Raw genomic sequence first — 144179 nt, 5'->3', positions numbered from 1 at the left:
CCAAACAGTGTGCGTGGACTCTGCTGGTGGGCATGTTTGTGGTGACAAAGGGGAAAGTATTATCTCTGGTAATAGGTGGGAAGCATGGCTGGAACTGGGCTACTGATCCTCTAATTTCAGGGTTGACCAGATTTTTTGCAAAGGGTCAGAGAGTATTATAGTCTCCGTGGGTCCTTTGCAAAAGCAGCTTTAGAAGCTACAGAGCAAATGACTATGGTTGTGTTCCAGAAGGGGCTTTGTGTTCCAGAAAAAGCTTTACTCATGGGCACTGTAATGTGAGTTTCATATACTTTTCACCTGTTGTAAAATATTATTCTTCTTTTGATTTTTTCCCAATCATTAAAAAACAAACAAACAAACAAAACACTATCCAGTAGTTAAGAATTCGCCATCCAATGCAGGGGACGAGGGTTCAATCCCTGACTGGGGAACTAAGATCCTACCTGCCATGGGCAACTAAGATCCTAACTAAGCCATGGGCTAAGTATTGAAACCCACGCACTCTAGACACCTGCTCTGCAACAAGAGAAGCCACTGCGTGGAAACAAGAAGCTCCTGTGTCTCAACTAGAGATGCCTGTGTGTTGCAAAGAAGACCCAACACAGTCAAAATTAAAAAATGAAAAAAAGGAAAAACATTCTTAGCTCTCAGGTCAAACAAAAGTAGGTGTCAGGTAGGATGTGGCCCACAGGCCACAGTTTGCTACCCTTTTTCTGGTGCCGAGTCTATTACTAACTACCCAGAATAGCTTTACTGGGGGCAAAGCCATATGGAGAGTGCTGACCAGATGACAGGACCATAGCAGTCTTACCGAGTGCTGGGTTCTGTGCTTCAGTGTAGCACATATGCTCTCATTTATTTCTTACAACAACCCTGTGAGGGAGGAACTAGGATCATCCCTGCTTTACAGATGCTCAAACTGGTCACCCGGCTCGCCATGGTCAGAATTGGGCTTTTCAAGGTCTGTCTGGTTCTGTGGTGGATGTCCTGACCACTGCGTCAGACTGCCTCCTGTAGCGATCTCTCAGTGTCATGGAAATCATAAGTGATGGCTTATGTTTTTCAAGAACACAGCTTTTTTTAAATATATATACAAAAAAGAAGTCAGGTTTCCAAAAGAAAAAACTGGGGGCAATGAGCCCTGAAGAACAGATGTGGGCATATCTGGCTGTGGGAAGATTGGCTCCAAGTCCCCCAAGACTTGAGTGATTTTTCTGAACTCATTATCCAGTTCTTCCCCCAAAAGTCTGGAGGAATGCGGAAGTCATTTCACTCTCCAGAGGGACCCTCTCATCCTTGCCTCCCATGAGCCCCTACTAACCCCCCTAAAACACACACATACACACACACACACACACACACATGCACACGCGTATCTCAGGTGTGCATGTTAAACTACTGTCAACCAATCTATTTGGCATTGGGATGTAAAGAACAGATGTCAACCTACGGCCGCTGCTTCCAGTGGGCCTTGGCAGGTGAGTGCAAAGGAGGGCATCGCCCAGCAGTGCCGGCTCTTTCCTGCCGTCTGCTTCCATCGTTTCTCTTTCTTGGACACCCACCCACTGGGATGCCAACGTGGAGGGCGGCTCAAGGGTGGGCCACAGTGACAGCGTGATGGGGCGGGGGTGGTGTGGAGCTGGGTGCCCTCGGCTGCCCTCCCCACACTTCTGGAAAGTCCACTCGCAGCTTCTCTCCTCTGCACGCAGCCCCACCCGCCACTTCCTCCCTGACCTCACAAGCTACTTCCCTCTGCAAGCACTGGGTGTGACTGGCACCCCCCACAGCAGGAACTGCAGGCCCTGGAGAGACAAGGTCACAGGGTCAGGTGGGGACGGAATTAAGTTGGGGGTGGGGGGGGGAGCTAGAGCTTGGGTAATGGAGATAAGAGAAGCACGAAAGGGGATTTAAGAGCGGTGACAGTGAGTGGAGGGCGTTGGAGCCAGAGGAGGAGGTGGGGTGTCCTGCAGCTAAGATGAACCTTGCTCCTGCCTCTGGTTTTCTTCCAGGCCTTCTCTTCCCAACCACCCAGAGAAATCCTCAGAAACCTGCTCCTGAACAGGGAGCAGGGAACAATTCTTTGTTAGAAATCCCCTTCTTGGTTCCTTTGTATCATTCCCCTCCTACATCTGATCTCCTCCCTTTTCCATTTTGCTAATGAATCTTTTTGGAGCAAGCTGGGGGTGGGAGGAGAAGGGGGTGTGGGTGGGGGGCTGGGTGCGCTGGGGGTTAGGGCACAGCTATGGAGCACTGGGTGGCCTCTTGGCCTACCTCTGAACTCGGTTCCCACAGACCTGTGCGCTGAACTACCCCTTTCGTGTGGTTTTTCAATCACCCTCTGCCCTCAGATAAGGGTGCCTTTGCTGGATGCTGTGCTGGACAATAGGAAGGTGGGCTGAGCCGTGAGGTAGGAAATCTGAAGTCTTTGGACTCAGATTACTCAGCTTTCAGTGAGGCTTTGTGATGAACCTGCATCAAGGCAAGGCGATCTACATTTCAAAAGCAAATTTTAAAATGTATTCATCCCATCCCCCATTACAGAGTCATATTTGTTCATGGTAAAAAACAAAACAAAACAAAAAAACTCGGACAGCACAGAAACCTACAGAAAAAAAAGGAAGCAAAATCACCCATAATTCACAACCCTGGGAAAACTTCCAGCATTGGATCTTTTTCTGTCTACTCCTTGCTCAGTGCTTGTCTCTGTCTCTATCTCTACCTATAACATATAATATCGACCACTTGAAAGCCTGCTTTTTTTCCTATTGGCATTCTTTTTTGAGTACTTCTCCACTTAAAATTCTTCTCAAGCAATGACTGACATGTAATGAATACATACTTGTCTTCCAATACTAGACAATGTTCATAAGTAGGAAATCATTTTGAATTATTTTTGAGGACATTACCATCCCCACTCAATACCACACACACACACACACACACACACACACACACACATACACACCACACACACACACACATCTGTCTGAGAGTTTATCAGGAAATCAGGAGGACCAAATACTCCTCACTATGGGGGCAGGCTCTCCAAATGGGATCTGTGGGCCTGGGGTGGGGTGGAAGTTAGGGGTGGAGGGGATGGGGAGGTGGGGGTGGAAGGTAAGCATGCAATGCAGGGGGATTGTTTACAGATGCGAATGCCTTAGCTTGAAAGCTCCACCCCTTGAGAACATCTGGGCTGGAGTGTGCTGGTACCAGGGCTCAAAACTATGTGGGTGTATGTTGTGAGGCTCAGGCAAGAAAAGTGACATGAACTCTGCCAAAATAAAACCAGATCAGACAAGGGAGTTTTATCTGTCTTCCTGGGAGTGTTGACATTCTCCACATTGTGGTTTATTTTCCTGCTTCTGTGGCCTGCCTTTAATCTGGAGATTGCGGCCAGCACAGCCCAAAGTCTACTGGCACAGCCTATGCGTCCAATCCCCTACTGTATGCTGCTGCTGCTGCTAAGTCGTGTCCGACTCTGTGCGACCCCATAGATGGCAGCCTACCAGGCTCCCCCGTCCCTGGGATTCTCCAGGCAAGAACACTGGAGTGGGTTGCCATTTCCTTCTCCAATGCATGAAAGTGAAAAGTGAAAGTGAAGTCGCTCAGTCGTGTCCAACTCTTCGCAACCCCATGAACTGCAGCCTACCAGGCTCCTCTGTCCATGGGATTTTCCAGGCAAGAGTACTAGAGTGGAGTGCCACTGCCTTCTCCGCCCCTAGTGCATAGTTCTCGGTAATAATTTGGATTTGGGGGGGAGTGAGCGTAGAGTAGGAGAATGGGGGTATAAGTAGGAATTATGGCCAATGGTAGCTATGAACCTATCTGCAGGAAACCTGACACAATCAGCCAGCGAGAGTTCCCAAGGAAGGGTTCTGAGGGCCAAGTTTCTCAGCATGGAGGGTCCGCAGCTGCTCTAGGGTCAGTGTGGAGGGTCAGCAGGATTCGACACTACTAACAGCTGAAAAGAAGTGAGAGGAAAAACGAGAGTAAAGGTGAAGGAATAGCAACAGGGCTTGATCACCAAGAAGCCAACGATCATGCTTGGGCATCCAAAAAACAAGGGAACCCAATATTTAATGTGTCATAAGGAATATTCATGTATTGCCTGGAGGGAAGCTGGACAAGTGGAAGGTGATTAAGGCCTTAATACTCTCCAGTTATTAGGGCCTCAACGGGTCCTAATGGACAGAAAGGAGATGGGAAAGGAGGAGAAAGAGAAAGTCGGAGGATAAAAGAAGAGAAAGTAAGAATGGTTTCCATCTACGAAAATGTATAAAGTGTCAGCCATAGTGCAGACTTTCTGCTAGAAACTAGGAACATGTAATGAAAAGTTTCAAGCTGTAAAACTTTTGAATAGCACACCACAGAAAATGTGTTCCTAAACCTCTGCCGAGTGATTGCTTCCAAAGACCTTTGATGTTTGGTTTACCCAGGTGGGTTATATGGAGTCAGAGGTTCTGTACAGATTTCTGGGCTGCAGATACCATGCTGGTCATATTGCCTGGGTTGGCTCCCTAGTCAGTATCCCTTTATGGCACCTGCACTTCAGGAGGAAACCCAATTTCCATCCTTAGGTGGAATATGTTCTAGAACCTTGGGGAAGGGCTGCAACTCTGTAAGGAAGATCAAACAAATGTCATATGTCTTCATTTAAATGGGGTCTGATATATTCACCATTTATTCATTCATTTGTTCATTTTTCAAACCTAAAGGTTACAACTTATTCCTAAAGGTGAAGTTAAAAAGAATATATAGAGCCATTTCTTTTCCATAGTACTTTTAAAACACTGAGAAAACTGTCATGACAGCCTCTCCCTGTGGCATTAACTATCTTGGAAACAAGTTGGACCTTACAGCAGATTCAAAAGGGAGGTACGACCATCCTTTAATTGCTGAACACTGGGGACTGTAGAGCCTCAAAGTGAAGGCCCTCAAGGTTGAGAGTTGGGGACAGGCTGGGAAATCTGCTTCGAACTTCTTTTTCTTAAAAAAAAAAAAAAATATTATTTTTTATTTGGCCACACCAGGTCTTAGTTGTGGCACACAAGATCTTTAGTTGCAGCATTTGGGATCTAGTTCCCTGACCAGGGATCAAACCCTGGCTCTCTGCATTAGAAGCTTGGAGTCTTAGCAACTGGACCACAAGGGAAGTCCCCGCTTGGAGCTTCTGATTCTCGGCTCCATTGTACCCAATGGCTCATTATCCAGGCAGAATCACTGAAGGTACAGGTGATGCCACTGAATCCATGCTCTGAACCAACAATTGCCTTTACCATCAAAGACTCTTAGGATACCAGGCTGCTTTCATGCAAGGCCCAAGTTGATACAGAGATGAAGAGGATGCATTCCATGCCGTTGGGTTAGAGCCTAGGAGAAGAAGAAGGAAAGTAAACAACTGATTGGAATTTAAAGCAGAATAAAGTGAGTTACAAACTGTGGAAGAGGCAGTGGGTTGTGGGGGCTCAGATGTAAAGGCATTTAATTTTATTGTCATTCCTGATTACAGAAAACTTCACAGAGACAATATTCATTTCAGGTGGACCTTCAGGATAAGCAAGATTTGACAAGCAGAAAAGATGGGAGGAACATTTTCCAGGTCAAGGGAGTTACAAGGAAATATGCAAGCCTCCAATGGGTCCCAGGAAAAGCAACTCTGGGAAGGTAGCTTGCAGGGAGGGTGAAATGCATGGAGCTATGAAATGAAAAATCACGGGCAAAGCACCCAAGACCCACAGGAAGAATATCAGCAACCTTCCCTTGGATGTTCAGGGGGGACGCAGGGCAGGACCACTGGAAGAGTATGGTATTCTAAGTCAGGCACACCATAGTTTGCTCTCAACTGTAGCTATTTTAATCCTGACTGACACTAAACAAATTATCTCAAAACTCTGATCATTTTCCTAATGTATAAATTGAAGATGACATTCTTTCCTCTCAGACTGACGGGAAGTTTAAATATGTTCAGAAAGTGTCAAACAGGTGCAGATGATAGACCCTCAGTAAACGTATCCCCTTCGTTTATTTCCTCAGGTGGAATAAATTAGGAAGCATAAGCTGTGCATCAAAAAGCTATAACGTTATTCATTTTACAGATTATCGACCACCCACTATGTGTTAGGTCCTGTGCTGGGTGATGCAGGGTATCTGAGATGCAAGCTCTCAAAGGGAGAATAATACAGCTAGGGGAGATGACACAGAAAGAGCCAAAGGTTAGGGGCTTCCTTGGCTGCCCAGTGGTTAAGAATGCGCCTACCAACACAGGGGACACAGATTCGATCCCTGGTCCAGGAAGTGGTGGGGCAACTAAGCCTTGGGCCATAACTACTGAAGCCCCATGCTCTAGAGCCCATGCTCTGAAACAAGAGAAGCCATCCCAATGAGAAGCCCATGCACTGCACCTAGAGAGTAGACCCCACTCACAGCAGCTAGAGAAAGCCCATGTACAGCAACAAAGATACACAGCAGCCGCCCCCGTCCCCCCCCCCCCCAAAGTCAAAGGTTAGGTAATAGTCTGAGTTAACTAATTCAGAGTCATCCTAAGCTGTCCAGATAGCTGCACAAGCATCCAGATAGTGAACACTGAGAGAGAAATATAGGAGCACAAAGGGCAGGGTGAGCTCACTGAGGCCTGGGGGGCTGAGCGGCTGCAGCGATGCCAAGGAACAGAAGAAATGTGAGCCAGACCTCAAACACAGTATTTGGAGAAACAGAGGAAAAGAAGGCTTGTGCTAAGGGGTGAAAAACCACCCGTGGTGCAGTCTAGCTGGACGGTAAAAGAGGGGTCCTGGGAGGTAAGGCTGACAGGCAGGTGGAGGCCAGATTGTAAAGCTCTGGAGGTCAGGCTAGGGACTTCAATATCCATTACAGACAATGTCTTTTCACTGTGTGCTTGGGGCCACACTATCTGATCTGCCCGCCAGGTGCATACTGATGTGTCTCCAGCCACACTTTGAATTTTTTATGCCACTTATTCTCTAGGATTTATATATTGCTTTGTCTTATTTTCTCTGTTGGATACATGTGTCGCACTGTGCCCTAAGCAAGACTGTCAGTCTCACAGGACAGGTCACATAAGGATGTCCTAACTTGGCATGACTCAGTACAGCTTAAGCTGAGTCTAAGGGGATACCCATGGAGAAGCTGAGGTCATGCTGTTGTGACGGTCTGGAGGAAATGCCAGTCACTGCACAGGCATCATAATCAGCACATTTGTTGTCTCTTCAACATTGATCTTAATGTTCTTGCTCCTGCCTTGATGGTTTGGTCCTCCAGTTTGAGCAGTGTTTCCGTGGACCATATCTGATGTACTTCCCATCCATTAATAAAGAATCCTCAAATACAAGGGGACACTTTCCTGATAAAGGGTCTTAGGCCTTCCAGGTTCTTTTGTGTTTTTGCCTGGCTGAGCTCCTTGACTTTCCTAGAAAAAACCAACCAATCATTTAAAAAGAGAATGGCCAAGTGTCCCTAGCTCTCTTACCCTCTAGAAACCCTTGTCCTTTGATATTCCCAGCTGCCCTCGTCTCAGCTTATTCCCGAGGAGGAGATCAACCAGGAACCTCGGGAATCAGATAACCCAGGGCGGAAAGCAGAACTACAGAGCAAACATGGACTGCCCTGCTGTTTGCTCTGGTTTAAAGAGTTACTGGGGATAGTATACTAACCTTTTATTGTGCAGGAGCTTTACTTTCCTGGTAAATAGCTGTTTTTTTAATAGCAATTTCTTCATGTGACCAGTTGAACCAAGTCTTAAAATAGAACTGACTCAGGTATCTGTGGATCAGCCAAGATGGCATCAGTGACACTACGGTCACTGGTCCCGTTCTCCTGCCAGAACAATGGCCAACCAGGAGTGCATGGGTCCCTCACCTACGCAGGGCACAGCTGTTCCTTCATCTCACCGCCTCTTGAAGCCATAGCCTTCCGTAGCCCTGATCATCACCAAGTGGTAGAGTCCTCAGATGAGTGCTTGCCGCCCCAGACACTGCTAGAGACCCTTACCATGATGCATGCTCATGAATTTCTCTGGAGTAGATGACTTTGGTTCTACAGACACTTCTTAAACTTGGTTTTCCATGAAACAAGGGCAGCTAAACTGGGGTGTGGGTGGATATGGGATCGGAAAGAGGCCATTCTAGTTGTTCCTGTAAAGGAGCAAGGACAAAATCTCCCCTTCCCAACTGGAGCCTGTTCATGCCATTGGGAGGTCGGGGTGGGCAGGGGTGGGGGCGGGTCTGCAGTTGGTTGGTTGAGTGGGTCAGAGCCTAGCACCCAAGGCCCAACAAATAGTGACTAACCTCAGCCCACTTGTTCTTTCTTCCTTTCCTTACACGTATTTTCACTGGAGAAGAACTAGCTCTTTATGAACACCACCGAGTCACATACACAGGTACCCTGTGCCAGTTCTCTCCTCTGGTCTATGCTTTCTATGTTTGCACTGTATTTTCCCCCTATCAAGTCCTTCCCTCTCCACTGTATCTGTTCAAATCTTTCCCATCCTTTAAGATCCTACACAAACCTACTCAATGTGATCCATGAGCTTTATTTTGGACCCTTGAAAATGACCATATCTAAACTAACATTATGGCCTTGGGATGCATTTCTCTTCCATTTAGTGGCTGATCAAGGGAGTATGGGGACTTCCCTGACAGCTCAGTTGGTAAAGAATCTGCCTGCAATGCAGGAGACCCCAGTTCAATTCCTGGGTCGGGAAGATCTGCTGGAGAAGGGATAGGCTCCCCACTCCAGTATTCTTTGGCTTCCCTGGTGGCTCTAAAAAAACCTACCTGCAATGTGGGAGACCTGGGTACCATCCCTGGGTTGGGAAATCCCCTGGAGGAGGAAATAGCAACCCACTCCAGTACTCTTGCCTGTAAAATCCCAAGGACAGAGGAGCCTGGTAGGTTGCAGCCCATGGGGTCCCAAAGAGTCAGACACGACTGAGCAACTTCACTCACTCACAAGGAAGTCTGAGTCTATCCTCTTTGGTGTTAGTTAGAAGAAGTCAAATTAGTAAGCATTAAATTAAATGAGCGTCTGCTCAGTACATTTCTCTCTGCTGGATCCTGGTAATGGGACCTGAGGGTTTTGCTTCTGGAGAAGAGAGCCAAGAAGCCTAGTTGCTTTCTCAGCCCAAATGGGAAGTGACCATGAGAGCTAAGAGCAGTAGCCACAGGCTGTTCAGAGCAAGAAAAAAACAGGGAAGGAGTTCTAAGGGGTCAGAAGCAGCAATGAAGGACTTCAGCTTCCAAGAGCACAAACTGGTTGGTTCTCAAACTGGATGGCCTGAGGTGACTCAGATGACCAATTAATTATGCAGGTCACACAGCAATCAACAGAACCAGATGAGATCTCCAAGTGAGGGGAGTCAGCCCCAAACTCTATCTGGGGAGCAGTCAAACCTTCAGCAGTCATGGAACCAAGTCAGCAGAAGTTCCTGAGAAGAGCTAAATTTATCCAGGTTGCTGGAGGTGCTTGCGGGCATGAACTTCAGGGAAAGAAACACAAATGAGGAACTACTTATATGCCAGGAAGAGAGACCAGAAAAGATGGTACCCATGGCTGGTGAATCACAGCAGCAAAAGAGGGAAATCTCATCAATGCTGACCAGTAGCAGCTGCTTAGCTGTGTGAATTACAGTGCGTGTGGGGTGGGGATGGGAGAGATTCTCTTTAATTGAGACACTTGAGCCATCCTGGGAATTTAAAGATGATGGAAAATGAGGAATCTTATCAAGCTTCCACTACCGCTAATGATAGAAAAGCAATGTTTTTTCAAAGAACAGAGTGAACAGCTGAGAATTACCAAAGCATGTTGGTTCACATCCAATGACTGACGCATGCAATGCTCAGGATGCAATAGGTTAGTGACATGATGGTAACATCCCACCACATGAAAAAATCCTGAGATTGTTGTCTATCTGGAAAATGTGTCTAAATTGCAAGGAGTTGGAGGGAAGCCAAGATTATTAAGTGTTATCTTGCCCAATCCAGGGTAGCTTTCAAGGGGAAATAAACAGAAGGAGGTAGGAGGTAAAGGATCACTGGTTGAGTACCCGCTGGTTCAGTTCGGTTCAGTTCAGTCTTTCTGTAAATACTATCTCACTTGATCCTTTGAGGTAAGCGCCATTCCCATTTTCAGATGAAAAAACCAAGACCCATGGAGTTTACATAAATCTCACAAGGTCACACTGATCAGTTATTAAAGTCTGGGTTAAAACTTAGGCTGCAAAGCTCCAAAACCTGGGCTCTTTCTCCTCCACTGCAGTGTTTTCCAGCTCTCTCAATTCCCTTTGGGTATGAAGGCCCAGCCAGGGAGAGCCTCCAGGGAGGGCCTATGTAATTAGGACATGGGAGAGGAGACCTGGAACTTCTTCCTCATAAAATCTCCTAGATGTTGGCCTAATCAAAAACTAACAATCAATACCCTTTCTAGGCCAGCTCAACACTCTCCTACTTAGAATCCCTATTTTTTTCTAAAACAACATTTCTCTGAGAAATACACTTAACTAGGTGAAAGGTGCATGTCCAGGCCTTCTCCCCTTTGCTTTCAGCATATGATAACCTTTCTGGTCATGTCCGGTCTCCTTGGTCCTTGTCCTCATCACAGAGCAAGCATGTGTTTACCCAACCTTTATACCACATGGCTCTGAGCACTACATGCTCTGATCTGGACCAGGCCCATCTGGCCGAGGGGTGATGGCCTTCCCCTGACCCTTCCAGGAAACACCTGTCCTCCCCAGGTTTCCCCGGGGCCCATGCTAGTGGCAACAGTGCTAGGATGGGGGCAGCGTGGGCTGAAGCTTACTCCTCCATAGGAAGTCCAGAACTGACTCCACTAACTTCTCCAGGATGAATCTGGAGAAGTTTGAATGTCTTTGTTCACTCTTAAATCCTCCCACTTCCTTCCTTCTATCACTCCAAGCCTTGGCTACACATACTTATGATACTAACACTCAGGAGAATACTTATTAACACTCAGGACAAAAACAAGCAACGAGTTAAGGCATGTAAGACACGTAAGAACCTACATTTGGAGACAGGTGTGGGCTCCAGGCACTCCTTGCTCACTCCTTTACTCTTTCTGTCCTCAGGCTGGTCATTCCTTAGGATCCCGTCTTGGGCATCTTCTCTCTTCAATATACTCATTCTCCCCAGGCAATCTCATTCTTCAGTGTGACAGTGAATGCCACCTAACTTGTCGATGACTCTGAAATCTCGCACCTCAAGCCCCAGCATCCCCCTCTCCACTAGCCACCTCTATCTGGAAACCACTCAGGACACAGCGGGTGCTCCATAAGTCATTGTTGAATGAATGGACCGCTTAAACCCTAAAAGCTGGCAGTTCAGGCAGAGAGTTAAGCTTCTGATTTGTTGGGTTTTTATAGCTCTCCTTTTATTGTTGTTGCTCTGTGAGGCAGTTTGGAGTGGCAGAAAGATCACAAGTTTTAGAATTACAATCGTATTCGGATCCCCGACCTTGCTCTACAATCTGTATCTATTTATCTATCTGATGGCTACAAGTCAAACTCTGAGGTAGGCAGTATGGAGTCTCATCCAGGGTTCTGGATCTTGTTCTCAAACAAGTAAGCTGGGTAGCTTTGGACAATCTCTGCCTCTCTGAGTCTCCAGGGATAGCTGAGTTGGATGATTTCGAAGTTCCTTTCTAACACGTAACTTTTCAGCGTGAAGCATTCTAACACCTCGGGTAGAGCGTTTTTTCTGACTGGCAACCTGACAGTTTTTACTCGAAAAGGATGCTATAAATTTCAGCAACTTGGCATATTTCATTCTGTTTTTCTCTACCTTTGCCTGGATATCTCAGAAAGAGGCTGAGAACTAGTTGTTGGCTTCAATACTGTTCAACATTCAGTCTTCTGTCATAGTAACTGTACACGGAGCAGGCTTAAAGATGAAGGTAAAAATATCTCTTCCCACACAGACAGCTATTTTTGTCTAACTCATACACTTTCCTTCTTCTCAAAATAAGGACTGGCAGAAGCAGCTGTTGCCTGAGCACGCTGGGCAAGTGTTTGCACAGGGGACTGTACATGAAGCTGTAACTCCAGGCTGGTAACTGTTTGATAAGATACCAGATGCACAACTGATGCGTCTAAGTGAGTCATTATCTTTCCAAGCACTCATCTTGGTTGGTGCAGTTATTCTAAAGCTGTCTTGGGGCTGCTATTTATTTCTGATAGTAATTTAAAATTTAATCAAAGCAACAGAAGCAGACCCTGAGTTGAACAAGTCAAACGTGCTAGATACTTATCAACTCAGCAATCCAGTGGCCTCCTGACTACCTCCCCCACAACCGGCTCCCTAGAGGCAATTGCATTCAAGTCTTTCAGCTATTTCTTATGATATGTACTTCTTAATTTTAAAATAATATGATCATTCTGCTGTCACTTGATTAATGATTTATTTTTAAAATTTTGCTGTAAACGAGGTATTAGATCTCTCATACCCTCTTTTCTTTCTCTAGTGCGTTCAATTCTTACAACAGAGAATTAAAAACAATATGCAGGATTTAGGTTATTATCATCACTGAAAGATTGACATGCCAAGCCTAAGGACTATGATTTTAACCTTTTGCTTTTCCAGGTAACTCATTATAAGCTTACTTCCTCCTCCTCCTCCTCTTCCTCTTTCCTCCTTCTTCACTTCCTCTTCCTCTCCTCCTTCTTCAATTATATTTATATCTATGGCTAGCCTTGCCTACACCATTCAACATTCACTGTACACAAATTTCCACGTGGTCAAACCAGGTGTCAGTGGAGGATGGAGATAATTCCGCATTCGTCTTGAAGCCCGCCATGTGTCTAACTTCATTTTCTTCTGTAGCTCTTCCTCCAGGAGTCTTTGTCCTCCAGCTCCTCTTTGGGCTTGCTTTCCAGGCTCACTGCAAAATTGACCACAAGGGAATGCCCTTCATAGTCATTCCAAAAATTCCCTTCATCTTTCTCTTCTGTTGCATCTCCTGTTTCCTGGATCCCATACCCTTCTTGGTTTACACCCTCCTTGTGGTGGGGCACATTCACCAAGAATTCCTGAGAAAGCATACATAGGCAGTGCTTTGAAATCATGCTCATATGAAAATGTCTATTCTATGCTCACATTTAATAAAGACCTTTAGTTGGGAATAGTTGAAAATAATTTTCCTTCAAATTTTTTTTTTGGTCTACTAGCTTAGTCTAGTGCTGATGTTGAGAAGTTTATTGCTATTCTTATTTCCCATTTCTTTGCTTGTAACTTTTTTACATAGAAGCTTTTGTTTATTCCTCCATTTCTTGTACTACATCTTTGATAATTTCTTATCTATTATTTTTCCTTTTTTTTCTTTCTGTAACTATAATTTTTCAGAAAAATAACTACCTGGATTGATTCCCTAACTTAAAAAAACATCTTCTAATCCATCACTGTACACTTTTTGCACTTTTTCTCTTACCTTTTGGAAGCTGGTTTTCTTTTTTCTTTTCTTTTTTTTTATGAGTTTACTGTATCTTTAGTTCTCAAACACTTTTTCTTATTTTCATGATATCTTTTGCTGTTGTTTTTGCATCTTAATCTTGTTTCATGGACATAAACTTTCCCTCACCTCTCTGAAGGCACTGATTATATACTCATGGTAATTTTCTGCTTTCTGCACTGCCTCTGCTTCTCCAAGTTGCTTCATTACTGTTGCTATCTTCCTCTTTCATGTCAGAGGGCTTCCTTAAGCATCTGATTGTCTGCTCTTATTTAAGAGTGAGGTTTGTCAACTGGTAGGCAAGTGACAAGCAGGCTTTTTCACACAGCTGGTCATATTCAGAACGCAGAAAATTCAGTGCAAAGGCCAGGTCCTTGAAACAAGAGTCACTGAAGTAGCATGGTATAAGTTCAGTGATTTTCCCTTTTATTTAGGGTGACTTTTCTTTCTTTCATTCTTAAACTTTAGAAATCATCAAAGGGATTAATAAGTGATTATCCTTTTGAGGTCGTTTCAAATGCTGTCCAAAACTTGAAACTGGATGCAAGGTTGGAACTGCAGCTCACTGAACCTGAAGAGCACCCTCTCTGGGGGTGGGCACAAACAGTGGAAAAGATTAAAAGAAAGATGATTTGGATGTTATGATTACCCAGGGAACTGAAATTGAAGCAACTGTGCCAAGCAAGAGTGGACTATACAGATATAAAATCCTAATGTTACATGACCTTTCTGTTTGACTTTCAAGTGAGCAGCATACTGCAATATCACTATATGATCATTGCTGTTGACCAGGAAGCTATCTACAAGAGGACAGTCAAATGAGAAAGGAGAAATTACAGATACCACTGTCTTCAATTAAAATTTCTTCTTCCTCCTCTGAAAATAAGTTTTCATATTCTAAAGGAAAACTGCCAGATCTGTGCTCCCTCAATTCCAGCTATGGCATGCCATGCACATGCATCGAGTCCATCCTGGAACCCAAGGGAAATGCTTTGCTCTCGTTCATCTAACCAATCATTTATTCATCCAACCATCTATTTTTATCCTACATACTTGTCAAGACCAAATCTGAGATGCTTTGCTTAATTATTTAATTCTACTTATTCCTTCCTTTCCTGAACACTGGTAACATAGCTATTGGCCTCACAAATTCTAGCATGTAGTGATTCATGCATGACATGGGTTGTCCTCAGGGGCAGTCACAAACACAAATGACTCCCAAGGGCTAGGCAGATCATGTAAATGAAGTCTTCTCCATGAGTCAGCTAATAAAGAGTTCTAAGCAAGGGAGGGAACTAGAGAATGGGTGTTCTCAGTAATGGGCAGTCACACCTTTACTCCAGTCAACCACTGCCTGGCAGTAATGCAGGTTAAGGGTCATATATCTTCTAGTTTTTTGAGAGAAGCCAGATATCCAGCTTTGGATGTGATCTTTTAAAATGACAATTTTACAAAAACACTATGTAGGACAAACAGAACAGGTGCTTCACACTATAGGTTTGTAGCCTCTGACATAAGTTTTCCCTCTCCAAAAAGCAATGAGCTTCTTGAGCTCATTGTTTCCGAATCCCCCACAGCAGCTCATGAACTAACATGAGTAATAAACGCTTGACAAATGACCATCCAACTTTGCAGAATACCACATTCAAGCCAAGGAAAATCATTGCCTCAGCTGATGCTCCGTAGCCTATAGGTGATGAAAAGTCTTCCCCTAAAATTCATTTATGTATTAAAGCTTCCCACTCTGCCCCCGAATCTGGTGGGTCTTGATGTATTTGTCTGGTAGGTATAAATATGGTTTTAATGTGTTCTCTGCCATCTTTTCATAAAATTCCCTCTCAACCTCAACCTTCCATTTTTCTGTAGCTACCACTAATAGGGTAAACTCGCTACCTCTTTTCTATCATTTCATTCGCTTCTCTCACACATCCTTCCACATATACCATTCCTTAGGAATCACCCTCAATAATAAGGCCAACAGTGACCTCTTTTTATTTTTATTGGAGTTTAATTGCTTTACAATGTTGTGTTACTTTCTGATGTACAACAAAGTGAATCAGCTATATGTCTACATACAGCCTTTCCCTCTTGGACCTCCCTTCCACCGCCCCCCAGCCATCCCACCCCCCTAGGTCATCACAGAGCACTGAACTGAGCTCCCTGTGCTATACAGCAGGTCCCCACTAGCTATCTATTTTACAATGGTAGTGTGTATATGTCAATCCTAATTTCCCACCATCCCCTCCGCCATGTCCACAGGTCTGTTCTCTATGTCTGCATTGCTATTCCTATCCTGCTAATAGATTCATCAGGACCATTTTGCTAGATTCCACATATATGTGTTAATATACGATATTTGTTCTTCTCTTTCTGACGTACTTCACTCTGCATGACAGACTCTAGGTCCATCCACAGCTCTACAAATGACCCAATTTCGTTTTCCTTTTTCCTTTTCAATTTCCTTTTTATGGCTGACTAATATCCCATTGTATGTATGTATCGCACATAATGATACAGCTGAGAAAGCCCAGAGATAAATCCACACACCTATGGTCACTAATTTATGACAAAGAAGGAAAGAATATACATGGAGAAAAGATAATCTCTTCAATAAGCAGTGCTGGGATAACTGGATAGCTACACATAAAAGAATGAAATTAGAATACTATCTGACACTATACACAAAATCAAACTTTAAATGGGTTAAAGACCTAAATGTAAGACCACACACTATAAAACTCAGAGACGAAAATATTCGAAAAACACTCTGACATAAATTATAACAAGATCTTTTTTGACCCACCTCCCAGAGTAATGAAAATAAACAAATGGGACCTAATTAAACAGGGACCTCTTTGATGTTGCGTGCAGTGATGGTAATTAGTGCTTTTATCCTCCTATCTGACGTGCATCAGGCTACAGCACTTGATGCTATAGATCATTTCCTACTTTTTGAATCTCTTTTGGTCCATAGCCTTTTGAGGCTCTACTGCTTCCTTAATTTTCTTTCACCTTCCTAGATATTCCTCATCACACTCCTTTTCTTGTGCAATTCCTAAAAATGCCAGTTTCTTGCAGGTTTTATTCCAGGCCCTCTTCTCTCTCCCTCCACACATTCACCCTGAATGACCTTACCCTCTCCCATGACTCTGCCCCAACCTCTGCCCCAAGAGTACTGATGACCCCAGCTCTACCATCTCCGCTCCAGACCCATCTAATCAGCTGCCTTCTGGCAGTGTTTGTCTCCATTGATACTTCACACTCACAAGTCCAAGGCTGAGCTCATCAGCCCCACTCTGCCCCTGCTTCTTCTCTTCCTGCCTCACTGTTCTTTGTGAGAGGCGTGCCATCCACCTAGTGGCCCAAACATGAATTTCGCAACTCTCTCCCATGTTGGCTTGTCCAACAAGCATGAAAAGGTGCACGCTTGAAATGCCAAGAAAACAGGATGCCAAAGAATTATTTGGAAAGTGTTCAGTGCTTTTAAAAAAGTGTCGAGTAAGCCATTCTAGAATAAAACAAACTTTCTGAAATTCCTTACACTTATTTTAAAAACATTTTTAAATTCATTTTTATTGAAGTATAGTTGCTTTTCTGGTGGCTCAGTGGTAAAGAATCCACCGAGGAGGATTCTCCAATGCAGGAGACAGATGTGGGTTCTATCCCTGGGTCAGGAAGCTCCCCTGGAAAAGGAATGGCAACCCACTCCAGTATTCTTGCCTGGAGAATCCCATTGACAAAGGAGCCTGGTGGGCTACAGTCCATGGGTCACAAAGAATTGGACATGACTTGGCCACTAAATAACAACAGAACAGTTGCTTTACAATTCTGTATTAGCTTCTGCTATATGACAAAGTGAATCAGCTAGATGTATACATATATCCCCTTCTTTTCTGAATTTCCTTTCCATTTAGGTCACCACAGAGCACTGAATAGGGTTCCCTGAGCTATATCAGTTCTCATTAGTCATTTATTTTATGTTGCTGTTGTTAAGTCACGTCGGACTCCCATGGACCACAGCCTCCCAATCTCCTCCATTCATGAGATTTCTTAGGTAAGAATACTAGAGTGGGTTGCCATTTCCTTCTCCGGGGAATCTTCCTGACCTAGGGATCAAACCCATGTCTCCTGCACTGGCAGTTGGATTCTTTACCACTGAGCCACCTGGGAAACCCAACTACTTTATACACAGTATCAACAGTGTATATATGTCAATCCCAATCTCCCAACTTATCCCAACGCTCCTTTCCCTCTTTCTTGTTGTTTAGTCGCTAAGTTGTGTTCAACTCTTTGGTACCCTATGGACTACAGCCTGCCAGGCTCTGTGCATGGGATTTCCCAGGCAAGAACACTGGAGTGGGTTGTCATTCCTTCTCCATCCCACTTCCTTACACCTACTTTATTTTGAATGATGTATACAGGAGGCAGGATGGGCATAACTTTTTCAGGGCTGAGAACCAGTACATTCTCACTATAACCATAGTCATCCTCAGCCATCCCCTCTCCTCAGCCATCCCTTCTCCATATCCAATTGGTTCCTAAGCCCTGTTGATTTTGCCTCATTGATAACAGCTGAGCCAACTCTAATGGACTTTTTGCTGTCTACTACCCAGATTCTTATAGCAGCCTCTTAACTAGCTCTTCCTTTCTATTCTTTCTTCACGGAGGAAATATCTGCTTCCTGTACATCACTCTCTTGTGTCAAAAATCTGTTCATTGCCATTTAGTAACTTCAAGGAAGTTCCAACTACTTAGCCTGGTCTTCATGGCCCTGCACACCTTTTTGCCCCACACTTGGCCTCCTCAATTCCATGCCCTGCTTCATCTCTAGCCTTGGCCCTCAATTGTTCATGCTTACTCCACCCCTGCACCCCACCATGCCCCTGAACCTGAGGAAATGGTCTGCAGAAGAAAGAAAAAAAAAAAAAAGAAAGAAATCAGAATTTAAACCTCTAGTGTCCAGAAAAGAAATGGCCCAGGTCCCTCCACCTCTTAAAAGTTTCTAAAGGAGAAATGAGCAGACACAGAGATAGACCTCAGCTAGGAAATCATTTCCTTGGGATTGTCTTTTGGGCACAGCTTTTGCTCATCAAACGCAGGTAGATGGGTTACTGGGGCTACATGCAGAAAAGGGTCATTGTCTTCTTTCTCTCAATGCCCGGCTCAGTGTGAGTATCTTCACGTCACCAGCCACGAGCCAGCCTCTCAGCTGATTGAACTCGTGTCTGCTGTAAACAGGGCCGGGCAGAACGCTCCGTGCACCTCCGGCCGGGGCTCAGCCTTGGCTGGGGAGGATGGCATTACTCACTTGGAGCCCCATCCTCGCCTCGCCCCAGCACTGTGTGCCCATTTTCACCAGGGAACTAAAATGGGGATGGAGGGGGAGGTAGGAGAACAGAGAGGAGCGGGGCTGTTTGTTCTCTTCTTGGTGCTAACAATACAACATCTGTTCCCCAGCCTGGCAGCTGGACCAAAGTGAAATGATGTGAGCATTTGTTGGCCTCTGGATCAGGGGGTGGAGTGGGAGAAGGCAGGAGGGAGGGTTGCACTGAGGGCTGAAGCCTCCCTGAACAATAACAACGGCAACACTAATGAGAACATCTTCAATACAACTTGGCAGGCAGGTCGGTGGAACACAGAGAGCCGAGTAACTTGTTCTGGCTGATCCACATAGTGTAACTAATGCACCTAAGAGCGATCTGTGTGCCTTTTAAAAAGAATCACCCAATTAAAAGGATAGTGTTTAGCTGGTAAATATCTGTTTTGGCTTGTGCACTCTGATAGAAAACGTCTTTGTTAGTATCTACGAGTGAGGCTGAAGGAGGTGAGGCTAAAAAAGGTGAGGCTGAGAGAGGTGGAAAGTGAAGAAGGAGAATGAGAGTTGGAGGGAGAGAAGCAAGGGGAAAGGAAGGACCCACAGCCCCCAGGCTTCTCCCCTCCCTTCCTCCTGTTCCTTCTAGTTCTCTGATGCTGAATGCTGCTCAGGCAGTGGGCCATGTCTCTCTTCTCTCCACACTCACCCTTAAGAGTTTTCATCCAGTCTAGTGACTATGGTCTTTGTACAAAGTGAAAGTCACTCAGTCATGCTTGCCTCTTTGCGACCCCATGGACTGTAGCCTGCCAGGCTCCTCTGTCCATGGGATTCTCCAGTCAAGAATACTGGAGTGGGTAGCCATTCCCTTCTCCAGAGGATCTTCCCAACCCAGGGATCAAACCCAGGTCTCCGACATTGCAGGCAGATCACTTATCATCTAAAAACTGACCCATTCCCAATTTATACCGCTGACACCGACATGCTTTCCAGCCTCATATAGCTGACTGCCTGCTTGTCACCTCCAATTGGATATCTAAGGCAGAGGTCCCCAATCTTTTTGGCACCGGGGATCAGTTTCCTGGAAGACAGTTTTTCCACGGGGGCTGGAGGATGATCTATGGGATGATTCAAGTGCCCCTATGAGAACCTAATGCCACCCCTGATCTGACAGGATGCAGAACTTGGGCAGTAATGTGAGTGATGGGGAGCGGTTGTAAATACAGATGAAACGTATCTCACTTGCCTGCCGCTCACCTCCAGCTGTGTGGTCGGTTCCTAACAGGCCACAGGTTTGTGGCCTGGGTATGGGGGACCCCTGACCTAAGGTGTATCCAGCCAAGCATCCCCCAGTGAGATTCTGACAGCCTCCATCTCCCAAACTTTCTCTCCCACAGTCTGTCTTCCTCTCTCAGTGAATGGCAACTTCACCCTTCCTTGACATTCCTCTTCCTCTCACATCCCACAACAAAACTATTAGAAAAACCTGTTAACTTTACCTTCAAAATGGAACCCAGAACCCAATCACTTCTCCCCATTTCAACCACTGTCCCTATGCTCCAAGCCATCATTAGCTCTCATTCAGATCATGACAACAGTCTCCTGACTGCTCCTCTTCTGCTTATGAGTTCCCTTCCCAGTTCATCCAATCTATTATCAGTGCAGCAGTCAGAGCGCTCCTAGAAAACTGTAGCTCAGATCGGGTCACTCTTCCTCTCAAATTCCACCAGATCCTCTTTGCGCTGGTAGAAGCCAAAGTTCCTACAAGAGCCTGCAAACTTCTCTGTGACTTCTCAGGCTGTTAACTCTGCCTGAAACACACCAGGCACACTTCCAGGACTCTTCCTGAACTGCTCGTCTCTCTGATTTTTGGTTATCTTACTCCCTCATTTTTAGGCCTCTATCTCAGCATCTCCTAATCTCCTTTCTTAGTTAATTTTTCTCTATAACACTTGTCTCATCTAACGAGTTATATCTCTACTTATTTATTTTGCCTGTTTCCAATGATGATGCAAATGGCACGCGACTATAAGACAGCTACCACCCAGAACCACAAGCAGTCCCCATTCTAGGTGTAACAAGGGTTTTGGTTTTGTTGAAAAGAAGAATAACGTTCTGTATTTAGTTTCTGGTTCATGATGATGTTCAACATTTTTGTTTTTTACTTTTTTTTCTGTGCGGGGGGTCAGAATTAGAAAAATTCATCAGCAGACTGAACAGGCACACAACAGTGAGAATGCATAATTAACGCCTTCATCATGATCAGGATATGAAAATCATCATCTGTAAGATTCTTTTCATTGAGTTTTATCATCATACTTTTTGTAGCCTTTTATTACTTCTTTCCTCTTAAATTTATGTTTCAACTTCACTTCAATCTATAAGCTAATATTAAGAGGTATCAATGTTAATCTTTCAGTATTAAATCCATCTTCTTTTCCATCCATAGGTCAGGAGAAATAGGAAAAGTGCTGTATTCCCATCTTTGCTAGTCAAGGCAAATATAAAACTTCTTGGTTCCATGTGAAAGGCTGACAGACTTCTGAGTTATAGATCTTATGTCTTAAAAGCTCTTTTGACAGTGGCAGGAAGAAATACTTGAAAGTGGTGGTAATTAAGTGGAGAGTCCTTAAAATTAGTGACAGTTTCAAATCAAATGAAATTAACAGTTAAAAGACTCAGGTAGGAGACCGTTTTGATGTTCCAGATTTATTCTGCTTCCGTTGTTTTAAAAAATCAGAAATCTTAGCATGGCTAAAATGGCTTCTCTAAGTGTTCTTTAAAAATACTTCTGGCATTTTGTGAAGAGAAAGTGTAAGTTTATTGCAGCTAAGGGATGTCAAAGATTCATCTAAATTTGATTGCCAAATGACAGTCTGTCAAGTATCTGAAGACAGGTGTTATGTCTCATGGAGGTCTGCAGTTTTCTTGGGTAGATATACTAGCCTCCTTCAACTATTTCTTATACGACGGGGCTGCCTTATTCTGGGTATTTCTGTCTAGCTGTCACTCAGCATGGTTGTCAATCTGGAAGTGTGATACCCAGACCTGGATTTACCACTTCAGACGTGGACTGACCTGAATATAAGAGACTGGTATTTCTACAGTCCCTCTGCAGAGTTTTTTTTTTACTTCTTTTCATCCTAACTTCATCAACATTAATTTGTCAACCACATCATAGTACTGATTCACAATACCTTGTAGTCAACTCAAACCTCTAAAGTATCTGTTATTATTTCTTTCTCTTGAACAAGAGTAACTTTTTAAACTTTTTATTTTGAAATAATGATTGATTTCAGGAAACTGCAAAAATAATACAAAGAGATCTCAAGTACCACTCTTCCAGTGTCTCCCAATGGTACTTCTTACTTAACTATAATATAATATCAAAACCAAGAAATGAAATTTGTGCAATGCATGGGCATAGTTCTTTGCCATTCTAACTATTTTTTTGACTTAAAAAATCGAAGTTTGTTAAATAACAAACCCTGTAACTACATGAGCTTCTTCAGATGCCATCCTCTTTCTTCTATATTGGAATAACTTATATTGTTAGAGTTGGATTTTTTTAGAGCTTCTCATTCACTTCCCTCTTTAACACTGCTTAACACCGCCTCTGACAAAAAAACAAACAACCAAAGAACAAAACAATAACAACTAAAAAACCCAAAAAACCAACCCTCATCTCTCAGCATCCTATATCAACAAAATGGTACCACCTTTCACTCAATTAGTCAAACTAAAATTCTTGAGAGACATTGTTGCTCCCCCCTTCGCTTATACCCTAAATCCAATTCATTAGCAAATCCTATCAATTTTATGTTAAGCATTTATTTTCTTTTTTCCCTCACTGTAGCCACATTGGTCTAAGCCACCATCACTCTGGCCTCCACTCTGGCCTCCTAACTGACCTCTCAGTCCAATGCCTGCACCCTGGAGTCTACTTTCCACAGAAAGCACAGAGAGATCCCTTAAAGAACTAATCTGAGTCACTAGCACTACTCTGCTCAACACTTCCGTGCAAATTTGTAAAATTTTTCACATTTATAAAAATGATTTTTGGGGGGCAGAAAATGGCAGCAAACTCTTATCTGAATCTATTGAGGATGACATTATGGTCTTTGGTTGCAGCAAGTGAGACTGCAGTCAGAGAGAAAGGAGAACTGGATGAGGTACAGATAAAACTACCCCTGCTGAGCTCCCCTTGTTCCTTGCTCTGAGCTGACCTGATACTAATTTAGAGTCCGTGGAGATGGGGCTTCTCTAGTGGTCCAGTAGTTAAGAATCCACCTGCCAATTTAGGTGACATGGGTTCAATCCCTGCTCCGGGAAGATTCGACATGCTGCAGGGCAACTTAGCCTGTGTGACATGACTACTGAACCTATGCTCTAGAGCCCATGAGTCACAACTACTGAGCCCACAGACCACAAATACTAATGCCTAGAGCCTGTGCTCTGCAACAAGAGAAGCCCCTGCAATGGGAAGCCCATGCACCACAATTAGAGAGTAGCTCCTACTTATCATAGCTAGAGAAAGCCCGTGTGTATCAATGAAGAGCCAGTGCAGTCAAGTATAAAATGAAATAAAAAAATAAATCTTAAAAAAAGGAAAGAGTCTGCAGAGACACCTTGCAGTGACTGTTGTAAGCATGCTGCTCAGAAAACACCCGTTACGCTGCTCTGTGTCCCTTTCATGAGGACCCTTCAGAAAAAGCTTTCCCTAGTTTTAGTATCAGCCTTCGTTCAATTATTCAGCCAATATTCACCAAAGCTCCTCTCAACTGCTAGTCTCTCTCTCAAGGGGTACAGGCTAGGTCTTGCGCTCATGACCTTCTGTAATGGGAGAGACACACAATAACCATGTTTTCAAATAAATGAGTTAAATGTTTTCATGTGGTGATTAGGTGCTATGAGAAAAAACAAGCAGAGTAAAGCAATCTCACCATAGGCTTGTAGGGAAGAGGAACTGCTTTTGAGTAGGCAGTCAGAAACCACTTCTACCACACAATTGCACTCACCTCACATGCTAGCAAAGTAATGCTCAAAATTCTCCAAGCCAATCTTCAACAGTATATGTATTGTGAACTTCCAGATGTTCAGGCTGGATTTAGAAAAGGCAGAGGAACCAGAGATCAAATTGCCAACATCTGTTGGATCATCAAAAAGTAAGAGAGTTCCAGAAAAATATCTACTTCTGCTTTATTGACTATGCAAAACCTTTGACAGTGTGTATCACAACAAACTGTGGAAAATTCTTAAAGAGCTGGGAATACCAGACCATCTGACCTGGCTCCTGAGAAATCTGTATGCAGGTCAAGAAGCAACAGTTAGAACTGGACATGGAACAACAGTCTGGTTCCAAATTGGGAAAGGAGTACATCAAGGCTGTATATTGTCACCCTGCTTATTTAACTTATATACAGAGTACATCATGTGAATTGACAGGCTGGATGAAGCACAAGCTGGAATCAAGATTGCTGAGAGAAATATCAATAACCTCAGATATGCAGATGACAACACCCTTATGGCAGAAAGTAAACAACTACAGAGCCTCTTGATGAAAGTGAAAGAGGAGAGCAAAAAGTTGGCTTAAAACTCAATATTCAGAAAACTAAGATCATGGTGTCTGGTCCAGAACTTTGTGGCAAATAGATGGGAAAACAATGGAAACAGTGACAGACTTTATTTTGGGGGGCTCCAAAATCACTGCAGATGGTGACTGCAGCCATGAAATTAAAAGATGCTTGCTCCTTGGAAGAAAAGCTATGACCAACCTAGACAGCATATTAAAAAGCAGAGACATTACTTTACCAACAAAGGTTCGTCTAGTCAAAGCTATGGTTTTTCCAGTAGTCATGTATGGATGTGAGAGTTGGATATAAAGAAAGCTGAGTGCCGGAGAATTGATGGTTTTGAAATATGGTGTTGGAGAAGACTCTTGAGAGTCCGTCCCTTGGACTGCAAGGAGATCCAACCAATCCATTCTAAAGGAAATCAGTCCTGAATATTCATTGGAAGGACTGATGCTGAACCTGAAACTCCAATACTTTGGCTACAAGATTCAAAGAACTGGCTCATTGGAAAAGACCCTGATACTGGGAAAGATTGAAGGTGGGAAGAGAAGGGGAGGACGACAGAGGATGAGATGTTTGGATGGCAGCACCAATGAGATGGACATGAGTTTCAGTAGGCTCCAGGAATTGGTGATGGACAGGGAAGCATTGTATGCTGCAGTCCATGGAGTCGCAAAGAGTCGGACATGAGTGAGTGACTGAAATGAAGAGGTATAATATGGGTCCAGATGAAAATGGGGAATGTACTCGAGATCCCAGATACCTAAGAGACCACAGACCATTCAAAGATCCAAGGAAGTTAATCACATAACTTTCTGGAGTGAAGGGAAAAAAAGGATTGGGAATGTCAGGTATTTCCCTCAAGAGTTATCTAGAATTCTGTGAACATCTCAGGGTGCTGTGGTCTCCAGAGGCCCTTGGCTCAGGGGTGATTCCAAGTGTAGCAGAGCCATCCTGGGTTGACCACTGACCCCTGGTCATCTCCGGCACTTGGCTGAAACAGACTTGAGGTTTTGAGAAGATACATAGGCCAGGGGTCTTGTCATGTTGTGGTAACTACCCTGTTCTTCCCTGTCAATCTATCATCTTAAGAAAAAAAGGTAGGCACTCAGAGTGGGTGTGTGATTGGGGTAAGGCAGGGAGAGTCACCCACAGGTTCTCTCTAGGATAAGGGACAAGATAAAGGCCTGAGATCATTCTACAAGCAATGAAATAGCATATCTGTTTTGCTTTAAAATACTGTGTGTGTGTGTGTGTGTGTTAGTCACTCTGTCCAACTCTTTTGTGATCCCTATAGCTTGGACTATAGCTTGTCAGGTTCCTTTGTCCATGGAATTCTCCAGGCAAGAATATTGGAGTGGGTGGCTATTTCCTTCTCCAGTGGATCTTCTTGACTCAGGGATCAAACCAGAGCATCTCCTCCAGCTTTTTCATTGGCAGGCGGACTCTTTACCACTGAACCACTTGGGAAGACCTAACATGAGGTTACATGTAATTTTTTCAAGCCATCATCTCTTTAGCCTGCACTCTCCCGCCCATGAAAAAAAGGTAGAGGGTACATTTCTTCTTCATGATTTTGCTTTTTCACATTCCTTTTTAATCTGGCCTCTGCCACAACTGGCAGCAGAAGTGCTGATCTATCATGAGAAGGTTTTTCTTGGGGAAGCATGGCCGAGGCAGCAGCAGGAAGTACAGGAAACCTCATGAGACAGTCTGTTCTTGAACACTTGCCCGCCTTCTTCTGCAGACTCACAAGGTTAAGAGAAACGTCTGAGAAACAGGGGGAGGTGGTGGGAGCAGAGGCCCAGCTCTTAACTGTTTGAGGTTCACCCACAAAGGGCAAAATAACCGCAGGGCACAACTGTTTGACTCCAGTCAGGCCTGCGGCCATGGTGCTACATGTTGAGATACTTTTGTTGCTAATGGGTTCTAAGCACCCAGGGAGCCCAGCAGTTAGAAGCAGCAGTGAAAGGCTGCCGCTGTGTCTGCAGGCACTATAATATGCTGGCTCATGGTAAGATGCTGCTAGGGTGGTCCTGGAGTGGTCATGTGAGAGGGGAGGCATGGTGGTCTGGTTTCATGAGGCAACAAGATAGCGGCTTCCAAGGGGAAGTCTGGGTCATAGATCAGAGCCAACTTCTTTGGAAGACTCAGGCTGGGGCCCTGTGACTGCTCTTGTACTTTTGGCCAATTCAGTTAACTGATCACACACAAATGTGAGCTCCGGGATGAAGACATGGGCCCCAACCCCCAAACTTTTAAAAGTTTCATCAGTTGTTATTAAGACAAAGGGAGAAAGAGAGTGAAAGAGTGAGAAAGGAAATAAGACAAGACGGAGAGTGAAAGAAAGAAAAGAAAAAAGAAAAGCTTTCTCTGGCACATCTTTGGCAAGTGTTGCTTTCTGATACAGCAAGGTCCATTGTTAGAAATGGCTGGGCTTCACTGCCGAGGGTTAGATGAAAGGAAGACTGGCCCCAGGCTGAATGCTCTGACCCAACCCAATCCACCCAGGCACATGCCCAACCTCTGCACCCTATCTTTTGTTTTCCACCACAGCTGATCCTCTAGTGCACACCTTGAGAGCTGGAAATTCTGGGATGATTTGCTTCCACTGTATGTATACCAAAACCACCAGGCCAGTCATAGCAGCTTCTCTAGAGACAGCATCTAATGAACCCAGTGGATGACTTCTTCAAGCAAGTTAGTCAACCTAATTTGCAGGAAGAAAGAGAAGCAGGTCAAAATATGGCCAGAGATCAGAGATGGACCCTGGACCAGCCATCACCAATCTAGGATTCTAAAACCCCCTCTCTACTACTTCTCTTGCCTGAAGCGGAACTCCTCCCTAGGCTGAAAATGGGAAGAACAGAGCTGGGTTTTGTCAGAGTCTGAGTGGATGGATTAGAGCCTGAAACAGGATCTGCCAGTCAGGAGACCAGGACTGAGGTCCCACCAGTGTGACCAGGTGAAGACTCTCATCTGACTTGTCCACTGGCCATGCTGATAAGGCCCCTGACCTGTTGTGGCCTGTCCTAATTTAAATGAAAGGCCTCTCAGGTGGTGCAGCGGTAAAGAATCTGCCTGCCAATGCAGGAGATGCAAGAGACACAGGTTCAATCCCTGGGTTGGGAAGATCCCGTGGAGAAGGAAATGGCAACCTGCTCCAGTATTCTTGTCTGGGAAATCCTGGGGGAGGATTTCCGAGGAGCCTGGTGGGCTACAGTCCATGGGATTGCAAAGAGTTGGGCAAGGACCGAGCACAAACACAATTGAACAACTGATTCACAAAATGCAATTGATGATATATATGATCCAAACACTTAATTTGTCTTTCTAAGCTCAGATATGATTATTTATTTGAAAACGGATGTTCTCCTCCCAGTTCCCCACTGCCCATAGGTAACTTGGTGATTGAACTTCTGACCACAATTTTTAAATCTCTAATACAATCAGGCTCTAAAGGTGAACATTTCTTTAAAAGATGTATAATGCTGAGAGTAAAATTAAAGGTGTGTTTAAACGACCTTTTCCCAAAGCCTGGGAGTGTCTCATTTATTTGAGATGAGAGGGGCTGTGAACTCCTGCTGGGCAGGGATGGAGGATACAGGGATTTTATCACTACCTCTCTCAGAGAAAAGACCAAATATCAACTCTCCCTGCCACCACCACCACCACCCAAAACATAAAAACACACAAGAAACTTTGGCCACACAGACTGCTTCCAGGATGACCAGATATTGTCTAATCAGCATCTATTAATATTATCCCTAAGGATCACAGAAAACGCAAGAGAATTCCAGAAAAACATCTACTTCTGCTTCATTGACTACGGTAAAGCCTTTGACTATGTGGATCACAACAGATTGTGGAAAATTCTTCAAGATTTGGGAATACCAGACCACCTTATGGCCTCTGGAGAAATCTGTATGCAGGTCAAGAAGCAACAGTTAGAACTGTACATGGGACATTGGGCTGGTTCCAAATTGGGAAAGGAGTACATCAAGGCTGTATATTGTCACTTTGCTTATTTAACTCAGATGCAGAGTACATCATGTGAAATGCCGGGCTGGATAAAGCACAAACTGGAATCAAAATTTCCAGGAAAAATATCAATAACCTCAGATATGTAGATGACACCATCCTTATGGCAGAAAGCAGAGAGGAACTAAAGAGCCTCTTGATGAAAGTGAAAGAGGAGAGGAGAGTGAAAAAGCTGGCTTAAAACTCAACAGTCAAAAAACGAAGATCATAGGGTCTGGTCCCATCACTTCGTGGCAAATAGATGGGGAAACAAAGGAAACAGTGACAGACTTTATTTTGGGGGGCTCCAAAATCACTGCAGATGGTGACTGCAGCCATGAAATTAAAAGACACTTGCTCCTTGGAAGAAAAGCTATGACAAACTTAGACAGCATATTAAAAGGCAGAGACATTACTTTACCAACAAAGGGTCCATCTAGTCAAAGCTATGGTTTTTCCAGTAGTCATGTATGGATGTGAGAGTTGGATATAAAGAAAGCTGAATGATGAAGAAATGATGGTTTTGATGTGTGGTATTGTAGAAGACTCTTGAGAGTCCCTTGGACTGCAAGGAGATCTAACCAGGTCCTGAGTATTCATTGAAGTAGTGATGCTGAAGCTGAAGTTCCAATACTTTGGCTACCTGATGCAAAGAACTGACTCATTAGAAAAGACCCTGATGCTGGAAAAGGAGGAAAAGGGGACGACAGAGGATAAGATAGTTGGATGGCATCACCGACTTGATAGACATGAGTTTGGGCAAACTTCAGGAATTGGTGATGGACAGGGAAGCCTGGTGTGCTGCAGTCGATGGGGTCGCAAAGAGTCAGACACAACTGAGCGACTGAACTGAACTGAGGATTTTATTATAAGTTGCTTTTTTTTTTTTTGTACTTTAAAGTAAAATCTCTTATAAGTAACATCATCATCATAAAAGATCAGAGTAAGAGGGTAGGGATAGATTGGGAGTTTGATATTGACATATACACACTGCTATACTTAAAGTAGATAGCCAACAAGGATCTACTGTATAGCACAGGGAATGATGCTCAATATGTTATAATTTAGATGGGAAAAGAATCTGAAAAGTAATAGATCTATGTATATGTATGATTGAATCACTATGATGTATACTTGGAACTAACACAACACTGTTAATCAACTATATACCATTGTAAAATAAAAATAGTTTTTAAAAGGTCAGAATAAAATTGAAGGTTTCAACTCCCTACTGATAGCCAATCTATTTCTTTTTTTTCCAATTTTAATGGTATTTTTTTAATGAATGCATATCATTTTTTAAAGATGTAATTGACTTATAGTATGTGTGAGTTTAAGGTATACAATATGTATATGTTACAATATGATTTCCACTATTGCTTTAGCTAGTATCTTCATTATGTCACGTAATTATCATTTCTTTCTGTGGTGAGATTTATGACCTAGTCTTCTAGAAATTCTGAAGTACATGATACAGTTATTGTTAACTATAATCATGACTCTGTGCTTTTGATCTCCAGAGCTTATTCATCTTCCAGATGCAAGTTTCTACCCTTTGACCAACATCTCCTAGTTCCCCCAATCACCAGCCCCTGGCAACCACCACTCTACTCTTGTTTCTGTAAGTTCAGCTTTTTTACCATCTGTATGTAAAGTGGTATCATACAGTACTTTTGTCTTTCTCTGTCTGACTTAACTCAGCATAATGACCTCAGGGTCCATTCACGCTGTTGCAAAGGCCAATATATTTCTAAGTAACATCCAAAGTAACAATATTTCTACCAAAATGTTGCCATTGTATAATACTTTCACCTGCCTTATCTTAGCTGATCCTTATGATCACATGAGTAAATTGGCCCCTTTACCATTCCCCCTTTACACTGTGGAGGAGTGGTGGACTTGAGGAGTCATCTCTCAGGTTCCTCCCACCAGCCAGGGGGCCTGTGGCCAGTCGGCAGACAGCCTCTCGTCATTGCTCCTTCAAAGCTGCCCACCCCGCCTGAGTCACACGCTTTTTGGGGCTGACTTAATGGGGAGGGGTAGAAAGGCCCAGCGCTTCAGCTGACGGCACGATGACCACAGCGGGCACCACTCACTCCAGATCTCCCCATAGTTCTGTCAGGTCTGCATCGCAAGTTGACTGCTTCCTTTGCCCCTCATCCTTTCACAGGTAATGATCTCTAAAAAATATCTGCACCCTAAACTCCATCTTAACATCTTCCAAAGAACCCAGCCTTTGAGCATGGATGGATGCCAAAAAAGCAAGGGGGTGAAATGGGATTTCACTGACTGGACTCCTCCCCGTCAGGCTGGCGAATAGGTACTCGTCACTGGTGGTGACTGAGGCACAGACAGCCCTTGGCACCAAGTGGTTATTTAGTTTGTTCGAACTCTCACTTCTGTGATCTGGGAGGGTGTATTGGTGGCAGGGGATGCACTAGCCTGTGTAGATACTCCAGGTGTTTGTGGTGTGTGGAGGGAAGGATGACGGTGTTGGATGGCTATTACGAACTGCCGCTGGTGCTCCGCATGAAGATGAGGACTGGATGAAAGTCACAGGCAACTAGAAGCCAGGTGTGGAAGCCAGAGGGCCTCTTGTGGTTGCTCTGCAGAGGAAGAATGGAGAAAGCCTAGGACCAAGCTCATGACTTAAGAGTCACTGAACTTCAAACACAGTTACAAGTAAATGGTAAGTGTGCAGACCCACGTGTGTGACTTCCTTGACCCTGGTGTGGAAAATCAGAATTGACGTATTTGCTTCAACTCCCATACTGGGTCCTTAGCTTACGGGGTAAGAGTTATGATAGTGAGAGGGCCAAATGGGAGCATCTGAAATTGCCTCTCCCTCCTCCCCAGGGGGGGATGGTGGAGGTTAGCGTCATCCTTAAGTGTCCAAAGGATTCAGGAGTAGTGGGTCCTATTATATCTCCACGTGAGTCACCAATCTGGCCACTGCAAAAACTAGATGAATCCTGGAGGATGACTGCAGGTTATTACAGGCTCAAATAAGGAGTAGGCAGATTAGAGCTGCCGTTCCAGATCAGGTATTTCTGCAAGAATAGGTTAATATGGTCTCAGGTTCATGGTACATCATCATTAATCTGGTGAATGCTTTCTTTTTAAACCCAATTTAAAAAGAGGATCAGAAGCAGTCTTCATGTTGCTCCAGGGCTGTGGTAATGCTCCTGACAGAGAGAGAGTCTGAACAAAGCCCACTGAGAGCTAGGCTGTCTGGACATTCTATAGTACCGATCCATCATATTGATATTGATGATATTACGTTAATCGGGCTGGATGAGCAACTGATGGCTAGGTCACGGGAGCTCCAGAGAGTGGAAAAATAAACCCTAGGTAGATTCAGGGGCCTGCCATTTCTGTACAATTTTTAGAGGTCTACTGGTTAGGAGCATGCTGGGAAATCTCTTTCAAAAAAAAAAACAAAAACATAAATTATTACACTGCTTGCTTGCATGCGTGCTCAGTCACGTCCAACTCTTTGCGACCCCATGGACTGTAGCCCACCAGGCTCCTCTGTCCATGGGATTTTCCAGGCAAGAATACTGGAGTGGGCTGTCGTTTCCTCCTCCAGGGGATCTTCCCAGCCCAGAGGTTGTCTCCTGTGCCTCCTGCATTGGCAGGCAGATTCTTTACCGTAAAGCTACCAAGGAAGCCCAATTATTGCATTACAAATTTCCTAGTACAAAAAAAGAGGCACAACACCCGGGGGCCTTTGGGGGTCTGGAAGCAGCATATGCTACTCCTAGAAATGGAGGGCATGAAAGGTCTGAGTGAGGCTCAGAGCAGACAAATGCCCTGTGGCAGGTCCAGTCAGCAATACAGGTATTCCTGCTGCTTGGACCATAAGATCCAACAGACCCAATGGTGTCAGAGGCATCAGTGGCAAGAAAAGGTACTATGTGGAATGTGTGGAAAGTCCTAGAAGGAGAGTCCCATGGATCAAGGCCATGCAGTTGGCAAGCAGATGAATAATATGCCTTCTGAAAAAACAACTCCAGCTATGGTACTGGGCTCTGAAACAGAATGCTTGACCATGTGAGACCAAGTGACCATGAGTTCAGGACTATTCATCTTGAGCTGAATCCTGTTATATCCATGCAGTCGTCAGGCCAAACGGGCCCCCAAATAATTCATTACAAAAGAGAAGTAGTGCTCTGGGATTGAGCACAAGCAGGCTGCATAGCAGAACCCCCTCCCCATAACACACACCCATCACTGCTGCATCCACGCCCCTCCCTCAGCTCACACCCAGGGAGGTGCGGGGGACTGTTAACAACTAACTGAAGGAGGACCAAAAATCACAAGCTTGCATATGAATGGATTGACTTGGTATTTGTGTGAAAGTTGAATGGTTGAATGTTGATGACAGCTGCAGGACAGTCTCTCTCAGACCTGGCTCTGAAAATGAAGGGACAAGAGAAGGTCCTCCCAATGAACCGAGCTCTGGACAGTCCTATGGTCATTTACTTTGTGGCAGAAGAAGGGGTCTGAGGCTAGAATACACATGGACTAATGTACTGGAGTGTAATTCTAGTGGGAATGACCCCTGATGGCTCACCCAGCCTCTCAAGTGAGAGGATGGAATTTTATTTTCCAAAGATCAGCTTCCTTCTTTTGGGGGGAGCCTTCCTTTGTCCCAAGACTGACCTGACTCCTTTTCGGGGCCTTCCCCAAACTCAGAGGATTCCTCATAGGTTTTGGAGGCCCACTCTCTCCTTTTAAGGTGGTGCTGGTCCCACATGACAGAGAGTACATAGCACACATAGAGAACACGTCAAAAACAAACAGCTCCTGAAACTCTATCCCCAGCTTTGGGTTAGGGCCCCTCCTGGCACAGACTTCTGAGACCTGAACAGGGCTGTGTGATTTTCTGTATCAGGATTAGCTAAGAATAACACAGATCCAATGTAAACATACTTAGGGACATGTGGAAAGTACACTTAAATTTGCGTTTATAGCAGCCCAGTCAACCTTCGGGAGGACAGAGGGGGAAGGATGATAGTTTTTTCAATTAGCCACTCGATTGCTGATTAACTTTTGTATTTCAGATTGTGATTCGTCCACAAGCAAACAGGGGAAAATGAAAAACTATGCAGAGATTTTTCCAAGAAACTCATTTAACCAGCAAATACCATTCCATTATCATGGAAAGAAAGACTGGTCTACAGAAGCTTTGGCCCTCATCCTCTTCTGGTTCTGCAGTTACCACAACATCCCCCCAAATCCTGGAAAACACAGTCAAAAAGGACTGAGGACCCAGAAGAGAATGCCCCTGTTGCACACATTCTTATAAATTTAAGCTGGCTTGTAAATATGCAAGAATAATGATGAGAACATAGTGATAATATTTAAAATAATAAAGTAAAACTGTTATCTTCAACCTTTACTTAAGATAAGAAACACTTGAGAGGGAGGTCTTCAAAACACACGTAGGGTCTATTCCCTGAGGCTCAGATGCAGTTGTTCTGGGTCAGGGGTCAAAAGCCTCCTGGAAATCAAATGTGCAGCTTGGGTGAGTAAACACCAAACAAGACCTTGTTCTAACCTAGCATCAGGTGATTTCTATCCCCACAGAAGAATATATGTTTGGCAGGGGTAGGGGTGGCGACAGGGAGACTTATTAATAAAAGAAAAGAGCTCATTGAAAAGAGCTCTAGAAAAACCAGTAAACCAAAGTGCACTTTAAAATGATAACTCATGAACCTATTGTATTCCACAAAGATCCTGTGACCCTTTTAAAACATACTATTTTTCTCATTTTTACTTTTTTAAATTGGAATATAGTGGCTTTACACTGCTATGTCAGCTTCCGCTGTATAGCAAAGTGAATCAGCCACAAGAGTACATATATCCCCTCTTTTTGGGATTTCCTTCCCATTGAGGTCACCACAGAGCGCGGAGTGAGTTCCCTGTGCTGTACCATAGTTAGATTCTCCTTAGTTGTCTATTTCATACATGGTAGTGTATATGCAGTATGGTGCATGCCTGCTCAGTCATGTCTCTTTGCCTACCCCATGGACTGTAGCCTGCCAGGCTCCTCTGTCTGTGGAATTTTCCAGGCAAGAATACTGGTGCGGGCTGCCATTTCCTCCTCCAAGGGAACTTCCTGACCCAGGGATTGGACCTGCATCTCTGGCATCTACTGCATTGGCAGGCAGATTCTTTACCACTGAGCCACCTGGGAAGCCCAGTAGTGTATATCTGTCAATCTCAAGCTCCTAATTCATCCCATCAGCCCCATCACGTTTGTTGCCTATGTCTATGTCTCTATTTCTGCTTTGTAATTAAACACACTATTACATTGAATCCACATTTCATGTATTAAAACCAAATTATTTGCTAATAATTAGAGACAATAAAAAGTAACGTTATTGTTTTATAATGTCTTTGATTTGAGTTCTGTAAATGGGCAAGCAAATACCTACTGAGTGTGCCAATCAGAAAAAGCAGTCTATGGTTCTGTTGATTCATTCCCTGCTGGGGGGCTTCTGAGAAAGACCAGCCTGCCAGTGGGAAAACTATACCTTAGCAGCCCTGTACAGGTACGCGTGTTAGTCCAGGAGCTAGGTGACCTGGATCTTTGTCCGTTTCTGATACCAAGTTAGTGAGCTATTTAACTAAGATCCTTTTTCATCTGTAAAATGGAAATAGTAATGATTATTTTACTAACCTGAAAGGTAGTTGTGAGGCAAAATTAGGGAAAAGAACTGAACATTTATATATATAAGAACCAATGTTATTCAGTATTTTTATTATTACATTATTATCATTCCACATGTAGCTTTGACCTAGGGGGGCTTAGTTTTGTTTTATGAACGGACAGCTTGGGAAATTACTCTTCTTATCATAATCTTCATGACCAACGTCTGTATTTTTATTTTGGTTGGTATCATTGTTTCTGCAGCAAAAAAACCCAGGAGAGGTGACAAATAGGTGACTCCACCAAAATGGCCTCAAAGACACAATTATCTAAAAGGTCCTTCTCTCCCAGGTTATACAATGGTAGACTTTATGACCCTATCTCTACTCTTATACCATGAAAATACCCATTTCAGGGCCTAAGGAAAAGCCAGTGATTTCAGCATTCATAACTCCAACTGCAGAATGTCCTTAGACATGGGGTAAGAGTGAACATGCAGGCACTTTGTAAGCTGTGAGGCACTGGATATGTGTGGGTGATGGTGATGTCAGTGATAGTTACAGAGATGATGATGTTATGATAGTGATACAGACCAACTTGTTAACCTTGAAAAAAATAGGAAAAGACATGAAATGCTGGTCCCGACTGGAGTAGGAAATGCACTAAGGGAGACCAGGCAGCCTACGGAAAAAGGATAAGTCATGCAGAGGGAAACCTGGGGCGGGCTCTTTAAAAGCCTTATAGTTTTAAAACTCCAGCCCGCCCCTTTCGATTCTGAGAAATTCCGGACAATTCCTCAGTAGTCTATCAGGTTTTCTTCCCCTGCGTGTTTCTTTCTATCTAGATAGTTCACTTGAGGCTCCATCATCCACATCTCTTGTTCGGCAAAGTTCCTCCCCCTACACACTCTCAGTGGGTACCACTCTCTGGACCATAGGATGGGTGTCACACTGTTAAAGGGCAGAGGGTAGGAAGGAAGGGGCAGGACAGCGAGGAAGGGTTGTCTATTCATCCCCAGGAAAGTTTCATGAATTTCCTGTCCTTACAATCCACTGACTGCTCTTTCTAATGGCTAAATTCTCTTTCAGGAGCAACATAGAACCTTCCACTTTGGCAGAGAAGGCAAACATGGAAAAGAATTATAAAAGTACACATAAGTACCCCAGGTGCTCAAAGCAGTCTGCTACAATTCCATCTTATTTATTTATTCATGACTGTGCCGGGTCTTCATTGCTGTACGCGGGCTTTCTCTAGTTGTGGTGTGCCGGCTTCTCACTGCGGTAGCGCAGGCTCTAGGCATGCAGGCGTCAGTAGCTGCAGCTCCCAGGCTCTGGAGCACAGGCTCAGTGGTTGTGGCACAGGGGCTTATTGCTCGGAGGCATGTGGGATCTTCCTGGATCGGGAATCAAACCCATGTCTCCTGCATTGGCAGGTGGATTCTTTACCACTGGACCACCGGGGAAGCCCTACAATTCCATTTTAATTGGAAGATTAAAAAAAAGACTTCGTGGAGGAATAGGAGTGGGGACAAATTGAAAAAAACTAGAATGAAAAGTAAACAAATGTGAGGGGTTTACCTTCCAAGAAGGTTCACTCCCCCTCCTCTCACCCCCCACAAACAGAAGAAAAAGCACCTTATCCAGGTGCTTCTTCCAAATCTTTCAGGCCCCTCATTCTGCCAGTTGAAAACTTCTTTCTCTAACAGTCAGGGACTTTTTCCTCCAGAGAGCCATTCCATCTGCATGCTACTGGTTGATGTATTTCTGACCTAAAAAACTGAGTATAGGACAGGATCTCAGTCCTCCAGGATCAGGGCAGGCAATCAGAGGTAAAAAGATTGATGAATCTGCCCTCTCCTAAGCATGAGCTGTCTCCTTGGATTAGCCCAGAGCAGTGAAGTGAAGGGCCGTCAGGGCATGTCCACTGGGTCATCCCAGCCTTGTGGAACTTGAACAGTGACAAAACTCTGCTCTGTTGCTGACCATCCCTCTCTTCAGAAAGACAGCGGGGTGGTTAGGAGAACTCTTACAACTTGCCGTGGGACTACAGAGGAGATAACACCCCATCTGCCTTCATCGCAACACAACCCTCAATCCTGCAGTGATGCCTTCATCAGAGATTTTTTTTTTTTAATCTCTGCAACCTTCCTCAAAATCTATTGAGTTCCATCTTTCTGGCTTCATCTCAACCTGTGTGTTTTAGCCATTAGTGTCTAGCACTTCTCTTAGAACAAACTGTCTCATAAGAGTTTTGCGGGGAAGAAGAGACATTCTTCAGATTGACCCGTTTTTCTAGGGAGATTAGGCAGGAGTCTAAGAATGTAAAGCCGAAGAGAACGCTTTGTGTATGAGTGGATCCCAGGGTGTTGTGGGCTGCAATGGGTGGGGATAGAGCTCCCCCTAAGCACCCCAGACTCAATGTACAATGAAATGATGGCTCCAAAGAGTCCGTCTCCCACACGGTGAATGTGGCCTCTCTCAGCCGACTGCCCTGGCTTTGCAGATGCAGCCTTTGCAAGAGGCCGTGACAAAGTCACCAGAAATAAGTCAAAAACAAGCTCTGATTCAATTACGGCACAGGCACTTGTGAAGGCAAACCAAGAGAGGCGGGGGAATAAAGGGCACCCCGATGAGGTCAGGGAGTGATAGGGAAAGAAAGAGAAGTAAACGGCATCTGAGACTTATCAGGGCCCATTCACAACAATGCTGTGAGCTGCAGAGATGGGGTGTCTGCATGACTTAAAATGGGCTCAGTTGGCCATTGGTTTATTCTACATTGAAATTTCGCCATTCACGGGAAAGAGCTGTACTTTTATTCTGTGTGTATTTTTAAATATACGTGTATTTTTAAGTTAAAGATGTGTAAGCTTTTTTTGGTTGTGCTGGGTCTTAGTTGCTATATTCAGGTTTTCCTCTAGTTGTGGTGAGAGGGGGCTACTCTTCCTTGCGGTGCCTAGGCTTCTCACTGCAGGGGCTTCTCCTGTTGTGGAGCACAGGCTTGAGGCACACACACTTCAATAGCTGCCGCATTCGGGCTCAATTGCTCTGAAGCATATGGGATCTTCCCGGGCCAGGGATCGAATTCATGTCCCCTGCACTGGCTGGAGGATTCCTATCCACTGTATCACTGGGAAAGCCCTGTGCATGCATTTTTAAAATTAAGTTTTAAATTACCCAGCAGAGTGACATGAATCTTTGCTAAGTCAAAATACATAGCCTGAGTGCCCCAGGGTGCACTAAATTTAGCAGGGATCTATTAATACTATAATAAAGGTGAATCACTAAAAATGAATGCTGTGAGGTATGGAAAGTTGGGTCTTCTCCACAGCTTCTGGAACATTCCATAACAAGAGACTAACTTGGCCCCGGATTCCTAAGGGCCAGGGGATAAAGGAGTTGGGCTATTTCACCCTAGGAGGCTGAAGGGTGGCCAGATTTCATGCTGTGCTGTCCTCAGTCGTGTCTGATTCTTTGCAGCCCCATGGACTGTATGTAGTCTGCCAAGCTCCCCTGTCCATGGGGTTTTTCAGGCAAGAATCCTGGAGTAGGGTGCCACTTTCTGCTCCAGGGTATCTTCTCCACCCAAGGATTGAACTTGCATCTCCTGTACTGGCAGGTAGATTCTTTACCACTGAGTCACCTGGGAAGCCCTGGCCAGATTTCATGAATAAGTACCAAACAACAATAACACTGCTTCAGATCTGCTCAGGACAAATCAAGAGTAAATGACCTGAAACAGCAGAAGAGAGGATTTTGATTAAAAAAAAAACAAAAAACCTCACTGATGCAAAAAAAAAAAAATTCTCTTATCGCCCTAGGAGGTGAATCTAGACCCTATTGGTTGACCTACTGTTGAATAGGAAAAGCTTCTGTCTGTGAGGATGTGGGTATAGTTAGGTAAATGGACTGAACATCCTGAGATCCAGGGAATGTTCTGTTTTTATGAGGCTACACCTGTTCCTTTCTGACCTTACCAAGCCAGAGTTGGGGCAGCGCCTTTTTGTGGTTAGTACTAGCAGAACTCCACCTCTCAGGGTCCTCCTACACAGAATCCCCCACCACAGCGTCCATTTGACTTCAGGCATCCTGGACTTTCCTCAAAGTCATGGGCACCAAGATCACACTTCCTTCCCATAGACACAGCAGAAGCCCTCGATGCCCTACATGCATTTCTGGATTGTCAGGAGTCCATCAAGCGTCAAAGGCTGGGACTTGGAAGAACTAGGTTCAACCCTGGCTATGCTGTTAACTGGCTGTGAAACAAGGGCAAATCTCTCAACTCTCTGGGGCTCATTTTCATCACCTGTGTCATGAGGACTTTTTGTGTAAATTACACTTTTTATTTTGAGATAATTATAGATTTACATGCAGTTGTGAGGAATGATACAGAGAAATCCCCTGTACCCTTCCCCCAGCTTTCCCCATAGTGATATCCTGTAAAACTATAGCAAAATATCACAACCAGGGCACTTCCCTGGTGTTTCAGTGGTTAAGACTCCAAGCTCTCAAGGGTTGCAGGTTCGATCCCTCGTTAAGGAACTAAGATCCCACATGCCATGTGGTATGGCCAAAAAAAAAAAAAAAAAAAAAAAACCCCAACCAGGGTATTGACATAGGTATAGCCAAGGTCGGAACAAAGATTCCTCATATTGCTCCCCCTGCCTTTCCTCTGGTTTATTTATTTATTTAATTGACATAATACTGGTTTATAATACTATACAAGTTTTGTGTGTAAAACACTGTATTTCTACTTCTATATGTCCCAGAGTGTGCTTACCACCGCAAATTTAGTTTCCATCCATCACCATGCAGTTGATCCCCTTTACCCATTTTTCCCTCCCTTCTACCCATTCCTATATGATAACCACTACTCTATTCTCTGTAACTGCTTCCCAGGTGGCGCCAGTGGTAAAGAACCTGCCTGCCTATGTAGGAGACATAAGAGACGCAGGTTCGATCCCTGGGTGGGGAAGATCCCCCGGAGGAGGGCATGGTACCCCACTCCAGTATTCTCACCTGGAGAATCTCTTGGACAGAGGAACCTGGCAGGCTACAGTCCATAGAGCTGCACAGAATTGGACATGACTGAAGCCACTTCGTGCACAGGCATGTGCTCTCTGTTCTCTGTAACTACATGTTTACTTTTGCTTGGTTTGTTCATTTAATGTCTTTCTGTTTTCTATATTCCACATACAAGTAAAAGCATACAGTTTATTTGTTTCATCTGACTTATTTTACTTAGCACAATACCCTCAATGTCTTTCATGTATATATACAATTGGAATACTACTCAGCCATAAAAATGAAATCTTGCCATTTGTGACATCATGAAGATCTGGCTAGATAATCTCTAAGATCCTTCCTAGTACTGACATTTATAATTCTATTGTAACCTGACTGTGTTTTCTTCATGCTATACCCAACTGTGAGTCCAAACAGGGTCATATCTACTTTTTCAGAGAAGACATACAGATGGCCAACAGGCACATTAAAAGACGCTCAACATCACTAACCATCAGGGAAACGCAAATCGAACTCACAATGAAATATCACTTCACACCTATCAGAATGACTACTGTCAAAAAGATCACAAAGAACAAATGTTGTTGAGGATGTGAAGAAAAGGAAACCCTTGTGCATTATTGGTAGGAATGTAAACTGGTACAGCCACTATTGGAAAACAGTATGGAGGTTCCTTAAAAATCTAAAAACAGAACTACCATATGATCTACCAATTCCATTCCTGGGTATATAGCCAAAGAAAATGGAAACACTAATTTGAAAAGATACATGCACCCCAATGTTCATAGCAGCATTATTTATAATAGCCAAGATATGGACTTCCATGTAGCTCAAATAGTAAAGAATCTGCCTGCAATTCAGGAGACCAGGGTTTGATCCCTGAGTTGGGAAGATCCTCTGAAGAAGGGAATGGCAATTCACTCCAGTATTCTTGCCTAGAGAATCCCATGGACAGAAACGTCTGGCAGGCTACAGTCCATGGGGTTGCAAAGAGTTGGACACGACTGAGCAACTAACATACACAAAATATGGAACCAAGCTAAGTGTCCATCAATAGATGAATGGATAAGAAAGATGTGGTTCAGTTCAGTTCAGTTGCTCAGTCATGTCCGACTCTTTGCAACCCCATGAATTGCAGCATGCCAGGCCTCCCTGTCCATCACCAACTTCCGGAGATTACTCAGACTCATGCCCATCAAGTTGGTGACGCCATCCAGCCATCTCATCCTCTGTCGTCCCCTTCTCCTCCTGCCCCCAATCCCTCCCAGCATCAGGGTCTTTTCCAATGAGTCAACTCTTCAAATAAGGTGGCCAAAGTATTAGAGTTTCAGCTTCAGCATCAGTCCTTCCAATGAACACCCAGGACTGATCTCCTTTAGGATGGACTGGTTGCATCTCCACACACACATACAGTAGAATACCACTCAACCATACAAAGAATGAAATTTTGCCATTTGCAACAACATAGATGGACTTGGAGGGTACTATGCTTGGTGAAATAAGTCAGACAGAAAAAACAAGTACTCTGTTATCACTTATATGTGGAATCTAAAAAAATAAAACAAATTAATATGACAAAATAGAAACAGACTCAGTTATAGAGAACAAACTAGTGGTTACCAGTGGGGAGAGGGAAGTGGGAAGAAGCAATTTAAGGGCAGGGGATTAAAAGGTACAAACTACTATATATAAAATAAACAAGATATAAAGATGTACTGTACAAATGAAATATAGCTGATATTTTATAATAACTTTAAATGGAATGTGATCTATATAAACATTGAATCATCACATTGTACACCTGAAACTAACACTGTAAATCACCTATAATTAAAAAAACAAAAACTGAAACAAAAAAATAAGCAGCATTACATTCACAATAGTGACTGCATCTCACTGGCTCCTCCCTCCCTCCACTCCCTCCTCCCTCCCTCCACTCCCTCTTCCCTTAGTTTTGTTTCTGGGACTCCCCAGCGACCCTTTGCACCTGAGTACGTGCGCCCACACCCTAGCTGCCATTGCTTCCTCCTCTCCCACGGACTCATCAGGGGTTCGAGGCCTGAGGAGCCACTTGAGGACCCCTCCACACCACAGTGCCAATGCCTTCCACGACAGTGCTGACGTCTGTGGAGGTGCTGTCACCCGTCCTCCTGCCCCCAAAGCTGTGCAGACCAAGGAGCTGTTAGTCTCATAAGACTTCAGTCCTAACCGTGTCTGAAACACCGCAGCTTCAGCACAAGAGCAAACAGAATGCTCTTCCTTCCCACCCTCAGTCACAACAGCATCAGAATCCTGCTTTGTACATCTCCTCCAGCTTTGAAAACTGCCTGTTGTAGCTTCAGCTTGTAGCTTCTCTTTCCCTGGGGCCAAGGGCGCGATGTCTGAGATAACCATTTCCACTCCTGCCTCAGAAATCCCTTCCAAACTGACTTTTGCCCACCAGTCTGTGACAGACATCCAGGCAGGTCTGAAACCCTGACCTAAACACTGTTTAGGCTGCAGTGGGGGACCCTGTAAGCTATTTAAAGAAAGAAACCAATAAAGAGACAAACAAACAAAAAAAAGAAAAGCTATTCATCTTAAAGACTATTCAAGGAAGTAGGGAAATTAAACATGGCATCCTTGAATATATGCCCTCCACAGCACAGCTTGGCCTATTGTTCCCGTCATAATGACAATTTACCTCTGGGAGGTTGAGAATGGGTCCCTCTCTGCTGGATCAGGTATTGGGGAGGAAACAAGAACAAAGCTGTATTGTCAGGAAGCCTAAGGGCTGACCCAAACACAGCAGCACTCCAGAATATTATTGTGGAACCTGTTTCCTCCACAGAGACCCAATCTTCAGGCAGACTGCACTGGGAGAGGGAAACTACTCCTTGTGTTGCTGTTCCATTAAAGAGAGAAACCTACACACATACATAGGAAGAGTGGTGTGAGCCCTTCTCAGGAGAAACCCACCGTTCTGCCTTCCCTCTCTGCTCCTTCCTCAAAGTCACTTTCCAATACCCAGGTCTTCTCTTAGCTCTGTTGTCATCAGAAGAAAACACTGATTTGACTTACATATCTTCCTTTTATGGAGCTCCTGCCTGTTCACCTGCTTGACTGCCTGGGAGCCTGATGAGAGGAGAAAATCCCAGATACAAAATCCCAAGGTGGAGAACCCAGAATCTTTAGCAGCAAATTGTTGGGCTGGAAAATTTGACAAGGTGGAATCTAAACTGGGCTCTGTCATCAGTAAGATCCCTTAGCCCTTCTGCATCTCTTGATAATCACATGGATACCCCAAAGTAGATTTAAATGCCCAACTAGAGGACACGGGGAATGTGTCCTCAGTGTAGTGTGTGGATGTGTGAGCCTCAGTGGAAGCAAGATGAAGTTTCTCTAAAATTATGGTCTGTTGGGACTTCTGGTTGAATTTTTTTGTGGCAGCTGTAAATAAAATTCCTTTCTTAAAAGGGTAGGAGAAGCTGTGAAGAAATCCTGCAAAGAGTGAAGATGAAACTAATCATGGAAGGAGAAAAGGGACAGAAGTGCTCCTAATGAGCTAGTCATGACAGCGGGCTGTGGGAATCATTTATTCATTCATTTACTCGGTCAGTCAACAAACATTATAGTATTCATTCATTCATCTACCCAGTCACTCAACACATACTACAGAACCCCGCACTGTGTGGTAAGCATTATAGGGTTAGGGGCAGATCAGTGAATAAAAAAGAAGAGACAGCTGCCTTCTTACAGCTTTTGCCAGGTAAGGGAGACAGACTAACATGACACAAATAAATTACGTAACTGTAATTGTGGTAAATGTTAGGAAGGAGAAGAGCTGGGTACTATGAAAGCAAATAGAAGGGTGGCAATGGTTCAGAAAAATTTCCATGAGGAAAGCTGAGCCCTGGAGGATTAGCCAGAGGAAAGAGAGGCGAGTTTGGGGAAATGACCTAATCAGGAAATAATAGCATGAAAGAAGGAAGAGTCAGGTGAAAAATGAATCTCAAAAAAATAAAGTCATCTATAAAAAGCAAAACTCAATGAAGAGAAGGCAAAATAAAGATAAACCACAGTGGGGCAAAAATCTACTCCAAAAAGCTGCAGTGGTGGCAGGCGTCTGGGTTTAGGGCTTCCTCCATCCGGGTGGCTTCCACCTTTTCCACACTGACAGCAAAAGGCCTTTTGTGAAAGCACAAGGCCATGTCCTTCACCACCATATCCCTAAGATGTTACCCTAAGGCAGACAGATGCCATGAATTCTTTGTAAAATTAATAGCCCTTCTTGGTGGATAGCATACATTTTATACTCGACAAGGAACTTCAGTCTGGAAAAGGTAAGTCACTTGCTCAAAGAGTTAAAGCTGGAGATGAACCAACTCCAGGTGGTCTGACTCTTATGTCTGACCACATGCTCATTCTTCTTTGCAACCTAACTGAAAACCACAGAGCTTGCCTGGTCCCAGCCTGTTGTTTTGTAGGGGAAACTGGAGCTCACAAAGGTTCAGACACTCACATGAGACCATGGGAGTAGAGGCCAGTGTAGGATTAGACTTCTGGTTCCCATTGCTAATCCATACATCTTCCTCATTTCTTACTGTTTAGTTAAACGTAGTAAAAACACAGAGCTGAGAATTAATTACGATAGGATGCCAAAACTACACATAAATTCATCATCATTTTTCTTCAGTTACATGCCTTTCTCCCCTGAAAACTTCAGTGTTGAAATATGTAGTGGAAACTTACAATTAAAAAAACAACAACAACACTAAATGATATATCTTGTGATGAAATAATCACACTTTTGAGTTCTTGGATTTTGAACTATATTAAAGCAGGATATGCTTGCATTAAACTGATTTATGACTTTTATATAATAATCTTCTACATTTATCTAATAAAATGGAAAGTCTTAAAGTATATTTGATTGATTAGTTCCTCTAATAATATCTCGTATGTAGAATATCTTGGCACATACACTGAATAATCAAACAATACAGGGGAACAGGAAGATAAAAATGGTAACTATTTGCTCCATCAGAAAGGATGGAGCATCTCTTATAAAGTTGCTTCTAATTAGTCTTAATAAACATATCACTCACCCTTCTGGCCTTGGATTGTACCTCTAAGAAATGTAGGGATTAGACCTGATGATATGTATGATCCCTTTTAGATTTGAACTTCAATGAAACAATGGGTCTCGGAGGTATATTTACAACCAGCCCACATTCTCCTCCTCAACGACCCTCAGCCATCATTCTCATCAGCAGGCCCTTAACTTTGACTTCCAGCCCTTCCCTACTGGGTCGTAGAAATACTTGAGGGAATTTCAGACATTTTCAATTCCTGGACCTGAGCGCCCCCTAGGCACACAGAGATAAACTGTAGCTCTGGGGGAATCGGAACTGTGGGAAGCTGGTAACCTCACTAAGGTCAATGCCAAATCCCTGAACTTCCCTGTTTACTGTGTCAAGAAAGGCAGGGCAGGGAGGGAGCTGAGAAGGACAGGAGGGAGGGAGTGGAAAGAGGGAGTGGGTGGCCAGCTCTGTCGTCAACCAGACATTACAGGGACTCTGGGTGGCTGTCCCCCCTACAACAGGTACATTTAGAATGGGAGGGGGTAGGCTAGAAGCCAAGCAGATCCTACCCCATGGAAAGATCAGTGGCCACACAGTGAGTATATCGGGCTAAACAGTAGTCGCTGGAAAAATTTCATGGTTCAACTAAATCCATTCACAGTAAACTATTCAAAGTTTACTAAACACAAATTACTTGTGTTGCTTACATTGTGTTCCGGTCTCTATACTTACCAGGCACGCATATCACTGGGCTCCGTCTTAGTCTATCAACCATTCTTGCTGCCTTTTTCATTTCTGATACTGTTTTGTATACATACCTCCCACATTCGTAGTCCACATAACTATTACCTTAAACCTTTTGTAATGTGGCTAAACCATAGTGAGGCACTTTTTGAGAAGCTCGTGCCTGTGTATTCCACACGTACGTGGTATATGGGTTCCCTGTATGTGTTTGTGAGTGTGTATTTGGGTTGTGTGCATTATATGTGAGAGTGTGTACTGTGTACATGTGTGTCACAGTGTGCACACGTGGTGTATGTCCATGCGTGTGATATGGTGCATTTGTGCGTATCTACCTGTGGTATGTATATCTGTGTCTATGTGTGGTGAACACGGTGTGTGTATGTGTTTATGTGTGGTGCATGTGAATGTCTATGTTTTTGTGTGGTGAGGTGCACGGAGGGTTGTGTGATGGGTATAGTGTGTGTGTGTGTGATTTGTAGTGTGTGTCTGTGTTGTTTGTGTGTGTACATGGTGAACCTCTGCATGTGGAGAGGTGTGTGGTATATGTGTGTAGGCTTGTGTATGTGCTGTGTACCTCTATGTGTATATGTGTATGTGTATTTGTGGTGTGCACGTCTGTTTCTGTGTTTGTGATGTTGGGTGTGTATGTCTATGTCCCTCTGTGTGTGTTTGTGTTTCTATGTGTGTGTTCACTCCTGCATGGGGACTGCAGCCCCACAGGTCTAGGTCCGGGGCCCTCCTCTCAGACCTCAGCATCCCCGCCAGAATACAGAGCCTTCCTGTGGGCCCCCACATGGACTGTGGTCTGTGTCTAGAGAGAGCGGGGAAGCGCTTCCTCTGGCAGGTGTTTACAAGTCTGCACAGTTGTCGTGTACCTGGGTGTGTGATATGCCAACTGCTTCAGCAGAGGACAGGTGTCTGTGGTTACCAGCCTCTCAGGGCCTCAGGAAGTCATTATCACAGGCACCAGGGTGCCTGAATTCATGGGAGAGTGTTTTTCCTCTAAGACCATACTTTCATTCTTCGATTAAAAGAAAAAAATATCTTGGGTGACTCCATCAGTCATTCTTATTAGACCCTTCCATCTCAACAACCTTTGATCCTAGAAGCATTCAAATCCATCGTACAGCCTGTCCCCTATATTCCAGCCCCAGTTCCCTGCTGGACTTACACAGATGGCTCAAGCCTCCCTCCATCACGTGGGGCACCTCTGTTGTACCCTCATCGTCATTGGTCTCCTGCCTGCCTGACCTGGAGTCAAAGCCAGAAGGTGAAGAAGCCTTAGACCACGGTATCTAGGTTTAATTTTCTGTTTAAATCCCTGATAATGAACTCCTCCAATGTTCACTGAGCAGGTGTGGCCACATGCCAGGTTAGGTATGCAAGACACAGAGATGGGTAGAATCATATGGTGGTTCAGAGCAAGGGCTCTAGAATAAGACAGCACCTGTTCACCTCCCATCCTCACCACTTACTCTGTGGTCTCTGACAAGACAACTTCCTTAAGGCTCTGCTGCCTCATTTGTGAAATAAGTGCATACCTTGCTGCGTGGCTGTGAGGTTAACTTGGCATGAAGTACCTAGCAGAGTGCCGGGAATGCGATAGTCCACACATGTTATCTCTTGTGAGGACTGGCTCACAGGCCTTCATTCCAGCCTCCTAGGTGGAGGGAGACATTAGAAAGCTGAGCACCATGTTTTCCAGGCGCCTTTGCAGTCGGAGTTCTAGATGCATACGGTCTTTCATCAAGTAGGTGTATTCAGCATAAGAAGTGCAAGGCAGAATGTGCTCCCTTTTCTAATATGTAAAAAAGTGAAGTCACTCATGTCAATCACTTATGTCAAGGAGTCTTAAAATGGAGCTGGAGCTGAGCTTTTTACACATGTCCTCTCTGGGTAGAACCATGAAGGTTGAACTGGACTCTGTAAGAACACCTGAAAATTATTACAGTAACAGTAACAGACTTCTACCTTCCTCTAGTGATACACTTCACATGTAATCATGTTTAGCCAAGACCAGCTTTTGTCTGGGCTTCCCTGGTGGCTCAGCAGTAAAGACTCTGCCTGCAACGCAGGAGACGAGGGTTCGATCCCTGGGTTGGGAAGATGCCCTGAAGGAAGGCATGGCAACCCACTCTAGTACTCTTGCCTAGAGAATCCCATGGACAGAGGAACGTGGTGGGCTGCAGTCCACAGGATCACACAGAGTTGGACACGAATGAAGTGACTAAGAAGCAGCAGCAGCTTTGTCTCCAACTCTAATTAAGGTTTGTAATGCAAACCTCCCTTCTTTGCTTTTATTTTTTTCCTTTGAATATCCAGCTTTTAACTTCTTCCAAAAATTTTTTTTATACTGAACTATACCTGATTTACAATGTTGTGTTAGTTTCAAGTGTATAACACAGTGATTCAGTTATATATATGTTTCTTTTTCAGATTCTCTTCCTTTATAGGTTATTACAAAATATTGAGTCTAGTTCCCTGTGCTATATATCTATTTCAGTGTGCATATGTTAATCCCAAACTCCTAATTTATCAGTTGTTCCCTTCCCCTTCTGGTAACCATAGGTTTGTTTTCTATGTCTATGGGTTTCTTTGTTTTGCATATAAGTTAATTTGTATCTTTTTAGATTCCGCATATAAGCAATATCACATATTTGTCTCTGTGGCTTATTTTACTTAGTATGATCATCTCTAGGTCCACCCATGTTGCTGCAAACAGCATTATTTCATTCTTTTTATGGCCAAGTGATATTGGATTGTTTAGATACACCAAATCTTCTGCACCATTCAACTGTCCATGGACATTTAAGCTACTTCCATGTCTTGGCTCTTCTGTTCTGTTCTGTTCTATATACTGCTCGCCATAGTGGTTGTACCAATTTAGACTTCCACCAACAGTGTAGGAGGGTTCCTGTTCCTCCACACCCTCTCCAGCATTTATTATTTGTAGACTTTTTGATGATGGCCATTCTGGCCATTTTGATGTGACTCATTGTGGTTTTGATTTGCATTTCTCTAATCATTAGCAACGTTGAGCATCTTTTCATGTGCCTTTTGGCCATCTGTATGTCTTCTTTGGAGAAATGTCTATTTAGGCCTTCTGCCTTTCTCTGCCTTTAAAAGCCCCTGCATCCCATCCCTCTGCCCCGTGTCCACAAGTCTGTTCTCTATTCTACATCTCCATTGCTGCCCTGCAGATAGGGTCATCAGTACCATCTTTCTAGATTCCATGTATAGGCATTAATATATGATATTCATCTTTCTCTTTCTGACCTACTTCCCTCAGTATAATAGGCCCTAGGTTGATCCACCTTATTAGAATGAAGTTAAATGCATCCCTTTTTATGGCTGAGTAATATTCCACTGTGTATATATGTACCACAGCTTCTTTATCAGGGAAGTGGGACAAATTGAGAGAGTAGTATTGAAACATATACATTACCATATTTAAAATTAGACAGGCAGTGGAAGTTTACTGTAGGAGGCAGGGAGCTCAAATCTGATGCTCTGTGATAACCTAGAGGGAGAGGATGGGATGGGTAGTGGGAGACAGGCTCAGGAGGGAGGGGACACACATATACCTATGGCTGATTCATGATGATATATGGCAGAAACCACACAAAATTGCAAAGCAATTACCCTCAAATTAAAAATAAATAAATACATAAGCCTCTGAAATTTACTCAGTGTCCCCCCTAGGGCCACTGTTTGGGTTGTTACTCAAATTTATGTGCTCAATCTGCAATTCTTTGGTACCAAATAATCAAGCTTTTTGCTTCATTATTGCCTCTTAGGTTTATTTAGGCTGATCCTCTTTTAGCCATTTTTGCTGGTAACCAAAATTGTGGAAATGTGAGGCTTTTCCGCAATGGTGCTCTGAAGTTCATTTTCCAGCTTCCTGGGCACTGAGAGGCAAGGACTGGTGCAGAGGTAGCCCCAGCTTCAGGGTTTCAGCACAGCTCCCAGGGTGCCTCAGCGGTGGTAACTCCTCTGGCTGGTCATTTCTGTGTTGTTTTGGAAGCTGTTTCTGGAGCACCAACCTAGAATCAGTTCCTTCAATCCTTCTACTAACTTTGCCAGCACATTACTACTTTATAAAGTTCATTTCCAATCATTAAATTAAATCCTATTTAATGTAAATAAAGCAAGTTCTGTTTCTTGCCCTGAATTCTGATGGACACATCTATTATTCATATGTTATTAATATTAATATATGATAATAATTAATGTATTATAATAATATTGTCATAGACATATTACAATATATTGTATACATTAATATATATTCTTTGTATATATTAATATATAATTTGTATTTATTAAATTATATTAAAATAATAGCAGCTATTATACCAAATATATAGGCTTCCCAGGTGGCCCACTGGTAAAGAATCTACCTGTCAGTGCAGGAGATGCAAGAGATGCTGCTTCCACCCCTGGGTGGGAAGATCCCCTGGAGGAGGAAATGGCAACTCACTCCAGTATTCTTGCCTGGAAAATTCCATGGACTGAGGAGTCTAGAGGGCTACAGTTCATGGGGTCAAAAAGAGTCAGAACGACTGAGCACACACATACCAATTACACCAAATATAGGTTATACCGTAGGGCCAAATTTTTACAGATGTTACCTAACTCTATCCTTGCAGCAAAATTACAGTCTTTAAGGGAACCAATCAAGGTGTGAACCTAGATCTTTTTGCCACCTATATCATGTGCCTAACTATTGCACTCTACTGTTCTTCCCTTCTCCGGAGGAGTCTTGCACAATGAGGATGGCTACCATTGTAGTGTAAGAAATGCTGGGAAGAACTGTGGGCCCAGGACTGCGGGAGGCCAGAAGAGAAAAGGTCTAGTTTTCTCTAGACCTTAGAAGTTCAAGATGGTGTCTGCTTTCCACCCTAGCAAGCGATCATGACCTCTGGATTCCTAATTATGTTGGGGAACCTGGCCTCAAAAATCCAGTGGCCTGTTTCTCATGTAATAATAACTTAGGAACTCCAAATCTGCATGTCTGCAAAGGCAACTGTCTACTCTTTCATCCAGGTGAGTAGTCATCAAAGGCCCTGAGACATTCAGATTCCTTTGTGGGACTGGTTCCAGCTGGCAGCTGGCGAAGCTCATGAGCAGAGGGTTTGGTCAGCCGGGGCAGATGTGTGCCCTGGGGCAGATCTGTGCACTCATCTTCAGGGCATCTTTCTCCCTGTTTCTCACAAGATTTCTCTGTAGCAACACCTTCTTGCTGGGATTCCCTCAGGATCAGAGACCTTGCCTCATTCAGGCCTGTACCTCTGGCACTGAGCACACTTCAGATACTTAGAGAATGAAGGAAGGAAGGAAGAAACCCCAGCCTGCTGCTAAGCCGGGCTACCTGGAGACCTGGAGCCTTTGCACTCTCTTCTCAGCTCTTCTCCACTCCTGTTTCTGGCTGCTATGGTTCACTCACATGCCTGGCCTTGTATGGACTGCCCTACTCTCATCCTCTTCCCAGTATCTGAAAAGCTGGTGTTTGCCTTTACTTGGTGCTTCTCTCTTAATGTCAATCTTCATTAGATAGAAGCTGCAATAATTTTCCTTCGCTCCAGTTTAGCAGTTTATATGCAAAAACTTAGAACTTCCAATGTGTGTCTGAAAGATCTCTTGATCCAGAAACAAACAAGATCTTTTTTTCAGCTGAAAGACTGGTGAGAGTTTCTCTCTCTAAGTGGAAGTTTCATCCTGGTAGCCAGTTATAGCTGACCTTCCCTTTTTGAGGGTCTGGAGACCCTGGGGATATACAAATCTTTGAATCGGCATGCTTCACAATAGGTTTTTTTATTTTTTTTCAATTAAAAAACAAAAAGCTCCTGCTGATCAAGATATGCAGAGCAGGTCATTATCCTTGTTTCAAAAGATTAGCTTTTGAAGACAGAGCCACAGAGCTTTAAGTGGCTGAGAAAATCCATGACTCTCCATTGGTACATTTTCCAGTTTCTTGGAACTCTTTCCCAGAGCTACTGGAACACAGGGCACGGATACTCTTTTTGCTCTTTCCCTGTTTACCTCAAACATGATCCAGGAGTCCCTGTTTGCCCAGTTGGACACAGCAGCAGGAGGTACAAGACCAACCTGCAGCATGAGCCTTGGAAGAAATGGAAGCTGAGTTCCATTGAGTGAATGGGTGCCAGACATAGGGAGTCTGACTTTCTGACTTTTGCCTCCCTCCTTTCCAGGATTCGCTACTATCCCTTAATTTCCAGGTTATGGGTCTCATAAAATGTTGTAAATTGGATGATCAGCAGCCTAACTCTGGAACACATTTTCTAACTTCTAGCTCATGGTTAATTTGATCCTCGGTCTCCACATTTAGCCAACACCCATGACCACACCCTCAGAGAAGCCCTGGGCAGAGATGCAGGGAACTGTGGGAGATTCTGGTCTCAGGACAACTTTCAAATGATGCATGAGACACAAAGACCACCACAGATGCACACTTCAAATAATCTTGGGTCACAAGGGCCTAAAATACCATAGTATTTTATAGGGACAATAAAAAGGGGACTAAGAAATTATGCACCTTCTACATCATTTTCAGAAAGTTTTAGAAATTTACTAGTCATATATGACATGGAAGAAGAGCTGGAGATAGGAACAATCTCTCATTTCCTTGCTGTATCATCTTCCTCTCCATTATTTGGAAAACTGAAGCAGATAATGGAGTGTGTATGAATGATGAGCGTGTCTGATGGAATGAGATAGGATCTACTTGGTCATCGATACTGGACTTGAGATGCTAAAGAAAACTGAAAGGAGTAGCAATACTATTTGGGGATATCCCATTTATTCAATTATTCATCCATTCAATAACTTGATTATCAAACAAGTATGACCTATAAGGTATTGGTCAAGGTATTGGGAACAAAGAAGTACACAAAATAAACAAAATTCCTTTACCTATTGGAGCTGTTTACAATCCAGATCAGGAAGACAAGTGATAAAAATATATATATATAAAATATAGCTTATGCTAGATGTTACTGAATAATAAAGAGAAAAAAAAGTGGGAAAAATATAGGAAGTGCCTGGGCAAAATTGGGAATATTTTTATTTCATTTTGAGCCATCTTTCATCTGTGAAAGATGATCTCTATGAATCACAAGCACTTGGGGTGAAAGAGGTGAAGACATAAGGATGAATAAATTGTATAAGTTAGTCCTGATGGCGTCAGAGATGGGGTAGTGTTTCGGCCAAGAGCATCAGAGCCCAGGGCTCCATTTTACTCTTGTTGACCTAAGGCCAGAGGGTGGAGAACACCCATCTCCAGGGACCCAGATCACTCTGAGAATGAGTAAAATTGCATGACCTCCTCTCACTTATTCAGTTCAGATTCCTGCTAACCATGAATGTGAAGATGTTAGCAATTTTTAAATGGAAATAAACTTTGAATCTACAGTCTCACCATGCTTGATAGTAAGCAAGCCACTGCATGAATTATACACCTGGTAAACATGTCTGCATGAAGATGGTAGCTCTCCAGAAGGTGTAAACTCTTTGGACACATTTCAGATCATGCTCTAAAGATAATTTTCGGCAGCTTTGTTTGGGCCACATCTAAGTTTAATTAAACTTACTGCAGCGATCATTTTGCAATATATGTATGAGAGCTCATTATGTGGTAAACCTTAAACTTATACAAAGCTGTGTCAATTAGATCCTCATAAAATTGAAAAAAAATTAAAAATAACAGACAATTAGGAAAACAAAAAACAGATCTGAGGAGATAGCTTCCTGCGTAGGGATGACACAGCAGCAGGTCATTTGGCCCCCTTAAGCTAACAGCAGTGGGACATACAGACAACCTATCCTGGATCTGAGGGTGGAAGTCAGAATACTTTCGTGCACAGCGATGGAAGTTAAACTAAGTTGCAAAGCCATGAGAGCAGAGGTGTGTTTTTGTTGCTGTTATTGTTGTTTGCATATTTTTTCTTTCTTGGTACTTCACTGTTTACAAATACTTCAGGGTTTAAAAAATAAAACAATATACCCCGATTCACAAGACCAATTTTTGGATATCCTCAAGCTCTTCTGTTTAAAAAGATATATATTCTACACATACGTTAAAGTAAAAAATTTTGAAACAGAAGAAAATAAATAACAAATAAACCATCTTTACAAATATAGAAATAAAGAAATTATGCAACATCTAGATGATGAGATGATAGGAAGTTACAGTGGAGATGACAAAGCACCATAATGATACCAAATACTGCATGCATACAGTGCCTGACAATGTTAAAAGCTTTCTTATATATATCATTTCATATAATTCTCAGAATAACTGTCTTATCAAGTAGGCAGAGCAGACATTATTATGCCAGTTTAAGAAACTGAAACTGAAGCTTGGCATTGAGGTTTTCTGATTCCAAATCCAGCTCCCTTCTGAAAATCAGGATGAATGTGATATAAGGTTATACCAATTTTTAAAAAGCAGATCTGTAGTCCAAGTTACCTGATTCTAGTCTATAGAATGACTAGTGTATACACTGAATTCCTGTATACACTGTGTAAAATTCTGTATACACTGTGTAATTCTGTGTACACTGTATATGTGTAATTCTATATACACAGTGTATACACTGAATCTAGTGTATACACTGATTCCCACCAGTGTATAGGGGACTTCAATCTCCTGCAAATTACTCCTTAATTAGTTCTGGGAGTCCTGAACAGGTTTCTCACATGAGTTCAAGCACAAGGCCCCGCACAGAAGTTTCACGGCTGGTGGCTGTCCCCATTCTGGCTGGGCCCTATGAAAGTTACAGCACCGTGGGCTACTGTGATCAGGACCAACCCCAACATTTCTGTGGCCTCTCTAGAGTTGTGCTCTTTCCTGAGACTCTACCAGCCCCAAGCAGTTTCTCTTAGGACCCATTTCCAGGCCTCAGGCAGTCAAGGACATCTGTTGGTCTGTGGCAGAGTAGGGGAGAGTGGCACCCTCTTCACAGGATTATGTTTTGTCAGAGGCTCCCAAAACAGTGTTATCATGACTCAGTGATGCAAGGGTTAACTGAGCACCCTTGTCGGGTTTTGTGTATCTGGGGTGACGCTGGGGCAGGTGCGTTTAACAGCCATGGAGCTCTGCTTGGTTCCCCTGAGTGCCTCCACCACAGAGCTGTCTATCACTCAGTTTGAACTTCGGAACCAAGTGGAGTGAAGGGTATTTTTCAGTTAAACTTTTTTTGTTCAGAACTGATGACTCAAGCAGATTTGGGTCACCTGTCATTTTTCAATACCTCAGTGCTCTTATTTGGAGAGAGGGGAACCCTTGCCATAAGCCCTCTGATATGTCAGCTGTATTGTCACAGGCACAAATGATCCAGGGACAAACAAGGTGGACACAACTCCTGCTCTGTTGGATCTTACGTTCCATAAGGTCAACATCATCACACCAACTTCTTTGTTTATCTAGGATGAGTTCTTTCCTGGGAGACTTATCTGGATTGTTCACTCCCTTCTACACCCTTCCCCATCATCTCACCTTCCCAATCTGCAAGTCAACATTTTCTTTTTTTTAATTAAAATTTTATTCTAGGACTTCCCTGGTGGTACAGTGGATACAAATCCCCCTGCCAATGCAGCAAACATGGGTTTGCTCTCTTGTCTAGGAAGATTCCACATGCCGAGAAGCAACTAACCCTGTGTGACACAACTACTGAGCCTGCATGCTGCAACTACTGAAGTCCACGCACCTAGAGCCCGTGCTCTGCAACAAGAGAAGGCACCGCAATGAGAAGCCTGTGCACCAGAATGCAGAGTAGCCTCTGCTGCCGCAACTAGAGAAAGCCTCTGCATGATAGCACAGACCCAGCACAACTAAAAATAAATAAATAAATTATTAAAAATTTTATTCTGAGATGACTGTAGATTCATTAGCAGCTGTAATAAATAATGTGAAGAGATTCTGTGTACCATCTACCCGGTTTCTCCCATCTTGCAAAATGATGATATAATATCACTGTCAGAACTGACATCAACACACCAGACATAGAACATCTTCACATCCACCACTACTAGATTCCCTTATATCACTCTGTCCTAGCCACCCTGGCCTCATTCCCCCATTCCTGATCCCTGGCAAAGAAGATCTCCATTCTTATTTTGTCATTGTGAGACTATTTGATAAAAGGAATCATACAGTGTGTGCCTTTTTGGAACTGAATTTTTTTCCATTCAGCACAAGTCCCCAATTATCTGGAGTTTCACTAAAGTTGTTTTATCAACAGTCCTTTCCTTTTTATCACTGACCAGTATTCCATGGTACCAGAGTTTATTTACCTAGTCACCTACTGAAGCATATCTGAGTTGTTTCCAATTTTTGATTATTATGAATAAAACTGTTCTTTATAGATTTTTATGTGAATATAGAACTTCACTTCTCTCAGACAAGTGCCCAGAGGTGAAACTGCTAGGTTGTACGGTAGGTGCAAGTTTAGCATCACAAGAAATTCCCAAAAGGTTTTCTAGAACGGCTGGACTACTGTCTACCACCACCAGCAATGGGGGAGGAACCCAGTTTCTCCACATCTTCCCCACAAAGTGTACTTTAACTGACTACCCCATCAACTCACCAGACCCACCCATACAGAGTGAAAGTCATCCAGGGGGTACTGCTTGAGATCATTTCTTTGGTTGGTTTTTTCCAACGGGTTCTTTGTCTGTGAAAATCTGACTTCTACCCAGCATGTCCCGTCATTTCTCTGGACGTGTCCGGACATGCCTGAATCCTCAGCAGGGTCAGCAAAAGCCTTGGGCTCAAGCAACACGTCCCTCTGCATATAGTGAAATGTTTGGGGGTTTTATCCCCAGAGCCTCTTCTAAAGGCCCCACCCCATATCATCCCCTGCTGAAAGGTGGGCCCCAGAGACCAGTTTGTCCCCACCCACCGGAGCTAAGGGAGGCTGTCTGTGACTTGTGGAGAGATAATCCTATTCTTCCCCTTGGTGTCTACTATGTGGCAGGCATAGGAGATAACATAGTGAACCATCAGTCAAGGCCCCTCCTCTTGTGAACCCTACATTATGAGAAAGGGTAATAAATAATAAGGGGCTTCCCAGGGGGCTCAGTGGTAAAAGAATTTATCTGCCAAAGCAGGAGTCCCAGGAGACGCTGCTTCAGTTCCCCTGGAGGGGGAAATGGCAACTCACTTCAGTATTCTTGCCTGGAAAATTCCATAAACAGAGGAGTCTGGCGGGCTACAGTCCATGGGTTTGCAGAGTCTGGACAGACATACAATAAACAATAAAGAGGCAGGGGGATTTCAGATGATGAGAAATACTACAAAGTCTACAGCCAGGGAAATGTGATAAAGTGAATCTCCATGGAACTCAGCTTTTTCAGTATTAGAATTTCTACTTTTTTCCCCAAAGCTAATTACTTCCATTTTTCTACCATTTTTTCAGTAGCATGTCTTCTGATTCCAAGATCCTACAGTTGACTTCTGCTATCAACAATCCCTTTTATTCGTTAAAGATGATTTTATAATTTGGTTTTTTGAATTAAAAAATATTTCTCCAAATAGGGAATGGGCACTACAGATGCAGTGCAAATACTCTTTAATTTCAACACCATATTTTTATGAATACAGCCAAAGACTGCAGGCTTTTGCAAAGTTGTCCATTCCTTGTTCATTCACCATATGAATTAACATTCCCAGGTCCTTTTCAAGCAAATTCTGTAAAGTCAAACCCTTCACCTTCTGTACTAACTAGTTCCAAACAGTTAGCCTAGCCCTTTTCTGGTTCTTTCTGCTCGGAACACAAATGAGACAAAAGTCTTTGCTGGCCTTAGGCTTCTTAAAATCTCAGCTTCTTCTGACATTGGTCTTTGGAGGCCTTATGTTTCACCTTTTCTGCTCGCACTTGTAACAGTTGAGTGCCCTGAGCAGCCAAATTGTTAACTTCCAAGTGTCATTTGTGACATATTTATGCATACATGCACAGAAGGCTGGAAGACTTAGGACAGACTATATTAATAAAATGTTATTTTTTAATAATCTTCCAAGTTCCTTGAGATAGCCTACCTTCTGGAATCATTAACCACAGGATATTTTCCCTTTTCTACTTTTTTTATGATGTCCACTTTCCTAAGGTTTATGTATGTGGCTGATTCTTCATAGACTTCTCTTTCTTAACTATATGGTCTTTAAAATGGCACAGTTATCTTTCACCAATTTTAAGAGGCTTGGTTAACAATATGGGCTTTGGAGTTAGGTAGATCTGGGTTGGATTCTCAGGTCCTTCATTGTTAGCTAAGTAATCTTGCACCCGTCAACCTCTTTAGCCTTCAGGTTCCTCATCTATAACACGAGGATAGTTTCACAGGTTGTGAGAGGATTAAAGGAAGTAATTCTTGACACAGAGTGAGCACCCAAAAAAAGATGTTAAGGGCTTAATAAATGTAAGCTATTGTTATTTTTATTACCCTTGTACATTAAAGATTGCATCTGGAGGGTCATTTCCTCAAAATGTTACTTCTGCTTTCTGCAGGAAGGAAAAAAATTTACCAGATTCTTTGTTTTTGGAGTATAAATCTTCCTGGTGTTTGGACAGATTTCCTTCTCTGCTGCTATTAAGTCTCTTCCTATGTTAGTTTCCTAATCTGATTTGCTAAATATCCTCCACATCCTTAAAGGCATCTGCAGTTTTGATCATTTCATTTCTCTATTCTTTAACCCTCATCTAAAAGCATCTGTTCTGCTTTATAAATGTTCCTAAACATAAATAATTCTATTATATGTTGCAGTTTTCCCACCCTTCAATTAGTTGTCATTGTTTCGGGCAGTGGATGCTGGCACATCATGCATGCCCTAATAGGGCGGAGAATGTACTTCAGCCTGGAGTCACTTTGTAAGAAGCCACATTCTTCTTTATAAAAGTGTGATTCCCTTTTGATATGAATTATCACACTGCTTTTCACTCTCTACGCTCAGCTCACGTCTGAGATCACATGTTTGGCTGCCACATCTTTCCTCTCCCCGTGTTTTCTCCTGAGATCAGCTGCGAATCTTCACCACTGTTGTTCTTTCCATTTAACACCTGAGTTGTCAGTTTTATCTGAATCTTTTTCTCCCTCCTCATGAAATGTTAATATAAAACCCTCCTGGTCAGTTTATGAACTACCTGCCAAACTCTTCCTTCCTGTCTGTCTCTTGCCAAGAGTCCATCGCGCTATTCTTACAAGCCATGGTCCAGGAAAATCAAACCTGTTTTTCAACTTGTTTATGAAGCTAGCAGTTCCCTTGCAATATCTCCTTTTCTCTTTCAAGGTCATTAATTTCAACAGGAACATGGGCTTAAATGATTTTCATTGTTCCCAAATGTCTATTTCCTGTTAAAGATTTTGCAGCCATCTGAGATGCGCACCAAGTATCTTTATGCTGTATTTTCTCTTTCTATGCAGACTGGTGGGAGTAGGTAGTGGTCAACAGGCTTGGTGATGCTTGGCAGGCTCTCTTATGTTTCAGGTGCCTGTGTCAAACAACAACAAACCTCCAGAGTTTCCTATTGAAACTCCTGGTTTGATTCCATTTCAACAACACTGGCCTCCTTGCTGGTCCTTAAATATACACTGAGTATGGTTCTGCCCTGGAGTCTTTGTACCAGATATCTCCCAGACATCCCCAAGGCTCACTGCCTCACCTCTTCTCTGTCCCTCTGCCCTCTGTTCCAGTAAGGCCTACCTTGACTACCCTATTTAAAGTCACAGGGGCTTCCCAGGCAGTCCAGTGGTTAAGACTTCAAGCTTCCAATGGAGGGGCATGGGTTCAATCTCTGGCCAGGGAATTAAGATCCCACATGTCTTGCAGCAGAGCCAAAAAATGAAATGAAATAAAATCACAAATTCTTAAAGTAGATAACCAACAAGGACCTACTATAGAGCACAGGGAACTCTGCTCAATGTTATGCAGCAGTCTGGATGGGAGGGGAGTTTGGGAGAGAATGGATACATGACTCAGTTCTTTGTTGTTCACCTGAAACTATCACGTTCCCTATCTTCATTATGCAGCTCCATTTCCCCCCACAGTACATATCACCTCTGAAAATATTAGATAATGTATTAATTTATTATGTGCATTGTATCCTTAGTCGCTCAGTCGTGTCCAACTCTTTGTGACCCTGTGGACTGTAGCCCACCAGGCTCCCCTGTCCACGGGATTATTCAAGCGAGAATACTGGAGTGCATTGCCATTTCCTCCTCCAGGGGATCTTCCTGACCCAGGGGTCGAACCTGCGTTTCCTCTGCCTCCTGCATTGCAGGCGGATTCTTTACCCGCTGAGCCATAGTTACTGTGATTGTCTGATAACCCCTGTGTCTCCCCTTCCTACTGGAATGTAAGCTCCATGGAACAGAGACTCATACATCCTGAAAACTTACAGCAGCACTTGATACACACAGATGTTCAGTAAATACCTGCTGTATTTACAGAGTGTAAATACACTCAAGATCTAATGGCAAATTACAATTCAAATCCACCACCTGCCTTTTTTCCATTCGTTTTTTTTCTAAAATAAGATAATTTAAAATATAAAAATAATATTGAAATTTGGAAGCAAAAATTAGGGGAAAAAAAAGAAAATCATAAATAGTAAAAATAAAACTAAACCACCCACAGGTAAATGTTAATAATGATCATTAACACTGAAAATATTTTCCAGCTTCTTTAAAACTGGATGTGCATTTATACATAATCAAAACATGCTATTGTATATGTTATACAAGTAACACTGCACACAATATTTATATATGCACAGTAGTATTAGTGTAGTTGCTCAGTCGTGTCTGACTCTTTGCGACCCCATGGACTATAACCTGCCAGGCTCCTCTGTCCATGGGATTCTCCAGGTAAGAATACTGCAGTGGGTTGCCATTCCCTTCAGTATTTATATGTAATATATTTATACATAGATTACTATATAAGTCATACTGTACAGAGAGTTTGGTATTCTGATATTAGAGTGAAAGTGTGTTTTCCATTTTCTTGGCACCCTGCATGCTCTCAGAACAAAGTCACCCCATTTCTCTACCTTCAGTATAGAAGCCCTAGCCCTAACTTAACCCTAACCCTAATCCTTAACTGCGCTCCTAGACATCTTACCATTGAGTCTTGGGGGGAACATGTTGCTGTCATTGTTCAGTCACTAAGTCATGTCCAACTCTTTGCAACCGCATGGACTATAGCATACCAGGCTTCCCTGTTCTTCACTTTCTCCCAGAGTGTGCTCCAATTCATGTCCATTGAGTCGGTGATGCTATCCAACCATCTCATCCCCTGTTGCCCCCTTCTCCTCCTGCCCTCATCTTTCCCAGCATCAGGGTCTTTTCCAATGAGTTGGCTCTTCACATTAGGTGACTGAAGTATTGGAGCTTCAGCATCAGTACTTCCAATGGATATTCACGGTTAATTTCCTTTAAGATTGACTGGTTTGATCTCCCTGCTATCCAATGGGCTCTCAAGAGTCTTCTCCAACACCACAATTTGAAAGCACCAATTCTTTGGAGCTCAGCCTTCTTTACAGTCCAACTCTCACATCCATACATGACTACTGGAAAAACCAGAGCTTTGACTATACAGACCTTGGTTGGCAAAGTGATGTCTCTGCTTTTTAGTACACTGTCTGGGCTTGTCATAGCTTTTCTTCCAAGAAGCAACTGTCTTTTAATTTTGTGACGGCAGTCAACCACCCAGAGTGATTTTGGAGCCCAAGAAAATAAAATTTGTCACTTTTTCCCCATCTATCTGCCATAAAGTAATTGAACCAGATGCCATGATCTTAGTTTTCTGAATGTTGAGTTTTAAGCAGCTTTTTCACTCTCCTCTTCCACCTTCATTGAGAGTCTCTTTAGGTTCTCTTCACTTTCTATCATTAGAGTGGCATTATCTGCATATCTGTGATTGTTGATATTTCTCCCAGCAATGTTGATTCCAGCTTGTGAGTCATCCAGACTTGCATTTCACAAGATGTACTCTACATATAAGTTAAATAAGCAGGGTGACAATACACAGCCTTGACGTACTCCTTTCCCAATTTTAAAGCAGTCCATTGTCTCATGTCTGGTTCTAACTGTTTCTTCTTGTCCTGCATACAGGTTTCTTGGGAGACAGGTATGGTTATATTTGCAAAAAATTAAGATATATATTAATGCCAAGTGTTGATGGGCTTCCCTGGTGGTTCAAACGGTAAAGAATCTGCCTGCAATGCAGGAGACTCAGGGTTTGATCCCTGGATCAGGAAGATCCCCTGGAGAAGGGAAAGGCAACCCACTCCAGATTCTCACCTATAAAAGTCTATGGATAGAGGAGTCTGGCAGGCTACAGTCCATGAGGTCACAAGGAGTCAGACATGACTGAGCAACTAACTTCATTTTCCTTTTTTGAAATGTTGATGGGAATGCAGGACAAAGGGAAAGTTTAGATATTGCTGTTGGGAGTTTAAATTGATATAACTGAACTTCCCTGGTGGTGCAGTGGATAAGAATCCGTCGCCAATGCAGACGACATGGGTTTGATCCTTGCTCTGGGGCGATTCCATATGCTGTGGAGCAACTAAACCTATGTGACACAATCTCTGAGCCCATGCTCTAGAGCCCTCGAGCTCCAACTACTGAGCCTGTGTGCCTCAACTACTGAAGTCCACACGCCCTAGGTCCACATGCTGCAACTACTGAAGCCCGTGCACCTAGAGCCTATGCTCCAAAACAAAAAAAGCCATGCAATTAGAAGCAACACAACAAAGAGTAGCCCTTGCTCACCCCAACTAGAGAAAGCCCATGCAGAGCGCCAAAGACCCAAAACAGCCAAAGATAAGAGTAAATAAATAAAACTGATTTTAAAAAGTAAGTGATACAACCATTTTGCGAACAGTTTCCCACACCCTATGACTCAGCAATCCATTCCTAACTATATGCCCTAGAAACCCTCATGTACTTGTACACCAGGGGTCATATTACAAGAACAGACATCTCAGTATTGCTTGTAATAGCCAAAATGTCTAAAGGAAAATGAATAAATGCACTGTTGTGTATTTACACTTTGGATTACTATATAACATGAAAAATAAAAATTCCCACTCCACACCATAATATGAATTTTAGAAATTTGATGCTTAAGAGAAAGCAAATAAAAAAAAAAGAGAGAGAAAGCAAATGCCAGATACTAACACACAGTATGCCTCTCCCCACACTTTTTTTCATATTTAAAGATTTAATTTTTTTAGAGAAGTTTTAGGTTCACAGCAAAAATAAGGTGAAGATATAGAGATTTTCCATACACTCTTTCATGTGTAGCCTTTTGCATTAACAATATCTCAGAATAGTACCCTTGGTACAACTGATGAACCTATACTAATACATCAAATCACCCAAAGTCAACAGGTTACAATAGGATTCATCTTGACATTGTACATTCTGTGGTTTGGACATGGGGATTAATGTAAGATTTAATTTATATATATATATATATATATATATATATATAAAGTTTATCTCAAGAAAAAAAAAACATTAGCTGAAAGCAAGCAGATGGAATAAGCAGTGAAGATAGAGCAAACATTAATGAGTCAGAAACAGAAAATAAGAACTAATAATTTAATAATGCTGGTTCTTAACTAAGTGAAACTATTAGCTGATTCAATAAAAAACTGGAAAACCTAAAAGATAAAGCTTTCTAAAAATGGCATTAATTTGAAAAAGTCTAAGCAAATAAATTTGGAAATCCAGATAACAGAGATAATTTCTTAGGAAAATACTTGAAATTGGCCCAAAATTGACCCCCATAAATAGAGAAACCTTAAATAGACACATTTCCATAGGAGAAATAAAGCTCTCAAGACACTATGCTACAAAAAATGAATAAGATCCTGATTATTTCACAGGAGAACTTTTATCAGCACTCTATTTCTAGCTTAGCTCCAACATGTAAAGAACTCTTGAAAGTGAAAAATGTTAGCCATTCAGTTCAGTTAAGTTCAGTTCCTCAGTCGTTTCTGATTCTTTGCAGCCCCATGAACTGTAGCACGCCAGGCTTCCCTGTCTGTCACCAACTCCCAGAGCTTGCTCAAACTCATGTCCATTGAGATGGTGATACCATTCAATCATCTCAATCTCTGTTGTCCCCTTCTCCTCCTGTCTTCAATCTTTCCCAGCATCAGGGTCTTTTCCAATGAGTCAGTTCTTTGCATCAGGTGGTCAAAGTATTGGAGCTTCAGCAACTAATGAATATTCTAATTTATAATGAATATTCAGGTATGATTTCCTTTAGGATTGACTGGTTTGATCTCCTTGCTGTCCAAGGGACTCTCAAGAGTCTTCTCTAACACCACAGTTCAAAGCATCAATTCTCTGGCGCTCAGCTTTCTTTGTGGTCCAACTCTTACATCCATAGATGACTGCTGGAAAAATCACAGCTTTGATTAGATGGACCTTTGTCAGCAAAGGAGTGTCTCTGTTTTTCAATATACTGTCTAGGTTTGTCACAGCTTTTCTTCCAAGGAGAAAGTGTCTTTTAATTTCATGGCTGCGTTCACCATCTGCAGTGACTTTGAGTCTAAGAAAATAAAGTCTGTTACTGTTTCCACTGTTTCCCCATCTATTTGCCATGACGTGATGGGACCAGATGCCATGATCTTAGTTTTCTGAATGCTGAGTTTTAAGCCAACTTTTTCACTCTCCTGTTTCACTTTCACCAAGAAGCTCTTTAGTTCTTCTCCACTTTCTGCCATAAGGGTGGTGTCATCTGCATATCTGAGCTTATTGATATTTCTCTCTGCAATCTTGATTCCAGTTTGTGCCTCATTAGGTCCAGCATTTCTCATGATGTACTCTGTATATAAGTTAAATAAGCATGGTGACAATACACAGCCTTGACAGACTCCTTTCCCAATGTGGAACCAGCCCATTGTTCCATGTCCAGATCTAACTGTTGCTTCCTGACCTGCATACAGATTTCTCAGGAGGTTGGTAAGGTGGTCTGATATTCCCATCTCTTGAAGAATTTTCCACAGTTTGTTGTGATCCACACAACCAGAAGCTTTAGCATAGTCAATGAAGCAGAAGTAGATGTTTTTCTGGAACTCTCTTCCTTTTTCTATGATCCAGTGGATGTTGGCAATTTGATCTCTGGTTCCTGTGCCTTTTCTAAATCCAGCTTGAACATCTGGAAGCTCTCAGTTCACATACTATTGAAGCCTAGCTTGGTGAATTTTGAGTATTACTTTGCTAGTGTATGAGATAAGTACAATTGTGTGGTAGTTTGAACATTCTTTGGCATTGCCTTTCTTTCAGACTGGAATAAAAACTGACGTTTTCCAGTCCTGTGGCCATTGCTGAGTTTTCCATATTTGCTGGTATATTGACTGTAGCACTTTAACACCATCATCTTTTAGAATTTGAAATAGTTCAACCAGAATTCCATCACATTCACTAGCTTTGTTCATAGTGATGCTTCCTAAGGCTCACTTGACTTCACACTTCAGGATGTCTGGCTCTAGGTGAGTGATCTAGATAACCATTGGTTATCTGGGTCATAAAGATCTTTTTTGTATAGTTCTTCTGTGTATTCTTCTTAATATCTTCTGCTTCTGTTAGGCCCACACTATTTCTGTCCTTTATTGTGCCCATCTTTGAAATGTTCCCTTGGTATCTCTAATTTTCTTGAAGAGATCTCTAGTCTTTCCCATTCTATTGTTTTCCTCTATTTCTTTGCACTGATCACTGAGGAAGCCTTTCTTATCTTGCCTTCCTAATCTTTGGAACTCTGCATTCAAATGGGTATATATTTCCTTTTCTTCTCTACCTTTAGCTTCTCTTCTTTTCTTAGCTATGCGTAAGGCCTCCACAGACAACCATTTTGCCTTTCTGCATTTCTTTTTATTGGGGATGGTATTGATCACCACCTCCTGTACAACATTATGAACCTCCATCCATAGTTCTTCAGGCACTCTATCTATCAGATCTAATCCCTTGAATCTATTTGTCACTTCCATTGTATAATTGTAAGGGTTTTGATTTAGGTCATACCTGAATGGTCTAGTGGTTTTCCCTACTTTCTTCAATTTAAGTCTGAATTTGGCAATAAGGAACTCATGATCTGGGCCACAGTCAGCTCCTGGTCTTGGTTTTGCTGACTATATAGAGCTTCTCCAATCTTTGGCTGCAAAGAATATAATCAATATGATTTCTGTATTGACCATCTGGTGATATCCATGTGTAGAGTTCTCTCTTGTGTTGCTGGAGAGGGTGTTTTCTATGACCAGCGTGTTCTCTTGGCAAAACTCTGTTAGCCTTTGCCCTGCTTCATTTTGTATTCCAAGGCCCAACTTGCCTGTTATTCCAGGTATCTCTTGACTTCCTACTTTTCATTCCTGTCCCCTATGATGAAAAGGATGTCTTTTTTCTTTGGTGTTTGTTCTAGAAGGTCTTGTAGGTCTTCACAGAACTGTTCAGCTTCTTTGGCATTAGTAGTTGGGGCATAGATTTGCATTACTGTGATACTGAATGATTTGCTTGGAAATGAACAGAGATCATTCTGTCGTTTTTGAGATTCCACCCAAGTATTGCATTTCAGACTCTTGTTGACTATGAGGGTTACTGCATTTCTTCTAAGGGATTCTTGCCCACGGTAATGGATATAATAGTCATCTGAATTAAATTTGCCCATTCCAGTCCATTTTAGTTCACTGATTTCTAAAATGTCGATTTTCATTCTTGCCATCTCCTATTTGACCACTTCCAATGTACCTTGCTTGATTCATGGACCTAACATTCCAGGTTCTTATGCAATACTGTTCTTATAGCTTCAGACTTTACTTCCATCACTAGTCACATCCACAACTGGGCATTGTTTTTGCTTTAGCTCAGCCTCTTCAGTCTTTCTGGAAATTTTTCTCCACTCTTCTCCAGTAGCATATTAGGCACCTACCACCCTGGGGAGTTCATCTTTCAGTGTGTTATCTTTTTGCCTTTTCATACTGTTCATGGGGTTCTCCAGGCAAGAATAATGAAGTGGTTTGCCATTCCCTTCTCCAGTGGACCATGTTTTGTCAAAACTCTCCTGTGACCCATCCATGTAAGTTGCTCAGTTATGTCCATCTCTTTGCAACCCCATGTACTGTAGCCCACCAGGCTTCGCTGTCCATGGGATTCTATAGGCAAGAATACTGGAGTGGGCTGCCATTTCCTTCTCCACCCTCCTTACAAAAGAAAAATGCTGAATGCACTAACTAAAAATGGATTTTCTTAGTTCCATCAGAGAAGAAAAGTCATAGGGCAAATGTCCACCCTGTAATTTGGAGAGACATGAAAGTATAGATATCATATCCAAGATCAAAGTCACTCAAGCCATTAACTGGTAGAAACATTTCATGGTGATTTTGATTAATTGCTGGGGGCTGAGCATAGACTAGCTTGAGAGTTAAAACATTCCTAAGCCTAATTCCCAGGTTTAGGGAGGATCCATACTTTTGAGGGGTTTATACCTCCAGGTTTTCACATTGAAGGGTGAAGAAAAATTTCTTGGGGTTTCTAGTAGGGGGAAGGGGAAAATAACCATTTACAAGTGTGCCCAGAGTAAAAGAAAACTTTTTGAAATATGTCCACAGAGCATTCTTCACAACAAAGTCCTGCCCTCCAGGGGAAACTACTTCCCCTTATCTCACTGGGAGAGGAGTCAGCTCCAGCACTCCCTACTCTTTTTGTCTAAGGAAAAGAAAAAAAAAAAAAAAAATGACGAGACACATTTCTGAAGGTCACAGCCCAGGGACTTAGGCTTGTTAAAAATCGAAATTAGTCATAAGATTATAGAACACATCCTCTCCAACACCTCCCCACCACAGCATCAGGGCTCCAGTATAACAGTGGGTTACAACTGAGAGAGCTGTAAGAGACAGTCTTAATTTAAGAAGTTCTTAATGAAACCCAAAGACAATTGAGGAGGGGAAAGATAAGAGAAAAAAACAAAGATCAGAAATTCTCAGTGATAAACTCCAAAATGCAGAAAAAAAAAAAAAAAAGGAAACAAGTCCAAATTCTACAGACCTATACCTAAAGCAAAAATTCTGAAATAAAGTATTAGTGAGCAGAATCTTTTAGCACATTAAGAAAATAATTCATATTTATCAGATGGAATCTCTTTTAGGAATATAAAAAAAAGGATGGTTCAGTATTACGAAATTCATTAACAGAATTCATTATACTATTTGTTACAGGGGTTCTCAGATGGAGCTAGCGGTGAAGAATCCGCCTGCCAAGGCAGGAGACACAGGAACGTGGGTTCAATCCCTGGGTTGGGAAGATTCCCTGAAACAGGAAATGGCACCCCACTCCAGTATTCTTGCCTGGAAAATTCCATGGACAGAGGATCTTGGAGGGCTACAGTCCATGGGGCTATAGAGAGTCAAACATGATTGAGTGACTGAGCAGCAGCACTTGTTATAAGTTAAATATTATTTTAGCATCTTTGGAGATTATTAAAAAGACTTTTGACAAACTTCAACACCCATTCCTCATGAAAACTTCAAATAACATAGAAACTGATAGAACCTCAACATGATAAAACATAAAACGCACACCTAAAGTTAAACTGTTTTGTGATCATGAATAGGAAGCCTTAACACTGTTAAATTCCACTGTAGGAAAAACTATGGAGTTTCCTCAAAAAACTAAAAATAGAAATACCATATGATCTAGCAATTCCACTCCTGGGTGTACATCTGAAGAAAATTAAAACATTAATTTGAAAAGACATATGTACCCCCAATGTTCATAGCAGCATTAAATATAGTTGCCAAGACACGGAAGAAACCTCAACGTTTAACAACAGATGAATGGATAAAAAATATGATACACACACACACAGAATGGACTACTACTCAGCAATAAAAAGAATGAAATTTTGCCATCTGCAGAGACATGGGTGGGCTTGGAGGGTATTACACTCAGTGAAATGTCAGAGACAAATAACTATATGATAGCACTTACATGTAGAATCTAAAAAATATAACAAACTAGTGAATATAACAAAAAAGAAACAGATTCAGAGCGATAGAGAAAAAACTAGCAGTTATCAGAAGGGAGAGAGAAGGGGGAAGGGGCAGTTAAGGGGAAGGGGATTAGGAGAAACAAACTATTAGGTATAAAATAAACTACAAGAGTATATTGTACAACATAGGGAATACAGTCAAAATTTTGTAATAACTACAAATGGAGTATAACCTTTAAAAATTGTGAATTACTATATTGTACACCTGGAACATATGTAATATTGTACATGAATTACACAAAAAGAAATTAGGTTCAGGAAATTTTTTAAAAAAGAATATATACTTATACCTAGTGCTATGAATTGAACTGGCTTCCCAGGTGGCACTAGTGGTAAAGAACCTGCCTGCCAGAGCAGGAGACCTAAGAGTCATGGGTTCGATCCCTGGGTTGGGAAGATCCCCTGGAGGAAGGCATGGCAATCCACTCCAGTATTCTTGCCTGGAGAATCCCATGGACAGAGGAGCCTGGGGAACTACAGTCCATGGGGTTGCAAAGAGTCAGACATGACTGAAGCGACTTAGCAGTTAGTTTTTTAAAAAGATATGTTCTAATCCCCAGTAGTTCTGAATGTGACCTTATTTGCAAATAGGGTCCTTGTAGATGTAACTAACTGAGCTTCACTAATTGCTCAGTGGTAAAGAATCCGCCTGCCAATGCAGGAGACACAGGTTCGATGCCTCGATGCCCTGAGAAGGAAATGGCAACCCATTCAAGTATTCTTCCTTGGAAATCTCATGAAGAGAAGAGCCTATGGGCTACAGTCCATGGGTTCACAAGAGTTGGAGATGACTTAGTGACAAAACAACAGATGTCATTAATTAGGTTACATGAGGTCATGCTGGAGTAGTTGTTGTTTAGAAAACCATAGCTTTGACTAGACGGACCTTTGTCTATCAAGTGATGTCTCTGCTTTTTAATATGCTGTCTAGGTTTGTCATAGTTTTTCTTCCAAGGAGCAAGCATTTTATCATTTTGTGGCCACAGTCACCATCTGGAGTGATTTTGGAGCCCAAGAAAAATAAATCTGTCATTGTTTCCACTTTTCCCCTTTCTATTTGCCATGAAGTAAAGGGACCAGATGCCATGATCTTAGTTTTTTGAATCATCACTCTTAGTTGAAATCTAGAGTCCTCGATGTGGCTCTGCTTCCTTACCAGCCACCGCCTCTGCTCACCATATTCCTGGCAGACCACACTCTCTCATCTTCTTTCATATGGGTAGGTTTCTACCCCAGGTGTTCCTGCTGACCAGAATGTTCCGCATCTGACTGATTCTTTCCTGCCTTCCAGGTCTTAGGTTCAGTGGCCCCTCTTAACCTCCCATTCCAAAATAGACTTTCTAGTTACACTCTCCCATAGTGTCTGGGACTTTTCCTTTATTGCATTTACCACAGGTTGTCATGACGACATTCATTGGAATGATAAATAATTAGTGGATGGCAATTCCCCAGTCAGAGGCCTGTTTGTTTTGCTCAGTTCTGAATGCCCAGGTGACAGGAATTCAGTAAATATTTACAGAATGGGCGAAGGCTTATAGCATCATGGTATTAGCTCCCATTATTGTGATTGCTCCATTAAGCCTTGTACTTAAAATACTTTTTTGTTTGTTTTATAGAGTGCATTCTTAATCATTATTTTAAGATAAAAGCTATAGCAAACGTTTTTCTTCCTTTCCATCCTTCGCTCTACTCTGCCATGCAGCTCAACTGCAGAAAAAACACCTTCTTCCATGGTGCATGTGCTTAGTCGCTCAGTTGTGTCCTTAAAGTCAGTCGTGACACTTTTGCGACCCCATGGACTGTAGCTCTTCAGGTTCTTCTGTCCATGGGATTTTTCAGGCAAGAATACTGAAGTGGGTTGTCATTTCCTTCTCCAGGGGATCTTCCAACCCATGGATTGAACCCAAGTCTCCTGTGTTGCAGGCAGATTCTTTACCTGCTGAACCACCAGAGAAGTCCAACTTCTTCCATGGACAGTGGGTAACAGGCAGATGGGAGCCCACGTATAAGAACCGGGCAGCATCTTGTTAGCTCAGCAGAGGAGCGAGAGCATGTCGGAAGGCCAGGGATGGGGAGGCTGGGAGATAACAGGCAGGGACCTTCGCATCCAGGTGCCACGCAAACCTGGAGGAGTCAGCAGCAGCCAACTGCTTAGGGCAGCTGTAGGCCGACACAGAAATCCTGCCTAGAACCTCTAAGCCTGGGTGGGACCACCCTGTGGAGACGTGTCCTCTGAGTGCAAGAAGCAAACAAATAGTACAGAAGCCTGGTGATGTAGAATGCAATCAATATTTACAGTGAAGGAAAAAGAAAAAACTTTAAGCTAAGATCTCTGTTTCCCAAGACTGCATTTGAGAAAAAGTAAACGCTACTTTATTACTGGTATAAATTCAACTAGGAGGAAAGAGAACCAAAGGACAAACTGTACATATATAGGCTTCCCAGGTGGCACTAGTGGTAAAGAAATCTCCTGCCAATACAGGAGATGTAAGAAACATAGATTCGATCCCTGGGTCGGGAAGATCCCTTGGAGTAGGAAATGGCAACCCGCTCCAGTATTCTTGACTGGAAAATTCCATGGACAGAGGAGCCTGGAGGGCTACAGTTCATGGGGTGGCAATGAGTCGGACATGACTGAGCGCGCACACACACACACATACATGCACACATATATATGTCAATGGACATACATCTGTCTGTCAATGAACACTTAGATTGCATCCATATCTTAGCTATTGCAAATAATGGTACAACGAGCACTGGGGTGCATATACATTTTCAACTTAGTGTTTTTGTTCTCTTTGGTTAAAGACCCAGCAGTGGAACTGCTCAAATAAATGGCAGTTCTAGTTTTAATTTTTTGAGGAACCTCCATAATGGTTTCCATAGTAGTTATACCAATTTACATTTCCATCAACAGTGCACAAGGTTTTCCTTTTCTCCACATCCTCACCAACACTCATTATCTCTTGTCTTCTTGGTGATAGCCTTTCTAACAGATGTGATGTGATATCTCATTGAAGTTTTCATTTGCATTTCCCTTATGACTAGCGATCTGGGGCATCTTTTCATGTACCTACTGACAATCTGTGTCTTCAATGGAAAAATGTCTATCTAAGTCCTGAGCCCATTTTTTAAATCTGGTTGTTTGATTTTCTAATGTTGAGTTGTACAAGTTCTTTTTATATTTTGGTTATTAACCCTTTATCAGATATATTACTTGCCAATATCTTCTCCCATTCAGTAGGCTGCCTTTGTTGATGGTGTCCTTTGCTGTGCAAAACGTTAGTCTAATGTAGTACCATTTATTTATTTTTGCTTTTGTTTCTTTTGACTGAAATCTCAAAAAAAAAATGCTGCTAAAACTGATGTCAAAGAGTATACTGCCTATGTACTCTTCTAGGAGTTTTATGGTTTCAGGTCTTACATTTAAGACTTTAACCTATTTCAAGTATATAAAGAATACTCAGCTGGTTAAGAACCTGCCTGCAATGCGGGAGACCTGGGTTCGATCCCTGGGTTGAGAAGACTCCTCTGGAGAAGGGAAAGGCTACCCACTCCAGTATTCTGGCCTGGAGAATTCCATGAACTGTATAGGCCATGGGGTCACAGAGTCGGACACAACTGAGCGATTTTCACAAATATACATGGTATGAGAAAGAAGTCCAGTTTGATTCTTTTGCATGCAACTTTCCAGTATTCCCATCATAATTTACTGAGAAACTATTTATTTTCCATTGCATATTCTTTCTTCCTGGGTCGTAGACTAACTGATCATAAAAGTGTGAATTTATTTCTGAGGTCTCTATTCTATTCCACTGACCTATGTGTCTGTTTTAATGACAGTACTATACAGTTTCGATTAATGAAGATTTACAGTACGGTATCAAATTAGGGAGCATATTACCTCCAGTTTTGTTCTTCTTCCTCAAGATTGTTTTGGCTATTCAGGGTTTTTGTGTTTCCACATAAAATTTAAGAATTATTTGTTCTACTTCTGTGAAAAATGCTATTGATATTTTGATAGGGATTGCATTGAATATGTAGATTTCTTGGGGTAGTATGGTAGTATCTTCAATTTTTCCCAGCAATGTCTTATAGTTTTCTAAGTACAAGCCTTTTACTTCCTTGGTTAGATATATTCTGAGGTATGTTATTCATTTTGATACAATTGTAAACAAAATCATTTTTCTTAATTTCTCTGATTGTTTGCTATTTGTGTATAGAAACAGATTTCTGCATATTAAGTTTGTATCCTGCTACCTTACTGAATTTATTAGTACTAATGATTTTTTAGTATTTCCCTTATGGCTTCCCTTGTGGCTTCCTTTGAGGGCTTCTTTTGTGGCTCAGCTGGTAAAGAATCTGCCTGCAATGTGGGAGACCTGGGTTTGATCCCTGGGTTGGGATGATCCCATGGAGAAGAGAAAGGCTACCCACTCCAGTATTCTGGCCTGGAGAATTCCATGGACTAAAGAGTTGGACATGATTGAGTGACTTTCACTTTCAGTGATTTTTTGGTGTCCTTAGGATTTCCTGCATACAGTATTGTGTCATCTGTAAGCTAACTATTTTAATTCTTCCCTTCTGGTTTGGATTCTTTTTATTTCTATTTCTGGTCTGACTGTAGTGGCTAGGATCTCCAATGGCAGAGTGAATAGAAGTGGTAAAAGAGGACATCCTTGACTTGTTCCTGATCTCAGAGTAAATGCTTTAAGTTTTTCACCACTGAGTATGATGTTAGTTGTGGGCTTATCATCTGTGGCCTTTATTATGTTGAGGTATATTCCTTCTATGCCCACTTTGTTTGGAGCTTTTATCATAAACGGATATTTAATTTTGTCAAAAGCTTTTTCTGCATCTATTGAGATAATCATATGATTTTTACTCTTCAATTTGTTAATGTGGTATATCAAATTGACTGATTTGAATCATCTTTGTATTCATGAGATAAATCTCACATAACCATGGTATATGATTCTTTTACTGTATTGTTGAATTTTGTTTGCTAATGCTTTGTTACGGATTTTTGCATCAATGTTCATTAGAGATATTTTCTTTTCTGTGGTTTCTTTGTCTGGTTTTGTTAACAAGGTGATGCTGGTCTTATAGAACGAGTTTGGAAGTATTCCTTTCTCTTCAATTTTTGCAGATAGTTGGAGAACGATAGGTATTAACTGTTCTACATATGCTTGAGAGAACTCATCTATGAAGCCATCTGGCCCTGGACATTTTTGGGGAGGGGAGATTTTTTTTTTAGAGGGGGATGTTTTTAAACTACTAATTCAATTTCATTATTGGTAACTGGATTGTTCATATTTTCTTTCTGATTCAGTCTTGGGAGATTGCATGATTGGAGGAATTTATCCATTTCTTCTACACTGTCCATTTTATTGGTATATTGTTCATAGTAACCTCTTATGATACTTTGTTTCTCTGTGGTGATGGCTGTAACTTCTCTTTTATTTCTGATCTTATTTATCTGGGCCCTCTTTTTTTCTTGATGAGTAAGGATAAAGGTTTATCCGGGTTTTTTTATTTTTTTAATCTTTTCAAAGAACCAACCCTTAGTTTCATTGATCTTTTCTATTTTTTTAGTGTCTATTTCATTTATTTCTGCTCTGATTCTATTGTTTCTTTCCTTCTAATAACTTTGTGTATTCTTCTTCTTCTTCTAGTTCTTTTAGATGTAAGGTTAGATTGTTTGAGATTTTTTCTTATTTCTTGAGGTAGGCTTGTATTGCTATAAACTTGCCTCTTAGAACTGCTTTTACTACATCCTGTAGATTTTGGATTGCTGTGTTTTCCTATGTTCATCCATTCTTCTCTGGAGTTCCTTGAACATTTTAATAATGATTACTTGAGACCCCAATGTTCAAATCAGATCCAACTGTTATAGAGAATTACTACACTATGCTGGAGGCCCAGAATCTTAGGATTGCTAAAAATCTTAATGATTATCAGTTATATCCAAAAGATCTTGAAACCATCTCTACAGTTCCTGCTGTGGGACTACTGCTTGAATACTTTATATGCTGGTGAACTCACTATCTTCTAAGGCAGCCAAGTCATTATTTCATTTAAATATTTATTGAATGTGTTCCCTCTGGCAGGCACTAGGACTACCAGGTGACATAGGCCCAATACTTAAGAAGTTTACAGTTTACGAAAAAATTTCTCTGCTGTGTTTGTTCACTTCTCTGTTTGTTAAACAGGGCCATATACTTTCCTTCCACTGAGGGTAATCATCACTACTCTCCATTCCACAGGTTACCCAGGATTTGGGTGGATTATAAGCACAAGGCCACAGTTCTCTCTCAGACTGAATCAATCTCACCCTAATTATCCCTTGAAAAGTACATTCTAATTCCCTTGGGGCATTTAGAAGTGGCTTACACAACATTTTCCAAACCTTTTCCTCCCCAGAGGACTTTTTAGAGTCAGTCATTTATCTAGTTGCAAAATTGCTTCTCCTTGGCCTTTCCATTTTAAGTTTCCAAATTCTGCCCCTGGGTCCATTTCAAAACTTGTAATCAGATCACTCAGGGGTTGCGCTTCTGTGGCGTATCTATGTCCTTCACCATATTCATCTTGGAACAAACCCACACCAGAACCCACTTTTCATTCCAAAACTTGCCTTGTGCTCCCTATTCCAAAACCAATGCATCTGAAAAACTGCCACCCATCTCAAAGCCACCCCCTACTTTGTGTTACCAATTCAAAATACAATTTGTGTCTAGAAACTAGGGTGCTTTCAAAATTGTTTTGGAAGATATTCTACAAGATCAGTTTAAAGTCCTCAAGATTATCTTCCCTGACTACTTTCCTCCACTCCAGCACCAGCTCTCTTCATTCTCCCTCATTTAGAGTCCTAGGTCAGACCACAGATCATCTTCTCAAGTCTTTGCTCTCAACCTCATCAGAGGGAATTCCTGTCTGAGTAATGCATCAAACTTTCTGTAAAGTGGGCATTTGCAGATTGATAAGCAAAAGTTATTTCTCAATGTCCCAATTTCAACTTTCAGGGAAAGCTCATTGTGTTTCCAAGCTCCATGTTGCACTCAGTTCCTTCCACTAGGCTGTATTGTAATAATTGGCCCTGGAATGTTCTAGTGATGTGTGGGGAACCAAGCAACTAGTGCCCACTGTGTATATGATCTATACCAGCCTGCTAAGTCCTCTCCACAATCCTGGGAGACTGGCTCTACTAACTCATTGCCAAACATAAGGAAATGAGGCAGAATTAGGTCAAGTCACTTGTCTAAGACCTCCAAGCTGGCAAGTGGAAAACAAATTCACGTGTCTGATTCCAAAGCCAAAGCTTTTTCTCCTACTTTAACTAATTAACTCCCTTATATGAACGTTGGAACTATTCAGGCAAATAACCCTGGACAAGCCAATTAACCTCCTCTGAACATGAGCTTCCTTCCCAAGTGAAGAAGTTGAACTAGATGGATGTTAGAGTCCTTTTATCTCTTATGTTCTCTCTGTTCCCATTGCACTCAAGCTGGCTGATTCTGGAGGAAGAACTTATGCCAACCTCAAGCCACAGCAACAGCAGTAATATAAACACTAATCATTTATTGAGTGCTTACCCTATAACAGGTGAATGATAACTTTACTTAATCCTTCTAGTAGGTTCTACTTATCATCCTCATTTTATAGATGAGGATTACAAACAAAAGTTAGAACATGCCCAAAGTCACACAGCCAATAGAAGTAAACCCAGGGATATCTGATTTCCAAGCCCATGCTCATGGGCACACTATGCTATATTTTGAAAGAGGCCAGGGAAGCGAAGGAAGTCAGGCATTATGAGAAATGGTCTTTCAGGGCTAGAGAAATGTATACACCTGGCAGAATGATCAGAGGTAAGTCAGTTGGGATGAGGAAGGACATTCAGGACTTCAGATAATTAGTCTGTCCTAGTCTCCACCACCTTGGTTCCAGCTCTAAGCAGATGTGTTCCCTGCTTCCAGGCACAGAATGCGGCCCTGGCAGGTGCTTGCCCTGGGAGACCTTTGCTTGCTACTGAGTCTTGCTCCTAGAGGAGACTTAGACCCAAAGTCACTACACCTTTCATCTCGCTGTTGTTGTTTTTAATCTAACCTTATTACCAGGTCTGAGATTTTCTGACCTCTCTGAACTTCAGCCAAAACTGCCAGACCCCCAGCCCACATTCTATCACACCCAGTAGTTTTCTGGCGCTGCCGGAGTCTTGGTGTGCAGTAAGTAGGGCTTGCGGGTGTATGAAATCATCACCAAACATAATGGAAAAGAAAGAAAAACAGGTCTCTGAAGAATAAGCAAGTGTCCATCAGGGGGTTAGTCTAAGCTGGCCAATTATGAGGGGGCCTTGGCATTGTATGAAGGCTGCCATCGAAAGAGTCTATAGGTCCCACAGTCCCTAGGGAAGGAAGTCAAGTCAGATTTGCAAAGGCAGGTACATAGATGGCCTGGTGGAGCACAGGCATGGGCTCTGGGACCAGGTAAATCTGGATTTGGATACTACTTGGCTGGGGCTTCCCAAGTGGCGCTAGTGGTGAAGAATTCACCTGCCAATACAGGAAACCACAGAGACTCAGGTTCCACCCCTGGGTCAGGAAGATGCCCTGGAGAAGGAAATGTAACTCCACTCCAGTATTCTTGCCCGGAAAATTCCATGAACAGAGGAGCTTGGCAGGTTATAGTTCAGGGTCACAAAGGGTCAGACACAAATGAGCAGGCACACACACTATTTGCCGACTTCCCTTTTCTGGCTTCAATGTACAGCCCTAGTCAATAAAATGAGGATAACTAGAACTTCACAGAGTGGCTATAAGCATTAGAAATAATCCACACACACTAGAGAAATAGAAAGAAGGCTGGGCCTACTATGCTCATCCTGAAGGAAAACAGTATGAGAAAGGCTTTTTCTCCTGCCATGAGTACTCAAGACATCATTACCGTTTTTCATGTTGTTCTGCTTGTCTGAAAATTGGGGCGCGACCATTTGGTGAGTAAAAGCTGACAATACTCACTGGGCACTAAAATCCAGAATGAAGTAAGTCTCTGGAATAGAAAACCAGCTTCTGGAGATTGCTGGAAAACACCACTCAGATCTTCAGCAGAGGAGTCATACAGGTTTTCATATGGGGGATTTTTTAAACCTGACTTTTCCCCACTTCAACACAGAGATCTAATGATCACCTGAAGACCACTTTTATCTGAGAAAATAAAGGAATAGTTAGTCAAAAACCAGGAAAGGGAAAGGATAAATTGGCCACAATAAAAACGTAACTTGTGACGTGAGGTGGGAGGGCAACAGGCAGGATGAGAAATGAACCCACCAGTCATGCAGGTGATCATATGTCCTGGGTAAGGGTTTTGTCCCAGAAGTTTCAACAGTGCCCCCTCTAATTCTCAGAGATGTCCCAGTGTGGACAGTAAATCATTTGGTCAGCTAGTAGTCATGTGGAATCCAAAATATCACTCACACATTTATGTGATGGGAGGGGGAACCTATCTATGCTAATAAGGCTACAAAGCCCCAGGCAGACGGACACTTAGAGAAGGAACTTCCAGAACCTTGCTCTCTAAGCCTGAGTACTCTTCCTCATATTTTTACTAAGTCCCTCTGATTTCTACTTAAGCCCATTCACTAGCTGGTGAAAAGAAGAAAATAGGTGTGAGACAGGGAGGGGTGAAGCAGGGAGGATAGGAAAAAAACCCAAGGAATCATAGAATCATCAGTCAGTTGTTTTGTACCATGAAATCAAATGGGGAAATGGACTGACTGACTGTGCTTGTCTGCAGCAGGTCTTTCTGCTGCCTTCTTTCTGGAAGGCAGAAGTATTGCTTAGGGAGTGGACAGTATTAGTCAGTAGCCTGCCTTGGCCTGACTCAGTGGCCCCTTTGAACACTCCTGTTCTGGGGTTCCTGGAAGACGTCCTAAAGGAGTTCACTAGTTTCTGACCATTGCAGATTAGACCAACTGAGAATTTGATATTTGTCCAAGTTCCACTGGAAGTGAGGATGTGTATGTGTGTCTGGTGGGTGGTGTGGGTGTACCGCCCTGATCCAGGAAATGCACAAAGGCAACCCCCTCAACCCTGACCGCACCCAGCTAGCCCCCTGTGTTCTATTTTAAAAGCCTCAGCGTAGCCTGATCTGAGGTCTGTCCCGTCCATCCCCCCTTGTTTACTGGAACATTGGGTCACTGCAGTACAGCTGGAACGCAATCTCTGGGCGATTCAGCAAGGCCGAGGCAAGCCCTACCAGGCGTCATGTCATTGCACTGTTTTTCCTCCCTCCCACTGAGTTTTCTTGGAAGTTCTGAGCCAGGCTCAGCATGTATCTCCAGAGATGCATTCCAAATCCCCAGCTGCTTGCAACTCAGCAAGTCTCACTGCCCCTCCTTTTAACATCCAGGTGCCCTGAAAGGTTAGAAATGAAGAAGCTCGCACCAAAGGGTGTCCCAGACTCTTTGATGTATTTGCTACTGCCTGCTGTCACACAGAGTTCAGACACAGTGTCCCCTCTTAAAAAGCAAAGAGGAAAATCATCTTTGTCGAGATGCCTTTGTGACTTGGCAAACTTGCCTCTAATCTGTCCATCTGTCCTAGCTGAGGGGAATGGGCCAGGGTGGGGGGTGTTGCTGCTCTTTTTCCTCCTGAGTCCTGGTTTCTCGTGATTCTCCACCACCCTGAACTCCCAGTGATCTGTTGCAGTCCTCCTTATTTCCCTCCAGCTTTCCCACCCCCCCTTAATTTCTTCCCTTCAGTGTTGTCTCTTCTCCTCATGTTCACGTTATCCCTTCCTGGACTAGAGGAGATAACGGGAGGCAGGGGAAAAACAGTCAAACATATCAGTGATGTAAAAATCATATTGGTCTCATTTAGGGTGAAAATGGTACCTGTGCCTTTTAGATTTGTTCTTGCTCTTGAATTACTTATTGATTCTTTAGGACTGGGTGCTGATTCTCAAAGTGTGGTCCCTGAACCTGCAGCAGCAGCATCACCTGGGAACTTATTGCAAATGCACATTCACAGGCCCTACGCCAGACTCCCTGAATCAGTAATTCTTGGGCTAAAGTCCAGCAATCTGAGTTTTAAAAAGCCCTCCAGGTGACTGTGATGTGTGCAGAAGTCTGTGAACCACTAGGGTAGAGGATTCTCCATAGGTTTGGGGGGCAGGGAAGGTTTGCGATTTCCCTCTGCTTTTCAGATATAAGAATTGGTGTATGAGGAACAGAGCCTGTGCCATGTTCTTGAGGGCTGGCTCATGTACCTTGCCTCTCATGCTGGGGCAGGTGTGAGAGTGAATGTGAGTACTGAGAGCTGATTGTGACCCAACTGGATGCCCTCGGTGAGCTGGCTTCATGGGTCACCCATTGGACAGGGTCTGGGACTTCTTGATCTTCTGTGTCAAGCACCCCTCTAAGAGAATGTCATGCAATGGCACAGACTCATCACTCAGCCTCTCATCTGCTCTCAGGCAAAAATGACTATAGCTATAAATGGAAATTGTAGAGTTTATTCCTTTTATTCTTTTCTTGTACTAAATCAAGCAAATAACTGGAAACTTGCTCTTTCTTTCTTTCCTGCTCTCTGAAGAGCACCTAAGATTATTATGAGGATTGAGATCTCTGCATCGACACTGGCGATGTCCAACTCGGTAGCTTCTAGCCACACTGAGCAATTAAAATGTGGGTACAGTCTGAACTGGGAGGTGCTGGAAGTGTAATTATACAACATCTTGTGAAGGTATAGTACAAAAAAGTGCAAATTATTTCATTAATGATTTTTATATTGATTATATGCTCAAATTATAACACTTTGGATGTACTGGGTTATATAAAACATATTAACATTAATTTCATCTACTTATTTTTACCTTTTAAAGTGTGGCTACTGGGAAATTAAAATTAACAAATGTGGCTCATATTTGTGACTCACATTTTATTTCCAAGGGACAGCACTCACTGGTCCAGTTAGCTGGGGGCTCTGGTCAAACCCAGGATTTTGAGTAAGACTAGAGGATATGCCGACATGACTGAGTAACTTCACTTTCCCTTTTCATTTTCATCATTGGAGAAGGAAACGGCAACCCACTCCAAGGTTCTTGCCTGGAGAATCCCAGGGATGGAGGAGCCTGGTGGGCTGCCGTCTATGGGGTCGCACAGAGTCGGACACGATGGAAGTGACTTAGCAGCAGCAGCAGAGGATACGCCAGGAGCAAATACAAGGAAGCAGGTGTAAACTACAGCACATACAACGTGTTAGGTAAGGCAATGGAGCCTTAAGCGTGGCAGCTGATCTCCTGAACCATGAAGCTAGACATACTAGGGTTGTCCAGATTCTGCCACTTACTCAGTCAAGTAACTTAACCTCTCTGAATTTCAGTTTTCACAGCAACCCACTCCAGTATCCTTGCCTGGAGAATCCCAGGGACAGAGGAGCCTGGTGGGCTGCCGTTATGGGGTCGCACAGAGTCGAACACGACTGAAGCGACTTAGCAGCAGCAGCAGCATCTGTAATATGACTTGCTGGTTCTTAACTCAAAGTGCTTTGGGGAGAATTAGTGAAGACAATGACTATAAAAGCCTGAATACTATTCCCAGCTATTAATTAGTACTCAAGAAATATTAATTCTCCTTAAATAAGAAGAAATTCTATTACTAGATGGTGTCGGATACTCACTGTGAAACCTTCATTCTGGAGGGTCCTTAACATTTAGATGGATTCTCCTCTATCTGGAACGGTTTGTGTATTATCCTATTCAAAATATGAGCTTTTGTAATATGGGGTTATGGTCCCTTTTCAGTGCTTCCTCAGCTGGAAATCCACAGCTGGCTATGAACCCCTCCCTACCACCTCCTACTGTGGTACTTAAGGTCCTCGCAGTGAAAAACTGGGTTACACAGGGGATTGCTCCTGGACAAAGACCCTAGTATATTATGCTTACAAGACCTGACAGTTTATGTGGCACAGATTGGATGGACTCTGACAGCAACACTAGATGGTGTCCCCCTGAATGAGGGAAATCAATCTCTTCACTAGCAAATACAGTACTCAAGGTGAGCAAAGTCAGGGCTGGATGGAAAATGGAAAGGAAATGTTAAGAGTCTAGCTTTTAAGATTTATGAATGAGCCCCAAAAGAATAGTTCTAGTTCTTCTGTTCATAAAAATACAGATCGCCTAGTTAAGATTTTCCTAAAGAGAAGCCATAGCTCTCACAAGTTAACACAGAGGCAAGAATGAGATAGTAGGGCAAAAGACAGTTGAAAAAATAAACAACAAACAAACAAACAGAAAAAGGTGTTGCCTGGCTCTACTTTGAAAGACCCTAAGAGTGTCCAGACATACTAGCATATCTCCAGGTGCAAAATCTCTGAGATCCCAAAACACTGACACTGTGATAAAACCTGTTAACTATTTCTTAGCCATTAAAGTAAACAACAACAAAAAAACTTGGTCTTCCCTGAAAGTAATATACATTGCAATATCTAAACATTCAAGCACAAAGAGATCATCAGATACTGTCACCTATATATAGCATCACCATGGAAACCACAGCTACAAATGCTGACAACTCAAATACCACAAGTAGTGCTGATATTGACGAAATGACTATCTGACAAGGTAAGCAACTCCTAGTAAATTTCTAAATAAAGCAAGATTTTACCTTGATTTAAATGCTGATTACATTCCAGGAAAATTCTGTGTGTATAAATTAAAAATATGCAAATAATACTTTGTGTTTATTTGTAAGGTACAGTTAAGTTCTAGGTCATATAAGTTTTTCAACCATATTGATATCCAGTAAGACATTCAAAAGGTGGGGTGATTTTTTTATTGGGAAGGAATTGTCCTAGGCATTATAAGACATTACAACATCTTATCCATAACTCTGCTAAGAAAAATGCCAGTAATAATCTCTGTCCCAATTATTGGGACAATAGAGACACCTTATAAACTTCCAAAACACTTTAGAACAATAATTCTTAACCTTGGCTGCACATAGAATTACCGTAAGAGCTTTAACTTAAATACTGACACTTGGGCAGCATCTGTAGAGCCTCTGATGTGTTAATAGTTGACCAGGACCGATTCCTGGTCATTAGGGGTTTTAAAAACTGTTCAGTTGATTTTATGCAGTAGCCAAGGCTGAGAACCATGCCGTAAGGGAGCTTCTGCCCTTTTGAGCATCATTGCCTTAGCTGAGTCAGATTACCAGAACATTGACCTGACAGGTTTTCTTTCTGCCTCATGGAGCTATTTCCCGTCAGATAGAGCTCAAGGGCCTCCTAACCTAGAAAAACCCCTCTAATTATAAAATGAGATGGCAGGTATATGGGTCTAGGCTTGAAAAGTCAGACTTACTTTCAAGAAATCCCAAGACTTGGGTAAATGATCAATCACTTGCTTTTGAATTTAGAACGAACAGAACACAGTTTAACTAAATAAAAAGTCAACCAGTGACTGATTATTTAGGATATAAACTTGTAGTATATTGTGACCAGGCACCTTCTGGAACTCCTAGTCGTCCCTTGTTAGGATTTACTTGGGCCTTTGTAAGAAAAGTTAATTTATAGTCATTCTTCAGTTGTCTACTGAACCCTTAAGTTAGGAATGGCAGATACATTTATCTCCAGTGATAACTGTAAACATATCAGAGTTTTCTGCCTGGAGAGGACTTCAAAGCCTGATCTAGGTTAATTGAAGAGTGCTGTGATGGGGTGGTTAGTGATACCTGTCATAAGCACAGGAAGGGGAGAGGAAAGGAAGTGTCCCAATCCTCCCGTAAGCCCTAGGGGAGCAGGCATATTTCTCAAAATTAACAGGTGACTTTTTCAGTCCTGATCAACTTTTGGAAACTGACTGGATTTTATTATGATCATCACTGTCATCATCCAGTGAGTTTCCTTTTACTGAGGTATAGTTATGCACTGCCCATTTATTGCCTCATTAATCCTTACAACAACTCTACAAGCTAGGCATTTTCATCACAATCTGAGATCCCACAGCTCATGGGAGGAACTAATCATCTAACCCGTGGTTGCCTAATTCTCATGTCCCACAGTACAATACACAATCTGGAGCAAAATGTGGCCTCAGACCATCCTCCAAAGCTCTGATGTTCTTTATCCTGCATCCACATCCCTAGTATTCTTGCTCAAATGATACAAGATTCAACAAATACCAAATGAAAATACACTACTTATTTCTCAGTACTTTCCCATTATTTCCTGGTATTGCATCCTGTCCATGTACTTAACCAAAAAGTTTAAAAACATAGAGCAGGGATGCTTGTGTTAATAAACTTTGCTTTGTGTTTTTCGTTTGTTGAAAATCTTTTAAAGATTTTCCTTTTTCTGCAAGTCCAGTGTAATAGACGGAATCCAGCTCATTGCCATAACTCAACACCTAAAAGGGTGTTAGCACATGATAGACATTTAATAATTTAAAATGAATTAATCAATGCAGTTGACATTTTTGTCAACAGCAAATAATTAATTTTGATGAAATTAAAATGTTTAATTTTGATGACATGCAATTTATCAATTTTTCCTTTTCTTTTTTTTTCAGTTGAATTAAAAAAAATTATTTTTAAGTTTTATTTGTTTATTTAGTTTTTGGTCTCACAGCTTGTGGGATCTTAATTCTCCCACCAGGGATAGAACCAGGAAACTCAGCAGTGAGAGTGCTGAGCCCTAACCTCTGAACTGCCAGAGAATTCCCCTTTCATGGTTTCTTTTTTGTGTGCTAAATCGAATAAATTTTGGCCTTACCTAATTTTGGTCACAAAATTTCTCTATGCTTTCTTGTAGAAGTTGTATGTATAATATAAGTTTTATAGTATTAGCTTTTACATTTAGGTCTATGATACATTTAATTGACACTGTTTTTTATAATGAAGATTTGTGCAGAGGTTAGGGTCAGCTCTCTAAATGCATCTTCAGCTGCCCTGCAATGAAGAAGAAGGTGAAAGAGTTGATAAGATTATGGTTGGTTACAGGGACTTTCATGGCGGTGCAGTGGTTTAGACTAGCAGCCCTTTCCAACGCAGGGGGTGTGGGTTGAATTTCCGGTCAAGTAGCTAAGATTCCACAGGCCTCCTGGCCATAAAACCAAAACCTAAAGCAGAAGCAATACTGTTGCAAATTCAATAAAGACTTAAAAGAAAAAAAGGTTGCTTAAAAACGGGGGTCGGTGGGGGAGTATGGATATAACACTTCCAGTCTTAAAATATGGTCTAAAGGCTGTTGTTCCAGGATAATCTCTCATGGCAATGTCATAGTTATCATTTCAGTCTTTCCCCTAAGAAGGGGTGCTCCCCTCTTTTTCTTCCAACTCTCTCCCCTCTCTTCTACCGTCAAGAAACATAAAACTCTACTGTCTGTTTCAGAAGAGCAACGTCAAAAACGAGAAAAGGAAGTATGAGTTAATACTTTCCACCCTTCATCTGCTTAACCAGATAACAGCCCTGAGCAGCAGTCTCAAACGGCTTCACAGGCGGGTGGTGGCGACCCGGCTCGCCAAGGGAGTCACCGAGCGACGGTAAGGGAGCGGAGCAACTAGCGGGCGAGCGGGCGCCTGGGCCGCTGCCTGCAGCCCCAGCCTGGCCCCGCCGCCGCCGCCCCGACGCCCAGCCGAGGCAGCGCCGGGCAGAGCCGGGTCGGCCAGGGCCAGGCTGCTCACCGTGTACAGCGTGCGGAGGGCCTTCCTCGAGGTGACACTTTCCCTCCCGGTCGCCGCCGACTTGCAGCTGCACACCTCCCACGCGCTGTGCGGGCTTGAAGCCGACTTTCTTGCAGCTGAGAGACAGACCGTCTCCGCTGAAAGACCTCACAGACCACCGCGGGCCATGTGCTGCTTAAGGCTCATAAGATGGCGGCGCTGGGATTTTACGGCAGAAGGAGAAAGCAGACCCTCGACCTCTGGCGCAGTTCTCAAACTTACCCCAACAGACTCCGCTGTCTATCAAAACGCTTTCTTCAAAGGAATACAACTGGATACTTACAGTCAACAGTACTTCCTAAAGTGAGAGGTGTGGAGAGAGAAGTGGGTATGGGGAGGTATGCTAACAGCCATTTTATTTTGAGGTACTTATTTTTTTATAGTCTATTTTACTTAGATGTATGAAAGACTCACCTCTTAATATAAAATCAACCTTCAAGGAAAAAACAAAACCGCAAAACCCCCAAATTCCCACAGCCAGCTACAAGGAGCCCAGATGTCCCACTCATCTCTTGGAGAAATAACTTCAGGCCTTGAGCAATCCAGACTTGCTCTGAGACATATTGCTTGCCAACCCCCTCTGAGCTGTCTTTGCTGAAGGACACAATCCACCCCTGGCAGATTCTCTGCTCAGAGGCCGTGAAATTTTCTAGGGTCCTGATGGAGCCATGAGGAGAGAGCAAGAAAGGATTGGTCTCTTTTCTCTGGACCCTTATAATCTTGAAACTCAGGCAGAAATAGAAGATACAAGGTAATAGACCATTGAGGAAAACATGGCAATAGCTATGGAAGAGGCTCTGGAAAGTCTGGGCTGAGTAATGTTGCTTTGTATTAACTGCGAAGTGAATGGACATCCTGTGAAAGTGTTTGTTGACTCAGGTGCCCAGATGATTATTATGAACCAAGCTCGTGCAGAAATCTGTAATACAATGAGGCTGGTGGACTATTGGTGGGCAGGGATGGCACAGGAATGGGCTCCCAGAAGATTCTTGGAAGGGTACAACTAGTTCAGGTTCAAAAGGAAGTAGATTTCCTGGCTTGTTCCTTCTCTGTACTTGAGGAAGAGCCTGTAGATGTGCTTCCAGGACTGGCATGCTGAAATGGCATCAATGTTCCATTGACCTCAAGAAAAATGTACTCATGATGAGCACCACAGGCTCACAGACCATCTTCCTTCCTGAGGGAGAGTTACCAGAGTGTACCCAATTGGCATATGGGGCCAGGTAAGAGGCCAAAGGAGATTGCAGACCAAGAAGCCCTTCAGAAATCCGTACAAGATGCAGAATGTCAGAAGCCATAATGCATATATATAGTATGTGTGTACTGCAGCTGGAGTGGACCCCAGACCAGAGGAAAAAAGCAGTAAAGGAGCTAACTCACTGGGAATATCATCATCACCAATTTCAAATGCTTTTAACCATCAAGCCCATCTTTCCTGACAGAAACTCGTGACTGGTAATTCTTAAGTCTTAGTGATTCTATCTGCTTCAGTATGCTCCCGCTCCCCCCATCAAGCCCAGTGACCCAGACAGCATTGAACCTAAAGTTGTGAAGACATTGAAGGCCTCAGCTAAATTCCAGATTACTTTCAGAAATGAAAGAACATCTTCCTCTACAGGACCTTTCTGATTGTGCTTCTTCAGCAGACAGTGCTCCGGCAAACCAGAGTACAGCTATTCCTTTGCAGAATTCACTCAAAGAAGCCATTGGTGCAGATGAACTAGAGAAATCTGCCGAAAGAAGCATGTGTGTGGTCACTCATTCAGTTGTGTTCGACTTTTTGTGACCCCATGGACTGTAGCCCACCATGCTCCTCTGTCCACTGGATTATCCCATCAGGATACTGGAGTGGGGTTGCCATTTCCTCCTCCAGGTGATCTTCCAGACCTAGATATCGAATCCGCATCTCCTGCAGATTCTTTACCCAGAGCCACCTGGGAAACTGAAAGGAACACCCAGGGCCTCAAATCTCATCTCCACACAAGACAGAAAGCTAGTTTATCTGTCACAACTATTAGGAAGCAGGAACTACAGAGGCTTATAGATTAAAATGATTGGCATCCAGAATATCAGTACCTGAGTCAAGTAAATAGCCTTCAACAACATGAAGATCCAGGGAATGAACAGCATGAGGGTACATGACAAAATGCTTCACATGATGGAGAACATCTTTGTAACACTGAAGACCTTGAACTTCTTGAAGAAAGGTAACAGAATCAACAAGAAGTGGTTGATTGGAAACTACAGTGAAAAGAGACAGGCTAAGAGAAAAATTTTCTACCTTCAGGTAGAATTTGAGCAGCAGGATGCTTTGGCTCCTCAAATTCAAAAACTTTTATGTAAATGGATACAGTAAAAAAATCCCTAGTTTCTGTGTTTAATTTAGCAGGCAATCAGAATACTAATGTCAAGAACATTGGTGTATCTGATCTCACCTTAGATAGTCCCTTGATGGAAGTAGAAATGTAACCCTTCCTTTGAAATTTTGAGTAAGTCCATTTCCATCCAGGATGTACAGCTTCTGGAAAATAATGTTGAAATGTCTGGAACAAATGAATATAAGTCTCTTTAAGTCTCTGTGGCAGTTAGCCCTCTGTGGAGTCAACAGAGGAATCTTGCTTATCTATAACAGCAGCCTTAAAGGAAGTTCATGAATTTTTGGTCTTTTGTAGTAAACCAGCTACATCTGAAGATGTTATCTGTCAATCAGAGACAGTAACTGAGGGCCAGACAGGTATTAAATACCTTTCCCAAAGATGGTCCCCAAGTGAGCATTTTATAGCTACCCAGAGTGAACGGTGTTCACAAGTCTCCTTTCATTAGGCCATATCTGTGAAGACAGAAGAATTAACAGATACTTCAGCTGGAGTAGAAGATGTAGAAAATATTAACTTCAGGGGTCCAGGTGATGACCTGGTAACTGATAAGGAAGGTGTCCCCAAGTCTAGGGAATCGATAAATGAGAGCAGTCCTGTCACTCTAACCTCAGCTAAAATATCTAATCAACTACACTGCACCTTCGATATAGAAATTTCACCCAGACTTTTAGCAAGTGAGGAGGATGCCCTCAATCAAACTTCTGAGCAAACTGAGTCCAGAGTCCATTTTCTCTGAGACCAGAGAAAATGTTCTGAAGCTGCAGAGCCACTTCTGAAATTTGAACCTCCTCCCAACCATCCATCACGTCCCTCCTTTCTTGCACCATTAATTTTTCCTGCTGCAGACATTGACCAGATTCTCTGTGCTGGCTATCTTTTGCAGGAAGTTCTTGGTGCTTTGCACTGTAATGGTGGAAATGCAGACTTTGCACTTCTGTTTGCTGTCAAAGAGCATTGTAGTTCCTGCATAACCTTGGAAAAGTGAGCTAGACATTACTTCATTCCCTTAAAAAAGCTATAACACTCACATCCATGCTCACTGTTTATACAGTATATATAAAACCAGCAAACAGAATGTTGAGCCAGATTTTTGAAAAGATTTTTTTTTTGGCCAAAGTACTCTATGATTTCTTGTCTTATGAATTTGTCTATTTTATTTGTTAAAATTTGGGTCTTCAAAAATGTATTGGCACTTATGTGCATACAAAAGCTTTTTATTATCATTAAGATGATATATTTTGGAATCAAATTGATGGTATTATATATTGTCCTTTGCAGGTTAGCACTGTGGTAAAGAATCTGGCTGCCAGTGCAGGAGACACAAGCGATGCAGGTTCAATCCCTGGTTCAGGAAGATTCCTCTGGAGAAGGAAATGGCAACCCACTCCAGTATGCTTGCCTGGAGAATTCCATGGGCCATGGAGCCTGGCAAGTTACAGTCCATAGCGTTGCAAAGAGTCAGACATGACTGAACACACACACACACACACACACACACACACACACACACACATATGTAGCATAAAAAGTAAAAATAAAATAAACCCTACCTTGTCTGAAAAATAATCTTGTACCCAGTGCTCAAGAAACAGATGGACCACCAATAGGAAGTTGAAGCCTATGGGTGAGAAGGGCAGAGAGGTCAAGGACCCACTATTCCGGTCAGCCTCTAACTATTTTGACTTTGAGCTGTGATTCCTACCTGAACAAGATCTCTCTGTTGGGGGTTTGTTGAGGGTGGGGGGAAGTCATGGGAAGGGGATGTGCTGGGAAGGATCTTGTCCTCTGGATTTATACAGCTCCCGAGGAGACTTGATTTCATGACCAGAATGGCAACCAAGGTTTCCGTCTGCTCACAATGCCAGTTGCACATTTATACCATATTTTTGGTGCCGCTAGTGGTAAATAACCCACCTGCCAATGCGAGTGTAAGAGAGGCAGGTTCCATTCCTGGGTCGGGAAGATCCCCTGAAGGAGGGCACGACAACCTGGTCCAGTATCCTTGCTTGGAGAATCCCGTGGACAGAGGAGTGTGGTGGGCCACATTCCATAGTGTCACAAAGAGTCAGACACAGTTGGAGTGTCTTAGCTTGCATGCACCATATTTCTATTTCTCTGATATTCTGGAAAGAACTGAACAAAAGGAAATGGACTTTGTTAGATCTTCATTAGATATATGGGAAAACATTTGCTTCTCACAGTTGGGCTTGTGTTCTTTATTGTTTGTTTGACATACTCTTTCTCAGATCACTCTTGTGGCAGGAAGGACATCCCCTGACTTCAAATCCCGTTTACCTGTTGGCCAGAATCCAATCCAAGTGTTTGTCTGTGAATCCAACTACTCAGGCATTCTTAGTGATCTCTCTTTTTCCTAGTCAATAAAGAGCTCTAATACCAGAAATAACCAGGAGCTGGAGAGATGCTGTGTGTATATAGAAAAATGTGACACAACTCATACCTGTCAGGGAGCTTCCAGCTTAGTGAAGGAGTTCAGATGCATCAATAGCTTATTATAACACTGCTGTGAGAAAGATGTGCGTGGACAACAATGGAAGCACAAAGGTTGGGCATCTGTACAGACTAGGCTAGGCCAGAGTGTAGTATGGAGTCATGGAAGATTTTCTGGAGGAGGTAATAGCTTTTGTTGAGTTTTGAGATTAACTTGGTATAGACTATCAATGGAGTGGTTTCAGGCAAATCTGTCAAAATCACAGAGTTGTGAGATGTCATGGGAAATCCAGAGAACTTCAGACAGTTCCACAGCCCATAAACAGCCCCTCTCAGCTCACTTTTTCAAAAAGGTTTTTTAAAATTTCTTTTTTTGGCTGTGCTAGGTCTTTTTTGCAGTACACAGACTCCTGTAGTTTTGGAGCTCAGGCTCTCGAGTGTGCAGGCTCAGTAGTCGTGATGCCTATGCTTAGTTGCCCTGTGGCATATGGGAGCTTAGTTCCCCTACCAAGGATCAAACCCACCACCCCTGCATTGGAAGACAGATTCTTAACCACTGGACCACCAGGGAAGTTCCCTAAATTTTTAAAAAAAATTTTTACAATAGGTCTTTGTTGGTTATCTATTTTAAATATAGCAGTGTGTACATGTCAATTCCAAACTCCCAAACTATCCCTCTCTCTCACCTTTCTCCCCTGGTAATCATAAATTCATTTTCTAAGTCTGCGAGTGTTTCTGTTTTATAAATAAGTTCATTTGTATCATTTTTTTTTTTAGATTCCTCAAATAAGCTGTGTCATATGCTATTTGTCTTTGTCTTACTTACTTCACTTAGTACAATAATCTCCAGGTTCATCTGTGTTGCTACAGATGGCATCAGTTCGTTCTTTTTAATGGCTTTTAAATGGCATTGTGTATATATGCTACATCTTTATTCATTCATCTGTAAATGGGCATTTAGGTTTCAGCTCACTTTTAACTGGTTTCCTTCAACTTTCTTCAGAGAAAACTAGGAGGGCTCTTTGATGGCAACATGCAATTCCTCATCTCAGTTGTCCCAAGCAAGTCCATTTCTTGGCCCCTGACTCAGTTCAACAAAATTGTGCAGAAATTTAGAAATCTACTGTTACTTACACAGCTCCCTCTGTGGGTGTGTCTGTGTGTGTAAGGGGGGATATTACTCCCTCCTCTTAGCAGTTTATCATAGGGTCTCACATAATGTCCATTCCTTGAGGACTTTGGACAGTCCTATCCTTTATACTTTGTTTGATTTCTAGTGATGTATGAGAAAGCCTTACAGCTTAGCTTCCTAAGGGGACTAGTCACCCTTAAGACAGCTCCAAGAGTGACTGGGATACAAAATGTAAGAGGTGGCATGAAATGTAACTAGATGGAATATGAGTGGGAAACCAGATTGTGAAAATCTTTGAAAGTAGACAGAGGGATAAAAGGAATATCAGGCTGTTGCCATATAAACTGAGCCACACAGATAGAAACTTGCTTATCCTTTGAGCAATTATCCCTAATTGCTCTAGGGTACAAGCAGCTCCATCCTACTGAATGATACATACATTATCTGAGGGGAAAAAAAGTGAAAGAAGTATTAGTTGCTCAGTCATATCTGACTTTGTGACCCCATGAACTGTATAGCCCACAGTCCTGCTTAATATTTCCATGGTGTCCACTATGATTCCACACACATGTTGAAGGACAAAGTAGTACAAAATATGCTGATTGGTGGATTTGTATGGGCTGCCAAGAATGGTTGCATAGACTTTTAGAAAGGGATCTCTTGCACTGTATAGCATCAGATTCTTAAAAGGCAGGGAGGAGTAGAGATTGTATATTTATCTGGAATCTAAGATCCTCTCCAGTTACTCCAGCCTATTCAAAATGGCTGTTTCTCTCAACTTTCCACTCTCTCTGCCACTAGAAGGCAGCATCATTTCCGTTTGCCTCTGGGACAGGGATTCTCTCTGTATCCATCCCATCATACATAGTACAGTCATAAATACATAATACACACAAAAATATGTATTCCACCAGCACAAACAGGCACCTGAAGCTTTGACCTTGATTAACTGGGAAAATGTTAGCTGGTGTTCTGGCCAACTGGCCCCAAAGCTCATACAATGCTTTGACCTCCAATGTGCCCTGAAGGAGCTGCCCAGATGGAAACTGCTTTCTGTGAAGCAGCTGAATGGTAGATTAATTCTGAAAGCCACAGTTGGCAAGCTCAAACATTACAGAATCCTATATTGAGTACACAGAGTTTAGATGGGGTTGATGGTCTTTTCCTGTTGAGTTTTATGCAACCCTGGGCCCCTAGGGAATTTCCACAGACCATCAGTTCGGGGCATGCTGGCCCCGTGTGTTGTAGCTTTCTGTTTATTTCTTACTGGTTGCAATATAGTGGCACTTGTGCTTATGCCAGTAGCCTAAAACCCTTTAGAAAACTAGAAATATAATGCCCTATCCCGCATTGCAGGCAGATTCTCTGCCATCTGAGCCACTAGGGAAGCCCACATTAAGAAGCCAAGGCATTTTCCAAGCATATTTTTCTCAAGGCCCATGTTTTCAAGATTGCCTCTGCCTTTAGTGATGGTGAAACTCAAGGAAAGCTGTTTAATTTGATCATTATTGTCGGTGTGCCAGTTAAGCAGTGTCAGCGTGTCTCGGGCTGTCCTGGAAAAGATTTGTCAATCAGTTTAGCAGAACTTCTCAAATGTTGTGACATCAGAGGAGTTCAGCTTATTTCTGAGTCATAAGATGGGATGGCCAAGACCAAGGACATGGTCCGTCTCACTCAGACATACAGCTTCCATCAAAGTTAAGTCTTGGGCTGGCCTCTTGCTTAAGCTTCTTTTCTTTTTTATTTTCAGGGGGCAATCTTATTTCCCTTATGATTTTACTTATGATTTTAATTGAAACATAGTGGATTCACAATATTATATTAGTTTAAGGTGTACAGTATAGTGATTCAATATTTTATACTCCCTTTAAAGTTATTACAAATTAATGGCTACATATCCCTGTCCTGAACAATATATCTTTGTTGCTGCTTAAGCCTCTTTAAGGATGATTTGCTTTGACAGGTGACTAGTGTGAAGACCAAGGTTATGAACTGCTACATACGAGTAGGCAGCACAGACCATGCAAAGTTATATAAAGGAAGACATTCAGTTTTTCTTCCTTTGAGCTTTACTGAAGGCTGTCTAGCATTTTCAAAGGCAAAGTCAGCACTGTTCCTTTCACAAACATGTATTGAGCCTGAACTCTTGCCAGGGCCAAGGACACAAGGGAATATGAGAGCTGGAGTGAGGATTTGGCCATCACACCTGTTGCAAATGGGCTTGCACTGGGCTAAGGGTCATGGCCAAAGACAAGTCCTTACCATGTGACATGTTCATGAGAATAAATAATAAAAACTAAGTGAAACATTACTTTTAAAAAGGAAATAATCATTAAGCAAAATGGAAACTTTGACTCTGATTTTTGGCGCTACTATTATAATGGAAGAGTCACAATGTGTATCATAAAAGACATGATTATAATGTACACAGTTACCACCCATATAATACAGGTATTTTCTAATTTGCTATGAGAATGCAGAAAAAGGACTTTTGACAAGAGTTTAACTCTCTTCCTGCAGAGATTTGCAACACTAAAGACAGAGAAAGCCTGGTGGAATCACCAACCAGGAAGACAATGGCCTTGATTCATTCACTCAGCAAATATTTATAGAGTACTTTCCATATGTGGACTAGACAGACCTTTGTTGGCAAAGTAATGTCTCTGCTCTATAACATGCTGTCTAGGTTGGTCATAACTTTTCTTCCAAGGAGCAAGCATCTTTTAATTTCATGGCTGCAGCACCATCTGCAGTGATTTTTGGAGCCCCCAAAAATAAAGTCTGTCAGTGTTTCCACTGTTTCCCCATCTATTTGCCATGCAGTGATGGGACCAGATGCCATGATCTTAGTTTTCTGAATGTTGAATTTTAAGTCAAACTTTTTGACTCTCCTCTTTCACTTTCATCAAGAGGCTCTTTAGTTCTTCTTCGCTTTCTGCCATAAGAGTGGTATTGTCTACATAGCTGAGGTTATTGATATTTCTCCTGGCAGTCTTGATTCCAGTTTGTGCTTCATCCAGTCCAGTATTTCTCATGGTGTACTCTGCATATAAGTTAAATAAGCATGGTGACAATATACCATTGACATACTCCTTTCCCAATTTGGGAAAGGAGCCTTGACATACTCCTTTCCCAATTTGGAACCAGTCTGTTGTTCCATGTCCAGTTGCTAACTGTTGCTTCTTGACCTGCATACAGATTTCTCAAGAGGCAGGTCAGGTGGTCTGGTATTCCCATCTCTTTAAGAATTCCCCACAGTTTGCTGTGATCCACACAGTCAAAGGCTTTGGCATAGTCAATAAAGCAGAAGTAGATGTTTTTCTGGAACTCTCTTGCTTTTTCGATGATCCAATGGATGTTGACAATTTGATCTCTGATTTCTCTGCCTTTTCTAAATCCAGCTTGGACATCTGAAAGTTCACGGTTCACATACTATTGAAGTCTGGCTTGGAGAATTTTGAGCATTGCTTTGCTAGCGTGTGAGATGAGTGCAGTTGTGCAGTACTTTGAGCATTCTTTGGCATTGCCTTTCTTTGGGATTAGAATGAAAACTGACCTTTGCCAGTTCTGTGGCCATTGCTGAGTTTTCCAAATTTACTGGCTTATTGAGTGAAGCACTTTCACAGCATCATTTTTTAGGATTTGAAATAGCTCAACTATAAGTCCATCACCTCTGCTAGCTTTGTTCGTAGTGATGCTTCCTAAGGCTCACTTGAGTTCACCTCCCAGGATGTCTGTTTCCAGGTGAGTGATCATACCATTTCAGTTATCTGGGTCATTAAGATCTTTTTTGTACAGTTCTTTTGTGTATTCTTGCCACCTCTTCTTAATATCTTCTGTTTCTGTTCAGTTCAGTTCAGTTCAGTTCAGTTGCTCAGTTAGGTCCATACAATTTCTGTCCTTTATTGAGCTCATGTTTGCATGAAATATCCCCTTGGTATCTCTGATTTTCTTGAAGAGATCTCTAGTTTTCCCCATTCTATTTTTTCCTCTATTTTTTTTGCATTGATCACCAAGGAAACCTTTCTTATCTCTCCTTGCTATTGTTTGGAACTCTGCATTCAAATGGATATATCTTTCCTTTTCTCCTTTGCCTTTCACTTCTCTTCTCTTCACAGCTATTTGCAAGTCCTCCTCAGACAACCATTTTGCCTTTTTGCATTTCTTTTTCTTGGGGATGGTCTTTACCACTGCCACCTGTACAATGCCACAAACCTCCATCCATAGTTCTTCAGGTACTCTATCAGATCTAATCCCTTGAATCTACTTGCCACTTCCATTGTATAATCGCAAGGGTTTTGATTTAGGTCATATCTGAATGGTCTAGTGGTTTTCCGTATTTTCTTTAATTTAAGTCTGAATTTGGCAATAAGAAGTTCATGATCTGAGCCACAGTTAGCTCCCGGTCTTGTTTTTGCTGACTGTATAGAGTTTCTCCATCTTCAGCTGCAAAGAATCTCATCAGTCTGATTTCTGTATTGACCATCTGGTGATGTCCATGTGTAGAGTCTTATCTTGTGTTGTTGGAAGAGGGTGTTTGCTATTATCAGTGTGTTCTCTTGGCAAAACTCCATTAGCCTTTGTCCTGCTTATTTTGTACTCCAAGGCCAAATTTGCCTGTTACTTCATATATTTCTTGAGTTCCTGCTTTCGCATTCCAGTCCCCTATAATGAAAAGGACATCTTTTTTGGGTGTTAGTTCTAGAAGGTCTTATAGATCTTCATAGAACCGTTCAGCTTCAGCTTCTTCAGCATTACTGATCAGGGCATTGACTTGGATTACTGTGATATTGAATGGTTTGCCTTGGTAATGAACAGAGATCATCCTGTCATTTTTGGGTTACATCAATTAACAAAAGAGAAGAAGATCCCTATACTTATATTCTAGCAAAGAAAACTGGCAATGATCAATAAAAGCACTTCCTCTTTTTAATCTTATTATTTATTTATTAAATTTTTTAATTGAAAAAATAGTTGATTTATAGTGTATTAATTTCTGCTATACAGTAAAGTGATTCAGTTATATGTGTGAGTGTGTGTGTGTATATATATACATATATACATACATATATACACATATATACATACATATATACACACATATATATACATATACATATATATATATTTCATATTCTTTTCCATTATGGTTTATCACAGGATGTGAAATATAGTCACTTGTGCTATACAATAGGACCTTCTTGTTTGTCCATTCTTTACATAATAGTTTGCATTTGCTGATTTCCACCTCCACTCCATCCCTTCTCCAAACTCCTCCCCACTGACAACCACAAGTCTATTCTCTATGTCTGTGAGTCTTTTGAGTCTTTTTCTATTTCATAGATAGGTTCATTTGTGTCAAATTTTGGATTCCACATATAAGTGATATAATATGATACTTGTTCTTTCTCTGACTTACTTCACTTAGTATGATCATCTCTAGTTTCATCCATGTTGCTGCCAATGGCATCATTTCATTCTTTTTTATGGCTAAGTGGAATTCCATATGTGGTACCCCCTCTTTATCTACTCAACTGTCGATGAACATTTGGATTATTTCCTTGGCTGTTGTGAATAGTGCAAAAGCACTTCCTCTTAAGTAACAGGGAGAAATCTAATTGGTTTTTTGTTGCCATCAACTAGTAGAAACCATAAGACATTATAGCTCTTGATCCCAAAGTCTCACCAAAATAAAAGAATCCAACAATATGTTACAATGATAATTGCCCCAGATAGATCCTGAAGACAGTTTTAAAATCAATGTGGGCCAGGGGTGTGCTGGTAAATGTTTAACAATTGGCTTTCAGAAATAAATAATAAAGGCAGTTAAGTCCCCATTTGTAGCATTTTCCATTTTTTTATTTTTGTGGTATAAATAACTATAACCATTTCAAATTAACATGATATATCACTAAACACAGCTTTGGGGGAAAAATATGTACAATGACTCTTAAGAACCTGTGCAACTTTGCTCCAGCACACCACTGATTGCAGGCTCAAAGGATAATGAAAGGGACCTCAAAGTCTGTGGATAAAATTTCTTGCTCATGTATTGCTATCAATTCTGACAGAGGTGTCACAAGTGAATTGCTACAAATACCATATTTCCTTAAATCACCTCATTGACTCAACAAAATCTTTTGGGGGGGGGACAGAAATAGAAACATTAAACATATTTATTTACTAACTAGAGCACATACAGTACTTAAAGTTTCTTTTTATTTATTTTGACCATGGGCAGTTATGCAGAGCATGGTAGTGAGAAGCTACTATTTTGGGAGAGCTTTACTGCTTTTGCAGATTTAATATTGACCTTGAACTTGAGATACGTTAAGGAGTGTCCGAGTTTGGTCTATATTTCTTACTGGGTTAAGCAGATATTTTGTTTTCTTAATTAAATTATGTGTTGAGGATCGTTAAACAGTTCCTCTCAAAAGTCAACCAGGAGATTTTGTCAGACCCGTGTCTGAGCCCTTCCGAAGGGTCAGTCATTTACACCAAATTATTCCACCTGGGTGTTTGTTGGCTCTGCTTTCACTGCATGTGATTATCCAACATAATGAAACCCTACTCAGGTCTAAAGCACACTTGGTTGTTCCTCTAATAAAAACTGTGCAAGAGTGCTCACTCCTCTTCTGACAAACTTTGATTCACTTCTCAAGGTGTCTGCCTGAACTTATGCACTAGGAACTTTTTCACTTCAAGGCTGAAATGGGAGGTAACACCTTGGTGAAATTTTCAACAAATTTTAGACAGTCATATTAAGTAAAACTCAATTTTGCATCAAGTAAAATTCAAAAAAGCACCAAATGTAGTATAACTTTGGAACTGTGGGATAAAAGTAAAAATATGAAGACATAATACAACTACAAAAACAAAACCTTTGACTATTAAAAAATTAATATTCATCAAGTTAGGTGTCAACGTTTATTAGAGATGCATTGTTGTTGGCTGTCAAGATAGAAGAAGACAACCACAAGCCAAGGAATGTGGGTAGCATCTAGATACTAGAAAAGGTAAGAAAACAGATTCTCCCTTCAAGCCTCTGGAAGGATCACAGGCCTCGTGACAACTTGATCTTAGCCCAGTGAGACCGTATCTGATTTCTAACCTATGGAACTGCAAGATAATAAATTCATGTTGTTTTAAGCCACTAGGTTTGTGGTAACTTGTTACAGCTGTGATAGGAAACGAATGCCCATGTGCTTCTCTACACTTTCCAGCCTCCCTGCAGAGAGAGTGTAGGTGGGGCTGTGAGCCTAGTTCTGGCTCTTAGAACAGGAGTAGATGTGTGATTTGCACCCTAACTAGGCAACATGCCACAATCTCTCTTTCTGCTGGTTGGACAGCCAAATCCAGACAGCCAAATCTTTAGGGTTCCAAGGAAGCTCCAGTGGAGGGCAGAGCCACTGTTTGCAAGGAACCTTCAATCTGGAGTTACCGTATGGAAGAGTGTTGTCTAAGAGGGCTGACCAACCAAGCACATGAGGGCTGATCCCCAGAGTTCATTCTTCTTGCCGCAGAGCTTCTCCTAATCTAACTCCAGAATCTCCAAGTCAGAGATTCTGAAATTTTTTTTTTTTAAGAATTTGATACTTGAGTTGTTTTTTGTTTGTTTGTTTTTTTTTAAGATCAAACTCTTCTAAATGGGCAGTCAGAACTTTGTCGGGCTTCCTTAAGTGTTTTTAGTAATTTAGTCTTTTTAAAATTTCACATAGCACCTGGAGAACCTTATAATAAAATTTCCACACCTAGGGCTTGTGAAGGTCTTAAACCTGTTCTGCTTTCTGGGCCATTGAGGCACCCACAGCCTCACAGTACGGACAGACAGATCACTGGTCTCTTACAGGTTCTTCTTGCCCTTTCCAAAATATGCTCTCTACTCCCATAAATTTCTACTTTTGTTCAGAGATTTTTTTTTCTTAGAATATGTACCTCACCCCCTCCTTCAAGCTCAGCTCAATCCTTTTTCTTGCAAGAAGGCTTTCTAGATTCTCCAAGGAATATGAATTTTCTTCTTCTACGATTCCCTGTATTCTTTCATCATACTTATTACATTTGTACCTGTCCTCTCTTCCTCTGAACACACACATGCACATAATAAAATGTAACTTCTAGAAGGCAGGTAGCATCTCATACTCCCTGTTGTCCTCACCATAACAGTGCTCTAAATGCAGTAAATGTTCAGTGCATTTATAAATTTTAGCAAAACCATCTGTGGCTGGTGGGACAGTATTATTTTGTTTGTTTACCAGACTCAATCATGTGGTGTGTTTTAAATTATCCTGTAGGATTGCTCCATTTATATGAGGCAAAGCCTCCATGGTGTACCTTGTTCATCCACCAAAAAATAATCTGAATGCTTACTTTAAACCAGGCACTGTGAGTGCAGGCTACGGCACTGTGTGCTCTGTGTCACTATCATATGTCATCAGCTAGGACAGCTGCAAACCACATACAGAGTGGTACCTACTACATGCCAGACTTTGTGCAGCTGACCTACATCAGCCTGAGCCCCCAGCCAATCCTTCTCTTTCCAAGACTTCTTCCTTTTCAGGGAAATCTAGCCTCCCAGCATCTGGGGATCAAACTGTTCTTTTGCTCATGTTTGTTTGCACATCAGGAATTTTTAATTTTAGGAACAGTTTGTCTCTCTGGCTCAGATCTCTGTGTTCCCATACCATTATTTATGATGTAACTAAGAATCTATTGTATAGAATTAAACTCAATTTCCATTTTGAAATTGTGCAAGAGATCTACTCTTCCTATTATCTTTTTATTTAAAATGCAAGAGGGATACGTAGGAGCTGTTTAGGCTCTGGAGCTAATCCTGGTCTATTATTTCTCCATTTCTTTACAGCTCACTGAGAAGGGTGGAGGAGAATAGGAAAGGGGAGACTATTCTTTCACAAGTAATTGTTTGGCCAAGCTACACCATCAGGGAAGTAGCCTTCAGAGGGTCACCCCAGGGGCAGGGCTGGCTGTGTCCGGTTGTGATGAATGGTGCACACTGGGAGGTGGAATTTGTCCAACAACAGGAAAAGCCTAATAGGAGATGATGATTGTTAGAACATTTAGACATAGAGAATAGGATCTATGTCTGTCTTCTGTATCCTGTGTACCAACACAATGCCTTGGTTTAGTAACTGCCACATAATATTTAAATGATGTTCAATGAATGATTGATTGAATGAATGAATGAATGCCATATTCTTGCTTCATTCTCCAAACACTCTATAAAAATTATGGCATCTCATTCATGTCATCTCTATAAATCAGGGATTTGATCAGGTATGCCGTTTATTCTTTTGGAATCATTTTGCTTAATCACAAAGACGTCAGGGTCTTGGGTAAGAAAAAAAGCACTGGTAATGCAGGTTAAATATAAGATACATGGGTTTAATCCCTAGTTTGGGAAGATCCCCTGGAGGAAGCCACAGCAACTCACTTCAGTATTCTTGCCTGGAGAATCCCACGGACAGAGAAGCCTGGCGGACTGCAGTCCCTGGAGTCACACAGAGTCAGACACAACTGAAGTGACTTAGCACAAGGGAAAGAGAATAGGATAGGATCTTCCTAGAGACTTTTCAAATAGGCTAGAGCCCCACTTCCCTTATGGTTAGTTTCACACTTCTAAGCCACCCTTCCAACATGTTGAAAGCTCTTATGAGGACCAGGATCCACAGTACATGACAGTAGCTAAATGCTCTGCAGTCTACTACTCTGGGTTCTAGTCCTGATTCCCTACTGACAATAAGGAAGTCATTTAAGCCCCCTGCCTTCACTTTCTCATCTGTAATATGGGGTTGATAATAGTACCTATCTCATGAGACAACTATGAAGATTAATTTGTGTATTATTCACATGAAATACTCAGCCCAGCCCAGAGACAGAGTAAGCTCTGAACCATAATTAGCTCAAAACACAGCACACAGAACATCACAGACATTTTTAAAAAACTTAATATTGGGGTATAGCTGAATAATAATGTTGTGATAGTTTCAGGTAGAGAGCAAAGGCACTCAGCCAAATACATATGTATCCATTCTCCCCCAAAATCCCTTCCCATCTAGGCTGCCACATAATATTGAGCAGTGTTCCATGTGCTATACAGTAGGTCCTTGTTTATCCATTTTAAATGCAGCAGTGTGTACATGTCCATCCCAAACTCCCTAACTGTCCCTACCCCGTGGCAACCATAAGTTCATTCTCTAAGTCTGTGAGTCTCTTTCTGTTTTGTAAGTTCATTTGTATCATTTCTTTTTAGATTTCATATATAAGGGATGAGAACATCACAGACATTTTTTGATTGCCTGACTGAAATGGGGTCTAGCTTGGAGAAAGTGGAACAAATTAGTATCAGACAGCTCATTAGGATTCCTTCTAGATCTGTAGTTCAAACTTTTCTCTTGCCTTGGTTATTTCTCCAAATGTGAGCAATTCAGGACTCTGCAATGAGGAAAATGGGTCTATTTGCAGAAATAAGTTACGATTTAGGGAAGCCCTGTAAAGGGATAATTTTCAGGGCTTGGCTCATTCTTGGCTAAATGCCTTAAAGAATTTGAACAGTGTTGATGAGCTATTATTCCTCTCCATTGAGGGCCAGGTAAGAGGAGATGGAACTCTATGGCAGCTGGCACACCCCTGCTAGACAGGAAGAAATTCCTGGAAGCAATTTAGTTTCATAAGGAGGGCAAGTGATACCCGTCTATGAAAAAAAATTAGTGAACTTTTTTACGGTGTAATGTATATACAATAAAATGCATTCATTTATTGAGTGGAGCTCAATGAGTTTTAACAGATGAATGCATTCAGGTAACTAGCCACAATCAAGATATAACACATTTCCATTGCTCCAAGATATAACACATTTCCATAACAGATGAATGCATTCAGGTAACTAGCCACAATCAAGATATAACACATTTCCATTGCCACAGTCAAGATATAACACATTGTACTCTTCCGTGTTTGGTGTCTTTTGTTCATCCATGTTTTTGTAATACCTGCCACTTACTCATTTTTGTTACTCAAAAATATTCTATTGTATGGATAGCTTCTTTCATCTATCTGTTCACATGCAGATGAACATTTGCATTGTTTCTAGGCTGTGATCATGATAAAGTTGTACTTGTGTACAAGTCTTTGTGTGTGTTTTCCAAAATGGTTGTGCCAATTTACATTCCCACCAACAGAGTATAAGAGTTTCAATTTCTCCATATCCTCACCAGTGATTGGAATTTGTGGAAGACAAAATAATGGCCTCCCAAAGGTGTCCATGTCCTAATCCCCCAAACCTGTGACTATGACACCTTCCATGGTAAAAGGGACTTTGTAGCTAAGATGACTAAGTTAAGGATCTTGAGACAAGAAGGTTGTCCTGGACCCTCTGTGTAGGCCAGTGTAATCATAAGAATCATTTAAAGATGGATGACAGGTAAAAGCATGAATGACATTTACAGAGGAAGAGCTGATATCTTCTGTTGCTCTGTCTTAAACACGTGGTTTATCCCACTCATCAGTGGTTGAGCTGAGCCTTTAAGCCAGGTTTGCCTAGTTTATATGTATATTCACTCTGCTGCTCAATCTTCTCAGAGCAAGACACTATCAGGACCCCTCTCAACAGAGAGATGATTGTGGGGTTTGCTGGATGACCTTGGGAAACTGGGGAGAGGGTGACAGAAGGAGCTGAGAAAGGAATTCTGGGGAACTTACTTCCGGGATAACCAAGTTGAGTCATGCAAAGCATCCCATGTAGCAAACCCTGGAAACCTCTTTCCATGTATTACTCTCAAAAGCAGCAGGGTGCACCTTCCACGGGAGAGCTCAAACATTACTCAGGAGTCTTCCGGCACTAAAATTGCTTGTGCAATTCAATTTTGCATTACTGTCACTTGTAATTCTGAGACTTAGTGTATGGCTTCCCTGATAGCTCAGACAGTAAAGAATCTGCCTGCAGTGCAGGAGAACCTGTGTCTGATCCCTGGGTCAGAAAGATCCCCTGGAGAAAGGAATGGCCAGTATTCTTGCCTGGAGAATTCTTGCCTGGACAGAGGGGACTTGTGGGCTACAGTCCATGAGGTTGCAAAGAGTTGGACATGACTGAGCGACTTCACTTCAGACAGTAAAAGCATCTGCCTACAATGCGGGAGACCCGGGTTTGACCCCTGGGAAGATCCTCTGGAGAAGGAAATGGCAACCCACTCCAGTACTCTTGCTTGGAAAATCTCATGGATGGAGAAGCCTGGTAGGCTACAATCCATGGGGTCGCAAAGAGCTGGACACGACTGAGCGACTTCACTTTTAAATAGTAAAAAGGGGTAAACAGGTTAATTAAAAAAAAAAAAAAAACTCTTTACAGAAATGCAAGGTGATGAATTTTTCAAGCATTGGAACATAGATGACAGTTAGTGGTGGGTCTGGATTCCATTTAAAAGAAAAGGAAATAAAGTTGGAAAAAAAATCCTTCAGTAGTTGTATGCCAAGGATTCCAGCAAAGACAAAACAGCCTGAAAGTACAGGATGAGTCATCAAATGTGTTTGTCAAGGCTTTTCCAAATAGTAAGGGCTGTACTTTTGTGCATGGAGAATTTCTATTTGCAGCTTGCTAGTAGTAGTAGTCACCACACCAGTAGTTTTATATTAGCTGCTCACCATCAAAATCACTATGGACAAATGAGAATAACCATGGGGCAAAATTATTTTTAGCTGATTTACAGACATCCAAAAGGACCTGGAACCCCAAAGTTCACGGCTCTTCCACCTGCCTCACTGTGATCACAGTCCTTGAGCCAAAAATCCATTCTCTCCTGCCTCAGCTCAACATCCATCTCTTACTGGTTTCATCGTCATCAGGTTGAGAAATCCTTTTCAGCGACAATGCTAATTTTTCTCCAACATGCAAATTCCCACAGATATTTGGAGAAGAAAAGCAGCTTTCCATGAGAGAATATGCGTGTGTGTGCTTATGTGTACAGGGCAGAAGACAGACAGGTGCCCTGAGATGGGCAGGTTAGCCGCCACCAGGGAACTCATTATATTCATTATGTAATTCTTTATCAAGCACTTACCTCTGTACCAGGCACTGTGCTGGGTGATGTGGAAACCATGGAGAATAAAATAGATGGCTCATCTTTTTTTCTGGATGATCCCATTTAAAAACATTTTTTGTGAAAGTTAAAAAGTTCATTTGTGTCTCTGAGAGCTTTATCTGAAATTGTGGGTTTGGAAAATGGTGTGACATATTTATTCCTCTCTATTTCTCACATTTCACACGCCCTCATCTCCACCCTATTGCAGTCCTTATCTGACTTTGGTAAATCAGTGTCAGTAGATTAGAGAGCAGGGACCTGTGCGTCATTATCTATTTCCTTAAATTTGTCATTGACTTTTGTAGAGACAAGACTGAGGGCAGCCATGTCCCCAGTGGGGGAAACTGCAGAAACATCAGTCAAAATATCTAATGGCCTGTACCATCTCTCATGTCTTTTTCAATAGGCTCTAGTTGTAAGTTTTCTTAGACAATGCCATCCATTTATTTTAAAAACTTGAAAAAAAATCCCAAAATAATAGAGAGAGTGATGTGGATTCATGCAGGACAGAAGCTCTCCAAGCATCTCAGACCAGTGGTTTCCCTGAATTCCAGCGATCACCATGTTGTTCTGTTTTCACTCAGACGTTCCCGAACTCCATGGACGTGGTGCCAACAGTTGGGTCTTTTCCTGTGGTTCTAGAAGAGAGTCCAGGTGAATATTCAATTAAATATGTTTTGCAGCCTCAGCCAGATCCTAAGTGCATCCAACCTTGTTCCACAAGCTAAGTGTCTTTCCTTTTCTCTCGGGATGACGCGTTCAAACCTTCTCCACCCTCCTCAGGGGGTCGAACCCTCAGTTTCCCCTTCACTCCTACATAACAGAGGCGCACTGAAGTAGTGGCAGTGTTAGTCGCTCAGCCATGTCTGACTCTTTGTGACCCTGTGGACTGTAGCCCACCAGGGGCATCTGTCCATGAGGTTTCCCAGGCGAGAATACTGGGGTGGGTTGCCAGAAGGCACCCTGAGGTAGTCAGGTGAAAACTCCTTCAGCTTCCTGCCTGCCTCGTGCCTACACTTTCCCTTTCCTTCCCATTCTGATGGAAGAGGTACCCGCTCAGCCTGAGATGGAAGCTGTGCCTGGGTCCCCTGCTCTGGTCTGCTGAGGGACCGTGCACTGATCAGCCTCCTCTCTGCTGGCTTCTATCCACTGGTTTTTACATGTATTCTATACATTTCTCCCATTTAAAAAAAAAAAACAACACAACTCTGTCTACCCCAAATAATCCTCCAGCTGCTGCCTTTTCTCTCTCCTCCTATTCATGCATTTACATTCTCAGCTCCTTCCAGCTCAGCCACGGGCCCCCAACCCCTAAGCCTGTGGCCTCTTAGGAACCCCACCACCGCCCTACCCCACTCCCGGGCCGGCACAGCAGGAGGTGAGTGGAGGTGCTTCTCTCCATGGCTCACTCACATTATGCCTGAACCAACACCTCCCCAGTCAACCCCTCCACCCTCTCACCCTACCGTGGAAAAATTGTCTTCCACAAAACTGCTCCCTGGTGCCAAAAATGTTGGGGACTGCTGGCAGCCTATTGCAGTTTGACTTCTGTCTCCATTGCTCCATTGAAACTGTTTTAGGTGTTAATCACACAAGGATGCAACTAATCTCTTCTTCCTCTGACACCTGGCTGCCCTTCAATCCTGCTCTCTGGGGCTAGGTTTTGGTTTTGTGTTGTTTTTTTTTAAAATACCTTTTGGATGAATCTAGAATAGGTCCCTGGCTTTTCTGACCGCTCTTCAATAATAAGAAACCCTCTTGTCACGCTGAGTTTCACAAACAACTCCATTTCCAACATTTAAATGCCGGGTCCAACTTTTATTTAAGGTTACATCTTGTCCCCTCGCTAAGTTCAGGGCAGCTCCAGGTGAGAAGCCACTTTGAGTAAGGGGACCATGTTTGGTTGTCCTCTTCCTCTCCACCCGTCACTTCCAGACTTGAAAGCTGCAGGCTCTAATCTCTGGAAGATTGGAGAGGGGAAAGAGGGAAGAGGTCAGGCTCTGGAAAGATCTCAATTGGCTGACCATGATGGATTGCACTTGGCTTCTGTGTCAGGGCACTTGGTGGATTCTTTGAAGTCTTCATTGTAGGAATCTCTCTCCTGCTGTTCCCTTGAATGGATAGGTACAGCCTTTGGTTTGTCACTTAGGATCCCCACCTCCTCTTCCCTCTAACAGGCTGTCCCAGGTGGGGTTTAAGAAGTCCAGCAGGCTCTCTCCGATGGCCCACACGTGGTTCAGGGAAGCCCTGATCAATCCTTGGCTGTGACAAATCCTTGGAGTGCAAAGAGTCAAACACAGCTGCTTCTCCTGGCCCTTCCCACAGACCAGGATGCTCGCAACCACAGCTTCTTTGCCTTCAGATGCCTCAGGCATGTGACAGAGTCCTCTGTGCCCTACAAACTGCAGAAAACACATAATGAGCTTTCCAAGTGGTTCCATGCAAGTTCCTCTCACTTGATTTGAATAAAACAAGGGGAAAGGACTTCCTTTTCTCTCTCCACCTCCCTGTGACTTGCAGGACATAGATGACTCTTCAAAAAACTATCCCCTCTCTCAGCCTCTTTAAACATCTTGTATAAAGTGATCAGCTAATGGTCTAAAAAAATTTCCAGACACCTCCTTCATACGTCCAGTATAGGTATTTAGTGCACCATGGTGGAAAATGGGAGTCCCCTTTAATATTCTCTTACAACCACATCTCAGCCTTTATCTTATCCACCTGTAACCAAATCATATCTCCTGAAATTCAGAGGGAATAACATGAGCCAAGTAGACACTGAAAATCCAGAGCACCTGAGTAGATATCTAGGATTTACTGTGGCCGAATTCTAGGACAGGGGAGAAGTCGTCTTAGAGTGAACTTTTGTTGAAATGCTGCTTGGCGGCTATTAACTCTGACACAGACTCATTTCTTGGATCCTCTGAGGCTTGCTCCTCCTCCAAGGTGACATGATCCGGCCGGGGTGTGGTGACAGTTGCTGGAGAAATAGGCTCCACTGTGGACTCTGTCAGGCTGGGCAGAGCTAGTTTAGCCATACAAAGGACTCCAGTTTTGTCCTGTAGGACTCAGGGATTCTGGGGAGGTTTTTAAGCAGAGGAGCATTATAATCTGACCTGTGTGTCAGAAGGATGGCCCTGGCTGTGATGTCTTTACCTTTTCTTTATGAAGCATGCGTACTTTTGCTTTTAACATTTGCTTGTGGGGACTGCAACAATCCCAGTGGACATTTTTTCTGTCCCCAGTATGTCTTAGTTTGCATAACAAAATTCCACAGGCTGAGTGACTTAACAACAGAAACTTATGGTCTCATAGTTTTGGAGACTGGAAGTTCAAAAGCAGCGTGCCGGTATGGCTGGTTCCTGGTGAAGGCTCTTTTCCTGGTTTGTAGACAGCTACTTTCTCACTGTGTCCTCATGTGACCTTTGTTCTCTGTGTGCATGCAGAGAGAGACAGCGCTCTGGTCTCGCATCCTCTTCTTTTAGGGACACTAATTATACCACTACTTTTGTGCCCTCATTTAACCTTAATTATTTCTGTGAAGGCCCTTTCTCCAAATACAGTCATACAGTTGGTTGGGGGTAGGGCTTCAACAAATGAAATTTGGAGGAGAAGCAATCAGTCCATCACAATACCCAATAGATTTTTTTAACTAATTGGGAATATCCAGCTCTTAAAATGTTCCAGGGGCTTAAATGCAGTGCAGCCCCATGACGTCAATCAAGGTGCAATAATTAATCAGCAGATAAAAGCACGATCTCTTTTAGTCCAACTGTTGACCAATTTTGATTTTCTTCTTTAACCTGTCTTGACTGTCAAGTTTATCCCAGTTAAATCTGTGCTACTTGAATTTCCCCAGAAATTCCTATTTACTCTCCTCCATCTGACTCTGGGAGATTATCAGGCCCAGAGTTCAAATTATGACTTTGCAAGGGATTCCTATGAGTCCTGCGTCCTTCCCATCCCTGCTCCTGAAGCATCCTGAATTGCATCGGATGCCCCTGTGCCTGGTCTATGGACATGAAATCTGTGGGAAACCTGGCTGCCTTGTTCTGATGGGAAACAGTTACTCATGAGTCTCTGTTCCCTGGTTGGGACATGCCACCTCAGAGGAGGAGCTGCCCTATAGGACCCAGGAAAACTGAGTCTGTGTCAAAGTAAAAACAGCCAACCAGCATTTCCAACAGAATGTCATTATGAAGTGGATACATGTGGAAGTTAAGTAAGCAAGGGTGAAATAAACATTTTATAAATATTTTTATTTCAGTTATGTTAATATATCCTGTTGGTTTTTTTCTTTCTCATTCCCTCTCTTTCCCTTCCTTCCTTCCTTCCTTTCTTCTTCTCTTTTTCTTAAAAAAAACAAACAAACAGTAGTTTTGGTGGACTTTAAAAATAAGTTGCAATCTCTGCAATTTGTTTTATTTATTTATTTTTATTTCTTATTTTTTGGCCACACCACACAGCATGTGGTATCTTAGTTCCCAGACCAGGGGTTGAACCCAGGACCCCTCAGTGGAAGCACAGAGTCTTAACTACTGGACCATCCAGTAAGTCCTAATCTCTGCAATTTAAATAGGAAACACTGGCTATGAATTATGAAGTACACTTGACCCATAATAAATTCTAAGATTTAGTCCTGTCATTTTTTGTACAATTTATTGAAAACACTAAATAGCCATATCATTACAAAAGCATACATTTCTATGGTAAGAAATTTGAAAAATTCAAATAAGCATAAAGATAAACTTACTTTTAAACAGAAATAACCATAGTAAACATAAACAATTGCCTGCCTTGTTTTTGGTCCATACATATAATGCATTCACCATTCACTCATATTTCTGACATTTATTTATTGACCTCTCTCAAGGAACTTACCTTCTAGTGGGAAACTAGACAAGAAATAAAGCCTCAGGTAGTGATGAATTCTACTATAAAGATAAGACAGAATGATATGATAAAATTCATAATAAGAACCCTTGTGAAGACCTAAGGAAAAAACACTTCAAGCAAAAGGAACAGCTGGTACAAAGCCTTAAAAATACAAGTACCCTTTAACCAGTCATTTCACCTGAGATTTTGCATAGTACAGAAAAATACTATGTGTGCATATATATGTATGTGGATATATATGTGTGTGTGTGTGTATATATATATACACGTATATAAAGATGGTTGCACTGTTGTTTATTTAACAAATGGCTATATTCAACCTAACTGTCAATAGGAACTAGTTAAATATTCATGATATTTTGATGAAATGAAGCGCTTTATAGTTGCTAAAAATTGAGTGGATCTCTATATGCTGATATGGAAAGCTGTCTAAATATGCTTGTTTATTAAAATGGGGTTGTATTACATACATATCTTGCAAACTTTTCAAGTAATACCTGAAAACCTTTTTCCATGTAATTAAATGCTCTTCAGTAATATCATATGTAATACTGCATGGTCGCCTCACTTTGGATGGACCATGGTTTAATTGTCAGTCCAATACTGGGGGTGGGAGTCCTACAAGGGGAGCTCAGAACACAAATAAGAAAATCATGGTCTCAGTCGGGGTGTGGTAAAATATTCAATGAAAATATAAAGAAGATATTTAGGAAGCATACTCATGCTCAGTCGCTTAGTCGTGTCTGCCTCTGCAACCCCATGGACTGTAGCCGGCCAGGCTCCTCTGTCCATGGGATTTTCCAGGCAAGAACACTGGAGTGGGTTGTCATTTCCTTCTCCCTTAGGAAGCAGAGAAGAACACTGAATTCTGCCCTGGGATGCCTGGCAGAAGGGTCAGGGACAACTTCCCAAAATGATGCCACTCAGTTGAAGGGATTTCACCTGACCTGACCTGTTTATCCACCACTCCACAAATGCTGGAAGGGTAGCGATCCTTCTGCCCCTAAAGCACTGAAATAATCCTTCCGCATTTTTAAATAAAGCCAAGCCTTAGTTACCGCCTAAGTAGGCTGACCCTAAATCCCAGTTTATCCAGGGTTGTTCCATTTACACCTGTCGTCCCTATGTAACAGTGTTTCTTTTCATTCTCAGACATGTCCCAGCTTGGTTGATAAATGACAAGGCACCCCATCTATTACTCTTCCTCCCAGCCTTAATCAATCAAAGTTCAGTCAAAGGAAACTTTATGAAAGAATTGAATTTTAAAGGCAGATAATAATAATTATCAGCAACTTCATATATCCCATGCCTCATTCCTCTGTACCCTGTCTTTTTGCCCCAGGGTCAATCTCTTCTAACTCTTAGCTATTTCTTATGTTTACCACCATTTCTTTAAATAATATGCTACTTAATTTTACCATTTCATATCTCCTGTTGACTTCTGCTGCAGAATGATTTGTTTCCCTCTAAAATTTATGTTGAAAAAAATAAAATAAAATTTATATGTTGAAGTGCCAACTCCTAATGTGACCATGTTTGGAAATAGAATCTTTATGCAGTAATTAAGGTTAAATGACATCATAAGGGTGGAACCTGATCTGATAGGATTAGTGCTCTTTAAGATGAGGAAGAGACACTGAGTGCTTTCTAAGAGTATTCACGGAGGAAAGGCCACAGGTGATCACAATGACAAGGTGGCTATCCTCAAGCCAACCAGGAACCAAACTGGCCCACTCCTCGATCTGGGACTTCTCGGTCTCCAGAACTGTGAGAAATAAATGTCTGCCATTTAAGCCAGCCCGTCTGTGGTATTTTGTTATGGCCTTAGTCGCCTGAGCAGACTAAGAACCTCCTACTGTGAAGAAGAGACCTTAGCTTCTTCCTACAATTTCCCTCCATACACACACACACCCATTATACAAACACAAAACATCTCATGCACACACACCCCCCACATATATGAATAATGCACACACTTGTACACATTCACTCACACCTCACACACACACAGCCCTTGTATACACATACATTCAGACACACTTCACAGTCATGTACACTCACTTTTCACACACATCTCATATGTACCTCACACACTCACACCCCTCACCCAGCCCATATTCACACATACACACATACCCTTGTATTCTTCCCAGCTTCTCTTGTTTCTTACCTACTGTTGGCTTCTGCCCTATTCTCTTTGTCTTTGATAGTTTATGTGTAATGTGGTTCTTAAATCTTTTCCCTGACATATTAGTGGCATTTCAGGATGGTGATCATGTCTTCAACCCACCACGCTTAACTGGAAGCTTATGTCACTTGTTTTTACCACCACATGTGCCCCTAATCCACTCTCCACTCATCGCCTCTGCTGATTTGCCAAGAAATGTTCCTGGAGAAGCACTTGTGTCACCACTGTCCTGACATGCAAGCCTTTATGACCATAGCTGGCTTCCTTAAACTTGGTGACTTCCAGCCTTGGAACTCTGGCCAATCTGTGTGGCCTAAGTTCTCCTTCAGGACTCCATAGGCTCAGCTTCTGTAGATAAAATGTCTTTATGATATGGATTCACTCCCAGATATCATTTCAGAGAGGCATGTGAAAGTGCTTTTTAAAACTGTATGGGGGCACTGTTCAAATATAAGCATTATTATTATTAACATTAACAAAGTGAAAAATGCATAAACTTTTAAATTATGCCACCAAGATACTACCCTCAGCACTTAAATAAAATATTTATTTATTTGGTTGCACCAGGTCTTAGCTGTGAACTCTTATGGCATGAGTGATCTAATTCCCTGACCAGGGATCGAACCTGGGCTCCCTGCATGGGGAGCTACTGGACCAACAGGGAACTCCCAACTCTCAGCATTTTTAATCATTGGACTTCAGACTGCTTTCCTTTCACAGCATTCAGCTAAGGAAATATTCTCAACATTGGTTTCCAGGACACAATGCAGAGAAGACCCACGCCATGTGTTAAATGAGCGAATCATCAGGTCCATCTAAAGCCACTGATTCCTATTAGCTCTCTCTTCTCATTCTGTAATGACCATGCTAATTCTGATCGGCACTAGGTTTTACCTTTAAACATATAACAAGGAGTAACATTACCTTCCATTGGGAACACAGGTTTCTTTTCAAGTGAAGAAATTAAATGCCCCACGAACTAAGAGTACAATCCCAACTTCAGAAATTTTTAGGAGGAATGGCATTACAGGATACTATTTTGCTGAGCTACATCAGTGTTTCACAGATACAAATGACTCTTTAACTGAATTTATTATTTCATTCAGAAAATTTTTATTGAGTACTTCCTACCTTCCAGTCACTAGAAGTAGTGGATAAAGGTAATAGCTAACATTTAAATAGTGCTGATTATACTCTGTATTGTTAAATAAATTAACTAATATTTTAAAAAGTAATTTTACTTAATTATTCTTGGCTGTGCTGGGTCTTTGCTGCTGCACACACAGACTTTTCTCTAGTTGCAGTGAGTGGGGGCTACTCTTCATTACAGTGTGTGGGCTTCTCACTGTGGTAGGTTTTCTTGTTGCAGAGCACGGACTCTGTAACATAGGCTCAATAGCTGTGGAGCCTGGGCTTAGTTGCTCCGAGACATGTGGGATCTTCCCAGACCAGGAAATTGAACCTGTGTCTCCTGCTTTGGCTGGCAGATTCTTTACCACTGAGCCACCAGGCTTAATAAATTAACCAATAAATTAACTAATTTAATTCTCATAATGATCATATGAGACAGCTACTGCTATGATTCCTATTTTACAGATGAGAAAACTGAGGCACAGAGCCAATAAGTAGCTTGATTGGTCTATATCAATGATTCTCAACCAGGAGTGATTACCCCATCACCCTCACCATTTGGCAATGTCTGGAGATATTTTTAATTCTCATGACTTGTAGTGATGGGGAATTATAAAGCCCAAGGGTGATGCTAAATATCCTATAATGTATAGAATGGCCTGATAGCAAAGAAGAATCCATTCAAACTATCAATACTGCTGCTACATAGAAGCCTTGATTTACACCAACTAGCATATAGCATTCCTCTGGCAACTGTCATTGAGCCAGTGGTGGACATGACTTACTGTGGCCCAATAAGACTAAAGGAGTGGGCTTTGGGGAGAAGCTACTTTCATTCATTTCTCTCCTGGTGAGCATGAACAAGGAGCACATAGCCTGATATCTAGGGGCAGTCATTGTTGTATTGAGAATAACCAACCTTGCAGTGAAGCCGAGGCTAAAGACAGCAGAATGGAAGGGGTGGAGTAACCCTTGTCCTTAATGACATTACTGAGCATCACTGAACCATATCTCTCCTGGAAACCAAGCCATCTCTGGATTTTAAGTTATGTGAGGCAATACGTTCATTAAGCCTCCCTGAGTGTGCAATTTCTGTTTCAGGCAGCTCAAGGTGCCATAATCAACACACTTTGCTAATTACAGGCATATCTTGGCATATTCAGCAAAGTCTCTTTCACATAGTCAGATAGGAATCTGAAATTCACACTTTTGGCTGAACTTTGTCTTAGGAGAAGATTCAGCCACACCTTCCACAGCTTATTCTCCTGTCTGAATGAACATGTACTAAGTAGAGACTTTGTGGGATCAGTCGACAAACAGAGTCCAATGCCATGCGCGGGGGAAGGAAGAGGGGGAAGGCCAGAGAGGGAAACTGTAATGTAAGTGGAAACATGGCATGCTGTCCACATGGAGAAAACAGAGAGAAATGATGAGTGGAACTCTGTGGTGAGGACCACCTGTTTATTGGGATTTAGAAAATGGAAAGGATGAGTTGAATTGATTTGGAGGAGGTGAGCTTAGATGTAGAGTCCATTCCCATGTATTCCAGGTGACTTGGGATGATGTATTGAGGGAACTGGAAGAAGATGATCTTTAAACATTGTTCCAATGGGACATTCCATCACTGAAACAAAAGAAGATGACAACCTGAATTGTTTGGTATCCATAATGTATCCTATGGACTCTGATCATGGCAGTTTTCTTTACATTGTGGAGGTCACAGTCTTGTTATGGCCAAAGAGAGGCAATACATGAGGTAGCAGAGAGGGGCCCACCTCCCTTCATATTAGGCACATCTTTGAGAAGTGAGTGAAGTGAAAGTCACTCAGGTGTGTCCGACTCTTTGTGATCCTGTGGACTATACAGTCCATGGAATTCTCCAGGCTGGAATACTGGAGTGGATAGCTGTTCCCTTCTCCAGGGGATCTTCTCAAACCAGGTATCAAACCCAGGTCTCCAGCATTGCAGGCGGATTCTTTACCAGCTGAGTCACAAGGGAAGCCCAAGAATACTGGAGTAGCCTATCTTTTCTCCAGCAGATCTTCCCAACCCAGGAATCAAACTGGGGTCTTCTGCATTGCAGGTGGATTCTTTACCAGCTGAGCTACTAGGGAAGCCCCGGGTAGGAAAGGATATAGAAGCTGACTTTAGAGGCTTGAGAAAGCCCTAAATAAAGTGTGTTGGATGCTGGATGACTTTTTTTTTCAATTGGAGGATAATTACATTACAATGTTGTGTTGGTTTCTGCTCTGGATGACTTTCTTAAACATCTATACCACATTAGAGAGTATTCTGGAGTCTGTTAAGATAGGCTTTGTTTTGTTTTGGTTTTGTTTTTTTTGAGGGGGAAATAAATTATTAGTTTAGTCTCTGAGCCCTGGAAAATGAATCATTTCAACATATCTGGCAAAGATAATAGGTGTTTTTATGGTGCATGCAGTACTTTATTATCACACCGTGTGCTTTCCCATATGATCTCAGTGGATGTTAATTCCGCTCATCTCAGATTGGATTATACGTAGTCAGTAAGCCAGTAAGTACACACTCCCATAGTGGGGTTACCTTCCTTCAGAACTCTCTCACATGCACAGAAAAATCCACCAAAACAGAAAACAGGCACAAGTTTTCAAGATTCTCTTCCCCAGGTCCCTATACAACATGGGAAGAAAGATGGGCCCAGAAGTGAGATAGTAATTGAGTCTTGGAGGCTTTGAAAAATCCAAGTGACACCACATGTGCCCTCAAACTTTACCTGACTTTTAATTTCCGTCTGAAAACATGGCACATAGTCTGTGGACTCCTGACTGCAAGGCTTAGCAAGACTCCAGGGTTTCCTGTTCTTGCCTTTGCCCTAATCACTCAAATTAGATTTGATAATTGTTTGCGGTGGTGTCCGAGAAGGGGCGACTTTGCTGACGCCCATATTCACTGTTTCTGCTGAAGGGCAGACACATGATCCAAATCTCTCCTGCTGAGCCTTGCCTGTGGCTCCTACACACTTATTTAGCAATCAGTTCCTGCGTCACATCAGGTTTTTCCCCTCTGAAACTGAAAAGAAACTGTCCTGAAGACTCCTCTTGCTATCTGAGAGTCTTGCCTATAGTCAGCTCCCTGGAACAAGCCATTTCATATTAACCCAATGGCTAGAGAGGTAGATATGTGTGCATGCATGGTAAGTTGTTTCATTTGTGTCTGACTCTTTGCAACCCCATAGACTAACCCACCAGGCTCCTAAGCCCATGGGATTCTCCAGGCAAGAATACTGGAGTGGATTGCCATGCCCTCCTCCAGGGGATCTTCCAGACCCAGGATTGAACCCATGTCTGTTGTCTCCTGCATTGGCAGGCAGGTACTTCACCACTAGCACCATCTGGGAAACCCAGAGAGGCAGATATACTACACTATTTTCTGAGCTGTAGATCAAGATGCATTAGAGGGTTCCGAACACATTTAATGCAGTACAACTAACCCTTTAAAGGGAAATTTACATAAAACAATCCTAGTTCTACAATTTATTTTTTTTTTAATTATAATTTTTTATCATCATTGTGAAACTGTCCAGGGGCTTTAAAGACTTTTCCTTTGTGGTGAAATAGCCTCCTAATAGTTTGAGAAATTGCCAAGAAGAAGAAGAAAAAAGCAAACCCCCAGTAGCAGAGCATGGATTCTGTGTTGTTTTCCATTGTTATTACTTATCATTCAATAAATAGTTAACAATGTCACAACAACAACATCAAAAAATGCAACAGAATAGAAAAGAACTGAGGAGAGAAGGCTCAACATTCCAGTCCCCTACATGAAACAAGGGCAAGAATTATTTGGCAAAACTGTTGTTTCAGTTATATAAATTCTACAGTATGAAAGCGCACATTGTGTCTTGATGTAAAATGCATTTCTTACTGTGGGGTGGCAATCAAAATAATTTGAAAGCTACTGAAATGTAAAATTGAAGTTTGGTTTCACTATCTTCAAGACTCGCTGTTGGGAAGTGACAAGACTATTGTTTGTTTAGGGGACTGAAGAGAAATGCTTCTAGTTACCCACTGCATAAACCCCATGACTCCAAGAACCTACATTTCTCTTAGGAAGTTTACTACGCTATGCAAGAATATGCCTGGGCTTCAGTCATGTTTTCCTCCTTCTGTTCCTTCCACCGTCTTAGTAGAACCCTCAGGAGGAGGAGGCATCAGAATTAGTGAGGCAAACCAGAAGGTGAGAGCAGATCCTGCATCCCTACGATGATGACATCCAGTGGAAAACATCTGCCGTGACATCTGCCTACAAGGCTGGAAACTGGCAACCTTCACATAACAGGGCTGGAGGAGAAACTTCAGCTACCACTTGGACCTCATTTTTCTTCCTGTTTCGTGTGGTTTCTTATTGCAGTGAAATGTATGCAACATCAAATTTACCATTTTAACCATTTTGAATTGTGCAGTTCAGTGGCATTAAGTAGATTTGCATTGTTGGGCAACCATCACCACCATCCATCTCCAGAACCTTTTCATCATCTCAAACAGAAACTCTATACTCAAACAACAGCTTCTCATTCATCCCTCCCTCCAGCTCCTGACAACCACCATTCTACTTTTCTGTCTCTGTGAGTTTAACTATTTCATGCAAGTGTACTTTTGTTCTTTTGAGACTGGCTTATTCCACTTAGCGTGTTTTCAAGGTTCATCCATCTTGTAGCCTATGTCAGAATTCCCTTCCTTTTTAAGGCTTCATAATATTTCATTGTATGTATATATTCAGGTGGGGCTTTCCTGTTGGCTCAGATGATAAAGAATCTGCCTGGGATGCAGGTCGGGAAGATCCCCTGGAGAAGGAAATGACAACTTACTCCAGTATTCTTGCCCAGAGAATTCCATGGACAGAGGATCCTGGTGGGCTATAGTCCCTGGGGTTGCAGAGTATCTGATATGACTGAAGCAACAGAGCATATATTCAGATGCTGTTTTATTTTATTTTAAGATTTTTATATGGACAATTTTTAAAGTCTTGAGTTTACTACAATATTGCTTCAGTTTTATGTTTTGGTTTTTTGGCTGACAGGCATGTGGGATTTAGCTCCTCAACCAGGAATTGAACCAGCATCCCCTATGTTGAAAAGGCTTAACCACTGGACCCCAGGGAAGTCCTGATGTTATTTTAAATATAGATAAACACTTATGCTTCTCCCCTGGCATTTACTGTGTCATGTTCACTTTGGACCAGCAGCAGAGGGAAGAAAGCCATGAAGCTACTGTTGTCCATAAAGGACCTGGAGACAATGGTTCAAAAATCCTATGGCCAAAACTGTGTGGTGGCTGACTTCTCTGGCTCTCTTTTGCTGACTCTGAAAGTTTTCAAAGGTTAGAATAACGTTCTAAGACTGCCAGACTTCAAAACCTGTTGAGATGTTCCCTTGGATCCTTACTCCTAGGAGCAGGACCCTGCTTCCCTTAGAAACTAGCTGACTCCTCTCTCCAAGGCCTACATTTTAACATCTGTTAGTGGAAAACAGAAGAGATTTGTTCTGACTCCTTTGTTTCCCTCATTCAAACGCCCCCATTTGCATTCACGTAACTTAACTGTGATTTCTAGAGCAGACATTTTGCTATGTGCCACTCCCCTCTTTTCCTTCCTTATTCAGGTTCTAGATGATCTAGAGGCTCAGTAAGAATGTGGACAGGACATTTGTGCAGAATGGAACTGTTAGAAATGAGACTGAAACAGAAACAAGGGCAAAGAATCCTCATGTTTGGGTATCTGATATCATTATGTTCCGTGATTCAGTGACAAATTCAGTTGTAGAAAGTAGCCTGAAAAAAAAAAAAAAAAGAAAGGAAGTAGCCTGGTAGGAGACACAGACCAGGCAGAATCTCACCTGAGTGTCTCTGAGGGGTCTGAGCTGTGGTCATAGTTCTGAGCCTTTGTTTATGAGCCAATCCAGTTCTGATCACTGCTCGATAATACTAATAATAGCTAATGCTATTGAATTCTTACTATGCATCAGGCTATTTTCTAAGCGCTTTTTAAGTGTGTTCTCTCATTTAATCCTCAACAGTAACCCTATGATATTCTATTACAATTCCCATTTTATAGATGAGGACTGGTTAAGTAGTGTGTATGATGTAATGCAGTTAATAAATGGTAGTGCTGGGATTCCAGCTGAGGGAGTGGGGGCCAGAACCTTCTTCGGTCTTTAGCACTCTTCTGTACCTCTCTTATTTAATTCTTCAACTCAGAAGCCTAACTTGTGATCAAACATAGTGTTACAGATGTCTCTGAAGGCTCACATTGGGCCAGTCTCTCTGGAGAGTTACCAACACTGCAAGGATACAGAAACACTCAGAAGAAACACTGCGGTTCTCTTCCTTTGTCGTCTCAACCCCAGGGCATTATCCAGCAGATGTAACCTGAAGATAGCCTGATCAGGCATTAGAACCATCAAAATTACTTCTTTTTTTTTTTTAGATGGAAAGAAACATTTCCTCACATGTCCTACTAACAGTGTATAGGCATATCACAGAATAAGTATTTCCTGCATTCACAGCAAGAACACTGTAGAGAATGCAGCTAGAAATTAGCTTCCAAAAAACATTTACTTATAAGTCTTGTTAAACACTTTACTGTATGCATTGCAGAATGCATATTGCTCCATCAAAATTATCTCTTAAAGTCCACAAATTAACATTGACTGTTTGAATACCTACTAGTTAGCCAACATCATGCTGAATACTATAATGGATACAAAAAAATGTGGCATGATATTACCCTTTTAAAAAACACATCCAGGGTAATTTTAGTTCTCTGACACATGAGCATTGAGCAGTTGGATGGTCCATTCTAGGAAATCTCTATATGCTAACTTTTACTATATGAAGCTGGTACATTTCCTCCGCAAGTCACCACTCATCTTTGTCTCTAAGGCAGAGATTCAATCACCTCCCACTTCTTCCTTACTCTGTGTTTCTTATCTGTCAGTTTCTTTAAGATTTTCCTTAATTTCTTTGCCTTAAATGGCAGAGAAACCAAAGGCTAGGAGAGATTCAAAGCAAAATATATTCACTGCACACAAAAATAAAAACAACTCCACTTAAAACTAATCAGCACTGGAGAGGAAAGCAAGGTCAACACAAACATTTCCTCCGTTTCCAACATGAGAGGAATTCCTCCCAGCGTTTTGGTCATGCTCATTTCTGTTCATTTTCTGGTTCACTTCATGTGACTTCCTCTGGGTCTTATTTGGGTCATTTGAATCAGAAATGACAGCCAGTGAACCCACTTAAATCTAAGTCAAGCATGGCATGAACTCTGCTATTCTTAGAGACTCTTGGAATCATTTTGAAAGAGGAAATGGAACACACATTTCACCAGGTGATGACCTAGAACCTCCTTCTTTTGAAAAGTTATAGTGTCAGCTTAAAGATGCTGAAGGATCCTCAGCAGCTCTGAATGGCCTGGGGAATATACACCCTATAGCCTGAATCCAGCTATGTGCTTGGAAGTCTGTTTATCCCATGGCTAGGGCTGTATTCCAATCTAGGTGATCCCTGAGAGCGGTGTTTTTTTTTGTTTGTTTGTTTTTTTACTACCTATTCAACATACATCAAAATCTGCATAGATTAGGGTTCTTGTGAAAAAAGCAGATTCTAAAATTCCACCCAAGGCTTAATGACTCCTAAGCTTGGAGGGAGAATCTAGGAGTCGACTTTCTTTAATATTCTCAGGGCCCCTTTCCCTTAATCTGTCAGCCACTGAAAAGGGGCAGAGGGACTTTAGCCAGCTTGGGCTTGGGAACAATATTGGCAGCAGAGTGGCCCTTCCAGCAGGCAAGACTGATGGCTAGGGAAGGGCCAAGAGGAAGCCGTGACCAGTGGCCTTTGGCTATAAAAAAAGCGTCGGGCAAGTGCCAGTCCTGGAAGCAAAGTCAGGCTCAAAAAAAAACCCCAAACACAGCCTGATTACATCTCTGCCTAGACTTCCACTTACTTTTAATCCTCAGACCTAATAGGAAAACCTGATTTCTTCTTCCCATACTCAACACCACCTTCCATACCTACTGCACCTCTCATCCAACCTGTACTTTACTCAAAGGGATCCAATGCAAAGTTTAATCCAGGAAGGGAAGGAATGGCTAGCTGCTGGGGGAAACCAGTTGGTTGCCATGGAAACCCCGCCTGCCACAGGGTCTGAATGGTTTTCTGTTTGCTGATGTCCAGTTCTTTAGGGCAGGCCCTGGCATCGGCAGGGGCCTGGGCACCGCATCCTGTGTGTCCCGTTTCCAGCATCCGGCCCAGTGACATCCACCCCAACAGGTCTCCTGGGAGCAGGCAGGGTGTCCGGGACTAAAAGCTTCCTCCTGACCTCTTGTCCTGCTGCTGCTACCCTCCCCAGCTGGGAAGTGAAGGGAAGCAGAGGGTGTTTCCCAGCTCTTTGAAGAGAGGGTCCTTGTTTTCTCTTGCATTTTATTCTTCCTTTCCTCGTCATCCAAACACGAACCATTGGCCATTTGCCTGTCTCCCTGCTGGCCAGCTGTCCTTGCCATTCTCCGTTTCTGAATTTCTGTTTATCTCCCAGGGACTGCAGAGTTTGTTTTCATCCCGCTTGGTACACTGGGTAAGCTGCAGTCTCTAGTTTGCTCTCTGAAATTGTGCCTCCAGCAGCTGATTAGAAAGTCTGGACCACAGCCATCCAAATGATTCAGGGAGATGATCAATGGCTTTAGTCTGTTCGAAAGGTTTGTAAGACCCAGATTAGGAATGACCAAGGCTTCTAGATGCCTAGCTCATGCTGTGCATGGAGTGTACGCTGCTATGCTCTAGGCTACCATGCTCATATGCCAGTTCTTCCAACTGTCAACTGTTTCCACATTTGTAGGCTTCTACATGGGCTACTCCTGCTTGGAGAGTCCCTGTTGCCCATTTTTACTTTAGCCTACCAAGTCCTGAATGCACTAGCCCCTGTTTCCTCCCCAGAGTGTATCATGCATCTTTGCTTTTCATAGTCACCTTGCATCAGACACAAAGGCCTTTTTGCAGTTACTATACAGTCTTGGCAGTTTTCTGCCCCAGGGCCTTTGAACCTTCCACCCCCACCCCACCCCTCACTTTCCAGGCTCTTACCTATCTTCCCATGGTTAATTCCTTCTTATCTTTCAGGTCTTACCTAACATAGGCTTCTCAGAGGCTGATCATTCTAATGTGCCCCCTCCTTGCCCTCTATATCAGCACTCTTCTTATTTCTTCCCAGCATGTTTGTAATATTTGTTTCTTACTGCCTTATCACACTGCCTGGTGCAGTATTTATTGAATAAATGAAAGAGTAGCTCATTTCTATCTGTCCTTCCAAATTCCACCTAGAACTCAATTACCTCCTTGTGTAAATCATTCCTGACTACCCCGCCATGGGCTAACCTCCCAGGTCTTGGGGTGTCTGCTCTGAGTGTTCCCCTGCACCCCGGGCTTACCTCTCATGCTACATAACAGTGCCTGCTGGTGTGTCCTTTCCTTCAAGCAGATGGTAAGCTTTGTAAGGGGAGGATTAATGGGGAGGATTATAACTTTCATTTCTAGAAAAATATTTGACACATAGAGATGGCCTAACCAATGTTAGTTAAATGAGAAAATCAATGAACAGATGACTAGGTAACATTTCAGAGATGTACAGAAAACTTGAAGACTGAAGCTACTATCTACTTCAACAATATACAGAGATAAATTGCAGAAGAAAAATTTTGTATAGTTTGGTTCTCATGTTTCCTTGTCCTTCCTGGTCTGATAATATTCCAGTAGTCTAGGCAAGCAACAATAGGGTAAGATCTTAAACATTCTTACCACTGAAATGTCCCTATCATTACAAGGTTTTATGATGCTCATTTCCGAATCTTAAAACACAGAGTAGGGGGTGAATTTCACACATCTCTTTCGGCCTCAGTGTTCTCACCTATAAAGAAAAGGGTGGATGACAGAAGGTCTGAAGTATCTTCCAACTCTATCATTTATGATTTTAAAAAAATCAAGGTAACTAACATTGAGTTTTGAATTTGTTGAAAATTTTCCAGCATCTTGGGGGTGCTTTAGGGCTGAAGAGAACCCTGGCTAGAAACCTCAGCTCTGGGTATCTCAGGTTTGATGTTCTCTCTCAGGGCAGACAAGAGTTATCTTCCTTCCCAATCATCTAGTGTGTTGTGGCTCAAAAGATTGTGGGATAAGAGCATAAAGTAAGACCAAGGGCATGAAGGGCAGAGAGGGACTCTCAATAATGTGGTCCCATTGATCCAGCAAAGAGCGATGCTGAGGGGGCCAGAGATGAGTGTGGCTGCTTCAGAGAACATGTGATGTAAATGTGGCTGGGAGGGAGGAAAAGGCTGGAGGTGGAGAAGATATAGACTGAAGTCAGAATGAATTGAGAGGAAAGATTATTGAGACAAGGAAAGAAGAGTGTAAGAATAACAGGCAGCCAGTAAAATGCTGCAGGAAGATCATGAACCCAGCATTCAAAAGACTTTATATTTAGCTCAGGTTGGCCACCAACTAGCTGTGTAACAAGATTTGCTTAACATTTCTGGGCCTCAGTTTCTGCATCTGCAAAAGTGGAACAAATACAATAGTACCCTCCCCACAACACAGTACTATTTCTTGGACTGAAATAAGCTGATGGAAAAGAAAGCACTTAAAACAATTTCTTAAAAAATGAATGAAAGCAGAAATGATTGGATCAAAAGGGTTAAGAGAGCAATTATGGAATAATACAGCAAAAAATGCTACCACATTAAAGAAATACTACCAGGAATTTGTAACTCACAAGGAAATGGATCAAAGAGGTCAGGGAAAGGTTTTTTTCCCCTCAAAGGCTTGGTCATATTTTTCCAATTGTTTAAAAGAAAAAAATTAATAAATGTTATCTTTATTTTACCCAAAGGTGACTTACAGGAACTGATAGGGTTGGGCCAGGATGAGGGGTTGATGGATCAAAACAAGCCTTTGATGGAGCTACATCCCAGGTAATTACAGTTCTGGAAAGGTCCCCTAAACTCAAGACCCTGGGCTAGACTGCCCCTCAGTCATCCACACACCCAGCCAGGGCAAGAGGAAAACCAACTAACCAACCAAAAAATCCAAATCCAGAGCCTGAGATGACAGTCAAGGGAGGATGCAGGGTAAGTAATGGACTTAGAAAGAGGTTAAATAAGCTCACTTCCAGATAAGAGTAGACCTTTAAGGGTGAGAAAGCAGCAAATAGGAGCAGATAGTCACTTTTATGTCCTCATTTCAGTTAAGGCCCAAATCCCAATTCTTTCCACAGCAGGGACTTCCCTGGTGGTCCGGCATTTAAGACACCATGCCTCCATTGTAAGCAGCAGGAGTTTGATCCCTGGTCAGGGAACTAAGATATTGTATGCCACGCAACACAGCCAAAAAGTAGAAGAAAGCAATCTCTTCCATAGGAAAATGGATCAGTCTTCTAAAGTTGGCCAAGCCCATTTTAGAACCCCTTCTTGAATGGGGTACCCCTTCCGGCATGGGGTACCCCTTCCAATCCTGGTCCTGTCTAGTATCCTACCTCTAGAATGTCTCACTTTGTTCCAAGCCCTTGTTCTAGGCCTCCCTGACTTTCCTTTCTGTTCCATCATCTCCATCTGTACTCTGTTGTGTTGGCCGCCTCCCTGTACCTCTACTGTCCAGCCCTTCTCTCTTTGTTTCATTTTTTATTTATTTGGCTGCAGCAGGTCTTAGCTGAGGCTTGTGGGATCTTTGTCTTCATTGTGGCACGCAGGTTCTTTTAGTTATGGCAGGCAATCTAGTTCTCTGACCAAGGATCAAACCCAGGCCCCCTGCACTGGGAGCTTGGCTCAGAAGCTTAGCCACTGGACCACCAGGGAAGTCCCCTGCCCAAATCTCTTTGGATTGAAGCTTGCTAAATCAACTCAGCCAAACCTCAGCTAAGCCCTACTGATATGCAAATGGCAGAGAGCCAGAGGCAGCCAGTCCTCCAGGGCCAGCTCTCACGCTTCCTCTTTGGGGCCTGTAAACTTTTCCTATAATGAACCAGAGAGTAAATATTCAAGCTTTGCAGGCCAAACGGTCTCTGTCACAACCACTCAACTCTGCTGTTGTACAAAAATAGCCTTAGACAACATGTAAACGAATGGACAGGACTATGTTCCAATAAACCTTTATTTGTGGATCTAAAACTTAAATTTCATATAGTTTTCATGTGTCATAAAATTTTTTTCTTTTAATTTTTTTCAGTAATTATACATATAAAAATCATTCTTAGTTAATGAGTCATACAAAACACAGACAGATTTGCAGCAACATGAATGGACCTAGAGATAATCATACATAGAATTAAGTCAGAAAAGATAAACACCATATGATATCACTTATATGTGGATTCTAAAATATGACACAAATGATCTTATCTATGAAACAGAAACAGACTTACAGACATTGAGAACAGATTTGTGATTGCTAAGTGGGAGGGGGCGTGAGAGAGGAGTGGAATTGGAGTTTGGGGTTAGCAGATGTAAACTATTGTATAGAGAATGGATAAACAACAAGAACCTACTGTATAGCACAAGGAACTATATTCAATATCCTGTGATAAAACATAATGGAAAAGAATATGAAAATGGATGTGTATATACATATATTCATGTATAAAACACTGAATCACTTTGCTGTACAGTAGAAATTAACACAACATTGTGAATCAACTGTACTTCAATAAAATATTAATAAATTTTTAAAAAAACAGGCAGAAGATCAGATTTGGTCTAGGGACCTAGCTTGCAAGCCACTGCTTTATAGCTCCATGTTCATGGCTGGCTACTAAGTAATCAGGATATGGCTGGTGGGAAATGAAATATCTCCTGTCATATCAATAAACAAGAAATGTCATAGCCATCAGTGATTTCTGGCCTACAAATGTGAATGCATGCTCCCCAAACTGTGATCCGACAGAGGCTGCCACCCCCCACGGTGTTTGCTGAGGAGGGGAAGGCAAGAAGTAGCCACCTGCCACTCCTTAAGGTGAACAAGGAAACAGAATTTGGCCCCAGAGAGCTGAGGTGCATTTGAAAGGAGTGAACTAGGAAATGGTAAAGGGAGAAAGATTGTGGGTGAGTCGTCCAGCACCATGGAGATAACCAGGCCCACCTCTCATTTCATGAATGATGATCTGTAAGGTAAAGAACTTCCCTAAAATCTCACAGCTGGCTGGACAGGGACCCTGGTCTTTTTGTGCCCGTGGCATTTCTGTTACACATTTTGACCCAGGCAAGGAGATTCGTTGTTAAGCAGGGTGCAGATGACCCCACAACTCACAGGAAGTAAGTGCCTTTCTATTCTGTTGGCCCCGGATATTGGGACAACTCCCCCACAATTTTTCTCCCTTTACCATATCCAATTTTTTTCTCAAACTCTGTGGACCCAGGACAGTTGATGGGAATCATAAAAGGGCATTTAAAAAATACATTGTGGTCCACACCCCCAGGGATGCTGAATTAGTCAGTTTGAGGTGGGGCCTGCGAGTCTGTAATATGCCAAGAAGCCCCCTAGGCAGTTACCCAGGCACATTAACCTTTAAATTCTGCTGCTCCTGGAGTGGCTTTGGAATCCTGATCTATATGACAGAGGGAAAACTTTTTTTATACAGTGGCAAAATAGATTAGAAATTAAAATAGGTTGAAAGCCTTCATTTTGCAAGTGCTATGATGACTGAAGTGACTAGGCATGCACGATCGCCTCAAAAGAAGGTATTCACATAGGTAACATAATATGGTTGCAGCAGTAACTATTAGATAATCATGATTTCTTTTTCTTCTTGGCATAACCTCAGATCTCGCTGAAAGGAACAACTTTTGATCTGAGAGGCAGCTCTTACTGCCCTAAAACTCTTGCAAACTGTGCCTTTCAATTTTCTGTACATCAGTTGCACATGGGTAAACAATATATTTTGAATGCTGTTTGTCAAAATACTCATGATATATGTGCAGGGAATGAGAGTTTAGCCAGTTACTCAGCAGCATTCTGCCTGTCAGTGAAGGGCCAGAAATTCAGGCCAACTCATTGCAGACTTTACATTTTAGGAGAAATGAATTAAGATGCTCATTTCCTTTGGCCACAAAGGTGTCTATCATTTTGAGATTTTATGGGTAGTAAGGGCACAAGGAGCAAATGATAACATCTGTGTAAGACATATGATTTGAAAGAGCGCCCAGTGCAATATTCAACTAGCATGTAAGATATTTTCAGATTAAAGTTAAGCAAAGTAATGTATTTATGAGGCAAATAGCCACACTCCATTCTGCAAAGACAAGTACAGAGCTCCTTGTTCTGATCCAGGAAAGGTCTCAGTCTTTTCAAGAACACTTTAATTCAAGGTACTACTGAATTTTTAGTTATTTAATTTTAAAAAACTTTATACAATTTTTAAAGGTTACACTTCATTTAGTTACTAGAAAATATTGGTTATATTCTCCTGTGTGTACAGTACATCCTTGAGCCTGTCTTACACCCAACAGTTCATACACCCCTGGCCCTCATCTCTATATGGCTCCTCCAACCCCCACACTAATAACCACTAGTTTGTTCTCTGTATCTGTGAGTCTTCTTTTTTTTTTTGTATTTATCAGTTTGTTGTATTTCTTACAATTCTATATATATATAAGTGATATCATACAGTATTTGTCTTTCTCTGTCTTACTTCACCCATCAATATGCTCCTGCAGTTTTAAATGACTAATAAAATGTTCGAAATTGTCAGATACAAACTATAAAATGTTATCTTAGCCTTGTGTAAATCCTCACTAATCTATCTCAGGGAATGCTCCCAGCAGTTGTACGTGTATGCTTAGTCATTCAGTTGTGTCCAATTCCTTGAGACCCCATGGACTGTAGCCTGCCAAACTCCTCTCTCCATGGGATTTCCCAGGCAAGAATATTGGAGTGGGTTGCCATTTCCTTGTCCAGGAGATCTTCTTGACCCCGGGATTGAACCCACATCTTCTGCACTGGCAGGCGGATTCTATACCGTTGCACCACCTGGGAAGCCCTGCCTAGCAGTTAGAACTATCTAATTCTGATAAAGAAAGAGAAATGTTCCAGAAAAAAAAAATCAAGCAAGACCATAATTTATATATTCATTCATGCATTGAACCAATACATGAGTACCTAATTTAATACAAGTCCCTAGAAAGTAGATACAGACTCTGCCCTCAAGTAGCAATAATCTAAAAGGAAAATTATGAAAGATTTTGCCTAACTAAAATTCAGTAGGGAAAGTGAAATAAACCGTACAAAGGATCAAAGGGTATAGAATCCTGTGGTTATTTCACACGAGAGTGAAATCACTTCCATCTGGAAGCTTAAACAAGGCTTTAAGGAGGGGGTCATCCTTGAGCCAGTCCTCAAGTATAGATTTTGGCTTTGAGGAAATAAGGAATAGGTGGGAAAAGGGGAAGGCTGTTTCAGTTTCAAAGGTCATGGGAAACTGAAAGCATAGACAGGGAACAGTCTAGAACTGCTGATTTGCCTGGAGCAAGGGGTCAGGAAGGGACACATAAGAGACGCCTTAGAAAAACACTGAAAACATGACTTTTGGCCTGGAAAGATGAGGCCTTAAAGCATGATATAATAAATCTAAAGAAAAGCAGAAGTTTCTGTGAGGGGAAATAAGAATTTACAAATCTTGGAGATCAGAATTAAGCACTGTTCTTTAAAGACTGGTGATAGTTCAAGTAAGAGGAAGAACTTGGATACCAATATAATTAAAACCAGTTTACTCAAGACATTGTGCAAGCAGAAGGCTAAGGTTCAAGGGAAACTTAATTAACTTAGAGATAATAACATTGTCATGGTTGTTCTGAGAACTAAACAGTGTTTTGGGGAGCCCAATCCCAATCTTATGCGGTTAGTTCCTTTCATAGAATACAATTCTCCCTTTAAAAGCCTCAGTTCCAGAGTGCAATTGGTTAAAAGCTTGGGTCTGGGCTTCCCTGGTTTCAAGTCCTTTCCTGTAGCATGCAAGATAGATGACTTTGGGCAAATTAAGTTTGTCCCCCCAAGTTCTAGATTTATCTTTAAAATGGTAATAGTTGATTGTTATAAGAACAACCATAATAAATAAGAAAACACTTGAGAAGTGCTTAACAGAATGCTGGTACTTTAGAGTAGATAACTGGCTGCTATAGTTACAACCTGACTTGAATGCACCATGGGCCCAATTGGGGGTGACCTTTCTTATGGTCTGAATTTAAGGATTCAAAGGAGTAAGTAAATATGTCAGAGCTCGCCTTCAAAGGGCACCTAACAGTTGTGTGCTTTGCAAGTAACTTGTTCAGCAATACACCCAGGGGCTGTCACTACATGTCCTTGTAGTGTTGAGAGCCCTGGATCACATGTGAATCTGGTTTTAGATATCGCAAGTCTTCAACTGTCAAACTCAAAACTCCACACAAGACTCATCCTGTCTTGTGCCCAGGACTGGGCTGAGACTTCAAGGTGAGAGATGAATTAATTAGTTATGAGAGTGTCAGGGTCAGGTTACAAACACATGGCTTGAGTGAAAGTGATGTTGAGCTGAGATGGGCGTAAGGGGGAGCCACGGCTGGCCAGGGCAGAAAGACAAAGTTAAAATTGCTTGCATGGAATAGCACTAAAGTACACAGCTCTCGGGGGTCAGGAAAAACAAAGAGAGCAGTGAGTCGGTGGGAGAGAGGGTCAAAACTGGAGGCCACATGATCCTATGGGGTGACACTGTATTCAACGTTGAATTCCATAACTGAAAATATTCTCAGAGAGGGAATGTGAGGAACAGTCCTGAGACTCTCTAAAGAAATGTAATGGACAGATAAGCAAAAAAGTGAACCGCAGTGACTCACTAGGGCTGGAGCCAACCCTTCCTTCCCCTTCCCAGAGCTCTGTTGTCATAAGTTAGATGACGGCTGAGGAAATCTGTTGTCATGTAGCAATGAAACTCTCCGTGGCAGCGTGAAGTTGGGGCCCCTCAGGACTCTCTGGGGGCTGTCGTGAGCTCATTTCTTAGAGCAGTATCCACCCTCCCTGGATGTGTTGCCCCATAAGGACCTCTGTCACTTGGGGAGCACCTCCATAAACACCTCCTCCCCTCCCCAGGTGCTCCCAGCAAAGACAGCTCCCTTGCCCTCCTGCATTCCTCTCAAACTGAATCCGGTCCTCCTCAGAAGCTTTCTCCAAGTCTCCCCTGACTTTACATATCTCAGTTGTTTTAATAAGAAACACCAGCCCTCAGGAATAGTCAAGATGTAAAAGACTGCTCCTCGGTGCCAAGCATTCAATGACTGAGACTCTTTGAGACCTACTCTGGGCGAGGCACTGTTCCAGGTTGTAGTAGGATAAATCAAAGTTCTTGCCCTAAAGGAACCTACAATAAAAGAAATTTCCAATTATATTCATCATTTATACATGCATGTCTTAGAGACCTACTATGTGTTAATTCAGTGCTTCCCCAACGTCATCTATAGACCAACAGACATGATTATGCTGGTACACAAAAGGAGGTAGAAAAGGTGGTAAATGTAGCAGAAGGGTAGGTTTTACCAGTAATAGAGGAGGGGGCAGAAGGAAGAAAGGAAGGGACTGGGGCAGGGAGCAGCCGCAGGCAAAGGAAAAGGCACTGTGCTTTCTCTGCGGGCTCTGGGGCCACTGGTTAGCCCTGCTCACACTGTCATGCACACTCATGCGCAAGTGCCCAAGGCTTCTTTGCTCACCATCTGGGTTTCCAGGTAGGACTGGGCCAGCAGGAATCTACAGGGGGCAGAACATCCCACCCTGGTGCCCTGCTCTGAGGCCCAGGTTCACAGGTAAGGCTAAGGCAGAACTGTAACCTCGAATGACGTTATAGCTCCCACTAAAGCAGGAAAGCATGGGATGCAAGCCCTAAATGATGGTGAACAGACCTGAATCCCAGTCCTGAAACCACCACTAGTCATCTGCTCCTAAGTCACTTGACTTCTCTGAGCCTCGTTTCTTTCAGCTGTAAAATGGAGACAGTGCATGTGTCACTGGGGGTATTATGAGAATTAAATAATTTAATCTTGTGTAGCACATTGTTAATCCTCAGCAAGTGGTAGTTGGCATCAGATTGTAAACCAACGACTCAGGGATGTGTCTGCTAAGCTGACTGAAGCATTCAGTTCATTTTAAATATCAGAAAATGTTTTTATTATCTGAACCATATAGTTATGAACTTATCAGAATAACTAGCTGAAAATTGTTTTAAATATTATATAGGGATCTTTGGAAAAGGAAATGAAATATCTTTATTTTTCTAGAGGGGGATGCAGAAGGGAGTAGATGAGGAACCCATTTTCCTTTGTTTTCTAAACATTACAGGGTAACCCAATACATTCTAAGACTAAGATTGTAGAGATTGCTTCGGAATCCTTCTAAAAAGGAGAAATCTGGGGGGCCACAGTCACTTTCATCATTTTGCTTAGAAACTGACTTTCAGTAACTAGTCTCACCGAGGAAGACAGTTAAAAAAATTTCTTTTCCATCTTTCTGACTCAATACGCTAGTAAGCAGGAATTTTAAATCCATGAATCTTGCTAATACTGTGACTACTAATTATTATGATAGCTAACATTCACTGAGCGCTTACTAAGTGCCAAGCCAGCCATGTCAGAATTGTTTTGCATGTATAATATTAACTCATGCAGTCGTCAGAAACAGCTGAGATCAGTGCTATTATTAGTCCTCACTGACAAATAAGGAACTAAGGCACAAGGGTGTGGAGAAACTGGCCCTCAGTGGTCTTCCAGCTCCTCTCCTAAATGGTGAGCCGAATCTCAGGTCCAGGAGGTCTGGCTGCTGGGCCTGCGTAACTGTGCTTAAGAGACGTCATGTTTCATCATCCTCGAAAACTTAACACATGGAGTCAGATATTCCTTTTTTTTTTTTTACAGGAAGATTAGAAAGTTTTTTTTTTTTTTTCTGGCAGAGGAACTTATTTGTGTACATCGATGAGATTTACTGCTACTTGCAAGGTATCTGAAATATCACTGTTCTGTTCTCATGACTTCATGCTGTCATTTCTCTATTTTTATGCTTCCTTTTTATTTACAGAAGTGATCTTCATTTTGCACTTACAGTGAAACGATCAAGTTTTTTCCTTAAGCAAACTGTTTTCAGGAAAAAGAAAAAATCCACGTTCAGCAAAGTGATGAAGCATTCAGTGTCACCAGTGTGCATGGCATGGTCACAGGGGCTGGCAGACCTGGGGCTTGCTGGGCACCACGCAAGCCCCAGCCATCTCTGGTCGGCAAGTCAACATTTGCCTGGACAAGTCCAAACAGCAGATGACCCGGGAGGGAGGCTGGAGTACCAGAGGCAAACTCACCCTGCGCTGACCTCATGATCCTTTGAGAGGTCAACCTTACATCTCACATTCCTAATCACCTCGGAAAATTTAACGCGGCCAGAAGGAACTCTGACCCCTTCTGGAGATAAGCATGCTCATGCTTTAGTTATTAACTGTTTAATATTTTTATTGAAAATATTTATTTTAATACTGATCTAAAAGGGTGAATATTTTTAAAGGTATTGCCCCACTGCTGATTTCTGATCTCAATGCTGCCAAGAACAAGAAAGGAGAGAATACAATTGAAGAAGGTATCAGAGTCAATAAACATTGTATTCAATCGTTCTTTGATTTGAACCTTGCCCTTATCATTGAGGTTGCCACTTCTCTCATTTTTCGAGAAACTGCATGTTGGAAGAAAACAAGAGAAGGAGCAATAGCGTGGCCTGAGAAACTAGGGTGTTTACTGCCTAGAGGAACCAGAAGTTCACAGAGGCTCTAAGAAATGACAGCTAAGAAATGACAGCTCAGCATAGGGAAGGAAAAAAAAAAAGAAAACAAAATAAAACCCGACAGCAGCAGCAAAGCAAGAACAAAACATGTTAAGAGATCTAGCCAGATCTGGTCGGCGCAAATTCCTGTCCCTCCCTCCCTCCTCTTCCACTCTCCCCGCAGCCACAGCAATCCTGTGTCCCCTAGAAAACCTGCGGGCACCTCACCCGCACTCCCGGAGCCCCGTGCACGCGCCCCGTGCAGTTCACGGCGGCCCTCTCTCGCCCCCGCAGAAAGCAGACCACGTGTGAGGCGGGGCTGGAGAGTGGAGGAAGAAAAAGACCGCTCAGCTGGCTGGCCCTGGCGCCTGAAGGAAGCAAGGGAGGCAGGGAGGAAAACATACTGTTCCCTGCAATCTGAGCACCTCCGAGGGAGCCTCCGGGTTACACACCCCGCGACGCTGAGGCCCAGAGGCGAAGCCGATTACACCACGCAGGAAAACCCCGCGTGGTGAACTGTTCCTGGGCAGATTAGAAACACATTGTTGGAGAAGCGGGGCCAGGCGACCCGGAGTGTGCAGGGCAGGGGGCCTGGAAGCTGGGTGTGGGGCCAGGGCCAGCAGGGCGGGCGTGGAGGGGGCAGAAGGCCTGCGTGGAGCGCTGTGTTTGTGAGCTGAGATTCCAGCTCCCGGGGTGGCCCCTGGCAGCTGCCCAGGCCTCACAGTGAGAAATCTGGAACAAGGAAGACGCTGGGGCAAAAAGGGTCTCTGGCCAGAGGGACCACAGGCTTTATGCGACCTTTTTTCAGTTCTTAGGGGGCGCTGAGCAACCTGGGCGTGAGGCTGGAGGCAGGTTGCCGGACGGACGGGGCTTACTTAGGAGGAGAGCTGGTGTTTCTTGGGCGCTTACCAGGAACCGAACCTGGGTCTCAGGGCAGAGCCACCTGAGCCAACAGGGAATATATTAACGGGGTACTGGGCTACGCTCTGTTTACATATTTTGTGAAGTTTGGGATCACAGTATGGAAGTCTCACTGAATTGGAAAATGGGAGGGAAATGGCATCCCCACCCCCACCCCCCACCCCCCCAGGTGACCAGCATCCTAGGGTTGTCCAGGATCACACCAGTGCAGTTAATTGAAATAGTACCTACAGGCCAAGCTAGGGATTTTGTCACTAGGAAATCAGTAGAGCATGGGCCCCCTTTTAGCTTCCAGTTTAGGCAAGAACAGTTAAGAGTGTGAAGACCAAGGTGTGTCTTCCCGTCGTCCCCTGTGGGCGCCAACCATGGGACTGCTGGACCCTCAGCCTCTCAAATCCTCAATTCTTTCTCTGCAGGGTCCTCCCAGCTCAGCCCTCGCCAAAGTTCTCTACTCCAGCGCCACCTGGTGGTCCTGACGGCTAATCCTTGGCGGGCTTGGCTGGAAATTCCTGGTTTACAGCTGCTAAATGAATGTCGTGCTGCAGTCCCTGGGGTCGCAAAGAGACCGACACGACTTAGTGACTGAACAACAACAAATGAATGTCACCTGGCTCAGCTTTGAGGCCCGCCTGTCCTTTCGCTCTGCCATTTAGATCAACGTTATTATCACTCTTTCCTTGTTTCCATAATCTTTAGGTTCTCTGCCACTTCATCTCACTAAGGCACCTCCAGTGTTATTTTCATGGGACCCCAAATCAGGGATATCTTGCTTCTATTCTTAGAATTCTGCTAATGGACCAAAGTTTCATTTGAATATTTTTCAGTTTTCTAGGGAATCCTTCTCTCCCTCTCCTTCCACGGGTTTGGGACATGGACATATCTCTGAGTGTTTGGTTTCACTCTATGTGGGTGGTACAATGCTGTATCCCCCCTGAATTGTCCCTACCACCAATACTCAATCAGCTGAGACTGGGGACAGGAACTCTGTCCAGTCCCAGGGTGGCTCCCTGCCCACCTGGAAGCCCTCTCTGAGAATGCAGGTGAAAGACTTGGCTCTGGTTTTGACCAGAAGGCTCAGTCTGGTGTTAATCTGATCCATGAAGCCTGACCAAGCGCAGTGGGAAAATCAGCCTTGTGGGCAATTGACGTGGAGGTTAAGCTTGAGTTAGAAGGGCGTTCGTCCAGAGCAGCAACCACAGGTGCAGTCTGCAGGGTTAATGCCCATTGCAAAACAGGAAGACTGCCAAGGTCGGAACCAGAGGGGCAGGGTCAGGCCAAGGATGTAGGGGAGAGGAGGCCAGATGAGATGTGGGAGGAGATTGTCAAGGAGCCTTGCAGAGGCTCTTATCAGAGGCCTGCTATATGGTGGGGGGATGGGTTTCAGGGGAGCAAAATGGACGTTTGTAGCACTGTCCCAGATCCCCAGGGCTGAGCACACCCTCCAGATGTCTGGTTATCATTTCTTCAAGGAGATCATATGTAAACAGAACCCCTGTTAGCCACCTTGGTGATACAATGCCCACCCTGGATATAGAACACAGGTATCTCTGGGGCCTGTGTCACACTGATGTAGTAGATGGATCAATCGGGCCTTCATTTATATAGAGCTTCATTCAAATGTTGTTTTCTTTTTTTAAAAGAATCATTTATTCCTTTTCATTCAGCTGTCTACTGATGTGCTAGGTACAGTGCTGGGTGACGGGGCAGAAACAAATTAGGTACAGTCTTGACTGTAGTAACTTAAAGATTGAGGAAAGAAATATATACATAGGGCCATCATAGCATCATCATCTCCCGATAGTTTCACAATAACCCTGTGAAGTACCCAGGGCTGGCATCACTATGATCACTTAGCAGAAGTGACTGACTTTTCGGGACTCAGTTTTCTGTGCAATGGTACTTTGGGAACATTAGAACCAATGACATCGGTCAAGTCCTTAGCATCGTGCCTGGCACATAGTAATGTTTCTTGTGTCTCCTGCATTGGCAGGCAGGTTCTTTACCACTAGCACCACCTGCGAAGCCCAATGGCCTCATGAAAAGGGAAATGTTAGTTGCTCAGTGTATCTGACTCTTTGTGACCCCATAGACTGTAGCCCACCAGGTTCCTCTGTCCTTGGGATTCTCCAGGCAAGAATACTGGAGTGGGTTGCCATTCCCTTCTCCCGGGGATCTTCCCAATCCAGGGTTCAAACCTGGGTCTCCTGCGTTGCAGGCAGATTCTTTACTATATGAGCCACCAGGGAAGCCCCAGTTGCTTCATAAATGTTAGCTTGATGATGGTTGTAGTAAATTTGGAGTTCAGAAGGGTGATCCACTAATGATGAAGGAGGTGTAGACTTAATACCTGGATCTTCTGATTCAAAATTCAATGTACTTCCATTACTCTGTACTACCTGGTAAGATGCTATCTTAGAGACAGATGCAGTAGCTGGGTAGTTAAATGCTTTTGGATCACTTTTCTACTGTAGAGTTGATAGCAAAAATCTATGATTTAGGAGGAAGAGAGGCAAATGAATATTGGCTATCTGAGTATTAATCACAGCTATGACTCTTCCTGTGTACTGGACTTGCACCTGAATCAAAGGTCACATGAAGCATTCATTTACAGGGATGAAAGTCAGCTGTGAATTCAGCCTACAGAAGGAGGATTCTCCTCGGTCCAGGCTAATTGAGGTGGGTGTCAGTTTTGATGAGAAATTTGGCAGATAAGTGGGGACACCCCCCACCCCCAGAGGTTCTCATTTAGTAAATCCCCTCCAAGAAATCTGTGTCTTTAAGACTCTGATGATGAGCAAGTTTGGGAAGGACTGGACTAGCTACTCCTCAAGGGTCTCTGTTTTCCCAGGCTTGGCTGCTCCCAGAAAGGAAGGGTCTAATTAGATTAAAATATGGCTAATGAAAGGCAACTGAACCACAGAGGATGAAATTCAGCAGGAAGCCATGAACTCAGAGAAATGACTTGAATTCTGGCCCTGGGAAGGGCATGGCCAGTCTGAGCCCTCCGATGGTGGAGCCCTCCTTGGCCTGCTCACAACTGCCAGCAAAAGACCAGTTCTCATGATAGAATAAGCCAAAAAGTAGGTTTATATTTGTCTTCTAAGTTCTCTGCTAGGTCTGCGTGGAGCTGATGTGGGTAACTCTCGTTAGCAAGTCAGTAAGATCAACCATAACCGGACACATCGAGAGACCAGACATCTCCAGATTGGCTCATTTCTGACATTCTGCTTCAGGATCCCTTATTCGCTTGCCTTGTCCTTTCAGCCAGATCTTTTGTCCAACGGTGAGGCAGTGCAAGGATAACAGCACACAGGTTCCCTGAGGTTGGGCAGGTAAACAGGTAGGCCCAGGCCAGCCCCTGAGATGACCTCACCCCCTCTGGGTCACAGTCTCTTGATAAGTAAGCAACAGCTGTGGGTGGTATCGCCATCTCAGAGGATTCTCCAGGCTCTGCCGCCTGACCTCAGCTATAAATCTTCCCCACTCTGCGCTGCTTTCCCTGGATCTCCTTCCTGAATTCTCCTTGCCTAGATCCTCTGTTTTGATGATGACTCTCTGAAAGGTTCTCCCTGGATTGAATTCTGCTTTCCCTTTGAGCCCCTCTCCTCTCCTCATATCCTGCATCTCTCTGTGAGATTCCCGGAGCCCCAGCACCACTGGCTTCCAGGACATGGCACCCCTGCCCGTGTCCTGCTCCTACGGTTCCTCCTTGTCTGGAGCGAGGACAAGGATTGGGTTCCAAAGCCTGAGGGGAAACTGGGTGTTTCTATCCCAGGCAGCACAGGCCCTGAGGCCCAAGAGGAATAAGAACAAAAAAACCCAAAAAACAAAAAACAACTGAGAAACAGGCAAGGAAGGAACTGAGCCAGATTGCCTCCCTGAGTCAGCAGGCCTGTGTGCTTTAGACTAACTTAAAGGTCCAGGAACAAGGAAAATAGATGGTTCTCAGCCCTGGTTGCACCTTAGAATCACTCGGAGAGCTTCTAAAGAAAAACACCAATGTCTAGACCCTATCACAGAGCAATTACAGAATCTCTGGGGATAGTCCTGACATGTGTGTGCTCACATGTGTGTGTGCTCACATGTGTATGTGTGTCTGCGTGTGTGTGTTTTAAACCTTCCCAGAAGGGTTTGATGTGTAGCCAGGGTTAAAAATTCCTGAGATGATGACAGACTCAGATCCCTTCGCCTGGTCTTCAGTGTTTCTCTCCTCTGTCTTTCCCAGCAGTGCATGGGCAGGTCCTCCCAGAAGCAGCTTGATGGGACAGAGAGAGAGCCAGGGCTTTTGAGAAATGCATGAACTCAGATCTTGTGCAGATCATCAACTAGTTGTGATCTTTGGCAGGTCTTAACGTTTCTAAAGTTGGTTTAGAGGCAGAGGAACCAGAGATCAAATTGCTAACATCCGTTGGATCATTGAAAAAACAAGAGAATTCCAGAAAAACATCTACTTCTGCTTTATTGACTATGCCAAAGCCTTTGACTGTGTGGATCACAACAAACTGGAAAATTCTTCAAAAGATGGGAATACCAGACCACCTTACCTGCCTTCTGAGAAATCTGTATGCCGGTCAAGAGGCAACAGTTAGAACTGGACATGGAACAATGGACTGGCTCCAAATTGGGAAAAGGATACGTCAAGGGTGTATATTGTCACCCTGCTTGTTTAACTTATATGCAGAGTACATCATGCCAAATGCCAGGTTGGATGAAGCACAAGCTGGAATCAAGATTGTCGGGAGAAATATCAATAACCTCAGACATGCAGATGACACCACCCTTATGGCAGAAAGTGAAAAGGAACTAAATAGCCTCTTGGTGAAAGTGAAAGAGGAGAGTGAAAAAGCTGGCTTTAAACTCAACATTCAAAAAACAAAGATCATGGCATCTGGTCCCATCACTTCATGGTAAATAGATGGGGAAACAATGGAAACAGTGAGAGACTTTTTTTTTTTTTTTTGGCTCTGAAATCACTGCAGATGGTGACTGCAGCCGTGAAATTAAAAGATGCTTGCTTCTTGGAAGAAGAGCTATGACCAACCTAGACAGCATATTAAAAGGCAGAGACATTAATTTGCTGACAAAGGTGCATTTAGTCAAAGCTATGGTTTTTCCAGTAGTCATGTTTTGATGTGAGAGTTGGACCATAAAGAAAGCTGAGCCCCAAAGAGTTGATGCTTTTGAACTGTGGTGTTGGAGAAGACTCTTGAGAGTCCCTTGGACTGCAAGGAAATCAAACCAGTCAATCCTAAAAGAAATCAGTCCTGACTGATGCTGAAGCTGAAGCTCCAATACTTTGGTGACCTGATGCAAATAACTGACTCATTGGAAAAGACCCTAATGCTGGGAATGACTAAAGACAGGAGGAGAAGGGGATGACAGAGGATGAGATGGTTGGATGGCATCATCGACTCGGTGGACATGAGTTTGAGCAAGCTCTGGGAGTTGGTGATGGACAGGGGAGCCAGGTGTGCTGCAGTCCATGGGGTCGCAGAGAATCAGACATGACTGAGCGACTGAACTGAACTGAACATTTCTAAGGGCTTCCCAGGAGGTGCTCATAGTAAAAACTCCACCTGCCAATGCAGGAGACGTGGGTTCAATCCCTGGGTAAGGAAGACTCCCTGGAGGAGGGCATGGCAACCCACTCCAGGATTCTTGCCTGGAGAGTCCCCAAGGACAGAGGAGCCTGGCATGCTGCAGTCCAAAGGATGACAAAGAGACACGACTAAGCACAGCGCATGGAAAGTAGAGGTACCTTTAATGTGTTATAGACGATATTTAGAAATACACTACCCTTTTCCAAAACCCAAATCAACTCTGAGTCTTCAACAATGCTTCTAGTTTCTATCAATATGTTAATTCAAACAATCCAGATACATAGATCTGTCACATAAAGTCATAGTCTCTTTCTGGAATCACTTCTGCAATTTCCTCATCAAAGGCATTCTTATGGGCAGCAAACTCATACTGATAGCTTTTGGATGGCTTGAATTCCTTCTGTCACTTTTGCATACTAACACATTGACCAATAGGGATCAGCTTGAAAAAGCAGGATAGGGGAACTTCTAATGTAAAAACTCCAAGTAAAGGTGTCAGAACACAATCTCTGGTGACAGGTCAGGTTTGATGTTGTTCAGACTTACGGTACTGAATCTGAGATGATATCACTAGCACATATGCCAAAGACAGCTATTAGTCATATCATGTGCCAACTCTGATCTATCCATAACAGCTTTGCCCCATAGCATGTGGGACCTTAATTCCCTGACCAGGGATCAAATTCACATTCCCTATGTTGGAGGCGAATTCTTAACCGCTGGACCACCAAGGAAGTCCCTGACACTGACTTCTTGAGGCCTAAATGCCCTTCCAGCCTTTTCTCCAAGCCAGGTTGACTATTGCAGGAATGCTTGGCTCAGAGTGGCATTTCTCAAGAGCACCCATTCTCACTCCAGCTGGTCTTTGGGTCACCAAATCAATGTTGGCAGTGAACCTGGGATGCCTGAAATTAAGATGCATCCTGATGTCTGGTGCTCTCTAAGGCATCATCAGGTCAATCCCCCAGGAGCCTGCAGGTCCACGCACAATGCTGGCCTGGTGGTGGCTTTCAAGGAAGACCTCAAAAGCTTGAGAAGTAGGCATGTCATTCATGTTAGTGCAGTTAGAATGGCTTTGGGGGCTGCTAACCAGAAGGAAAAAAGTGCCAAATCTCATATCTCCACTGATTTAGAATCTAGTTATTCAGCTACTCTCTTCTCTGATAATCTTCTTGTGGAATTTAAACTCCATGGAACAAGATCTGTGTTATTGCACTGTAGCTCACGGAGGTGTTCTGCAGTGTCACCAGAGAAAGGAAGAGAGATTGTGGCCCAGATGAGAAGGAGCACATGGGGTGGGGGCGGGAGACAGCTCCTAGGACAGAACAATCCATGTCCAGCTAAATAAAAGTCTCCAAGAGTCTTAAACTGTCCAACGGTCAGCTGAGAACAAAAGTAGCAAAACAAAATTGGGTTAAACTTCAAGGTTAACCAAGTGGAAAGAAATCACATACAGAAGACAATCTTTTAAGTCAACTGGCAAGTTTTACAGGAACTGGCTAGTGGTTGGGAAATATTATACCAAGGCCAAGGGTGGGGCTAAAGTCAGCCACCCTGGTGGGTTACTGGGGAGGCCACTTCTCTGGCTTGATGGGAGACCAAGAGCTGAAAGGTGGTGGCAACTATGCAATTGGCTTCATAATCCAAATTGTTTTCTAAAATATCCCCCGGATTCCTTCCAACTTCATGTGAAATTACACCTAGGTATGGCAACAAACACCAGGATTGCAGTACTAGAGGAAACCTCAGAGGTCCTAACTGTGACTTTCTCTACTTTTGGACAGCGTAAGCTAGAGAAGCTGAGAGAGTTAACCAAGGCCATACATCTGTGAGCAGCGGATTCAGGAGAGCCCAGCCCAGCCAGGTCTGAACCCCAGGCCTGGTTCAGTGATTTTACTAGCACCCAATCTGATTCCTGATGTCTGGCCTCTGAGAGTTCTTATTGTCCAACGGCACTATGTTTTATGTGTGCTTTTGTTATAAACTGTATTTACAGCTAATAGCAGCAGTATAAGAAACTCTTCTGGGGTAAGAATTGCCTCACTCGATTTTATTTTGCAGGTTGGACACTGACTATAGGAGATTAAAATGAGTTTTTCACTTTCTCTTTTTATTAAAGGAGATTCCTAATGCAATCTTGTTTCCTGAAACTGCCACTGGGGAGTGGTGGGCAGCACTCAGGATATTTATACAATGGCAACAAGAAAATGATTTTCTCATACTCAAAATCAAGGGGTTTCCTGAAGAGCTCAGGAGCTAAAACTGGCCCATATGGAGAAGCAGTGATTCTGTAAGGCAGAGTAGATTTGTAAGCTAAAAGGATATACTCTGGGGACTTCCCTGGTGGTCCAGTGGTTAAGAATATGCTTTGCAGTGCAGGAGACACAGGTTTGATCCCTGGACGGGGAACTAAGATCCCACATGTGCCGTGGGGCAACTAAGCCCGTGATCCCATGTACCACAACTAGAGAGATTTCATATGATGCAACTGCAATGAGAGATTTCATATGATGCAACTAAGACCCAGTGCAGCCCAATAAGTAGTAAATAAATAAATAAAAACTTAATGACTTTTTTTAAAAAGCATACACTCTGTGAAGTTCCTGGAGGAGGAGCCAGTGAGGGAAGACTTTGTGTGGAAGATGGGACATGTGTTAGTCTTGGGATGGAATGGGACAGATTTATGAATGGGGGCCTCTATGCCAGGGGAAGGAAATGCCAAGAGTAGGGGCAGAGACAAAGGAATAAGTAGAACATCTTCATGAAGAGTCAACTGGACTGGGATAGAAGAGGATATGGGGTGGCAGGAAATGAGGCTGGATAATATAGTTCCTGGTAACCCAACAAGAGGATTGTACATGTGCCCACAGAGGAATGGGCAGCCATAGAGAGTTTGAGCAAAGAAGTGACATGCATGAAGTTCTAAAAGATGACTGGCTTGCCTGGCATTGCAAGACAAGTTGGAGGACGAATAGATTACAATCAGGAAAACTAGCCATTACAACTATAGTGTAAGATAAGAGTATGAAATGTCAAGAACCAGGGGGTGCCAGTTCAAATGGAAAGGAAGCTACAAGCATGTTAGACATTTGAAAGGAAAATATTGACCACATGCCACCTGCTCATATTGGCCTTGTTCATCCCTCAAAGAGATAAAATATCAAATAGCTTTGCTTATGAAATATTGTGTCATATAAATGTCTATAAATCAATATTTATAGGTTTCTCATGATTTACTTAATTTTCCAAATATTTAATTGCTTCAGATAAGGGTTAAAACATTGGATGCACTTTGTAAGGTGGAATTATCAGAATAGTTTACAGTTTTCAAATAATCTCAAAAAAACCTTTGAAATCTTTCAATGCTCTGAATTTCACGACAGATGGTATGTTATTCAGACTCTTTCACATTATAAGAAAGTCATATCTAAATTGTAAATGATGAAGGTTTGGGGTTGGCATTTACAGGGAAGTAAGGAAGTGGGCCAAGTGCTCAGCAGTTCCATAATCATTGTGGCTCCCACATACAGGTCCAAGATTTTCACAGTTGGATGTACAGTAGGTCTAGATTGAATCGAGGGAAGCAATAAATCAGTTTGGCATGATTCAGGATATTGTAGTGGCTCTTGTCACCTGTCTTCTCTGTGAGCATCTCTTATGCTCCCGAAGAGCATCATGCCAACCACTGTTACTACCCAAATGTGGAGGCCCACCCCTGGATAGTTTCTCCCCAGGGCAGCATATAGAAGAGTGTTTTGCATCAGAGTTGTCCCACACTTGATGGCCCTTGACTGGGGCTCCATTCCTGCTGTAATCAGCTAGAATTGGGTAGCTATCTCTCATCACAAATGACATAAACCCATAGCCATTCAGGCAGAAAGAAAAGCCTGGGGTGACTTTCCTCAGCAGGGGTCCATAACAGACACTCAAAGCTCCCCATCTGTTTAGATGGGGTAGACAATGGTACAGATGTGTGTTTGGAGTCAAAAGGATGAATTCTCTCTTTATCAGAGAGTCATATGATAGCCTTCTGAATTTCTGAACTTAGAAAGACAACTTTCAAATGGAAAGAGTTTGTGTATATTTCAAATAATCACTAACTTCTCTTTACATCAAAAATTTCTCTCCTTTTTCACTGATGAGACAGGAAATTCAGTCAGACGCAGCACATCGGAGAATGTGAGAATTTTCCATATTTTACTGTGTCTTTTATTGGAAATGAGATATCAGAGAAGGTTGGTTGCTGTTTTGCCCCTGGAGTCCAGAGATTGCCTAAACTACTTGGCCCAGGTTATTATCAATGATTAGCCAGTGACTATCTGGTGAGTGTCTACTTTATTCTGAGATGACATATGATTTCATCTCATGTACTACCTATTAGAGTGGTTCCTGGAATATTCTTGACTGAAAAGGATTCTAGGTTTTGATCTTTTTTCAAAAGGAAAGAAAGCCAACACTGATTAGTGACGATGAGTACAGAAGGGAGGAAAAGGAACATAGGCATGGTATTTACCAACATTATACCATCATCACACCTTCACATTAATTTTAATAATGTGCCAGTTTTTTACCCACATCCCAGCTTGCTGCTCCTGAAACTTGGTGATTTCACTGATGCCTGATTTTTTTTCGCTTCTTCACTTCCACTCCAATGTTTGTTATCAACAAGGCCTTCCTGAAATTTCTCTCTCCCTTTTCATTCCTCCAGACATAACCTTGGTCCAGTTGGCAATGAAGGCTTTCAAAGCTGTTGTCATTTAGGGAGGAGTGATATAGTTCTGGAGATACCAATTAGGTGCCCAGAAAGTGTCCACATTGACAGACCCTTGGGGATCTGAGATCTAGTTTTCCCTTAGCCTTCTAGGTCTAAAAACTCAATTGTGTCAGGGCCCCAAATTGGACCCAGAGGGAAATG

General features: G+C 42.6%; 2 pseudogenes; both read left to right on the top strand.

Moving 5' to 3' along the window:
• Positions 1-30449: 30449 nt before the first annotated feature.
• LOC136169410 (protein DDI1 homolog 2-like) lies at positions 30450-87130 on the top strand (annotated as a pseudogene).
• LOC136169409 (regulatory solute carrier protein family 1 member 1-like) lies at positions 86956-89005 on the top strand (annotated as a pseudogene).
• The last annotated feature ends 55174 nt before the right edge of the window (positions 89006-144179 follow it).

The sequence above is a fragment of the Muntiacus reevesi genome, chromosome 5, assembly GCF_963930625.1.
Source record: "Muntiacus reevesi chromosome 5, mMunRee1.1, whole genome shotgun sequence".
Taxonomy (NCBI): domain Eukaryota; kingdom Metazoa; phylum Chordata; class Mammalia; order Artiodactyla; family Cervidae; genus Muntiacus; species Muntiacus reevesi.
This window is presented reverse-complemented; position numbering and strand designations above follow the sequence as displayed.